We start from the raw sequence: 144,179 nt of genomic DNA on the forward strand, positions 1-144,179 counted from the left end.
TAGCACCAGGAATGGCTTGGTTGCTGATTTGATTCGTGTTAACTGCCCAACTGCTCCTGAGGTGGAAATGATGGTTCTTGTATACCATTATCTGTTGTGAGTTCGCCTTCAAAGGATGGCTCTGGGGGAGTGACAACATTACTGGAAACAGAACTAAAGGCACGTAGATAGAAAAAATATACGAATAAAAATCACGACATTTCGATTGCAACACAAGCAATCGCCATCAGGTGAAAAAATATAGTGGGAGAGCTGCTGAGGCAGGAAAATAATATAGCGGAAGAGCTGAAGCAGGATGTTATATAGGTTTGAGATGGGTGTAGCCCAAGGGTAAAGTAGGTGGGGCTCGAGATGGAATTTGCGTGTGAATGTAAAATCGGAGAGCTGATGTACCTCCATAACTACGAAGCTGTGGAGGTGGCCATTGCATTGTGAGAGATTAGCATGTCAATGCAAGAGAACCACCGCAACGGTGGCTGTGTTAGTGAGACATTTTGCCTGTTAAAAAACGAGAACGAAACCTGACTCCCACCACCATCCAGCCCAGAAGAATTCCCTTATCAAAACTCTACACCAATTTCCGACCATCACCATCCAGCCAGTGAACTAGAGTACGTACAACAAGCCCTCAAGATGAATGGATATTCGGACTACACAATTTGTAAAGCTATCACCCCAACCGTTGGGAAATAACCATCTGAGGACCCAATCAAAACCATCACCTTGCCATACATAGCAGGGGTTACCAAAGATATTAAAAAAAAATCATGAGCAAACACAATGACTTGGTGGAGACTTTGCACATAGGTCACACCCCATCGATAGGGAGGGGGAAAAAAGGCCTCGTAAGAGCAGTCGACAATTTGCATGTCAACGTTAGCATTATCTACTTCCGTGGAACTAAAAACAGATGGTCTATAGAAAACATTTAATGGGGTTTTTCTTAATCTTTAAATATGGATCGGGTCCCTTTTATATGCGTTATTGTACGAAAAAATATAGCTTTTGGCAGATTTTTTAATGTTTCACAAAATCGCGGTGTATTTGTAATTATTGATTTGTCATCGGCTAACTAAGCTCTCATCAAACGATGAGCCCTCGGTCTCACTAGCTGGCTTTTTAGTGCAGCTTTTTTGGTTGTAAGGGCAGCTACCTGGCAAAAATGGCAGCTAGCTAACTAATTTATGTTAACAAGCTGAATCATATGGGCAGCTAGCAAGAGAAAATGGGCAGCTAGCTAAAATAAAGGGATAGTTAGTTACGGCAAGTCAAATAACGAATGGCTTGCCATAATGACGCCCTTCAAACTGTCCTATTATGCAGAATAAACTGACTTGTTGGTGAATATTGTATCATGTCACAGCATATTGTAGCGTGCCAAACACATTGCTCAGTTGTACAGAAGCACTGTACTCTCCGAGAGGCTCTCGTTTTAAGCATGCACTGTATGTACCAAGGGGCTCATGTGTTACGCTCGATGTGTGCATCGAGGGGCCTGGGATCCCTAGTGGTAGCTCACGCTTTAAGCACCGAGGAGCCCTAGTGGTCAGCTTGTGTTTTAAACACCGAGGGGTCTGGGGGGCCCTGACATTGTAAGCACTGAGGGTCTGGGGAGCCCTAGTGGTGAGCTCACATTTTAAACACCAAGGTGCCTGGGGGCCCTTATATTGTTAAAGCTGATTGATCTGTGGGGCCCTAGTTGTTAGCTCACGCTATAAGCACCCAGGGGCCTAGTGGTCAGCTTGCACTGTGCCCATTGAGGGCCCTGGCGTTCAACTACCTTCGGAAGTCTTGGGCCACGCACCGCGCACGGCCTGAGGCTTGGAGGCCCCCTGGCAGTCTGAGGCCCTGGGGCACTGGTCCCACTGGCCCGGTCCATAATCCAACCTTGCCTCCAGTGGAACAACAACTGGCTGGCTTGGCACGGTTCTGGTGCCACTTAGTTGCACGGTAGAAAAAAGGCCTAAGTTGTGGGCTAGCCATCGCCGTTTCTCAAGTGCGTGGGAACGTAGCATTAATGTCTACTTCACAAATAGATAACACATTTTAGTAACTCAACACAGCATTGCAGAGTAGTGATAGGAATTTAATCTTTGAGCGTGAGCAAACAGATGCATTGTCGTATAGGTATTGGACGCTACTCTACCTGGCAACAGGATTCAAGCTGTTGTTGTAGCCACATGCTGCGTTGTGCCATTATGAAAGCGTGTAATGAGGCCACGTGCTTTTTTTGGGCCAAACGTAAATGACCGGCATAAATATTTATAAGTTCCTTTTTGTGGCAATGTGTTAATTTGACATGATTAATGCTCGCATTGACATCATTATTGCAAGTGAAATGTGTTCATATGCAATCTGTTAATATGAATACTGCATCAAGGTGACGGAAGTGGTCAAAACATTGAGCAAGCAGCTTCATCCACTATTGCCACTCATCACAACAGCACTATTCTCACTCATAATAACTGCACTATTGCCACTTTTAATAACATCACTATAGCCATGTATCATAATCGCACTATTGCAACTCATTATAACAGTACTATTGCCACTCATCATAACAGTAAGGTGCCTTCTCTGCATTAGGGCAATTAGTGAGGTTGTTTTGGTGGGTTAAAGTGTGGGTATGCTACCCTCATCACTTGCAAATTAATTTGGTCTTTTTGGATGAACAAGGTCAAATGACCTATGAAGGTTTATTGAGTTATTCTGAGACACTATTTAGGAGGCAACAACATTTATTTCACACTTACGTACCACCGTTACACACCGGTCTAAATACACCTATTCTCACTCTTGCAACGCATATGACTACAACACACCTATTCTCACTCTTGTTACAGGACAATCTATAATCAGGTCAGTGCATCCACGTGCTGCCTGACCACGATGTCGAAGACGTGGACGAAGACGTAGCTCTTGGGTTCCTCTTCACACTAGACAGCCCGGATCTGTGATCGGGGCTTCCCTTTAATCCCTCTCGGCGCGGCCTGGCTCCACCCTCGGCTGCGCCTTAGGTCTAGAATCTTCTCGACGGTTCCAGGCTACACCGCACCTGTTCCCTCTCCGGCTCCACCTTCAACCACGCCTCTATAGAGAACTCTCTAGACGTACTCAGCTACTCCCCCCCGTGCCCCCTCGTTCACCTGTGGACCACATTACACGTCCTCACACGGCCCCCCCACCAGCCGCCCCCCCACCAGCCGCCCCCCCCACCAGCCGCCCCCCCACCAGCCGCCCCCCCACCAGCCGCCCCCCCACCAGCCGCCCCCCCACCAGCCGCCCCCCCACCAGCCGCCCCCCCACCACACTCTTACAGTGGCGCACTCTGTGGTGATTCCCTGCGGCGCTGGTGGAGGCTGCAATCCCCTACTCTGTCGGTAGGACTCGTCAGACTTCCTCCTGCTAGCACCCAGTACCATGCCCCTAGTGGCCTACTGCATGGTACTGCATGGTGCGTTAGCCTCTGCACCTATTTCACGCCACTTGACGCTACACGCCATAGTGATCCTTTTAATATCACTACAAAGCAGAGGTCGCAAACGGGTTTTGATTCCATACCCATACCCGTACCCGGCCGCACCAGGGTCGCAAACGGGTACCCGTACCCTACCCGTACCCGGCCGGATATGGGTAGGGTACGGGTATCTGATACCTGATTGCGACCTCTGGGATGAAGCCATGCTGCAGGCGCGGGTGGGTTGATTCTAGGAACTTGAATTGTGAGAAGAGACAAGACGTTGGGAAATGAGTGGCAAACAGTTACTCACCAGTGACTCACGGTCTACCCGTACCCGGCCGCACCAGGGTCGCAAACGGGTACCCGTACCCGGCCGGGTACGGGTAGCCGGGTATCGGGTAGGGTACGGGTATCGGGTACCTAGTTGCGACCTCTGCTACAAAGGGAACAAATCCTCTGCTTGCAATGTTGTGAAAACTCTGCAGAGAATCGGCCCTAAATGTCGAAAATGCATTTGTGCACTAACAGTCACCGAAAGACCCACGTTTTACTTTGCATGTGGGTCGCTGTTACTTAGGGCGGTTAATTGTATCATGACGTGCACTTTCAGCCTGCGAGCTTAATTCAAATATTAGTTCTCAACCTCAAAACCGTAGCTCGAGCACTCAGCTCGTGCCGTCAGAATGACCACAGGTCAAGGGTTAACTCAGACTATCATTCTTGATTTGGAACTTTCGTGACTGCAGGAATCCATACGCTTATACTGAAGTAGTAAAAACTGTCGACTTCAGCAGTTTTGTCTTGCTGTGGTTGTCCCACCTGATGACGATTGCTTGTGTTGCGATCGAAACGTCGTGATCTATTATTTTTCTACCTACGTGACTTTACCGAAATATCCAAAGAGTATCAGACCATCATGCATATGGAGATGATACATGAGTAGCAATAGTGGTTGGCCTGTGAGAAGTTTGTTTGAATGTGGAATTTACACTGGTCCATGGTCAGTACCATAATCAGGGAAACACTGACCTTTGTTGACATTATATATGTAACAGTTTAATATCTTTTCTACTTGGATTAATATTTATCTTACCAATTTATTTCTCCCATCACAATCAATTTTTTTTGGTGGGGGGGTTATCCATCCCCCAGAATATTGCAAAGTGCAGTGATAAAAAAAGATTAAAAATCTACAATTTTATTGATTTTCTCTTCGTGCTGTAACGATAATATTCCTGGAAATGTTTCAGACAACACACTGACAGACCAGTCACTCTTCAAACACATTATAGTTTGGTTTTACCTTTTCAGAAAGGTTATGGGAAAAAAGTACATTTCAATAAACGTCTCATCAATCATTTATCAAAAATAAACGTCACAAAAAACACGTGCTTACATATTATTTTCGGGACATTTCGTGAAAAGTAAGCCTTTGTAGTCGCTACGACTTTCAGCTTATGAGCCAATGTTTGCATTACAAGCTGGCGGGTTGAAAGTTCAGGTACGAGTAGCGTTGACGTAAACATGTGTGGCCGGCTCCCTCTTGTGGCTGAACGTTGAAGCAACAGCTCTCGCAAGGAAGCGAGCAGCAAAACTGACAGGGAACATTCGCGGAGTGTGAGCGCTCCAGCAACATCAACCAACATGAGCACATGAACAGTTACGCGGCGATAGAACATCGTCGGTGAAATGCCACGTGACCCTCGTTGTCTCTTTCAGGTGTAATATCGGAATTGCCCCTCAATTAACCCCTCACATCCAATGTCCCTTCACACACACACACACTGCGTGAAGTTGAGCTGCTGCCGTTTCTTCTATTAACCGTGGCGATCAACCACCCTGCCAACTTGATGGAGCTTTTGGAGGTCAAATCTCCTCATTTGGTTACGACCACAAGCAGCGCCGACAGAAATTCGAGGTGCGGCCGATTGGGTGGTTTTACTTCTTCGGCACGTTTAATCAAATCGTGCCGTGTGTTTGATGATCTGGACCAGCGGTTCCCAACCACTTCGAGGGTGCGGATCCATTTTCAACCTTCAAACATGTCACAGGCCACCACACGCGACTACTAGTTATTTGAAATTGTACATATCCTTGGTGAGGATGTTATCATTGTTTTCTTCATCTTTTCCATGGACCACCCCCCCCCCCCTGTAGTAGCGTCGTGGACCACCAGGCGTCTGCGGACCACAGGGTAGGAACAGATAATCAAGATGTAAAGCTACATCATGGGACCTCCTTTGCCAGTACCAAAATATGAGAATAGGTTTTCCCATTGTTTCTGATGACGACCGCTTGTGTTGCGATCGAAACGTCGTAGTTTTTTTTGTCATTTTGTTATTTTCTTTGAACCTATCTACGTGACTTTACCGAAAGACCCAAAGAATAACAAAACAGGTGTTCAGATGTTAAAACACCAAACTGAAACCTTTTACAAGGAATCATGTCTGCATTAACCACAATACTTGTGGTCAGATTGCAAACAAAAAACATACTCTGATAGCATATGCATTGTCTTTGAAACTGATTGGTCCACACCAGAGACAGCTTCCTTTCGAGTCTAGTCTCAAACGGTGTTATACCAGAAGAGGCCAAACGGCGTGTGAGATGTAAAGCTCTTTCAAGGGGTGGATAATATCTCGGAGTTTTGGCACCTCAAGCAACACATCCAGTTCTCGGCTGCTCCTCAGTTCAATAATCGCATCAACTAATACGCGTGGTTCAACGTTGGATACATCGATCACGGGCCCGAGTCACGTGTCACACGAGTTCAATATGACTTCGACATGGACGTCTTCAAACAAAATTGCCAGCAAGTTGTGGAGGGCAGCGTGGATGTGACGTGGCCACGTTCATCACATGTACAGCAGCTGCTGCTGCTCATCGTGAGCTGTCTGTGTTTACCTCTTGTCCCTCAATCCCATGGGTCACAAATCCTGTAACTGTGGATGTAAAAATCTGTAAATCGGACCTTCACATTCATGTCAGGGTACGTCTGGTGCCTCCGGGTTGTACGCATATTTTTGGGTGTGATATTTCACGTCTTTGTTTCCACGTGCTTTCGAGATTATTATTTTCAGGCAACCCATCGGAGAGCTGTACGGCACAACTAAGAGCCTCTACGCTGAGGGCATCCACTCGGTTTACGTTGTGGAGTAGTTGACGTTTGCAATGACAGCAATGCAATTCAATAGACGGGAATGTCTTCATTTTCACGAGGTAAGAGTCAATTTATATACGCACCCTTGCATGAAATGCAAACACAAAATGGAAATAATGAACACATATACAATAAAATACCTAATCTTATCACAAACAGCAAACCAATAATAGCCTTCTTCTCATAATTCGTCAAATACAAACATTTACCAATGTTGTTGTATATGAGTTATTAAGTATAACAAAAATTAATATCGAAAATGTAAACTTTAAAAAAATCCCAGATTTTCTATAGAGCCACAGTGTAACGTCCAATTATTATATCCAACTAGAATCATCATCAGCCGTGATCTATCCGCTGCTGGTTTAAGGCCTCCCCAAGTCGTTGGCATCTCTCGATCATTATCTTGCGATGCAAGGATCCACCTATAGCACCTGCACACGAGCTGATAACAATCGCTCCATCGAGTTCACTGAATTTCTCGCTTTCAGATGCGCTTCTGGAGCGATCTTAACCACTCTTCCTTCCAATGTTAGTGATCCACCGGAACTTTGCACTTTTAAATCTAGATTGAAATCGTATTTCTTTTGGACTGATTTTCGTCTTTTCTTTGTTGTCTTTGCCCTGCACCTCCGATTAGTACGGTTGGCTATGCACGATGCGAACAAAGCTAAAACATGCATAATACATATCCTCAGTGGTACGCCCTCTCAAACACGTACCATTCTTTACATGTAACTTTAAGTCTGTCGATCTCTCTCTTCTCATCCTCGTATCTGAATTATATACATCAATAAAGCTGTGTTTCACGTGCCAACATCGCCCAAAATAAAGTAGGCATCAGTGCACATTACAGAAGAACGGGAATATAGAGGGGCACATTATAAGGCACTGTTAATGATAAATATAGAAACTTGTTTGAACGTGCTCAGTTTCATTTATGGAAACTCCTACGTAGAATTGCCATCCTGTAAACTTCAGTGATCCAACTTAACCATGAGATGGCAGTGTTGATTTTGAAATAACAAAAATTGCTTCACATTGAAACCTGATGATTCTTAAAATTCGTCCATGAGTACAGATTAAAAATGTGCTATGCATTACAATAAATTTGCGTCTATGTGCTCAAACAATAGGAGGTCCCTGATCTCTGTTAATAGCCAACCTAAAGTCCTCTATATTTGTGGCTAACAGACCTCAACATTGGCCTTTAGCTCATACCATATTGGCATACGTAAGAATCCAATGCATTGTTTTCGTTCATTGAAGGAACCTTATACAGGTGCTGTTCTCTGCTTTCTGTGAGAGAACGGTCATTCCAGATGGAAGTGTGTTTGTCTTACGACACTGATAAGCACCGCAATATTATATTCTGCACGGAAGGCCCAGGATACAAACTGTTCTCAATGGTGTCGTGATGACGATGATGATGGTGGTAACAATTCAAAATACAATTGGTGAAAAAAGGCATTTAAGAAGTAATTTGTTTTAAAAAAGTCCTTTGCCGTTCCCGAAAAGCAAATTTTCAAAACGATGTTTCGTGATATACTGCAGCAGTGGCCAATACACCAAGCAATGTGATCCGCGGATCACGTAATCAGAATGTTCATTTAGAATCTCATGTGCTTTGAAGCTCGTTTTCACAGATGTCCAGTTGTGGCGGGTTAGCAAGTCACAGCAGAAAAATATACAAAAACCCGATTGGATTGTTAAAAATAGAGAAAATGTAAGCAAGTCGCTCAATTTAAATAAGTAATAAATGTTGCATTATATAAGTCCAAATGTTCAATCTTGGACGAGGCAGCAAAAACAACGGCGACACAGTCCTAGACCACACCAATATAACACCACACAGTCGTAGTACCTCAATAAAATGTCAAGATCCACCGTCAAGCTGACCGACAACTACTCGGATAGAACCATGTGATACATACTTCAGACGTCAAGAACTAGTGACGTCTGTTCGTAGAGGTGATTTTGTTAACATGAATGCTTAGTCAGGGACATTTATTTGCCGTCACTCATGACGACAATTGTCGTCTGCTCATGTTGATTGAACACGTAGGCGTTTGCGACCAATATTAGCCATCATCATATAGGTTTATTTTTAGTTAGTTCGCGTAAATTTAAATGTGCCGTTCACCCACCACCACCCCACACAGTCAATTAGTACGGTTTGTCACGTGAACAACACGTGTCAATGAATGACTACTTCAGCACGCCGGTGCGTTGGTGTGTTAACCCACAACATGTTGGTGTTTATTCTGATTTGTCCTGAGATTCACGACAAAATGTTGTGCGATACGTCCCTGGATTGCCATCCGCGCATTGGCCACCGCTGACGAATTGCAATAACAGTGCAGCAGTTACGTTTGAGAGAGGACGCTAGAAGGGCGACTGTTCCGGCAGTTTTGTTTGCTCAAAACATGCTCCGTACTTGGATACTGTGGCAGATTCAGATGGGGACATGCAGGCAAGGTGAGTGGCGAGATGGCAGGACATTCTGGTAGTAGAGGGGGAGACCGAGGATGAAGTGGAAGGATGTGGTGGAACGAGATACGATGACAACGGATGCGACTCGAGATAGAATCGCACGGTATATAGACAATTCTGATTTGTGGTTGATACGAATCTGAGTCGCGTATACACTCTTCCGGCTCTTTTGCAAAATAGATCGTATTCTTTAGGAGGCTCAGACATGGCTTGAATGCCATTGACTCAGAAATAAAATATTATGGGTTTGTGAATTTTATTTGGATGTATCGTGAATGTCAAAATAGAACGAATTCACTATAATTCAATAGGATAGATTTATCGTTGATAGGTAAAGCAATCTGTCTACTGCTGATGTACAGCTGATCTTCTTTCGAAGATGTCTCGTGGCTCAGCGTGTTTATATATAATCTTCACTATGCTGTTGCGACTTGTTGACCTACGTCACCCTTTCAAAATAAACTAATTGTCTCCATGGGTCCTCACGATAGGTTCATTCTTGAATCATTTAGGAGGAATCTTTTCCAGGACAAATATAATGAATGCCGCTTTTGGGAAGTTGTGGAGCGGAATTACCTGTAAATACGATTAAATGCACCCACAATTGATCAATTGCACACTCAATTTCAATACGTATTATTTTCAGACAGAATTCGAATATCATTAGACCTCCTTTGCCAGTACCAAAATATAAAAATAGGGGTTTTCCCCTTTTTTTTGTCTTTGAGCTGTACGCCTTTTGGTGTCCTCTGGTCTAGCACCAATTGAGACGAGGTTCAAAAGAAAGCCGTCTCTGGTGTGGACCAATCAGTTTCAAGGACAATGAATATATTATCAGGGTGTGTTTTTTGTTTGCATTTTGACCACAAGTATTGTGGTTAATGCACACATAATTCCTTGTAAAAAGGTTTTAGTTGTGTTGCCAGACAAAAGGGGAAAACCCCCATTATTATTGCATTCGAATAGTTCAATACAGCGAACAAATAAGATCATAGTTTCAAGCAAAATATTCTTAGGTTTTTTCGGTAAAGTCACGTAGGTAAAACATCAAAATTAATAAAAATAAAATAAAAATCACGACGTTTTGGAGGCAACACAAGTCTCCGTCATCAGGTGGGACCGTCACAGCCAGATTAGCTGCATTAAGTGAGGCAATGATTCAAGATGTAATCCCTTAAAAGCATTGCCTCACTTGATGCAGCTAATCTGGCTGTGACGGTCCCACCTGATGACGGAGACTTGTGTTGCCTCCGAAACGTCGTGATTTTTATTTTATTTTTATTAATTTTGATGTTTTACCTACGTGACTTTACCGAAAAAACCTAAGAATATGAATCCTTGCAGTCACGAAAGCTTCAAATCTAGTTTCAAGCAAAATTTAGCGATTCAATCTTGTTTATTTGTTAAGTATTGTCTTTAAACATCGTACTTGATCTGCGCTCGTTTTCTCCTTGAGCGATTGTCTCAAATGCCACGTTGTTCTTGCACCTCGAGACTTACCGCATGGGAGGTGCGGCGAAAAACACAAAACGACGATGATGATGATGATGGAAGCCAACAGAAGTTCTCTGATGAGTCTGGTCATCGCCACAGGACTGTGGAACTCCACCAACGACTTAGGACCCCAACCCGATGTGAGCAGCTCCGATTACTCGTTTGAGCGAGGAGTCACCTTTTATTTGAATTTTAAGAAAATCTGACGTGGCTTTGATGCACGAGTTTTTTGGCGCACGGGGAAAATGCAACACAAGGCAAATATTCCGAGAGCGTTATGTATCTAAAAGAAAAGTCCTGTTGATGTAATAAAACCCTCGTTGTTGAGCCCCGCTTTTCTTTTTGAACTGACCACGCGATGCAATATTTCAGCTAAGAGTCTTGAAAGGTTAAGTCGTTTTTTTTTGTCGTTGCGTGACTTGTAAATTTAATAAAATTCGGTTCGCAAAACCTCATGCCGCCCCCCCCCCTTCATACGTCCCTTTGACGGTTTCTCCTGTAACGCATACACACACACATGCAAAAGTGCTTCTTCCACACGTGGAAAAATACACCCGCACGCACGTGTTGCACATTGGCCAGATAGTGTCCACACATCAGCTGCACCACTGTTAAGCCGACACCGTTAGCATGTGCAAAATGCACGCCTGCGCGTCTTGAGCATTCGCCAGATTGTGTCCGCGAAACCACTCGCCTATATGATGCATGCAATTTTTATAGAAATATATAGCGTATAGGTACGCATTTAAACCATGTATTATTTGATGATTCGCTTCCAAGCAGCACTAAGTCGGTAGCTATCCGAAGGGTTAAAATTATTTTTATTTCTTTCAATTTCAATGGATTATCTAATTTGTCTTGGGAAGTAGTAACTAGTTGTGCACAGAACTTCAACATCAAAATCAATTGAGTTTCCTTGTTGGCACGCATGTTCTGCTCCGGCTGACAATTGTATTTGGGAGTATTTAATATTTATTTGGTGTTCTTTTAGTCGTATTCAGATTGTAAATGTTGTGGTTTGACTCTCCAACACATCGGTCTGCTGTACTAGTGATGAATTGGCATGTTCTGTTTACATGACAACCCTTACTAGTTGGCTGTGTCGGGTGGTGGATTTTTCTGCTTGTGCATAGTCACTTTAATATGTTTTCTTGTTCATCTTATTTTTTTCGTTGCGGTTGCACCCGATTCAAGAGCCGAATGGCTCACAGGGCTTTACCAAATAAATGAAACTGAAACTGAAAGACACATTTATATATATTTACACGATCTAACCCAAAAAACACCTTTATTATGGATAATATTGTTCGCGAAAGCCTACGCCTTAAACCAAATTAAATATTACCGTACTAATTTAATCTGACTTGGAAATGTCATGGGCTCAGGTGAACCCCAACCAAGATGTGAACTTACAAACTGGCCATAACAGAGATGGCTCTGCAGTCCTTTAATGATCATTGTGTGGAATCGGAGACAAAACAAAGACAAAAGTAACTTGCATTTTTTTTCTTCCTGTCAGTTCAGATGTCCACACCTTCAATGCGATTCGTAGAACTTACTCACATTTGCACGAGGAAAGGTTAGCATGCGAGATATCGGCTTGCATCTGCCCGTGGAATTACGGGAGTAATTTGTCACGCAAACAACGTTTAACTTCAATAGTGCTTCAATACTGCCGCTGATTTAGTTGGGAAATTTGCAGGTCCCAGCGAGTGGCTACAGATGTACACGGTTTATATACAGAGGTCAAAGTCAAAATTTACTATTTGACCAAATGAGCATGCCGCAGTGCCCATCTCCATTTTGTAGCTACGAGCCTGTTGTTTAAAAGTCCACATTCCCATGGCCTGGGGCTGTTCTTTTCATTAGACAAACTGCTGTTGTGTTCTTACAACTGTTAATTTATTTGCCTCGGATGGATGATGGACAGAGTCACCTCGTGACTGGAATTTGAACTCGCAAACCTTTTAACAATGAGCCGAACAATCTTCCACAATACCACCCAGCACGAACACCCAAAGTTGGCGGGGTTTACCCCCTCTGTTACGTTATTCATAACATCTGTCACACCTTCTCCCTGTATATATTTATGAATCTCTCCTACTCTTTGAAACTAGACCTGTCTTTTTTTATGGCACATAAATCACGAGTATAAATTCCACATCGCTGTTGTCCAAGCTGTTTTCCGGTCATCATCGCAGCGGCTTTTGGCTAGCCATCGAGCGAAGGTGACTGCATCGCACGTTTTCAGACGTGCCTCTGCAGCCGTCTGGAATGCTCTTCCTTCAGATATTAGGAAGCCACTGGAGCTATGCACTTTTAAATCTAGATTGAAAACTCTTTATTTAGAACTGCTTGTTGTTGCGTTTAGTTTGTCGGCTACATACGGTGCAAATGAAGTTCAACATTCATACATATATACATCATATAGAAATGAATGCAGGTTTTGCTTTTTTGGTATCATCGGAATCAGAATATTTCTATTGATGTAGGGCAACGGAACAGCTTGGTTTAGAGGTGAGGTTAGTCACTCAGAGACAATACTAGTAGGAGGCACTCTATTTATTATAGTACAGGGAGTAACTACACTATGGTAAGGACAGATAACAGGCTTCCTGACTAACAACGCCAAGGAGGTGAAGACGGTGACGAAGACTCCAGCAGCACGGCGGGTTCCACTCAAAACAACAGCCCCAAATCTTGCTAGGGCCCCCCCTTTTATCCACCCAGCGTGGCCTCGCTCCGCCTTCGGCCACACCCCCCTGCTAGAACCCACTAGAATGTTCCGGGGCTTTACCTCACGTGCCCCCTCTATCACCTTTGCCCCACATCCCTTTCTCCGGCTTATCACGTGACCTGCTGGCAGACAGGGCTGCTACAACAGCAGATTCCCTTTCTGTCCGCAACCAGCGCTACGCGCCATAGTGACCCATTCCATGTCACTACAGAGGTATTAAAATATCCGTATGAAAATTAACATTTATAAATATACATTTTTTGTAAAAAAGCCAGTTTTCCTCCATTGCCAAGAGTTCTAAATAAAATGAAAGTTAAATTTCAGGGTCATTATCTGTCCGGTTTACTTGCATGTAGCTGCATCACCAGAAGCCGCTTGTGTATTCAAATGATGGATCTCAGCAGTGCTGGTTCAGTGATATAATACCGTACAGTAACAGCGAATATAAGCGAAGCAAAATTCAATTAAAAATAACCTCCCTGCTCGAACATTCACTTTACGACTGAATTATATTCAACTAATCGTATCTGATTCGCTACAATAAGGACCACACGATGCCTTAGAAACTGTTGGTGGGATGTGTTTTTACCAAGCACCTATCATAGCCACCACAGTGATCACATTGGCAAGCAGGGGAAGTGGTAGTGTAGCGTACTCTTTGGTTTTTTCGTAAAATCACGTAGGTAAAAAATACAATAAAAATTAATAAAAGTAATAATAGAAATGAAATTAAATAATAAATCACGACGTTTCGGAGGCACCACAAGTCTCCGTCATCAGGTGGGACCGATACAGTAAATCTAGCTGTGACGGTCCCATCTGATGCCGGATACTTGTGTTGCCTCCGAAACGTCGTGATTTATTATTTTATTTTATTTCTATTATTACTTTTATTAATTTAAATTTTTACTTACGTGACTTTACCGAAAAAACCTAAGAGTATGATTCCTTGCAGTCACGAAAGCTTCAAATCTAGGTAGTGTAGCGGTTAGCGCGTTACCCTACAAACCCGGCTAACCAAGTTCGATTCCCGCTCATGGCCAAAACGTGTGACGATTATCTGAACCGGTCCTGAGCCTCCCCTAGGTCGACTAAGCCTCAAGTTAGTACCTCGTGCGGTGCGTAAACATTGCCGCTCCTGAGACAAAGGCTCGCTTACAGCACTTGCCCTCAGAGACTGCTCAAGGCTACACGGGGGATATTTGTTTTTGTTGTTTTGTGTGACGGGTACCATGCCCGGTCATCTTTGTCTTCCAAGTGCTGACGTTTATTCTGATACCTCCTGCTACTAAGATTGGCAGTAGCCGCGAACTGGGTTCGTAGGGGTAGTGCGTTAACCACTTTGCCACCGCTCCGCTCATGAAACACGTATACACGCGTTCTGTCCGTGAGCACCTATTAAGGCCACCGTGGCACCCAGGAGGTTTGATGTAGCGAGCACTATGCTCAAGATACAGTTGTCTCTACAACTCCAATGTCCACACACACATTGCACTGCCTCCATCGTTGTTTTTACGAACGAAATATATTTTTGGCTCACGATTGGACGTTACTTTCTTTCCCCGCTCACGTCCACTGCACAGTGCGCAGGCCGCTTATTGAAAAAAAATCGCGCCGTTTGTTTTCGCCACAGAGTCGTGCTGAAGTGCTTGCGCGTTCATCCAAAAGTCTCGAAAACATTCTGTCTCGAAGAAGAAGAAAGGAGAGAGAGAGAGTTTTAGTCGGACAATGTAAACAGTTCTTTGCCATGGGAAGGGCTTACAAGTGGAAAGAAGTCCCCTTTCGAATCGACTTGTATTCGCACTCGACCGTTTTTTCCAAAACAAACAATATCGCGCGCTTTTTTTTCTCTCTCTCACAGATTAATTACGAGCGTTCCACAAAAAATGCACGGCAAATAACAATAAATCAAAAACTGCCCCCCCCCCTCTCTCCCCCCGCAAACACCACGAAGACCCCCACACTTTGGCTTGTAATTGTAAAGCGTTTCTGGGTTTTTTGTCCCTTGCCGGAGGGTCACTGGAACAATCTTCCTCCACACACCCCCCCCATCGCCACACACCCACGCAGCCTTCTAGCACACGGCTGTTGTGGAGAGAACCACCAGTTTTGGGGCACACGGTTGTTGATCCCCGAAACGGAGTAAGTGGTCATGCCGTGTCACTTCCTGTCATTTTGATTTAAACGATCCCAGGACAACTGCTAATTGATTGCGCCCCCCTCCCTCACACGCCCCCCCCCCCTCTCCCCTTTATAACGGCTCTACGTTGTTGCATCAGTGGCACACATGACCAATTCCATCGATCAGACATGACCAATTCCATCGATCAGACCCCAACGAGGTCACCACTCCCGATGCCGCTGTATCTCACCGTGACTTGCCTTCCCCGTGCCAGATCTTGCAACTGTCCCACGGTCGACACCGCACACCCAAAGGTCTGTTCTTACAGCGCTGCACGTGACCCCGGTCAACGTGGGCAACGCCTCATCCGCCACGGGAAAAAAAATAATTAGCAGAGCTCGTGTCACGCCCGGTGGTGGTGGTTTGGTGGCTGCTGGATGCTTGAGCGAGTAGCCTCTCCTTTCCCAGTGGTTGCAGCCTTCGCCTCCTGGTGGCCCATCGGCAGAACCGGCCCTAGACCTTTGGGGGCCCTAAGCAAAATTTGGTTGGAGGCCCCTTTGATGTATGATTTTTTTCACCCACTAGCTAGCAGTGACTCTAGGGGGCCCTCTGCTGGCCACGGGGCCCTTTGCAATTGCAAGGGTCGCTTAGTGGCTGGGCCGGCTCTGCCCATCGGCGATTTGTGTTATTGTTATCCGGGGTTTCGCTACCTAGTTGCTGACACCACTGACATCCGGGGTCTTCCTCTGAATGTGTTGTACGACTGTAAGTTCCTATGAATGTGGACAAGAGCCCGATTGAGCATCGCTTTCAGATGGCTCTGACTCGCGATGTTGCCCCTTGCCCACAATGAGGCCGGGGAGTTCGATTTAAAGAGAGAGAGAGACATTTAATTTAAAATCCCGTAATTGTCTCTCCAAAAACGTCGAACTCTATCCCGTTATGTGCATACACAGGATAGCTAATTTGTATGCCGTGGTCATTTATGCGCGGGTAAAAAAAAAATGCCGATGTAAGCGAGATAGGCGTGCATTTGGAAGATATAGCGAGCGAGATACGGGCAACAACTGGTGCCCCATGTTTGTCGGAAGGCGAACCTATAAAGTGCGTGCTTCCTGCATCGGCCAATGGCCAGAAAACTCAGCAAACCCTCCCCCCGCCAAACACACCACCCCAGCAATTACATACTCGAGTGTGTTTGTTGTTTTTGTTCATAGTCTCGGCTGAGAACACGGACCCTTGTCCACCCACAGCTACGCCACACATATCCCGGGCTCACTGTAAACAGCCGCATTTTTACATCCTTGCGTGATTCCGGAGGCTCGGCATGAGAAGTGAAAAATTAGTGTCACGGTTAATAATGCCGCGGACACATTCGTGAGAGCATCTCTACATGGTTAGGCCAACGCGCGTCTACCGTAACCGTAGGTTTGCGCAGTCGGTGTCGGAATTTCCCTTGAATGCGCTGACGCAATTGTCTGAAAGCAAGAAAAATGTTGTAAAAATAATTCCCAGCCTTGCTTATGTACATTGATATCTTGGCTGTACAAATACACTATGTCTAAGGACTCTTAACGTAACAGTCAAGATAAATTGTCTCCCTGATCAAACGAATTTGGAGGGAAATGCCTGTCTTGCTTGGTGACCTTTAGCTAAGGGTGAAATGTCCACATTTCTTTGGTAGCTTCCATATGATGGTTGCCAAAGGAATGCAACAACATTTTCATTATCATGGTATTATTTTCTTTGGCAACTTGAGAAACACAACAATGCACCTTTCTCTTTGCCAAAGTCAAAACCAAAGCCTCCAGTCACATATGCGGTGACCAAATCGGCAGTGTGCATTGAAGAGAAGAGGGCAGACACTAAGCTGCGTGTTGTTCAAAACAGAGTGCATTACTGTAAATGTTCAAAGGACACCTGTGCAAGAACTATTCTCTGACACAATGCAGGTGAATGACAGCATCCGAGCTGTTCGTGATTTTACAACGACGAAAAAAAAACGCCTGTTGTGAATTCCCCCTTTTACTAAAGAGTTTCCCCGCAGTCGTCATGCAGTCACGTTAGATTCCAGGAAGCCAAACGCGCACCTTCAACTCGGGCGTTTGAACTTGTTCCAATAGACGTTTTAGTGCTGGCTAAGGGGGCGGCTTGGACTCAATGGTGGGTGTGCACCCGTGTGGTCGCATCAATGCGCTTAGAAATCCCTCATGCAGGTGTTAGATTTCCCATTGGCCCGGTGTCCCATTCTTTTCGGAAAAGAGCAATGGATCTCACACAGACACACACAAAGAAGGATACAAAGATTACCTACCCATTTAGGCTTACAGACTGTTTGGTGCAAGTGTTAGCAACCGACTGATAATAGCGGCGGGGCGCGTACGGGGACGCACGCCATGCAGCATCAGTGCTGGCCGCATTCACCTCCTGAGAACTGATTGATATTCGCAGACTTTAGAATGTATTCTACAGCTTGACAAAGGGCAGGCGGAGGGGTAAAGTGTGGGTACTACCACTTCTTCCAAGAGGGCCTGTATATATGAATCCCATATCAGCGGTGCCGCGAGCAAGTAATTGCAGGTCTGCACCTTTATTATTCAACTTTTTCGCATTACATGCATGTTGCGGATCGTGCTTGTAATTATACACTTTGGACGTGGAGTTTGTGGGTGATGCAGAGGGCATCGTGTTCTCTGTGAGATTTCGTCTGCCTGCTTCTATACTTGATGTGCACGACACAATCATTGAGCTAACAAACAAGACAAAGATCCACTCTTGAGCCCCATACACTTGTAGGGACTGTTAGAGAGCACCTACTAAGGCTAACACAGCACACAAGGGAGTGATATGGTCAGCACAATGCCCAGCCACCCTCATCTATCTCCATTGCTAATGATTACTGCACCAAGTATCCATTCAAGGCTGAGTTGACCAATGGAATGCCCAAGACTTGTAAAATACCACTTGGCACTGTTGTGGAATGACTGGGGATCGAATCCAGGCCACTGGGATTCTGAGTGCAGCAAATATGCGAATGCACTGGGAGTGTGGTGACACAATCATTGCGTTTGACACAGAGATGGGGTATGTCCTCAGAAGGATGTACAGTTAAGAGGGCCATCGCAGATTTTGCCTGGGGCAGATATGGCAGCCATTTTTCAAGAGGGCCACCATCCGTGTAGTTGTTTCCCTTAATCGGGTAGACTCGGTCCGCTTGTGGGGTTGAAAACTTCATTAAATTGTATTATTTAAATAATACGGTAATTGTACAAGGATCATATGAGATAATATCATTGATACATTTCGTATTCTATGGTTTAAACATATGAAATGTGACAATGTATGGGGCAAAAGCACACGTGTATATCCATCAATTACAAACGTATTATGGGACGTTTTTGCCAGTATCAAAGTAGGAAAAATAAGGATAGAATACATGCATTATCTTTGTACAGTTTGCCTTTTGGCATTCTCTGCTCTGACACCAGTGAGACTAGGCCATAAAGAATGATGTCTCTGGTGTAGGCCAATCAGTTTCAAAGACAATGCAATATATTATCAGAGCATGTTTGTTTGCATGTTCGCCAAAACGTACGTGTGGTCAATGCAGATTTGATTCCTTGCAAAACGTTCGACTTGGTGTTTGAACATCTTAACACCGGTTTTATTGCCAGAAAGTGCAAAACCTATTTTTCTTTTTCAATTACAATAGTATAACAAACTATTAAATGCATTGTTTCTGCAACGGGACGTAAGTCCAACTTTACTCCTGTCGATTCCAAACATGTTGTTTGGCATGTACACTAAACACGGGGAATAACTTTAAACGTTGTACCATCTCCTGTAGATGTAGATGCCACTGGTTCTTCATGCTTTTCAGATACTAATGCCACCACCGCCATCTATTGCGCGGCGATTGAACAGACGACTCTCAGTCCGAACAGCCATCTGGACATACGGACAGATTTGTTCGTATCTCTGAAAGTTCGTAAGTCGAATGTTTGTAAGCAGAGGAGGCCCTGTACAATGACCACTGGGCAGTGGTAATGGAGACCTCACTTACGTCAGATGCACTGTTCCCTGCAACAGTCCTTCTCGCAATTGCAGGGCATTAACTCGCCGGCAAATTTCCGTAGCTCCCGGAGGGAGTTGTCCAGCTTATTTCCCAGGAGACACTCTGTCAATCTCGTTCCATGGCCACTCAACTTGGAAGATGCAAGCTCAGCAGCCGCGATCATCACCTGGGACCAGCAGCAGCGACCGGCCTGACACGCAAAACTCTCTTCGTGTGCTTGATGAGTTTGCTCCATTTGTCGGTAGAAGGCTGTCAAGTGCTCCTACTCTTGTGAGTGAAGAGCTCTCAGCGAGTCTGGTTTACACACTCCTGCCTGCTGGTACGGTCATACAACAAGACGACAACCAGTCTTACGTGGACTCTGGCGAAGCTACCAAAAGCACAGAATGCTCGAGTTCCTTTGCTAAGTGTGCAGAGGTTGATCCACAGTGATAAGTGGCACCTATCCAGTTTCCTATTATCACTGGTTGGCGTGCAAATAGCCAACTCTTCAATTTGTCTAACGGTGTCTTTACCGTGGTCGTGACCATTAATTATCTGACCACAAAAACATCGGCGGACAGTCGGCTGACACCACCTCTGCTGCCTGTTTTTGGCCAGCTTTTCGACTTGTCTAACTGTGCGTTGAAGTCAACATTTCAACGGATGAAGGACATCTTTAAAAAAATGGTTGCCACTTCGGCTCCAAGAAAAATCTGTGATGGCTCAATAGATAAAAAAAAATCGTTGGCCATATCCTAGCTCCATGCCACATTTCATGCTTGTATCCCCCAAACCCACAGTACCCCCTGGTATTTCACATATCTGCTGCACAATGTAGCACAGAGTACAAGTCATTATTTCTAATCTATCCACACACCGGACAGCCTTGGCACACAAAGACAAAGATCCCCCCGTTAGCCAGCACCTACGAATGCCGACACAGCACACGAGGAGGTGGGTGACCAGCACCACACACGTGCACATATACACACATCTGCACACGTATCCCCACGGGGCAGTGTTTACACACACATGGAGATGCACGCGCGCACGTGCACATACATGGCAGCCTGTGTGTGGACGGTGGTTATCCGTCACGAGGCAGATAGCATGCGCCAAAATGCAACATTATCTCGAGACATTTCACACACTCATGATGGGAAACATATGCGAAGAGGCAAAACAATAAGCACTGGGAATTTGGTGTTGGGACAATACTGTAGAGGCTTACACAACACGATCAGCGTTTGGGGATTACATTGGACAGGGCGTTGCGGTTGGCAAAGCAATGGACTCGTTCCCCATCGTAAGGTTGCATTCTCTATTTGAAAGACCAATAAATGGCAATGTGATCACGACAAAAAAAACGATTAAAGTTACGCCACTTTTAAATGTTTACAATTAACTTTTTGGAGGGAATTAAGCAAACTCCAAATGCCTGTATCGCCACAAAAAAAACACATGTTGTATGCTTCGCAAGCAGTGTTTACGCATGCAGTATGTAAGCATGCTGTAAAATCCTGTGAGGCGGGCGGGAGGGGGAAACACAGCGCACACGTGTTGGTAATTAACTTCGGAACCTACCATTTTATTTCGGTATAATTTCGCTTTTGGAATCCAACCCTTACCCACATCCCCCCCTCCTCCGCCTCTCCTTTGCCTCCTCTCAGCTCCGATCATATCCCCACCCCGATGGTTTGTGTTGTTCAAGCACAACGCCAATACATTGCTGCCTTGCTGCCTCGTGTGTTTTTTCGGGTCGTGGAACCATCCCAAGACTATTCGAAGCTAGGAGCTGACACAGTGGGTGCACTTTTTTCCCCCTCTCTCCAAAAGTATTTTAATCGCAAAACGATTCTGGTATACAACACGAGAGGATACGAAAGGGGGGGGGGTTGACATCGGCACAACCCACACATTACGGATGAGCGTGCAATGGAAAAACCTGTCTCAACCGCACGTTTCAATAAAGTGTCAATAAACTCTACGACCCTGTGGTGTTTTCCAAAGCTCTGATAACCCCCTGTAATCGTGCGCGCATTTACGTGCACCCAAAAAGTGCAATCCTTTCTGTTCGCCACACCTGGCAATGGATAATAGGTTTAAAAAGCAGAGACGTGACTCTGCAGGGCTATGCGGAGTCTAATAACCTGCCTAATTTGAAAGCCTGGCATAACAAGGTGGGGTGTTCTTTCATAGCGGGTTTTTTTTTCGGTTAATTTCCGCTGGGAGAGTGGGAGAGTGCGTGTGTGTGTTTTAGCAGGGCACATGAGCTGGGGGTGTATCGAGAACCAAGCTGATTCCTGGAAGGCACGGAGGAAGAGGAGGGGGGTTGGGAAGGTTATTTAAAGAAATAAGAGATAGGAAACAAATTGCAACATAAAAAAAGTAATTGAATAACGTTTTCCCAATTACTGCATGTACAATAATACATCCGTCCGCACGACGCTGTTGGTAACTTCGTTCGATTCGCAATCGGAAGGTTGAGAGTTCAAATCATTGTCAGAGGTTCATGCAGCACACGAAATTCCTCCAGGGGGTGAATACAAAATAGTAGTTGAAAGTTGTCAGAAATCAACAATGGCCCGTCCTGTGGAGCTGATTGGCCCTGGATTTTCTTCAGCTGCCACAAAGATGAGCGCTGCACCAATGTCCATTTGAGCAGGAAGACAATTTGATGACCACTTTGTTGTTGTAAGCACGTATCATTTATCAACAGAACTGTAATGTGTGTCTTCTTTCCTATGGCTGCTGATGTAGATGCAGAGCAACAACTATAATTTCACATTTAGGTGGTGAAGCCCAGACAACCCGCGTCAGGGGCAGCCGAGTGTATCACTGCGATGCCTCCGTCGAATTCGTGGATGGGGGCATTGGGTCGTTGTACGTTGTGTATAGTCTATTTCATTTTCAATTTGTGCATCAGGTATCCGCATCTGCCATGGTTTGTGCATCTGCCGTTTGCAAACAAATGTACGTATTATAATTGTGAATTAGTTCATTATCATCCAGTATTGTCTGTCTTTTAAATACATGTATCACTGCTGCACTACTGCTATTACTCTTCTGTCAGCTATCATCATCAGCAACAGTGGATCTATTCATTGCTGGATGATAAAAAGTATATATATATCCAGGAAATAATTGTTGGGTTTTAATAAACTTTCGGGTGGGTTGTGCATTTCGATATTTGATCAACTCCATATTTAAGGAGTGTGTTGCATGTGGGAGAAAACTTGAGTATATGGAGAAAACCCGTGAGGGATTATCGCTCAGAGGTCTACACAGACAGGTTCACTCGGAATCCATTTGCTGTACTGCCTACTCATTGCCACTTGGCATGTCAGCATGTTTTTTTTGGACTTTCACAAACACATCTGTTGCGGCATCGCCTGGTTTTCCAAGCGCTGGAAAACAGGGCGTGACTTTTTCGAAGTCTCTCACAGTGCTCCACGCACGTGTCCGTCGACCCAATCATGATTATCGTCTTTATTCATCTTGACATGCAGAAACTGTCTTTCACTGCTGACCTGCAACACAGAGAGTTTTCACTCATCTTACACACCCCCCCCTCCCCCCCTGTGCTGTTAAACTCTGAAACTCATCACCCTCCGCTGTCGTCGAAAACTGATCACGACTTGCAATCTTTCACGCCTGCGGTCAATCGCTTCCCATTTTTGGATCAGTGCATCTCGAGGCGGCGATTGTGTTCGCAATGGGTCTAGACGTTTCGTCAGCGACTTTTAATATAAATAAATGAAAGGCGTTGTGGGTCGGGGATTATGGGACTTTGCCGCAACTCCTACCGAAATCTAACTCTATCTTTCGCTGTATTCTTTTAACGGTTGCCATAGCCCTTTGCTTATGGAGAGCGATGTTAATGGTCCTTCAAGCCGAACACTAAATTTGTTGGCAACGAACTAGGCTTTTTTTTGCCTTTGATTCCTCTGGGTTGAACGAAAGAGCGGTGGGTTTACGAGTACAGACCTCGCAATTCCGCTTAAAACAAATTTCCCTGAATTGCCAAACTGATATCCCCTTTGGGTACGCATACACATAGCGCCGTATATAATGTTCACGCGCGCAGACTCCGTCGCCCGCTGAAAGGGGGCTCAAGCTTTTTTTTTTGTTGCAGAGATAAAGTGATGTTGAATATGTACTGACAGCGACATCTATACAGTAGCTCGTGGAATGAGCGTTGAACAGGCAGCGCCTAACCAGCAAGGGAGCACTTTCACAACGAGGTTTCTGCAACGAAGCCCGCTTGAATCGTTTAGCCTGGCAGAGACCAACCTAATAACTCACACGTGGGCTCCCCCGCTCCATCCTCCAAAAAAAAAAACCAGCACCACAAACAAGCGCTAACAATTGCATTGATGAATGGCAAGGGCTTAAAATGTTTTGCAGCCTAAAGTGTGCGGTCTGCAGAGTGTCATCAGAGAGTACTGGGGTACAGGACTCTGTTACAGGCTCTAGAACTGAATCTCTTCGAGGCTTTTCAGACTCCAAAATGTAACCTCTTCAACGCGTTTCACAATTCACTTTTCATAGAATGCCACGCTTTATTCTCTAGAACATAGACAACGCTGCAGTCAAGTCAAAATGTATCGCCGTTCCAATCAGCAATGGGCAGTGTTCATCTCTACAGTTGTCTGGCGTGTGTTCGTGCTGTACGACCAATGAGCAGTCACTCTGGCTGACCATTGGTCGACTTGTAATATGTCAGGGTAGATTTGCAGCACTCGAACACGATTCCAGCAGGAATCGCCCGGGCTTTAAATACACACAAATACACAATATTGCATATGTATGATTGTTCAGTAGAAATTCCAAGGCAAACTTATTGCACAGTTATTAAAAAAATATTAAAAGAATTAACGGACTAAAAGTCACGATTTCATAGCTTCTCCCTTGAGAATAGAGCGTGGTATGGCAGAACATAGGATGATGCAAGTTTGTGAAATACAGCCTACAGCCCCCATCACATTGGGGGCAAATGTGTGTTGAAGCTGGTAGGAGCGGTGTCAATGATCGGCCTCATTGGAGGAGGCTCATCAAGGATGCTGCTGGCCAGTTGTAGGCGTTCTTACTCCAACAAGGAAGTGGTAAAGGACTGACGCTCACAACAATAAGCAGAAGAGCCTGGCATATACATTATAAATAATTGGCACAGTGCTGCGCACAGGTGGTGCATCTGCAATTCATCTGAGTCCGTTAACCCGGACCATCTGCTGTGTCTCTCCCATGACTTTCTGCCACTGAGTCTTCGACACTTCACGTTGGCCTCAAAGTACACTTCGCCTGTCGCAAGCGCCGTGGTGACATCACTGCCCTTAAGCGGCAAGCGGCGGATGTTGTTGGTGTTGTTCGACGTTCAACAATGCTCAAAACCATTCACACATACAATGCACAAAGCCCCCTCATGTGACCGTAGCAGACTGTAAGGGGACGTGCTGCATGCAAGCACCTACTGATGTTAGCGCTGCACCAGACCGGTGATGTGGCCGGGACTGCTCTTGGCCGTCTTTGTCTCCCCAACGCTGACGCTTGCACTGTGCATCGAGGTTGAGTTATTTTCAGGTTGAGTCAACCTAGGGGAGGCTCAGGACAGGTTCGGGTAGAACGGGCCAGCGGCGCGCATGGCGGGGAATCGGAATCAAGGTCACAGATATCACAGTGCAATTTATATATATTGGCGTGCGGCGAATCCCACGAATAAGTGTTATGTGTTTGGCCTGTGTGTGGAGGGAAACTGAAGAACACGGATACAACACATGCGCATGAGAGGGCAACGCTCAAAGCTCCACAGGGATGCGTTCAATGCACAGACACCTCCGATTGGCACGGTTCACTGCGTGCGGCGGCAAAGAAGTTCGGCATAGACATGGTACATACAAAGCAGTCCGTCCCGTCAAGGAACATCAACTCTCGTCGAGGAGCATACAACGATCGCACGAACTCCGCTCATCCGCGCAGCTTTTGGCTGCTGGCCATCGAACAGAGACGGTCACCGCACCGCGCACTTTCAAATGTGCTTCTGTGGCCGTCTGGAACGCTCTTCCTTCCGATATTGGGAAGCCACTGAAGCTGTGCGCTTATAAATGTACATTGAAAACGCATTGCTTTTCGTGTTTAGTTTGTTGTCCTTCCGCCACACCTTTGATGAGCACACTTGGCTACGTACCGTGCGAAAGAAGTTCAACATACATACATGCAGCGGACTAAATGTGTATGTAGACTGCATGCATCACTTTCCCGCTGTCTTCCACCGCAGCCATTGTAGCTCCGCTGTCTACAACACGTGGTGTGGCACCGGTGGTCACTCACCCAACGAATAGTAAGCAAGGTTCGACCCTCATTAGCTTTGAGATGCAACGAGATCGGGCACATTCAGGGTTGCTGTATTTGGCCAAAAAGGCAATTATGCGTGTGGGAAGCAGCTGTACATTGAATTTCACACCGCACTACGATCTCGATGAACCGTGTTTGATTCCTAGCCAAGCACAACACGAGTGGCAAGCAGTATTTGAACCTGTCAAGAACCCCAGCTCCCCTCGGTCAACTCAGCATAAAATGCGGGGGCCTGGTACAGTGTGTGCACTTCCAGGAAGAGGGGGGATACTGCCGTGGCCGGGAATGTAATGGTCACACTGCCTCTTTGTGTGTGCTGTGCTGACCTTAATAGGTGCTCGCTAAACATTCCTACGTATTCTAGATTTGAAGCTTTCGTGACTGCAATGATTCATACTCTTAGGTTTTTTTTCGGTAAAGTCACAATGATAATATGAAATAATAATAATGTGATTAAATTGCGTTATTTTCATTTATTATTATTTTAGTTATTTTTTTACGTGACTTTACCGAAAAAACCTAAGAGTATTCCTACGTATTGCCTCTGTGGACTCCCCCCCCCCCCCCCCCGATTAGCACGGTTAGCCACGTACGGTGCGAATTAAGTTCAACAAAGATACATTTACCTTTCCAAACGTATGTATGTTATCTAAAGCGAATCTCCTCTTATCCTCAGAACCATGACCTGTGACTCCTATTATCCATGGCTCTAAATATTCCACATAATGTCCTATTGGACGTAGATAAAAACATTATTTAACAGTTTGTATTTGCAAATAACACCAATTTGTGATCCAGAAGTCGCAACAAATTTATCCTATTATCCACAGCAAACGGCGCGTTAAATTAATGTATGCATGTTAAACTTCTTTCGCACCGTACGTAGCCAACCATGCAAATCGGAGGTGCGAGGAAACGCCAACAAACTGAACACAAAAAGCAGTTGTCAAGAAATGAGTTGAGGAGCGGACAAGAGGGGCTCACAATAGTGGCCTCATATCCGCGTTTGTAATTCGCACGCAACATTTGAACTCTTAAAACTCTCTCTCTCTCTCTCTGTGCCACGGCCTTCTCAAATACGCTGGCGGTCATGGCTTTCCATTCAGCTCTGCCCATGATATTAGTCAGTTCTATCCGATTATTCAAATTTCTTAGATGTCCTTAATTTACAGTCTTCCCCAGTTTCGTGTACCTCTGCAAGCACGTTGCTGTTTACAATTTGGGCGTTGTCATTTGGCCAATGAGGGTGCTGGATGGCATCACGGCACCTCTGATTAGCGTGGTTGGCCACGTTACGGCGCGAAAGAAGTTGACCCAAACTGTGATACGCTAAGGCTCACGACGCACATGCAACTGTCTCGAAGCCAAGTGCATTGTGGGGACACAGCGTCACCACGTCACCTGCACGAGCCTTGCGGTGGTGGCGCACGCCTGCGATCCAGCATTGTGGAGGGTGAAGGTTGGTGGATCACACAAAAAGAAAACACATGCCTGCGGAGGGAGCTGGTAGGAACGTTGGGTTGCTCGGTCAATGGCCAGGGTCAACGGCGGCGTGGTGTATTCCGCAAATATGCCCGACTGTGAGGGCGGGCACAAGCCGGCGTGAGTAGGTTAAACCTTGAGTTTTATAAGGGCACCCTCCCCACCCAGCCCCTCCCCACCCTCCCCACCCAGACCTTCCCTACCCCCCCTCTCCACCCAGCCCCACCCCTTCCATTTTTGGATGCACGACGGACGGACGGACACAATAATCCCCTGTGGGCTGGTGTAACCAGGAGGTTCCTACCAGTAAAACGTTGCGGAACTCCCTTCTAGTGGACATTGAGGTGCCACACCCTGGCTTCCCGGCAGAAGACAGTGCCACCAAATTTGGACGATGTACAATCATATGAATAACCCAAAACTTGTAATTGATACGCATTCATTAATTCCCCTCACCCCCCTTTCGCACAAGAAGGGCTCACAAGTGACAACATCACATCCAGAACTCTATTTTAGGAACGAAACAGGAGGATTTCTCCACAAATGTGGCTGTCGCTTGATGAAGATCGTAATTACCAGCAAAACGTCGTACTCAGATTGCAAATGTTGTGGATTTGCTCTCCAACACACCGGTGTGCTGTACTAGTGTAGTGGGTTCAAATTGAGGCGCACACTCAACTTGAAGGCAACACTATTTATTAACACATAACAACCAACGTGAACACTATACATAAGGTGGTGACCACCGTTCATAATCTAACTAACACTCGAGGAATACTACACAGCGTGACCAGGGCAAGTGACGGGCTGCTTGGTCACAGACGACGATCGGAGACTCGAGGACCGCTGATGGCATCCTCATCCCGGGGTTGAACAGCCCAGCTCTCTGTTCACACCCCGCTTATAACTCCCGTGGCGTGGCCGGCTCCACCTCAGGCCACGCCCCCCTTCTCGATCCTTCGGGAAGGTCCGGGCCCGCAACCACGTGACCCCCAAGCTCCCCCTTGCGGCCCCTAGCCCCGCTTTGTCCGGTCACGTGTCCTGTTGGGTTCACGCAGTGACATGACCTCCGTGACACCCATACCGAGCCAACACAGTAGTGACGTCATATGTCCCTACGCTCGTATAATCCCAACACAGTAGTGACGTCGTACGTCACTACACTAGTAACACTAGTAACGAATTGCCATGTTCTGTTTACATGACAAACCTTACTAATTGGCTGTGTCGGGTGGTGGCGGGTTCAACGTGATCTAACCCAAAAACCTATCGTATGGATGATATTGGTCGCGAAAACAACTACGTGTTAAACTGGATCTCATCTACACCAAGTGGAACCTCATTTGCCAGTAAAAAATATGATATTTGGTTTTTTACCCTTCTATCTGGCAACAAAACTGACACCTCTTTTTACAAGGAGTCATGTTTTCACAAACCACAATACCTGCAGTCATAATGCAAAAAAAATTGTGTCGGGTGTGGACCAATCAACTTCAAGGACAGTGCATACATTATCAGAGTTATGTTTTTTGTTTGTATTATGACTGCAGGTATTGTGGTGTATGCAAACATGACTCCTTGTAAAAAAGGTGTCAGTTTTGTTGCCAGATAGAAGGGTAAAAAAACAATTATCATGGATCTCATCTCTTTGGGATAGATTGGTGCCCCCTTGCAAGCATGCGTGGGTTTTCTCCGGGTGCTCCAGTTTCCCTTCCACGTGAATACATGTTGACATATCGAGGACCACAGCTTGAGCAATTGTTGGCACTGTTTTCCTCGCACCTCTGAGTCGCCCTCGGTCTACAAGAGTGAGATAATGCGGTGCACGTTGCAAGTTGAATTTAACGCAAACGCGCCCTGACTCGATCATTGCATGCCACGTCCGCGGCACGGGTCGGATTCTGCAGTGGAAAAACAACCTGACGCCTGGTGAGCCGCAACGCGGCTGGCTCGCCACAGCCACGGCATGGCTCGGTTATGCAGTGGAAAAGAGGTGTATGTGTCTCGCACGTGGGGGCGCTGTGGCTCATGGGATGGGACACAATGTGGGTTAAATTAACATAAAAAACACTCACAGGCTCGAACTCTGTTTGAGGGATGCTGTTTGCAATGCAAGTAATCCAAGTGTATTATAAGTGGTACTGTGTGCAAAGCATGTAAACATAATAACATTGCTGTTGTATTTACTACCACTGAACTGGGTTGTAAATAAGTTTTTTTTATATAAATATGAGATAATAGCAATGTTTTGAGATCCATTATAGAATGTTAAAGCAAACATGTTTTTACACAACTTATTTTTATCATCTCAAAATTGTAGAATGACCCATTTGTTTTCGGGTTATGGTGAAGAAAGCTCCTAATTAAGATTATGGTGAAGAGTTATCCAAACGGGCCATTACACATGTACGGCTGTAAGCACCACCCCCATCCCATCTGTGGTACGGCACATGGTTTCAAAAATATACATATGGGTGATCCATTTACAGATACTCCATTAAAAATAAGTGAGAAATTATAAAGAAAACAACAGTTTATTTCAATTTCTAAATGCCTCGCATCAGCAATCTTAGCATGCGGAGTAGATAATTTTTCACTGCCCTCTGCAAGATTCGGAGCTGTCTCCTTTCACAATATTCAATCGGCTGTTGTGAAGAAAGTAAGGGGGCCGTCCATAAATGACGTCACGCTATTTTGGACGATTTTTTACCCCCCCCCCCTTCGTCACACGACGTCACAAAAAGTCAGACCCCCCCTCAAATATGACGTCACAAAGCTCTGCCCTCCCCCCCCCAAAAAAAAAATCATCCTTCAAATCGCTTTAAACTATTGTCATTGTAGTGCGTATATAACGTGGCGCTGCACTCTGATGTTGTAGGGGAAAACATTTATTAAAAAGTATTTTTAATTAAGTAGAACGTGTTGTCGATATTTATTCAAAGTTGCGCATTTTGATGTGACGTCACATTTCTCAACCCCCCCCCCCCCATCGTCACAAATGTCTGACCCCCCCTCCCCCCTAGGTGCGTGACGTCATTTATGGACGGCCCCTAAGAGGGGAATTTAGCCCAGCACTGTGGAGACGACGGTTGGCGAATCGCACAAACGCTGCGAAACTCCCTTCCCATGAGCGTCGAGGCTGGCTGCTATACCCTGGCAAGTCAGGAGACGGCGGTACAGCAGATGTTGACTCCATCTGCGTGGGATGAAGCGTTGCCCCACTCGCTCACGCATGGGGTTTATCTGGGTTATTCGATTTCCTCCCATATGTAAACACTCATTTGTATATATAGAGAGGACAGCAGAGCTTGGACGATTGCTTGGTAGCGTCGGCTTACTTGCCTCGCTGCTGCCTTGCCCCGCTCGTCTGTGGTTCAGAATCAGAAGAATTTGTATTTAGGCTGGAGGAATTCGATGAGCTATGAAACTTTTTTTCGAAGATGTCCATGCCTCTGATTCTTTATCTCTCGCTTTGCAAGCGTGATGGATCACTGAGCGTCATATTACATGGTGAAATTGTTAGAAATCAGTGGCGTAGTTATAAATGGATCACCCTGTATATTACACATACTGGTATCCGTGCGTGTTTGTGCTGGGCCCCACGGTTGGATTTATTCCAACACTCGGAAGTGTTTCTGCTCTGTGAGTTATTCGATGCCAGCTACACTGAATCAAATCTTCTGGATTAAGTAAACAAAAACGTTTATGGAGTGAAAATGTAAAACTAAAACTTCGGGGAAAATGCCTATGCATCTTCAAAACACCTTTTAAAGTGTCAATCGATCACCAAAATCATCCAGCCCTGTTGAAACTCACTTAACAGATTTGTACAAAAATCCTCAAAGTCAAAAAGCCCATCCAAAAATCTCAAGTTCCCCGAATGAAGTTTCTAGATTCACTGGCTAGCCTCTGATCTGGCAACAACTGGCGAGACCACGCGATTAAAAAAAAACCCACACACTCTCTCCCTCCGAAAGCTCAACTCTGCCACCACCCCATCCACGCACGACTGTAGCATAAAACCCAGCCCCTGCGAGCCTTCTCCTCTGAGTGAAGCGCCACCCTCTCGCAGTCTCCACCCAGCCCCGACAGCCCAAACAAACCCAGCCGCCTCCTCTCTCTGCTGCTGCTGCTGCGGCTGCTCAGCACCCCGGTCAAAAGGAGAAATATTCCATTGCCTGGGACCGCCGCTGCTCAGCTGCTCAGCAAGGCGGCCGCACACAATGAGTCGCACTGTGGCTCAAACCCATGCCTCGAAGACTTAAGCTGCCGGTCAGGGCAAAACAGCGACTTGTATTTATTATTTTCATTATTATCATATCTTAAAAGTGTGGAGTTATTTTAGGGTTTTTTTTTTTCCTTTTGGAAGTTTTGGATATCTCTCGAGCTTTAGGCTTAACATTAATAAGTTATCCCAACTGAGACGTTAACTTTTATGGAAGTACAAATCAATAGCCTATACACTAGTCACTCTGGCATCTGTACCCTTCACGGATATCGCCGTACATATACTGTAGCACATTATAGACCTCACAATTTGTGAAACTTTACGGCTAATCCCCTAAGTTATTTCAAACACTTTTTCTGGCATGACATAGCACCGCAGCCAGCCAGTGGCAATTACCTCGACTGTGATAAAGCCTGACGTATAATTGCAGCAATAGATTTATCAGGGTTAGCGAGTTGCCTTCCAGCCCAGTTGTGTAAGGGGCCCACTGCATTTTCTGCTGCCTCTATTTCACACAACAAACGCTCCACGGAATTTAAATAGAACAGCAGCATCAACCGACAAGCGAATATAACAAACCGGAGCACCGTTTTCGAGGAGACCATGCATTGTCGCAGCCTCCTCTGCATTGTCCTCATGGATTACGTGCTGCGTTGCCTGTGCCTCTCCTACTGCTCCTCGATGGACATGGACCTGCTCAAGCGCAAGAGGATCGAGGCCATCCGTGGCCAGATCCTGAGCAAGCTCAAGATGACGAGTCCTCCCGACCTGCCGGGCTCGGAGGACCCGGCCAGCCTCGAGGTGCTGGCACTCTTCAACAGCACCCGAGACCTGCTGGTGGAGCAGGCGAACGCGCGGGCAGCCACGTGCGAGCGAGAACGCAGCGAGGAGGAGTACTACGCCAAGGAGGTCCACATGATAAGTTTGCGTCCCGACAGTGAGTAACATCCCACCGGGGGTTCCCATTCATTCGTCTCGGCGTCGCAGCAGGGTGGCGACGCGTGCGTGAGAGATGATGATGATGATGGCTCTCGCGGGCTCTTCTCGGGTGCGTGATAGACGCCAAAGTCAAAGAGTGGCAGTGTCTCTGTCCCTGCTCGCACGAGCACTGAGCCAACACCGTCGTGGAAATTTTCCCATGGCAGCAGGGGCGAGCCTCTCCATGCCATGGTCGCTCTTGGCTTTCTACAATTTGTGGCGTTTCGGTTTTTTTGTATCAACACCGGAGGAACTTTTTGCTGAGTTGACTCCCGGCTGAGGTTTGAATTTGTAACATTCTGAATGTGAGTCATGACGTTCATTCGGTAGAGTCCGTGCTAACTGTGGCATAAAGCCCTCATCTAGATCAGCCTAGATCAGTAACAACACTGTGGTTATAGCTCTGTGCTTACAGAAGCTCACACGTTAAAATCGTTGGCGGGGGTTGACGCAGTATATCATTCTTATAGAAGCGGATACAATTATTAATATTTTGTACAGCTTGGGTTCTCACGATAAAAAAAAAATCTTGAATTTAGACCATCTACCAAGCCTGCTGTTAATGGAAATGGGGACCAACCCACCCTCATTAGGAGCTGGGAAAGACTTTGATCTTAAACCAACAAGATGATTATTTAACCTTCAATGCCTTTGGCGATTAAGGATACCCTGAGTTTCGCTGTGTTTCTGTGTGTCGGTGTGTGGGGAGCACTTGCCCCAACAGCCAGCTGAAGGCTGTATGGGGGATCTTTGTATTTGTTTTGGGAGCGATGGTGTAGCGGTAAGTGTACTGTAATCCCAGTGATCTGGGTTGAGTTCCTGGCTATGCGCAGCATCAGCAGTATGTAGTCATTGTATACGGACCTATCTTTGGACTCCTGTGGGTTTACTCAGCCTTAAATGACCACTTGTGCTGGGTGTGAAAATCAACACTCGGGAGACAGAGACGGCTATGTTTGTGTGATGACTCCCCCTTTTACCACTCATGCACCATATTCAACTTTAATTGACATACAGAGTGCTCACAGAACTTCCTCCTGATACAAATGACTGCAGTGACGTTAACATGGACTGTAACGTCATAATATGCCCGCTGGAATAAACACAATAACTGAGTAATGTGTACGTAGGCGACGTGGGAAAATAGCCACAGGCGTCATTCGTCTCGTGCATGTCAGATTGTGATAGGTGGTGATGTAGCAGGCAGCAGATGGCAATGTAGCAACATCTGTTGTACAGTACTTCTGTGTGCTCCTCAAATCTATGTTACCCGCTTTCAACCTTCCCACCACCCCCCTCACCTGACCAGTGTGGTGAAGTATGGTTAAGTAATCCACATAGAGTCTGCACTGTTTTGGGGGGCAGTCCATCATCCAGCAGTGGATTTACATATACGCTGTACGTTTGATGCACATGCCCCGGTAGGCAAAGTGAGTTTTGAGACTCTTTAAAATCAACTAGATAAGCCACACAACTTTGTTAATCTCCCGCAGGAATGTCTGCCCACAATGTGGACTCGAGCTGGTGTTAGCCGTAGTTAACGGCAGCCAAATTGTAAGAAGAGAAAAAACACACTGACCACTAATCCACTGCAGCACTTAGCCCTGCCCTAGTGTTACAAGGGGATGAATATCCCCCACTCCGTGCATCACTTCATATTCACCTCTCCTAAAGCCATAATAGTGTTTTTTACGACAGGGTGTGTAATTTCCCACCCACTCTGTAGACCAGGATCAGGGGACAGCATATACTGTACAGTGGTTTAAAGTCAGAATATGGGACAACTACAGCAGCAGCCTTTGCCTGTTGAAACTTGACATTTCATTCGTTTAAACCCGGGGCCGACTTTGACCGGCGATCATTTGACACGTAACAAAAATATCGTTAAAATAGTTCGTTGGTTTGAAAAGTAAAAAAAAACACATCTGGTGCAGGGCTAAAACAATATTTGTTTAAAGCAACTTCAATTATCGCAGCACACATATGACTGCGTAATTTGAATTGTGGTCAATATAGCGCAGTGTTTCTGTGCACGTGTAAAAAAAAACATGCACAGTGATATTTCTATATTTTAATATGTTTAATATACATTTTATATATATACTGTATAAGTGTATATTACAGCCGAGTATTGCATTCCATTGGAATGCTGCCTTGGTGCAATGGGTTAGCACACTGGACTTGCAATCCAAGATAGTTGTACGTTCGATCTTCCGATACGGGACGTTTCTTAAGCTCCCCCGTGCCTGTCCATCCAGCGATATAAATGGCTACACCACAGTTAGTCGATTGACAGATTGCGTGTGGAGGAGTGAAGCGTAAATACCAGAGGTGGGACAAAGTCATTGTTATGCAAGTCCAAGTCGAGTCGCAAGTCATCAAATTCATGACTCGAGTCTGACTCGAGTCCAAGTCACATGACTCGAGTCCACATCTCATAGGTGGGACAAAGTCATTGTTATGCAAGTCCAAGTCGAGTCGCAAGTCATCAAATTCATGACTCGAGTCTGACTCGAGTCCAAGTCACATGACTCGAGTCCACATCTCATAGGTGGGACAAAGTCATTGTTATGCAAGTCCAAGTCGAGTCGCAAGTCATCAAATTCATGACTCGAGTCTGACTCGAGTCCAAGTCACATGACTCGAGTCCACATCTCATAGGTGGGACAAAGTCATTGTTATGCAAGTCCAAGTCGAGTCGCAAGTCATCAAATTCATGACTCGAGTCTGACTCGAGTCCAAGTCACATGACTCGAGTCCACATCTCATAGGTGGGACAAAGTCATTGTTATGCAAGTCCAAGTCGAGTCGCAAGTCATCAAATTCATGACTCGAGTCTGACTCGAGTCCAAGTCACATGACTCGAGTCCACATCTCATAGGTGGGACAAAGTCATTGTTATGCAAGTCCAAGTCGAGTCGCAAGTCATCAAATTCATGACTCGAGTCTGACTCGAGTCCAAGTCACATGACTCGAGTCCACATCTCATAGGTGGGACAAAGTCATTGTTATGCAAGTCCAAGTCGAGTCGCAAGTCATCAAATTCATGACTCGAGTCTGACTCGAGTCCAAGTCACATGACTCGAGTCCACATCTCATAGGTGGGACAAAGTCATTGTTATGCAAGTCCAAGTCGAGTCGCAAGTCATCAAATTCATGACTCGAGTCTGACTCGAGTCCAAGTCACATGACTCGAGTCCACATCTCATAGGTGGGACAAAGTCATTGTTATGCAAGTCCAAGTCGAGTCGCAAGTCATCAAATTCATGACTCGAGTCTGACTCGAGTCCAAGTCACATGACTCGAGTCCACATCTCATAGGTGGGACAAAGTCATTGTTATGCAAGTCCAAGTCGAGTCGCAAGTCATCAAATTCATGACTCGAGTCTGACTCGAGTCCAAGTCACATGACTCGAGTCCACATCTCATAGGTGGGACAAAGTCATTGTTATGCAAGTCCAAGTCGAGTCGCAAGTCATCAAATTCATGACTCGAGTCTGACTCGAGTCCAAGTCACATGACTCGAGTCCACATCTCATAGGTGGGACAAAGTCATTGTTATGCAAGTCCAAGTCGAGTCGCAAGTCATCAAATTCATGACTCGAGTCTGACTCGAGTCCAAGTCACATGACTCGAGTCCACATCTCATAGGTGGGACAAAGTCATTGTTATGCAAGTCCAAGTCGAGTCGCAAGTCATCAAATTCATGACTCGAGTCTGACTCGAGTCCAAGTCACATGACTCGAGTCCACACCTCTGGTAAATACTCCCATCCTTTCCAAGATGTATTGCCAGTATGGAGGGGTAGGTCAATAGTACTCGTTAGAGGGCTCTGTAGATCGCCCTCAATTGGACGCCCTTCGACAAGCAGTGGCGTGAACAAGAAATTGCAGGGCTGCATCATGTCTGTGTGTCTGTGTATTCATTCTTACACGCGCCCTCTTGTGGCGACAAGAGTTACACAGGTGGCTTTTAAATGCCGTGGTATCGATTCCACACCACGGTTTAGAAACCACGGTATACTGGTTACACTACTGCATTAGCATGAGAGTCGCTGTGTTCGCTTGAGTCACGCAATGGATAATTGTAATACTACGCTTTTGTTAAAATGTAATGACCAGAGTAAACGGCGTTTTGAAGTGAAACAAAATATGTCTAATGTGCAAAAAAAAACATTTATCTTACATTCTGAAATGAGCAATTGGAATGGAATTCCACATTTCATGGCAAGGCCAAGTACGTTCATATGACGACCACTGGCGACTTTGCTGCACAACGTGCTTGGTGCTCACTTTATAGACACCGATCAGTGATGGGTGTAGTCAAATCCCACTGGAATGTATTCATTACGAAGCAGAGAAGTATATATCCAGAGGTTGGGCCTTTCATTTTCGGGGGGGGGGGGGGTGTGGATTGTGAGTGAGTGATTAGGTAAGGAAGAGTTCTGCCAAGATAGGCAAAGTAGGGCAAAGAGGCATAGTGAAGAGGTAATGTGTTTGGCCGATACTTTAACTGGTTTACTTCATAGTACATATTGCCTGTAAAACGTTGTAATTAAGTATCGGCCAACATTAATTTGCTCTTGAAAATAATATATGACTTGCTTTTGAAATGTGATACAGGAACTACAGTATTAGAGAGAGGCTTTGGGAATTGGTTCTATCCAGCCCATGCAAGCTTAACCCGACTGGCAGATGTACTAACAATTAGGCTTGCCACGTAGTGATTTTATCGCAGTTAGAGTGTATACATGTGGAAATATGCCATATATTTGCAGGCATCATATATGTGTCCATATATATGTACCCTGTATAAGACTTCAAAGTGGAAAGTTGATTCAATTATCGTCTTCAAATTGTTTTTTTCCAACATGATGTATTACTGAAACATTGCAGACATTCATATCTATGACATCTATTTGGGTCCCTTTGATGTATTCAGGAAGACATTCGTGCGCGGCTTGCAAAGGCGCGGCCTGCAATTTGCTGACAAAACCACCAAAGTTAACATTTCAACCGCTAGTAAAGAGGGTCACCGGAAAGCATTCTCTCGACAGAGAAGGAACATTCCATCATGCACGTACAAAAAGATAAAATTCCCCTTCTATATTCTGTTAAGGCCAGCGCCGTTAACAAGTGTCTATTAACGCTGGCACGGCGCATGCCGGAGGGGGTGGGGAGCGGTGTGGGTAAGGGCACTTCCCCTGCCTGGCCACATTTGTCTCCCTCCATTTGCCGATGATGCCTGCCCCGAAACTAGATGGTGATTTTAAGCAGTCAAGCTATGAAGTGGTACGGGCCAACGATCAGATTAAATTACCCACCAGTGTTGAGCACAGCCAAGAATCAAACGGTGGTTCCTGGGATTGTAATGCGGTGTTCTAACCGCTAAGAAAATTATCTCCGCATGTGATTTATTTTCTTTCGTATTTTTCCCCAAGCATCTCAATTACAACTGGGATACACAGGGCCATCTACATGCAGCCAGTTCTCACTATGCTGTACAAAACAGTGGAGCATGTGGATAACGGAGTAAAAATAGGAGGTTTTAAAATATATATTTCAATTTAAAATAGGCAGTCGTAAGCAATACTAAATTGAAGGACTTGAGCCTCGATTTTAGAATGAAGTAGGAGCTCGTGTAGTTTTTTTGTAATGATAAATTATTTGAAAAGAAGTCTAATGATTGGACACGAATGAATTTTCGCTAATGTTAGCCGTGAGAGCGGCTGACAAGCACTATACCACCAACGTGACCATCTTGATGATGCATTTGCAATCCAGAGGTTGCCGCTTGAACCGATTTCCCGACGGACAAGTTTATTAAATGGGCACGTTTCTAAAATTAACCTCCCCTACCCAGCTCACCACCCCGCCACCTCTGTCCACCCAGCAGGAATAGAAAGGTAGGTCGCGTGTGGTGGGGTAAAGTGTGGGCACCGCCACCTCTTGCAAGACACCTTGTCAGCGTGAAGGATTAGGCCGAAAGACCTTCTCCTGGAGGGGCTCTGGAGACCTCCGCTTAGTGGAGGCCTATATTCTTAGGTTTTTTCGGTAAAGTCACGTAGGTAAAAAAATTTAAATTAATAAAAGTAAAATAAAAATAAAATAATAATCACGACGTTTCGGAGGCAACACAAGCCTCCGTCTTCAGGTGGAACCGTCACAGCACGATAGCTGTATCTACGTGACTTTACCGAAAAAACCTAAGAATATGAATCCTTGCAGTCACAAAAGCTTCACATCTAGTGGAGGCCTCTCCGCCAGCAGTGGAGTGAGTGAGAAATTGCACCACTGCACCTTTACCGTGTATCTATTGCTCTGTGCTCTAAGCCCAGCCTGCTGATTGCGTAACTTTATTTTTATTTGCGTGTTTATTTTTTTTTATATAATAAAGATTTCGATTTAAAGCTTTCGTGACTGCAGGGATTCATCTTCTTGGTTCTTTTGATAAAGTCACGTAGAAGGGAAATAATAAAATAATAAAAATTCAACATAATAAAATAAAATTATCACGACGTTTCGGCCACAACACAAGCAGCCGTCCTCAGGTGAAGAACAGGGCTGTCGGAAAGACAGCGTCCGAATTTTTTATTTGATTGTTTTATTTTTATTATTTTATTATTTCCCTTTTACGTGACTTTACCGAAAGAACCAAGAAAATATAATAAAGAGTCTCTTTGTGTCAAATGTTCAAAAAAAAAAACCCACTGGGGAGTTACAATGGATACTGGCTGAGCCACTCACCGACAGGATTTATAATGTGGAGCAGGTTATGTAATGCGTGTGGGAATACACTGCAGTATACGTTGCGTGCGTGTGTGTGTGTCAATGTCAACACTGGGTTCGCTGCACGTCGAGCCCGGCGACCCAAGTTCGATACCCGCTCACGGTCAACAGCAGTGACGATTATCTGAACCGCTCCTGGGCCTCCCCAAAGTCGACTCAGCCTCAAATGAGTACCTGGTGCGATGTGTAATCATCGCTACTTGGGGAACAAAAGGCCCGCCGGGCGTGGTGCTGGCCCCCCACCCCCTCGTGTGCCGTGCCAGCCTTCATAGGTACTCGCTAACAGCACTTGCCCCAAAAGTATGTAACAGGCTATGTGGGATATCTTTGTCTGGATTATCTGTTTGCATGGGGGCAGTGCTGCGAATGGTTAGATCAGTGCAGTATAATCCCAGTGAGCCAAGTTCAATTTCAGGCCATGCACAATGGCAGTGGAAAATGTTATCTCAGTCTTGGCGGAGGTTTCACACTCGTTGAGCCAGACAAAAAAAATGAAACACCACCAAGAAATGACACATCGCTCACTCACGCGATAATACTGGCCTTAATAGGTGCTCGCTAACGACACAAATTCCCTCCAGTTCATGAAAGCTAAAAGTCGCACACCTATATAGCGTATATTACACTATAAAATGTACGTGCAGTCCAGTATTTGTGTGTGTGCATATAGAATAAAAACGATGTATCTGCAAAGACCAATAGGGGCAGGTTCTGTAAGCGAACACGCATGGTGATGACATGACAGCACGTGCAAGGATGGTGTTAGCTCGAAGCAGGAATTAGTTCACTTGTGCCTCTCCAGCCAAATGTTGGCGTCGCCCGATGACCTCCTCGCCCCCCGGCCCCCCCGTTGGTGTCTGCCCGCGGGTTCCTGGGGACGGCTTTATTTTGGTGATTTCGAAAAGTGTATTGGTTTAGCCATGTTTGTTGTAGTACAGAAGTTAGACCGATGGCCTTAATCTAAGTTGTCTTGTGGTTTTTGTTCGTTATTTGACTTGCATCCCACTGGGATTTTTGCACACAGCGTTGGTGTACGGTGTTTTTTCTGCAATATTTTGCTGTATTTTCTTGGATTTTCTGTTTGCACTCAATCACACATTCACTTTAAGATGTTTTTTGTTCATGTTTTTGTTTTTTGTTTGTTGCGGTAGCACCCGATTCAAGAGCCGAATGGCTCACAGGGCTATACCTAATAAATGAACTTGAACTTGATATTAACATGCACCATAACCGTGTACCGATTTCATGGTTGAGTCAAGCAGGGGGAAGCACAAGGTTAGTTTCGTCACCATTTGCCACTGCCGTTGCAAATGGTCGGGAATCAATGCCAGTTTGCCTGGATTATAAATCAGTCGATGAACCACCAATGAGACACGTGGTATCGGTGAGCACCTATTAAGACCTGGCATTGGTACAACAACACTACCTTTCGAATAATAAAAATAAAACATATTTGTATTATTTTATTATTTCCATTCTACGTGACTTTACCGAAAGAACCAAGAAGATGAACACTACCTTTGTTTACCCATTGCTGGTACAGTTTTTACACATTGCACCAGGTGGTTATTTGAGTGCGAGTGAGCCAAGGGACTTTTTCTCTGATGTTATCAATCGCCAAGAATTAAATCCAGGTCACCGGGTTCACAACAGAGTGCGTGAGCCACACTGCATCACCGCTTGCCATATGCGTCGTCTTTTCCACACACACGCGCGCGCGCACACAACACAAACACACACATTGTTAACATATGTAAGCTGGTGTTGAGATCAGCTGTTATTGCTATAAATCAATCATCAAGCGTTTCTCTTGCCTCCAAATACAACAAAGGCCTTTTCGCACATTTCCATACACAGAAAAGTTCCTCTTATGCGCGAGAAAGTAGAATGTGGACATTACATATCCTAGTATCCGTGGGATGATCCAAAACATTTCCCCCACTTAATTCCGTGAAAAAATTGGATAATACGAGTTTTCATGGAACTTATGCATGCATGTATGTTTAACTTCTTTTGCACCGTACGTAGCCAACCGTGATAATTGGATGTGCGGGGGAAGGACAACAAACTAAACACGACAAGGCAGTTTTAAAGAAATGAGTTTTTAATCTAGATATCAATGTGCATAGCTCCAGCGGCTCCCTAATATCGGAAGGAAGAGCGTCCCAGATGGTGGCAGAAGCGCATCTGAAAGCGTGCGATGCAGTGTGACCGTCATTGTTCTATGACGAGCCAAAAGCCGCTGCTTGCGAGGATGATCGGAGCTCGCGGCGTGTTGGTTCAAGCTCCTTGACAAGATCAGCAACGTATTGTGGTTCATTTGTGGCAAGCACCTTGTGTGCATTGAGCGTGACCTTTACAAAGTGTTCGTTCGGCAAAGAACTCCTGCCCATAGTTACGTGGCGCTGCGGGTAATTGGGTCACGGGTGAGAAGAGTCTTACTGTACGGTCGGTAGTCACTGAACGCCCAGGGCAATGCACCGCACAGCACAGAGGTCCCATTCTGCCAGGCTCTGGACTCTCAATGCCACAGCCTGGCGCTACTTCAGTCAGCTGCACGCAGAGAGACCATTTATAGCATCTGCATGAGCCCCGGCAGATTGTTTTTTAATCGCTGCCCTTTGAGGTGTGCCGGAATTCCTCTATTTTACCGGTAAAGTCACTTGAGTAAAATGGAAAGTATGTTTTCTGTTTAAATATGGATTTTTTAAAATAACAAACATGAAAAACACAGTTATGTGAAACGGTATATTTAGCAGTTAATAGGAAAATATCTACACATTAAGGTATTCATTGTGATGGCTGCCAAGGCTGCTGGTTAATCCAAAAGTAAAACGTGGATAGAGTAAGGCTGGGTCGTAAAGTGACTTTTGTGCCCATTTTATTCACTGCGGGCTTCTGGAAAATGAGTCAGCCTTGACTTGGATTAGAATTCACAGCCTCATTACCGTGGGCCCATTGATTTACCATTATATAATGCACAATACACAGCTGGATGGAGACCTCCCCCACGCCGCGTCGATCGGTTATGGGGGATCTACGACCATACTTCAACAGGCTGGTCAGTGCGAGTTGGTGTTGGTCATGGCCAGGTCGCTGGGTTTGTGCAGCGGCGCGCTAACCACTGGGCCACCGTCACTCCACGTGGTCTACGATAGCAGTGCACATATAGAAAGTGCGTCCATTGAAACTGAAACTAGTTTTAGCTCAACAAAGTGGCTTATCGCGTGGAAATTTATATCAGCCGATTTCTACCGAGCGTGCAATGAAACGTATAAAGCAGGGTGTTGTGCAAGCCGTGGCTTGTCGGGAAACGGAGCAAGGTAAACATGATCAATCGAGGTTATTATGCGAAGATACTTTCGGATTGTGTAGGTATTTAGTCAGGATGTAAACAGTTTGGGGGAGGTGTAGGTATGAAGAGGAAGAGAAAAATTTCTTCCAGAAGTACAATACGTCTGTGCAGTATACGCGCGTATGTGCTTACTTGCACACTTGCATGATTTGCGTCATTCGATGTGAGTCTGCATGCGTTACGTTATTGCATTTCAATGTGTTCATTCTCCCTTTAATGTCCCGTAAATCCACATGTGTATTGCTTCGTGGTGTCGTTCTGCGGGGGTGGATGGAGTGGTGGCCCAGTGAATTCAGTGCATTGCCATAGCTAGCATATGGTGCCAGGGTACCCGCCCATCACTAACCTGCATCAGCCAATGTGGTGAAATATGGTCAATAAACTTTGACGTCTGATATGGGCGCACAACACATTACTTCTGCATTAACGCGTTGTTACGGGTGTATAGACTCGTATGCCAAGTGGGTGATTGTGATGCATTAACGCTGCACATTGTGTTTGGTCGTGTGCACGTATTTTCGAACATGTGCCTAGACATGAAACGGAAAGTAAGCGGATGCGTTTATTGTGTGTGCACGTGATTGGATCTCAAGATGATGAGTTAAGAGGCTCGATGAGATATACCGACAATGTCATGCAATAGCACATTCACATGCATAGAGGCTCTTTCTATCCACCATGTTAACCTAATCTGACCTCATGCCAGGGCTTGGTTGTACCACACTCAGTTATTATTTCATTATTAAACATTCGGTAGTCACTAAGTCCAAAGGCAAATGATCCTACGTGTCAAAACCAAGCATTCTGGCGGTGGTCATCTGTGGTGAACCAACAAAAGTACATTCTTAATCCCTCCACACAACAACTAATGTCGCCTTACTCCAACAATGTGGTACTTTATTTTATTGACCCCCCCCCCCGCCCCAGAGCGATAATGGGCGTAGTCTACTCCCTGGGACGGGATTTGAACTCCATCACATCCGTACGAGTGAGGCACGCGCTCTGCCTTGCAGCTACCACCTGGCCACATTGAGAGTGATACGTGCACGTGAAATGATTAGTGATGGGGAAAAAAATGTGGCAACACCAATACAGTCCTGTGCAGGTTGTCGAGGGGTACAGCGGGTGATGTATGCTGCCGCGGGTCTGCGTTGCCATCAGGGGCCGAGTGCGGAAGAAAAAAATCAATGTTGTACTATACCATGGTCCAACGTCTATGCTACCCGCCGACACCAACACTCATGGACCTGCGCGGTGAAGTGTGGTCAAATAACCCCAACAATCCGTATGGCCCCCATCCAGTGGTGAAATGGCCAAATGAAAATAATAATTTGAAAAAAACTGAATGAATTCAAAGTAATTGATATACTATAAAAAAAATAATGTATATACGCATGTTTAAAGATGCTTGGCAGTGAAACTCGATATAAATGTTTTGAGCTTAACATTTGTTATATAAGCATTATTAGACTGCCGTGTGGCTTGGTGCTGCATACATGAGTCTATTGATACTATGATTTTTCACAGCGCACATTCAAATGCCCTACTGTGATCTGCACGTACAGCACTCAAAGTCTATTCACAGGACTGTGTACATGAGTGCACAAGAAACCTGCCATTGGAAACTCGGTGATCATCAGTAAATGATCTGACACTTTCACGGAATTTACACGGCTATTGCTTTGGCCGTTCCAAGCACGTACCATTATTATTAGTCACACACCACAGTTCTCCTGGTTTTCTTTCCAGATTTTTCTTTTTCCGACGGACAGCAGAACATCAAATCACATTTTGCGAATAAAAAAAACGGTATTTAAAACAATTATTTTACAGCCCTCCATTAACCCGTTTGGCCGTAGACATTTGATTTAAGCTGGAATAACTCAATGAGCCGTGAATCTCTTTTAAATCACAGGTGTCCAGCCCTAGTCGGGACCGGCACTGGTGGAATATCGCACAGGAAGTTACGTGGACGGATCATTCGAACAAAAAAGCTAAAATGTTACAAAGTAGACATGAATTAGACTTGCAAATTGCTGGACAAGGTTCACACCCTCATGTCGCCGTGTTCCTTGGCCATACTTCACCACACTTGTCAGTGCGGGTTGTTGAAGGACGGGCCTGGGACCGATTCAGAACACCACTCGCCACTGATTTTAGCCATGGTCGGGATTAAAACTCAGGTCACTGTGCTCGCAGTGCAAACCGCTGCGCCACCACACTCCACCCCTAACATTTGTTATATAAGCATTATATATGCTACCGAATCGTAAATGTGTCTCTTCACGACGACTCTGATCGAATAATGAGCCTTGTTTACAATACTGCTTCGTGTGTTAAACAGGACCCCACAGTCGCGATGGGGTGCTCTTGCCAATAACGTCTGGTAACCAGCAACAATTTGTTAAACAAGCCTGACGCTGCTGATGAGATCCAGAAAGTCGAAACTACTGCTGTCCAGACTGTGCTTGCTTACAAATATTATGCTGGCTAATAATGGTCTGCATAGCCAACAGGCTGAGTGACTAAAACACATTTTATTCACAGAATGGAGTACTACTGCTTACACGTACTCCGCAGGTAAGTTGCTTCAAATGACTAGGTTTACAATTCACTTCGCTGTGAAAATCGCAACCTCCGATTAGCACGTTTGGCAACGTACGGTGCAAAAGAAGTTAAGCACACTGTACATACATGCAGTTCAACGTACAAATTTGTTTCTGAAACGAGGCGAAGTGATGAGTGAGCGAGCTGGGAGCTGGGCAATGGAAAGTTGTGAGCTGGGAATTCTGGGTATCACCTGAGCGAATGGCCACCCCCAGTACGTGCAGCAGTGGCAGCCTCAATTCTCACGAGGGAGAGGGGGGTGTGAGTGGGGGGATGAGAGCAGGGGATAGCACCCCTCACCCCCTCCACCTACATTGTAAAAAATGAGCCGTGTTACGCAAGTTACATTGTCCTCGATTTTACTTCTGTCTCTGGAGTCGCCGAAATGTACAAAAAAAAAACTGTAACGTACCAGAGCACGCGTCATTAAAATGCTTTAAACAAGGGTGTTAAACGTACAGTCTTTTTTTTTTGCGGTGGGGGGGGGGACAGGGGTTGTGCTCATTTCCAGGAGGCAAGTTTTCCACCGCGAGCCGCCAGGGCAGCGGCAAGCTGTGATTTGAGTAATGCGCTTGCCGGGAAACTTTACCGTCATGAGCACGTACGCACGTATAGCGCCTGCCGATCCAGCACCCTTTCTCAAAGCCCATAACTTTTATGGCGCATTTCTTAAGCCAACGTTTGCGTAAGGGAATGCCTCCTTGCAAACACATATTCATTGTGCGTTTCCAGTCCTGCACGGGAGTGAATTCAGGTATTTTTGTTGAACTGGGAGTGCACACGACGGGTTAGCGATGTATTTAATATTTCAGACACGATCCATTTGCTAATAATGCATGGATCTGAAGTTCTGTGCTGTATTCTTTGGTTCTTTCGGTTAAGTCACGTGACTTAACCGAAAGAACCAAAGAATAATTCCTGCAGTCACGAAAGCTCCAAATTAAGATTCTGTGCTGTAGTTTAGTAGTTAGTGCGTTGCGCTATGAACCCGGCGATCCGGGTTCGATTCCCGCTCATGACCAACACCAGTGACGATTATCTGAACTGGTTCTGGGCCTCCCCTAAGTCGACTCAACCTCAAATGAGTATCTGGTGCGATGTGTAAACATCGCCACTGGGGAGACAAAGGCGGTCGAGCGTGGTGCTGGCCACCTACCCCCTCGTGTACTTTTCCGGCCTTCATAGGTGCTCGCTAACAGCACTTGCCCATAGAGTCTGTTCAGGCTATACGAGGGATCTTTGTTTTTGTATTTGAGTAGACTTGGTGGAGATTAGGAAGGTGTTCTGGGAGGGTTGAGTGCAGTATTGTGGGTGCTGGATTTGAAACGAGCCACTACTCCACAAGCAAAATGGATTTCTATGCCTTTGTTGAACTTCTTTCGCACCAGAGGGAGCCAGCCGTGCTAATCAGGGGTGTGGGGGAAGGACAACAAACTAAAGACAAAAAGCAGTTATAAAGAAATTAGTGTTCAATATAGATTTAACAGCGCTGAACTCCAGTTGCTTTCTAATAACGGAAGAGCTTTCCGTACAGCCGCGGAAGCGTATCTGAAAACGTGCGATGCAGTGACCCTCTTTGTTTGATGGCCAGCCAAAAGCCGCTGCGAGGAAGACCAAAGTTCGGGTGATGGATTTGTGATGGATTTGTTTCCCGCAAGTATCTCCCTGGATAATTAACTATTCCTGCACCGTGCATTGTAGGCGTTGTGGTTTCTCCGTGAATGTCACGTGACATATTGTATTCTAAAATAGATAGAGTGCAACGTTTGCGAATCTGACCGTCACATATCTGACTGTCGCATGTTTTCAGCATTTAACCGACCACATCCAGTGCAGTGTTTGTGGATGGTTTAACGGTCATTTTCTTTCGATGTTAATATATCGAACGCTTTCATATATCCGTGTTCGTGTGGGATTTTTACCACAAGCTCAGAGGCATCAATGGAGAATGACAGCTGCCCTTTTCTCAATTGAAGAAGAAGACACGACATTTTAAACTGTCAACTGGTTTCCGGATAGTCTGCCTTTCTATTCACATGCTACTCAGCCAGATTTCATGAAAACATTTAATTGATTCTCACTGTTCTTAAATTTTTGTAGGCAGACCCCGACTGGCCATAGGGGAGCAGTCCGGGCAAATGGTCAGTGGGCTGGTCCATTCCGAGGGCAGGTGGGCCGGTCTGTGTGGGGAAATTGCAAACGTGATCAGAGGAAAAAAATGTTATTAAAAAAATGTTGTACCTCGAATGCGCACGCTTCATTGATTATTTATTCGGCAGCCCCAAAGATTCTTCATCACCGGCCCATTTGTTTTTTGGACCCAGCCCAAATGGGCCACTGAGATCGCACAGAAATTTGGGCCGCTATGTTTACAAATACCTGGGCCGATCTTTTGTTTTCGTCCCAGTCTGTCACCGTTTGTAGGATGTCACCAAAGTAGTCTTTCTGCGTTAAAGTTAAATAACCCTGGACATTAAATAGAAGTGTTTGCCAATTGCGTGCCAGTGGCTTAGCCAAAATCCCGAATGTGAAACTTTTGTCTGAAATGAATTTCAATATAATGATGTATCTATATGTAACTGTGGTTCCCTTGGTTTCGATTAAAGATGTAGATAATGAATCCCGATGGACTCACATTTGATTAAGTAAAGGTCATTGGACTGAATTGTTTTACATATTAATATTATAGCGCACCACTTATTACGTAAGGCAGGGGTCCTCAAACTACGGCCTGCGGGCCACATGCGGCCCACCGAGGGCATTTATCCGGCCCATGGTCACTAATTGGGCTGCGCTTGTGAGCACTAATTGGACTGCGCTGGTGAGCACTAATTGGGCTGCGCTGGTGAGCACTAATTGGGCTGCGCTGGTGAGCACTAATTGGGCTGCGCTGGTGAGCACTAATTGGGCTGCGCTGGTGAGCACTAATTGGGCTGCGCTGGTGAGCACTCATTGGACTGCGCTTGTGAGCACTCATTGGGCTGCGCTGGTGAGCACTCATTGGGCTGCGATCTGTGAACAAAACTGCAGGTGTAATTAACTTTTTAATGGCACCCTCACCAGTGTGAGCCTGGGGTAAAAGCGGAGTTCCCCCAATCAGACTGCATTGATGGGCAGTGCAGTCTGTATGTCTCTGTGTGGGCAAAGTTATTGCTGGTATATTGTTTTTGTAGCGCTGTATATATATTGGTATTTTACTAATAGCAATTTTGACTCCCTAGGAAACAATGATGTCAAGAAAGAGAAAAATTTACTCGGAGTGTAGGATATTCAAAATACAGTGGACTTATGATTACTTTTTCATGCAGTACAAGGAAAGAGCTGTGTGTCTGATATGCCAGAATATAGTGTCTGTGTTCAAAGAATACAATTTACGTCGACACTATGAAACTCAACATAAAGATAAATATGATTGTTTGGTCGGAGAAGTGAGAAAAGATAAAATATTAAAACTGAAAAATACATTAACAACTCAGCAAAATACTTTTGTGAAGCAGAAGAAGCTACATATTTCATCACTGCGAGCAAGTTTTCAAGTTGCCAAGCTAATAGCGTGCACTGGCAGACCATTCGTTGAGGGAGAATTTGTTAAAGAATGCCTTCTTTCTGTTGCCAAAGAGATGTGTCCAGAGAAGGCCGATTTATTTAGTACAGTGAGTCTTTCAGGACCTACAATTACACGGAGGATTGAAGAAATGGGAGACAATTTCCATCAGCATTTGCAAAACTCCACAAAAAAACGTTCCTATTTTTCCTTGGCACTCGACGAAAGCAATGATGTTCGTGATTCTGCACAACTTCTAATTTTTATTCGTGGGACGAATGACTATTTCAAAGTCACAGAAGAGCTTGCTGCACTGCAAAGCATCAAAGGAACAACTACAGGAGAGGATATCTATGAAAAGGTTTGCCAAACTGTGAATGGTTTGGAGCTGAACTGGGCTAAACTAGCCAGTGTGACAACTGATGGTGCTCCTAGCATGGTGGGGTCTAAGAAAGGAGTAATTGCTCGCATTAACCAAGAGATGGACAAACATAACCATTCTCATCCAATAGCCATACACTGCCTCATCCACCAACAAGGCTGTGTAGTAAATCACTGAAGTGGGACTCTGTTAACTTCATTAGAGCTCATGCACTAAACCACAGACAATTTCAGGAATTTCTGTCTGAGCTAAATGTTGACTATGAAGATGTTCTGTACCACACAGAAGTCCGTTGGCTGAGTCGAGGGAGAGTTTTGAAACGTTTCTATGACTTACTTCCACAGATTACAGCTTTTCTGTTTTCAAAAAACAAAGAAGTACCAGAGCTCAATGATGCAGAATGGAAATGGCACCTTGCCTTTCTGACAAATGTAACAGAGCTACTCAACAGTTTCAATGTGCAACTTCAAGGAAAGGGGAAGCTCATCTGTGATATGCAATCACATGTCAAAGCATTTGAAGTAAAATTAGGCCTCCTCATCAAACAAGTGAAGGAGGAAAACTTCTGCCATCTCCCCACAACTCAAAATCTGTTAGCGGAAAAACCATTGGTTGCATTCCCAAACAAAACATGTGTGGATTCACTGGAAAAATTGCAAAAGGAGTTCCAATTTAGATTTCAAGAGCTTCATCTCCATGAACAGGACATACAGCTTTTCTGTAACCCATTTTCTATTGACATTGAAAATGTGGATACAATTTACCAAATGGAACTGGCTGAACTGCAGAATTGTGACTCTCTGAAAGACGCATTCAAGTCAAGCAGCCTTCATAATTTCTATGCATTTCTCCCCTCTGAGACATATCCTCATCTCAGGAACCATGCACTCAAAATGGCAACCATCTTTGGCAGCGCTTATGTCTGTGAACAAACTTTTCCAGAATGAAACATTTGAAATCTCCAACCAGATCTAGACTAACGGATGCACACTTGCATCACTTGTTACGACTAGCAGTGACAAATATGGAACCGGACATTGACCATCTCATTAGCCAAAAGCAGGCCCATAGTTCCCATTGAAATACTGGAAAGTTTGTTGATTTAACTTTACTTGTTTTTCATTTTAAATATTGTATTTGTTCCCGTTTTGTTTCTTCACTTCAAAATAAGATATATGCAGTGTGCATAGGAATTTGTTCATAGTTTTTTTTAACTATAGTCTAGCCCTCCAACGGTCTGAGGGACAGTGAACTGGCCCCCTGTTTAAAAAGTTTGAGGACCCCTGACGTAAGGCTTGCCAAGCAAGAGTTATGTTCATTATTGAATAACAACCTGATAAATGTTGCCAAATAAGAAGGCGGCTTGCATTGCCATGTGTTTTTACTCATGTGTATAATACTATTTGCAATTAAACTTGAATATAGAAATAGCTCTATAGCTGTTATACATTACTTATCCTGGGGCAAGCTGCAGTGCTGTTAACATGACACATTCAAACTGAAAATAGTAGTGTTTTGGGTTGTGTTATACGACCCTGGTAATTTTCAAGCAGCTGTGGTTGTAAGCCACTCGCCAAATTGTAAAAAATAAAAACAGCACTGGCTCCCATTAATGACAACAGGAGCACGTGGTAAACCGTGCGTAACCTCAACGATGCTCTGTGTTCAAATCGTCTCCCTGCGTATGCACGATGAACGCATTTTGCCCGACGGTCGCCAAAACCGAGTCACTTCGTGTCGTTTCGTAAGACCGGACCCCACCAAAGTGTTGTGGAATTTTTTAGTTTTTATTATTGGCCCAGAGCCGCCTGTGTTTGACCACGGAAGTCCCTTTGACCTGCAGTAATTATCGTAAATTGTGCGTGGGGAGTCAACATTGGCCATCCATGGAGAGGCTGTTTACTTCAATAAAATACGTGGCATGTCTCAGTAAGATATGATTGGCCGTGCCATTGCTTCATTGGAACAAAACAAACTCGTTGCATCTTCTTGGTTCTTTCGGTAAAGTCACGTAGAAGGGAAATAAAAATAAAACATAATAAAATAATTCTCACGACGTTTCGGCCACAACGCAAGCAGCCGTCCTCAGGTGAAGACGCTGTCTGTCTTCCCGACAGACCTGTTCTTCACCTGAGGACGGCTGCTTGCGTTGTGGCCGAAACGTCGTGAGAATTATTTTATTATGTTTTATTTTTATTATTTTATTATTTCCCTTCTACGTGACTTTACCGAAAGAACCAAGAAGATGAATCCCTGCAGTCACGAAAGCTTTAAATCGAAATTTAAACTCTTTGAATGTTTAATTTTAAACTGACCCGGGGAATTTTGAACGAGTCCCCAAGCCCTTTAGGAAGGTCCCGCTTGGGGATAATTTACCAATTTCCTATTAACGCGTTTCCCTCGGTTACCTATGATCTCATCAGACGTCAGATGCTAAGCAGAGTTGAGTTTGGATAGCATTTGGATGAGCGACCACTGCAGCCAAGTTGACCTAGGCAGCGGCTACACTGTGCTACGCGCGGATCAGCAGAGGGCAGTGCTGGAAAAATGCATTGTTGGACTGTACCTCAATGCTCCCGCATCTATGTTCAATCACTTTCACCAACCAGCATGGTAAAGTATGGTCAAAAAATCTCCATAACCGACGCGGTAGGGAGAATGCCGTTATCCAGCATTTGATTGAAAATAAAGTACGTGTACGTTTTATTTTATTATTTGGGACCATTCTGTGTGTGTGTAGGCGTCTCTTGATTTCTTGTGCAATCCTGACATGGTTGTGGGTTTTTAAAACGTAATGTATTACTTCCGTGATGAGTTGTTGTCGTCACAATGCATTCACACCTCGTTTCATTTTGAATATCATTTCTGGGACGTATGATTTGAGCTGTGAAAACGCAGTAAGGGGTGCAAAATGAGAAAATTAATCGACGATTAATGTTTTTGCTCTGCCTTGCAGATAAGGTGCGGCGAAATCCTTACAACGACTACTTCCGAATCTTCAACTTTGATGTGACGTCAATGGAAAAGAATGCCTCCAATCTAGTCAAGGCGGAATTTAGGATTCTACGTATTCCCAACTACCAAGCCAAGCAGAACGAGCAGAGGATAGAGCTTTACCAGGTACGCCTTTGTCTCCACAGATGGACAAACGAACGAATGTGGAGATTCGTTTACAACAATCAAATTTTCTTGGTTCTTTCGGTAAAGTCGCGTAGAAAAGAAACAATGAAATAAAAAAAATATTAAACAATTAAATTCTCACGACGTTTCGACTGCAACACATGCAATCATCATCAGGTGTGAAAAACACAGCAAGAAAATTTGAAAAAAGTGGCGGTTTTTTCTTGCTGTGTTTTTCACACCTGATGATGATTGCTTGTGTTGCAGTCGAAACGTCGTTAGAATTGCATTGTTTTATATTGTATTATTTTATAATTTCCCTTCTACATGACTTTACCGAAAGAACCAATAATACGAATCCCTGCAGTCACGAAAGCTTTAAATCAACAATCAAATAGCGAACGCGACATGGTGGAGGGGGTGTGCAGAATGCTTTCCGCTGCACTCCTTTAGACTCCTCCAAATTGTTGGTTACAGCGCAATATTAAATGAGTAATATAAAAAAAAAATATTTAATTTTAAACACGCTTTAATGAAATGTACTCTACTCGTAATTGCAGAACTCCACGACTCCAGGAAGTGGCCCCGAAGCTTGCCATAGCGTAAGGGGCCATGGTGATTTACAGCCAACGTCAGTTGAGCGTGGACAATTAGAGCCAAGCCGAAACATAACATATAAAAATGAATGTTTAAAAATACTTTTTCATAATTTTTTGATAGAATATAGTATTGTCATCAATATGACATAAGTATAACAAGTTTGCAGTCGATACCATATTGGGAAGTGGGTTAAAATTTAGTTACAAGATTTGAGGATACGACAACAACAGACGGAGTGAGTTCATAGAAAGCGTGTAAAAAGATAGTTTTAAATTGTTTTGTTTATTTTTTATGATAGAATATGGTATTGTCATCAGTATGACATAAGTATACTAAGTTTGCAGTCGATACCACATTGGGAAGTGGGTTAAAATTGAGTTACAAGATTTGAGGATACGACAACAACAACAGACAGAGTGAGTTAAATAAAAGCGTGTAATAAAAAAATGCCGGTTCACAACGACGATGACGAGGATAATTGATGATCGTGATTCATGATGATTGTTTATAATGATGATAACGATGATGGTGATTTATCACGATGTTGATGGGGTTTTATCATGGTTTACAATGATGATGGCGGTGATGATGGTTGGTGTTGATGGTGAATTACAATGCTGGCGATGGTGATTTATGAAGGTGATAATTTATTATTATAATGATAATTATTTTGATGATGGCACTTTATGATGATGATAATAATGACGATGCTGATTCATGATGGCTGTAATTTATGATGATGATTATTATTATTATGACGGCAATGATTATTTATGATGATTTCTAATGAAAATTATGATGGTAATTTATGATGGTGAATTATGATGATGGTATTTTATGATGATGCTTTTCATGATTATCACTTTTTGAAACGACAACAATGATGATTTATAATGATTTACGATGACAATGATGATGGCGATTTACGATCAATGATGATGACAATGAAGCCGACGATCATGATTATTGTGCCGTGCAGCTGCTGGAGTTCAAGGACCCGGGGGCCCCATCCCAGCGGTACATCGACAGCAAGGTGGTGCGGCCCAAGTCGGAGGAAGAGTGGCTCTCCTTTGACATCACAGACACCGTCTCTGAGTGGCTCCAGCACCGAGGTAGCCACCTTGGCTCCCACGAGGTCGATCCCCGCGCGCGTGTTCTTCTCTGCCCAAATTGTGACACGGAGGATGTCCCGAACGTGTTTTTCGGTTTGTGCCTCACGCTGCTTGGGCACGTGTCGGGAGATAGATTGTTCAAATGCGCCAAGTGTTTTAGGGGCTGTCCATAATGACGTCACTCACCTGGGGGGGGGGGGGTCAGACATTTGTGACGATGTCTGACCAGGGGAGGGGGGGTTTGAGAAATGTGACATCACATCAAAATGCGCAATTTTAAAGAAATCTAGACAACACGTTCTACTTAGTTAAATAGACTGTGTAATAAATGTTTTCTCCTACAACATCAGAGTGCAGCGCCACATTAAATACGCACTACAATGACAATAGTTTAAAGCGATTTGAAGCATGTTTTATTTTGGGGGGTAGCAGAGCTTTGTGACGTCATATTTGAGGGGGGGTCCACCACTATGGTGACGCTGAAGCAGCAATACATTGGCGCGATTGTTCACGTGACAACGATATTAATTGGCTGTATGTTTGTTTAACACGTAGGCTTTCGCGACCAATATTATTCATAATAAACATTTTTGGGTTAGATCGCGTTATTTATAAATGTGCCGTAACCCTCAACCACCCGACACGGCCAATCAGTAAAAAAGTGTCACGTTGACAAAATACAAAATAGTTCACTGATTTAGCCCACCGGTGTGTTGAAGAGTGAATCCACAACATGTTTGTATGTATGCATATTGAACTTCTTTCGCACAGTACATAGTGAATCGTGCTAATCGCAGATGAGGGGGCAAGGAGAGAAATTGGCTGTTTCGGGTGGATGAGGGTGCACGATTCACATTCTACTCTCGCGAGCGGACCCGATATTTACAATTTAGAATCACATTGGTCACGTGTAAAAGTAAAACAAATGAAAGTCGAATGCGTTTCTGTGCTTGTTTTGCCATTGACAGTGAAAAATCAGGGACTCAAGATCAGCATCCACTGCCCATGCTGTACCTTCGTCACATCCACGAACAACATCGTTCCCAACAAGAGTGAGGAGCTCGCCGCTCGGTTCGCAGGTAACGGTGGAACGCAAGCAGCCATTGCAAATGAGACTCGTCCCTTGTCTCTTGAGTTTCTGCTCACCCATTTACTTAAAATATAACTTGGGGCGCTGCGGTGGAGAGATGTTCACTACCTCGCCTAGTATGCAGGAGGTCGTGGGTTCGATCCCGACCCTGACGCCCGTATATATGGAGTTTGCGTGTCTCTCTCAGTGGTCGCGTAGATTTTTCTCCGGGTCCTCCGGTTTTCCCCTTCACATTTAGAATCAATATGCGTTTAGGGTATTTGGCTGACGTACATTTCCACGTGATAAGCGACTTTGTTGGGATATAATTTGTGGCCAGGTCGCATTTGAAAAAAAGATATATATCTTAGTGGGCATTACGTGGTTATGTATAAATATAGTTCAATAGTTTAGATTAAACTTTAAAGTTGTTCTCCCAAAATTTTCCGAGTTTGTGGTTTCGGAGATTGTACTGTTTCGTGCTGTGTGATGTCCAACGTTTCGCTTCACCTACGAGGGAGCTTCTGCAGGAATTGAATTAGAAGCTCCCAGCACCAGCACGTGGGACGAAATGTCGGATATCGTGCCGAACAACACCCACTATGAACGCCGAAACACTTCGGAGAGCTGTGCAGCTAAAACCGCAAAAAAAACTACGCGGTCACATTCAATTTGTGTTTTCTTTTCACATTTAATTCATATTTACATGAGGCTAAATCAATGTCCTTCAGGCAGTCCTTCTGTCAACAGCATAACGCTGATATATAACACCGCTGAGGTTTCTTCTTCAGCCAGTTCAGTGGGGCTTTTGTGGCCCAACACTGGACACCAGGATCACTCTTTCGTGCTCCGTCGAGTTGTTTTCCACATCGTTAATTCGATATAGTTATGAATTTCATCTCTCAGAGTAATGCCAGTAGGAATTTCTCTCAAAACATTTTTTTTTACTGCTAATTGGCGGCCAGGTTTCCTTTATATTTTGCACGTATATTCCAGTTTTGCCGTCAGCACCTTCGCAGTTGGTAAAATGTGTGCGTCTTTGTGGGACGTAAATAGTGTCCATCCTATGGAAAGAGACCGCCCCTCATCATAGGAATAAAGAGGGTTAATAGCTGCCAAAGAGGAATGAGTCCTGCTTTCCACAGGAAGAAACGTTGACTTTGAATAACTGTGAAAAGTATCTGAAGCTGATTGTATGGAAGCACATTTTGATATTAAAACACTTACTATCTGCCTATTCCCTCACCCTATGTTGCTTACCTGTTACCATGTCTAGACAATTTTACATTTTTACAAGCATTGACCAGCGGCCAGCACTAATCACACCAAATCAAGGGGCTCTCATTAAGCAAACAAATTGGAGCACGAGCAAACATCTAAAGAATTACAGAGACTGTTATATTAAAGTGCGGTGCTACATCACATATCCGACCCGCTGGGGACAATTGAGGTACGTGTAACATATAAAGCACAAACTGCTTTACATGTGTGGAAATGCTTGACAGTACTTTAGAATGTATGCAGTCACTCATTTCTCAACCCTTTAACGCTCCTTCCACTCGAATCATTCTATTTTCTCGCCGTTTTTGTTTTACTGTTATGCGTCGTGATTGAAGGCACTTCATAAATATGAAATTATATGAGATTCTGGTTACAACGACCGTGCACAAGCATCGCATTGGTGTGGGAAATTCATTGGCCAGGGTGGATACGTGACAGTCGGATATCCAATACTCTACTCTATGCTATTCATGTTGTTCATGATGATTCCGCTGTTGCGTATGTCCAGGAGCTAAATGCCAAGGTCTGCCAGCCATGGACGGCAGGGCTTCAAGGGAGAGAGTTTGTGCAAGTTTTTGATATTCCTCCTCCACTGCAGGAGCGCAGATTACAGTTATGATGATGATTCTGATGAGTGTCGTACTCCTCAGGCATCGACGACGAGGTAGTGAGAGGGCCGGATGGTGGACACCGACAGCAGCAGCAACAGCAGCAGCAGGGTCTGGTGCGGGGAGCGCACCTGCTACTCATGATGCTGCCCTCGTATCGACTCGAGACTCAGCCCCAGGGCAAGCGGCGCAAACGTGCCCTCGACGCGGCCTACTGCTTCCGGTCTGTACCTGCCCGTTGCAGTCACGTCACCCGTTGAGCCTCTTCCGTTGCGGGACGTCTGCAAGTTGCAAGGCGTAGCGCCGTTGTTTTCGAAGACATTGCACTCACCGCAGAGAACCGCTGGTGCCAAACTGTGCCACGCACCCTCCCGCATGGCCTTGTGGAAGCCTCGGGTATCGATGAAGTTATTTTATTTTGGGTTTTCCTCCGGTTCCGTTCCGATGACGTACATGCACGTACACGTACGTCATCATCATGAGAAAGAGTTAATTGACACACTCTCCTACGCCAGCAACAACGACTGCCGTTCGCCACTAAGTGGTGGAGTCAGCATTGTACCTGCACCTGGCTAAGTGCAGCTTGAGCCCATGTGAAGTGGCAGGAAGTCACTGGGCAAACTCAGGTTTTATGGGTTAACTGATGTGTCAGGCTACGTGCAGGAGGTCACGGGCAGACCCAGGTACCTTGGGTTGGCTGAGATTACTGGCAAATACATCACCCGTGCTCCCCACTGTGCCAATTTGCTGCGTTGTAGTAACCTGGAACTCCGCTCGTTGTTGTGAGCGTCGCCCCTCTGCCCTCCACTGTAGCTGGAGGGTGACTGCCTCTAACTGCCCAGGAGCGTTCTTCGTGAGCCTCTTCACCCACCCACCCACACGTTTGTTCACTCACTCACTCACTCCTTGAGACAGCCTACTGCTTACAGTCTGGACCTACAACAACGATTGCTCACTCATTAATTCGTACGCTGTATTACTCACCCAAATACTCAAGTGTTCACTCAATTACTCGCTCACCTATTTATACGCTCACTCGAGCAGAACCATTCAATGACACGGGTGGAGGTGTGAAGGCATGAAGTGCATGGGAACACTCAATCACTGGTTCACTCATTCACACAATCGCTCATTCACGCTACCACTCCATCACTCGCTTGTTCACTCACTCACAGGTTCTGCTCTACTATGCCATTCACTTAGTGTGCTATACACACTCTTGTATACTCTCCCTCCCTCAAGAAAAAGCACTCAATCACTCACCAACCTATTCAATAATTCAGTAATTCTTAACTTAATCAATGGTACCACTCATTGTTAGGCTAACAACGTCCACATTTACTCTGCCAATAACTACCACTCCCTCCCAATAAATGGCTTGCTAACTCAACGATCCCTCTCAAATGATTGTAGTCACACTGATTTTGCGTTGTTGTTGTTGTTGGGCGTCATGTGTGAAGACGTCAGCATAAACTGTGTTCCGTGTCTATCCACTTTCTCAGACCCATATCATTCAGCGGCATTTGAACCTTATGGCGGGACCCCGGGGTCCCATAAGCCCCCGACTCGCATAATCTGCGTTGCGACGTTATTTTATTTCTGTTGAAGGCGAACGATACAGCAATCTATTTATCTCGACGAGCTCTACACGATGCGCTAATCAAAGTTTCAAAGTTGTGTTTCTTCTGCGCATCTGTCCTCGCTTGGACGACATGACAACAGAATGATCCGTGCCAGGTGGGTCACGGCGTTTATGTGCGCGGTGGGACGGAGTCGCCAAAAAATAAATGAGTGTATTACGATTTTAACTTCCGTTTATTCGGGACCCCGGGTTCTCGCCATGAGGTTCATTTGTTAAAGCGAGGAAACTTTTGACTCAACGTCCAGGCTCTCATTAGCAGAGGCGAGGCAGGCTTGTTGAACATTTGCCACTCATTGGCTGACTCTTGACCGTGTTTGCTAAACGAAGTAAAAAAACACAATGTTTCTTTCGCAACAGATATTCAAGTATATCTTGTTTATCCACCATTATACCGGCAGCTCTTCCATTTAAACATTTTACTTTATTTTTTTGCATGCCATCGTGGACAATTTTTCCCTCACATCAAGACACGGAAATATGCAGCATTTACAATACTGTTGATTTTCAAGAAGTGGTTTTTTTGTGTAAATTACCATTCTACCTACCTGACATAAATCCACAGCAGTCATCTCATAGATTGAATCCCTGCCATATGAATCTGTAAATTCCTCCACTTTTGCAGAACCGCCGGTAATTTTGAGTACCACCCCCCCGTAGCTGATTTGACTGTGCCCTCTGACTTTTTTACCCACGCGTGGCCACAATTACAATGCGGATCAGTTGCAGCCATACGTATTTTAATACAAGTAGCAGCGTCTTACGTTCGAGGAAAACACTTTTTGCGTGGCGCAAGCTATTGGTAATTAAACGGCGGCTTCGTTTTCCAACAAGACGAGGCCCTTCTGCGTTTCCAACTTTTATTTTACGATGAAAAGGCCATGAACAACTGTACCCAGCAGCTGGCCCAGCTTGTTTCATTTGTCATAGTTGGGGGGTGGGCAAAAATAACGGTGCATTTTGTGATAATACGCTCGTGCTAGGTGATTGTTACCTCCGATTAGCGTGCTCCGCACCTTCGATTAGCACGGTTGGCTATTTACGATGCAAAATAAGTTAAACGTACGTACGTTACAACCCTCATTGTGCAGGGGGGTGGTGAAGTGTGATGGGGGGGGGAAGGGAGATACCCATTCCGTCAGAGCAACGCGGAACGCAAAGCAAATACAGCTTTGAAACCTCGGGGTGGGGGAGGAGGGGGCATTTTTAAATGCCACAAAACAGCAGCAATCGGAAGACTTCGGCGCATTTTTTTTTAAACAAATAAAGTCGGGGGCATTCATTGTGCAGAAGCGGGGGGGGGGGCTTGAATATTTGCGCGACGGCGGTGCGGGCGTGCCAGAAAGCACTTTAAACACTTCCAATGAAACAAGGCTAACTTGAAGCAGATCAACGGACAGTATTCGGCTGAGTGCTCTTGACATCAAACAAGAACATATTTTTTTTCTCGAGTAAAAAAAAACACTTATTTTCTCACTTTCACTGCATGCACTTTTTTTTTATTGGCCTTCTGGGCATTGTGTTGGTATAGGAGGCCTTTGCTTCTGTGCAAATAAAACAGCCAAAAAATTCAACGGAAACGCTTTTGCTTTATTTAATTGAACGTGTTTTTTTTTCCTCTTTCCCTCCGCTTTGTTGAGTCTCGGCGTTGCTGAAATACTTTGAACTCTCCGTCACCATGCTGGGAAAATTAAACATTGCAGGAATGGAAATTTGGGGTGGTGTCGTTTGCTCCGACGTGGGGCTTCTTGCCAATGCATATGAAAGCCATTCTTAAAATTGTAAAACCCTAAAAATGCGTGGAATCCTGTTGCGATTCCACACCATTACGGTAAACTGTTGAAAATTGCTTTCGCATGCCTTTAGCCGGCAATGCCTGTCCCCCTTATAGATGAGCTGCTGTGAGGCTGCTTACATTGAACACATTGTGCCTTGTTGTTATTAAGTCTTATCAACCATAATAGAGGTTTTTTTTTTGTTAGATCGCGTAAATATATAAATGTGTCGTTAAAACCTGCCACCACCCGACACGGCCAACTAGTAAGGGTTGTCACGTAAACAGAACGTGCCAATTCGTCACTAGTGCAGCACACCGGTGTGTTGGAGAGCCAAGCCACAATATTTACCATCTGAGTACGACGTTTCGCCGGTAGTTACAACTAGCTTAATCAGGCGACAGCCAGATTTGTGGAGAAATCTAACTGGTTCATTGAATTATGCTGATTTGGGCACAACGACACGATTTATGTTTAGCATCCATTGGACATCCCCGTATACTCGGACAAAAACGCAGGCCAACTAAGACTTTCTCAAGGTGTTTTTTTACCAAAGTGCAGGAGGCACAAGAAGATCGACCGCAGTATGGGCACAGAACCTCTTGAAATTCGTTTGTTTACATGATGGCCAGTAAAATCTATTTCATGTATTCGATCATCAAAGTCCACAACTCATGCTTAATAATTTTCCATAAACTATAGTAATCTATGATGAAGTGGTTAACACTTTAAGCTTTAAACACAGTGGCCTTTAATACCCTAGGTCCTAGGACATACATCGCTTTGTACCTTTTATCGATTGTCATAACTAATCGTGAACTTGGTTGTGGTCTGACAGTGGAATAACTGCATCTGCCAGCAAGTCAGATATCTGGGCGGTAAACCTAAGGGATTACAGAACTCTATGGATAGCTCAGGTTAACACGTAGGCTTTCGCGACCAATATTATTCATAATAAACGTTTTTGGGTTAGATCGCGTTATTTATAAATGTGTCGTAACCCTCCACCACCCGACACGGCCAATCAGCAAAAAAAGTGTCACGTTGACAAAAGACAAATAGTTCACTACTTTAGCCCACCGGTGTGTTGAAGAGTGAACCCACAACATTTACAATTTTTTAGTATGACGTTTCGCTGGTAATTACATCCAGCATCATCGGGCAATTTGCCCGATGACTCAAAAATTGTAAATGTTGTGAATTCACTCTGCAACACAACCGGTGGGCTAAAGTAGTGAACTCTTTGTCTTTTGTCAACGTGACACTTTTTTTGCTGATTGGCCGTGTCGGGTGGTGGAGGGTTACGACACATTTTTAAACAAACGTTTATCATGACTATGGATAGCATGTACACATTCGCACACGTACCACGTAACACAAATGAATACAGAACGACCGGACGATGTCCTGAGTGAAAGTGTCTCCTGCGCTGTCAAATCGCAACCGCAGCAACGTCGAGGACAGCTGCTGTCTGCGCCAACTCTACATCGACTTCAGGAGGGACCTTGGCTGGAAGTGGATTCACGAGCCCCGTGGCTACCAGGCCAACTTCTGCGCCGGACCCTGCCCTTATCTTTGGAGCACCGACACCCAGCACAGCAAGGCAAGCAGGCGCCACGTGATCGCAGCACGGTGCCACTTAAGGACCTGTCTATGTTGAACTTGTTTCGTACCGTACATAGCCAACCATGCTAATCGGAGGTGTGGGAGAAATACGAACTAATCACAAAACGCAATTTTAAACAAATGAGTTTTCAATCTCGATTTAACACGTTCCTTCGGAGTGGGCAGGTAGGAACTTGGTTAGACAGCGCATTCGTGCGATTCGTGTCACGCGGCGCAAGCTGCGTGGGGCGGCGCGTCATGTGGTGCTGAGCCCGCCCGAAGCGCTTTATGAAATACAAATCGAGGACGTGGCACGACAGACAGACAAATAATCCCTGGTGGGCAGTGTGGAACGGTTGTTCCTACCTGTAAAAGTCCATCACTCCAGTGGCTTCCGAATATTGGAAGGAAGAGCATTCCAGACGGCCGCAGAGGTGCATCTGAAAGTGCGCGATGCGGCAACTGTCTTTATTCGATGGCTGAGCCAAAAGCCGCTGCGAGGATGACCAGAGTTCGCGTGATGGTTCATGTTCCTTGACGAGATCAGCAAGGTATTGTGGTTCAAAATTGTGGTTCAATACCTTGCTGTGCACGATGGCATCTTTATCCGTGATATATTCTGCTTTGTTTAACGTGTAGCCTTTCGTGACCAAAATTATCCATAATCAAGGTGTTTTGGGGTTAAATCGTATAAATATTTACGCGATCTAACTCCAAAAAAATATTTTGTCATAACTCATCGTGTTTTTTCTTGTTGTACTCGGGAGTGGGGAGGAGGGGGGGGGGTAACCCGAGTTTCCGGCGGTGTGGTTGAGCAGGTGCTGAGCCTGTACAACACGCTGAACCCAGAGGCGTCCGTGTCTCCGTGCTGCGTGCCGCAAGACCTGGAGCCGCTGCCCATCCTCTACTACGTCAACAAGACGCCCAAGGTGGAGCACCTCTCCAACATGGTGGTCAAGTCCTGCAAGTGCAGCTAGGCCACCGACCGAACCGACCGAGAAGCTTGCCCGGGGCGAGGGGTCAAAGGTTGACTCAGGATGCCGACCTCTCTTTGCCCGAGATAAGGCCTTGGTGCGGGCGAACAAAGACTTGCCACGAGTTCTGTATGTGGCGCGTAAAAAAAAAATATGATAAAAAAAAAAATAGATATAAAAAAACTTAACGGTGGCATCACCAAACGAGGTGCGGTCTGCCCCGCCACGCTTGTGGGTGGACTCAGCGTGCGTTGGCGCTATCGTGCGCGCTCCCGTGTGTGCTTGCGCGCGTGCTCTGAGCGTGCCTCGGTGGCGTCTCCACTTCGAGGTTAGCCGCATCTGTTTCGCGCGTGCGTGTGCTTTTAGTTTATGATCCTCTGGTCTTGGAACAATGCTTCTGCAAGCAGACATGAGTGTTTATTAAACGCTTGGAGAGTGCTAGAGTGCGTAATCAAAAAGCCCGTCTTTATTCGGCGTCGCGTGCTAAGCCAATTATTACAGATGTTCACTTCGTTTTTTGCCGTATGATGTTTCGGCCCGATCTTGCATGGAACATCCATCCTGCATTCCATGCCTTTAGCTTTACACCTCATCTGCTTTTTTGTGTTCTGTGTCTACCTATGTCGTGATTGAGCGTACAGCAGCAGTGTCAATTTACGTCCGTTCTTCAAATATGGTACTTGTTTGTAGTTCTCTGAACCCCAAGGCGATTGCTCAATAATCAGACAAAACTAACGCCCGGTAAACATTTCTCAGACATCTTCTTGGTTCTTTCGGTAAAGTCACGTAGAAGGGAAGTAATAAAATAATAAAAATAAAACATAATAAAATGAAATATTTCTGTGAGAAATATTTCATTTTATTATGTTTTGAAATATTTCTGTGAGAAATATTTCATTTTATTATGTTTTATTTTTATTATTTTATTACTTCCCTTCTACGTGACTTTACCGAAAGAACCAAGAAGATGAATCCCTGCAGTCACGAAAGCTTTAAATCGAAATTTAAAATTTCTCAGACAATTTTGAGTCTAAACGTCAGCAGTGCACGTATCCAAGGGAGTTGCTTGAATCTACCATTCACATCACATGTGTGAGTGCACCTCTGATTACCCCGGTTGACTACATATGGTGCATCTGACGAGGCTTCTCTGTGACATATACATTTTTTAAGTAACTTGGGATTTTACAAACCTAGAATAAATGCGCAACCACAACACATTGAAAACTAGACTCATCCATTTCTGCTGTGTCCAATAGCAGCAGATGCATCTAGGATATGCTTACACCTTTGGCCTCTTGAGGTTACTGCCTGCATGATCCGATGTGGATCATAATTTTCCTTTCCATCCATTGAGCGAGTCTTTGAAATCCCCACAATCCGCTTCACTAACTAGCAGCCGTCTTTACACGGAACAAAACGGGTGTGAAATTCCTCACCATCAGCCTCTAAGCAGACACAAACAATCACTGAGAATTGAGTGCAATCGTCTGTGCGTGAATCTAGATGCGTTTACGAAACTAGTGCGGCAGTGACTGTTGAGGGATGTGTTGCCATCTTCGTTTATAAAAAAGACTCATTCCCTAATTGCGAGCCAGCTTTGCGGTGGTTTTAATGTCATCCCCTTCGCATCATCATGACTCCTTTACACATGTGTCTTCCCGACACAGAGATAAAATGTCTCAAACCGCAAGCAAAGTGCCGCAAACGCAAATTTGTACTCCACTCTTTGGTATCACCACATTAGCTGTGCTTTCATGCTCCGGTTAAGTTTGGCGGCATCTGTCTGCCCGCTCGAATCGCGCGGCGCAAAGTCATTGAACTACGGCGCGTTGAAATTTTCCTTGTTTTTTGTTGTTGTTCCTGGCTATCTATCGTCAGCGCGCTCCATCGTGTTCCGATTTTAAGTGCGCCATTTGCTCATGTCGAGCCGTGTGGATGTAGAGCGGTGCGGTCCGTGGCGGGGTTTTTGACATGCCACAGCCGAGGCTGCAGAGAGGCTGGTTTTGTAAGAGTCGCCCGCTGTTGCGAGAGCACGCAAGCCGTCCGTTCATTTGCCCGGATGACCTGCACATTATTAATGCAGGGCAATCACAAACTGTGTTACATCTGCCAGTCTCCAGTGTGAAAACTACACTCGTGATTCAGGAACTCTTGTCAAAGGTGTAGCAGTAATCGAGTGCAGATTGTTGTTTTGTATAGAAACTGGATGGCTTTATTTTATTCTGGATGAATATTGTTTCAGTTTTCCTTCTGTGGGTAACTCTGGGATCGAATTAATACCAGACCCTTTCGTTGTTTTAATAACATTTACATTAGCAACCTTGATATTGCGGCAATTTAGTACACACTTTTAAGATGTTTCTGAGAGATGGGACTGTCTAATCATTTACTTTCTGTGCATTAGCTTTAAACCTAGAGAAATGTTTTTTTTGTAAATATATTTACTTTAAGTGTTTTTAGTTTAGTTTTTTGTGGCTTTTTTACACTGTACCTTTTCGGAAATATATACAGTGTTGTAATATCTTTGGGAAACTCTGACTTAACATTTTTAACGTCTAGGGATATAATGATTTGCCCCCTCTACTAGGAGGTGGATTATCACGATTCAGAATCACAATTTATTCGACAAATATTTTTTTTGCCTTTGCTATGCAAGTGAAATCTATGTATCTATAGACAATATAGTGGTATGGAAACTATACGCAAAAAATCTTATTTGATTATTGCAAAACTATGTGCATACATTATAAGCATAGAATTGACATTGAATTTGATTATAATTTAATTTGATTTCTGATTAAGCGTCGATTGTGATTAATGAATCACTATCGCTGATAATGTCAATTCAAGTGTACAGGTGGTGGGGTTAAGCTAATCGACGTCAATACTTGCCATGCAATTAATCCATCTGTGCTGCCTGGTCTGGAATAAATGCCCGCTTGATGATGATAATTATTACAATGGTCTCACCCCGATTGGCCTGATCAGTTGCAGTGTACGAAGCAGCTGTTATTGAAGGAACTAGCATGAGTCGGAGCGAGGGGGAGGGCTCCCAGTATAGCTGACATGGGTGCAATAAACATTGCAGCCGCGTTCCGAAGAGACAATGCCAACAACTCACGTATTGTTTGTGTGAAATTGTAAAACTCGACAGCTGAAATAACGCAGCGCCACTCACTACTTGCCCGCGGCTGTGGCCGTTAAGAGGGAGCCGTTGTGAGGGTTATTGAGGCCGAAATGATTTGCTGGGAATATTTTTTTTTCCTCTGTGTGCATTGTGCTTAAGCTGTGTTTAACCTTGGCTTCTAATAATAGCTGACAGTTGTTTGAAAAAAAAACTTTTGAAAAAGAAACTAAAAAACGAATTCAAATGCCTGGAAGGAGATGTGGCTTAAATCAAGTGAAATGGTAATAGTTGCTTAACAAATTACGTCCGTGTAATGTTTTCCACGTAAAGTTAAGAGCGTGCGTTTTAGTTGTTGGATAAGGGTTTTTTTTATGCTGAAATATGTTCAAGTACGTACATATTTTGAACTTATTTTGCACCGTACGTAGCCAAACGTGCTAATCGGAGGTGCGGGGGAAGGACAACAAACTAAATACAAAAAGCATTTCTAAATAAATGAGTTTTCAATCTAGTGCATAGCTCCAGTGGCTTCCTAATATCGGATAGAAGAGCGTTCCAGACGGCCGCAGAAGCGCATCAGAAAGCACGCGACGCAGCGACCTTCTTTGCTCGATGGCGGTCACTGCGTCGCGCGCTTTCAGATGCGCTTCTGCGGCCGTCTGGAACGCGCGTAAACGTTGTTCCAACTCGCGCTTGAATGCAGGGAGGTGAGCGTTTCTCCGCGCCCGTCCATAACACCGGCGAATTCCATTCAGCAAGAGACCGAATGTGCGAGGAGGTCAACACTCTTTAGAATGGGGAAGTGAAAGTAGGCATAGATTTGCACTATTATTTTTTGTTCGTTTAAAAAATTAATCTCGAGCATTGTGTTACATTTACGCTGTTTTATAAGTGCTATACTATAACTCATGAATAAATAAAAATGGTCTAAGCATCTCCATGCTGAAATAAGCGTGGGGACAGTTTTTTCTTCTGTTGACAGTCCTGAGCTAAAGTGGTGTAAAATCCACATTCGTATGGCAGGGTCAGTCTCGTACTGTGCACGCAAATTGGGCTTCTCGACAATGACACCGCAAGGTCGACGCGAGAGCGTTGATGTCTTTGTCGGATTGTTACTGAGTGTTGTTCGGCACCATGTCCGACGTTTCGCTGCACGTGTTTTGCTGGGACCTTCTTCAGGCGCATCATGCAGAAAACGACACGTGGTGCAACGAAAACACAGCGGATGGCTATCTTTATCCAGCGCAACCATGTTGGGCAACAACACACACTGTTATGACAATACAAATAGTTGTACACGCACACAAATTCCTCCTGTTGTTGTGACAAAAATTAACAAATTTGCGATGGTTCTCATAATTTCACCTGACCAGGTAAAGACAATTATTGCCCTGGTTAAGTGCTTGCCCCAGTAGAAGGTCAGGTATTAACCAAATGGAACTTTTGGCACGCTGCCCATTACAATTAAGCATCTCTGACACTTCACAATCGAACCATCTGAGTGCTGTAATTGTAATTAGATGATCAAGGCAGATATTAGTAATCCAATTTCACTCGATTTTTAAGACTTGTATTCGGGGTTTAACAATAGCTCTGAATGTAGCCGCTTATTTTTTTTTTGAAAATCATACAATGACATTTAAAATGGGAAAATTATATGACGAGCTTTTGGTTCATGGAATGGAGGGGAAAATAGTCGTCAATGCGTGTCAATGATGCGACAAGTCCTGCAGGTTACGCAACACGTTGTGGTTATTTTACAACAGTCTACAAAGGTTTTTTTAAAAGCAATCATTAACAGTAACCAGATTACTTTCAACTTAAAAAAAATACAGGATTACATTTTAAAATAATTGAGTAACCAGTAACCAATAGATGTATTACATTTTACAAGTAATTATCTTCTTGGTTCTTTCGGTAAAGTCACGTAGAAGGGAAATAATAAAATAATAAAAATAAAACATTATTAAATTTTATTTTATTATTTCCCTTTTACGTGACTTTACCGAAAGAACCAAGAAGATGAATCCCTGCAGTCACGAAAGCTTTAAATCTAAAAGTAATTCTCTCCAGCAATTTGTTTCAGTGAAGGCAAAGCCTGCTCCAACTGTTTGATCAATTAATTTGAACATCATTGTATTCTTGTACCATGTATAATCGAGTGTAATTTTGAATGGAGAGATAAGGAAACTGGGGTCGGGGTGGGGGAAGGATTTTAGCAGTTGTCAGCGCTGATGCATTCGTTGTAAAGTTTAAGACATCCGTCCGATTGCGAATGACCATGTGTTTGGAGCAGGTCCTGGAGGTCAATGATTGTCTACTGCGCAGCAGCTGCACGATCCGGTGGAGGGTAGGGAGCGTTGGGCAGTGACGAGGAGATGATCGTGTTGGTGGCATCATTAGCTTTGGCCTACCAATGACATCTTCATCTCTGAATATGCTATGTTGGCAGTTGTCCGTTATGCTGCGTTGTAAGCTTTACATTTGTCAAACCCATTGTAGTTTTTTTAACATGCATTTTTCTTTTAAGAGTACCATTATGGTGCATTGCACTGCCCATGGTATTAAAAGTTCAATGTTGAGCCTAGGGATGTGCCAGGCAATGTTTAGAGGTGTTTATCTAAATCTTATGTATCCGTACCACTGCAGTAATGTTAATGAGCTATAGATCGTTTGAAGGTTGTAGATCTTATTGTAATATCAGAGCTGTCGTAAACGTTTGACGCAACTTTGGCTTCACATGAACATTTTAATAGCGCTTGACCTGGTGTTTTGTCGAGGTGACGGTTTTAGTTTGACCGCAGCTCAGTTTTACTGGCATTGCTACCACAATTAAAAAGCAATTACAATGCAGGTATAAAGAGTTGCTTCAACATCACAGCACAATCTGGTCGCCACAAGTTTAGGTTTGACCCAGTAGATTTATGCGCTGCATGTGAGAATTAAGCCAGACGACAATATGTCTCTTTGTGTGGAAATATAACTCGGTTTAACTGAAATATAAAACAAGATATTTGATTTCACACAGTGTTTGTACGTGTGTGTGAGCGGTGGTGTAGCGGTTAGCGCGAAACGCTACAAACCCTGCGACCCGAGTTATATTCTTGCTGACGGCTAACACCAGTGACGAATATCTGAACCGGTCCTGGGCCTCCCCTAGGTCGACTGAGCCTCAAATGAGTACCCGGTGAGATGTGTAAACATCGCCACTCGGGAAACAAAGTCAGCCGTGTTGACCACTCACCTCGTGTGCCATGCCGACCTTCATAGATGGTCACTAACAGCACTTGCCCCAACAGTCTGTAAATGCTATATGGGGGATTTTTGTCTTTGCGTGCGATACATACAATTTGCGTGTAGTTGCATTGGTGTTTTATTTGTGATGGCACGGAAAAGTATTTTACAGCTGTTGTGGAACAGATGCATATAGAATATGTGATGACATCAGACAGAAAGACAAGAAGATTTGAAACATCTGTAGCAAGTGGAGAGTGCTGTGATTGTGACCATGTTTTGTATGTGCATGGCAACTTGCAGATGTCCTTTTGGGAGTTTTCTGCATGGGTGGCTTAGTAATCAGTGTATTGATTTCATATCCTTATGATAATGCAATTCCTTATGAATAGTTTAGGATCGCATGGACAAAGAGAAATCCTTCTTCGATATTTTTTTTTTACAAATAAGAGCTCGAGGAAGGAAAGTTTAGTGAGAATGGAGGCTTTTAGTTGGCGCCACGGTGGCGAGATGTTAACTACCTCGCCTGGTATGCAGGAGCTCGTGGGCTCGATCTCGACCCTGATGCCTGTATATTTGGAGTTTGCGTGTTCTCCCCGTGGTCGTGTGGATTTTTCTCCGGGTCATCCGGTTTTTCTCTCCACATCTAGAATCATGCGTTTCGAGTATTTGGCTGCTATACATGTCCACGTGATAAGCCACTTCGTTGAGCTATCATTTGTGGCCAGGTCGCTTTTGAAAAAGAGCTACATAGCTCAGTGGGCCTTACCCGGTAAAATAAAATAGTGTATCACCTCGTACAACAGTTTCAGAAACCATGCTCATGTAGACCAGGCTGTCGGTCACTTGTATAATACATTCTTTGCATAATTTCACACAGACGTGTGAACAAATGCCGACATTTTAATTTAATTAAAATAGTTTGAAAAAAATGACAACTGTTAAAAATAGCACGCCAATTTAATGTTAGTTATTTGCTTCTTATTTTTGTGGTTAATTTACATGTTTTTTTATACGTGAAGTATTGGTTTTATATTTGTTACACTGCATTTGGATTTCAGTGACAAAATGTGCTTATAGACCTATCAGATTTAACAGTCCTATATACGCTTAAGCCATTTATAAAACAACAACAAAATATGCCTGGATGTGTTGTGCCTGTGTAAAGAGAAAACCGAGTCCTCTGCAATAGAAATGTGGAATTTTCACACTCACGTGAGCAGGGAGATTCTTTCGACATTCGCAATATACCTGGTATATCCTTCGAGCAATCATTGTCAAAATTAATGACAGGCCACATCACGAATTATAGATTCAAAATTACGAGTACCTTTTGATCACTGAATTACATCACTCGGTAACAACTGTACTGCTGTAGCATGCAGTCAGACACGGTAAATAAATAGTCCCCGTTCATTTCATGTTGATTTTTTTTCACTTAAAAATATAGTCCCGAAATCTTTGCAGTCTTAAGTCTCGTACACCAAATTCTAAACCTGCCTCAAATATCATGCCACCCGGCAGCAGCTTAAAGAACTCAGCCCTGCTGAACACATCTTAACAATTACGCAGTTATTGTGTACAGTACGACGTCATATATCGCGTATCTGCCTTACCACTTAACCGCGAACACCCAGCGTCGTATCTTTTTTTGCGTGGTTTAACTAATTTTCAGCAGATGTTCACAACTCTGACCTCTTTCACACACAGTAATTCATTCTTAATCTCACATACATTTGCCTTACTCGTAAAGCACAGCGGTCAAGCATCTTAACGGATTTGAAGAGTGTACCGACATTGGTGTAGGGGGGGGGGCAGGAAAAGAATTTGAAATAGAACATTTTTTTTACGTTTACTACCTAATTATTTTAGTGGGGTACCTATAAATGGATCACCCTATAGACATATAGGTCGCCTTACTGATGAGCATGCTTACGGCTGCTTAGATAGGTTGTGGGATCTTCGTCGCAGTTGACGTTTGAGAAGCCAGGCCTCGCCCGCAACGTCAATTCAATCATGGCGGAGTCCATCGAGATACATTTTCTCTTTAGCAAGGGAGAAGGGAAGAGTGTTTGTTGCTTAACTTAAGACGCATTTGTGTTTGTGTTCGGCCTCATGCTTGGTGTACACGTGTACGCTTGCATGAACAGGCTGGCCCAATTGATATTTTTGCATCTTAACACGTAAAAAAATTTCACGCGTTGTCAATCAAATCGCACTTCCCTGCGCCAATAGCAGCTGTGTTTAACACGCCAGAACTGATGTGATCCAACTCGACTCTAACTGTATTTCGTCTTCTTGGTTCGTTCGGTAAAGTCACGTAGAATGGAAATAATAAAATTAAAAAAAATAAAACATAATAAAATAAATCTCACGACGTTTCGGCCACAACGCAAGCAGCCGTCCTCAGGTGAAGACGGCTGCTTGCGTTGTGGCCGAAACGTCGTGAGAATTATTTTATTATGTTTTATTTTTATTATTTTATTATTTCCATTCTACGTGACTTTACCGAAAGAACCAAGAAGATGAATCCCTGCAGTCACGAAAGCTTTACATCGAAATGTATCTCGTCTGTTCTCACGACACAACGGAATGTCCCACAACGCAGACTCCTGCGTCGTAGACCTCATCGCTGATCGTGCCTCTTTCTGCTCACCTCTCCTCCTTACGAGTGTTTTTTTTTTTACAAGTGGGCATCTGTTCAGAATGTGCTCCTCAGCGTAGGCACAGCGAATGGGTTCGCTTACAATGGTTGTACTGTAATACGGGACCTTGGGCCCTTTTGCTTTCACGTACAGAGCATGCAAACATAGTGTTTGTTTCCTCCACTCGTCCTTCCCAGAACTCACTCCGAGCTCGGAAGATAAATGATCTCGTCCATGCACTAGTAAACATTTTAAACATTCCTCACATTCGTAAGTACACACTGATGATTTGCCTCTGGTCATTGCTGTGATGCTAAGCGCTGTTAATTTGGAAATGTTCACTTGGGTGTCGTCTACATCTTTTCTTTTTAATCTCGACATCCGTTCCTCTTTGTTCTTACCGAATGCTCCATTGTCTGGCTTCACGGGGAAGTTTGTCATTCATAATGCCAAGCGTTTACAACGCACAGAGTGGAGAACGACCTTTGTTTGGTGACGCTGATTTGTCAACTATGCGCCCTTCAGAGCTGAGCAGTCACTGAAGCTCCCCCATCAGCCTTCTCTTGAGTTCGTAATATCCTCAAATGATGAAAGGAGAGAGTGCTTGAGGTTAAGGTGGTCAAAAAGGGATGAAACCAAGCTTTTATAGTATCATCGGAGTTTGTTTTTCTTCATAGTCCTGTGCGCGAGAATTTCAGGAGGCGCGAGAGTAAATAAAATCAAGATTTTTTTTTTTTGCTTGAAAAGACTTCAGTGCAGGTCGTTGTGAGATTTAGAATGCTTTAGCTTGGCCTACTTTTGTGGCTGATGTGAATTGAGGTCTTATGAGCTCAAGATTTCCTTGTTATGACAAGAGGTTGCCACACACACACACACACTGTTACTTTTTTTGTTATTAAGGAAATGGCAGTTTTGTAGATGTCAGATCCAAAAACAATTTGGTAAGTCTGCACAAGTATTGATGTAAGAGAGGGCAGGGATAATGAAGTTAAAGTGTTGTACCTTGCATTTTATTTTGCCTCCTTCTTTTCAAAGCACTAAAAATTATTGCCTCTTTTTTTCCGTGCGAGCAGGATTGTGTGTGTGTGTGTGTGGATGAAGAAGAGTGGTACGTGTAAATATTGCCGGGTCTACGTTTTGTAGGCAACAAAAAAAAATACAGTATAGCCAAAAAATGTGTCCGTAGTTTGTGATTCGAAAATGTTAAGTCTTGAAACATTAACTTATTTGTTTCAAGATATTTTTTCTTTTTTTACATTGTCGTGTTATGTTTTAGTTTGTGTAGTCCGGTTATGGCGATTACGTTTGCTTAAGCAAAAAGAAGGCAACTTTTTGTTTGTCATTATTTCCATTAAAGAATTTTATGTTTTGAAGACAAATGTCATATGAGCACCAATCAATTCTCATTTAAAGCTCCAGTTTTTAGCTTGTTTACGGTACATCCTCAATCACCCTTTGTGTTATTTAAGAAATATGATACCGTGGTTGAATTGCAGGTTACTTTGAAAAGTATACAAATGAAAAACTGAAATGTGGCTTTTGAAAGTCCATCTCATGTCGAAAAGTTAAAACCTAAATTGCTCACTCCATCAATGTTCATTGCACTGGGGCTTTAAATGGGCATGTATTTCGCAGGACTATAGATGTTGCGTTGCTTTAAATATGCACTTGTACTGTAAAGAGCTTACCTGCTCTCTCCTATCCCCTGGCTCTTAAATCCTCTGTAAATATGTAGTGTATGTTAAGGCAAACAACATTCCTTTTAGCCGTTTTGCATGTCAGTGGTACGGAATAAATCTTCTTCTTTGGAGCATCCAGTCCCAAGCGGGATTATGTCCGTGTTTTAACTGAAATGAGACATTTCCTACCACGGGCTTCCTGCCAGAGTTTAAAAACGAACGTGGCGGGCTGCGCTCCAGGTTAAAGATGAGTTCAAAAAACTGTCACTGGAGTGAACAACTGCACGGTTTACGTAAAAGGCAATCTTCGTAACAAAATAAAAATCAACCGAAATTTTTGTCCAATTCTACTCATCGGCGTCACATCAGAATCAGAAAGTTTATTTTCCCGAATGAAGCCCATTGAGTTTCGATGCTTTTTGTTAACGGCAACTCGGCGACGTCAAAATACCCTCTGAGAAGTCTCGCCCCAGACGAATGCCACCCTCCTTGTTGGAGAATGGCCCACGGACGTGGATATCCCAGAACCACCCTCTCCGAGGTGCCTTCCAACATTCTCTGTCCCACACAGTAGACGGGCAGCATTTATCGTTTGCGCCAAATACTGCATGAGAAAGAGACACACTTCACGACAGTCAAACTGACATTTTACTTTAACTTAAAGTTTTCGTGACTGCAGGAATTCATATTCTTTGGGTCTTTCGGTAAAGCCACGTAGATTGAAAAAAAAAATATCACGACGTTTCGATGGCAACGCAAGCAATCGTCATCAGGTGAAAAATAGCTAGAGAGCTGCTGAGGCAGGATGTCATAACGGTAGCCCAAGGGTCATAAGCGAAGTGGGCGGGGCTAGTAAATAAATTTGCATATCAATATAAGATTGGAGAGAGCTGGGCAACCGATATGACGACAAGGCTGCGTAGGTGGTCCTTGTATTGTGAGAGATATTAGAGCCACATCAAGGAAAACAAGCAACGGTGGCTGTGTTAGTGAGACATTTAACCTGTCCAAGACGAAGGTACTCTCCAAACCCACTGGCTATCAACAAAGATTCGTTCATGAAGCCATCCAGATATATAAACAGATACACAATTTCAACCGAGAAGATGGGTACAAACTGAGCAATCATTGGAAGGACGTTATTAACCAGGTTGAGTCATAACTGCCTGTGATGTTTAGTAGTTATTTTTGACTCTCTGGTGTTACATTAACAGGTTAAATGCCCCATTGGTACCTCATTTGCCAGTAAAAAAATATGAAAATTGGTTTTTTACCCTTTTATCTGCAACAAAACTGACACCTTTTTTACGAGGAGTCATGTTTGCATAGACCACAATACCTGCAGTCATAATGCAAACAAAAAACATTATCAGAGTTGTGTTTTTTGTTTGCAAAAAACATTATCAGAGTTATGTTTTTTGTTTGCATTATGACTACAAGTATTGTGGTCTATGCAAACATGACTCCTCGTAAAAAAGGTGTCAGTTTTGTTGCCAGATAAAAGGGTAAAAAAACAATTATCAGGTTAAATGCCTTTACATTGACAGGTTAAATGTCTCACAAACACAGCCACCGTTACTCGTTTTCCTTGATGTGGCTCTACGATCTTACATTGGCATGCTCTCTCTCACAATACACGGGCCACCTATGCAGCTTCGTCATCATGTAGGTTGCCCAGCTCTCTCCGATCTTACATTGACATGCTCTCTCTCACAATACAAGGGCCACCTATGCAGCTTCGTCATCATGTAGATTGCCCAGCTCTCTCCGATCTTACATTGACATGCACATTTCATCACTAGCCCCGCCCACTTCGCTTATGCTTTTGGGCGACACCCATCTCAAACCTTTATACCATCCTGCCTCAGCAGCTCTCTCGCTATTTTTTCACCTGATGACGATTGCTTGCGTTGCGATATTTTTTTCCCATCTACGTGGCTTTACCGGAAGACCCAAATAATATGAAATTTTATTTCCCAGAATTGAAAATGTTTCGCCAGGCTGAGAACATTACCCTCGCCGCACTTTAGAACCCGGTTTATTCACAGGTGGCTGAGGCTGAGACCTGCATTCGAACCCAGACTCTCCGTGTTTGTTAGCTCAGCGCTCTGACCTCTGAGCTACCCGGCCATCTCACTATACAGTGTATATTATACAGTGGAGGGCAGCATTTCGCACATGCCCTGTATATGAGAATGATGCACTTTGCTGTTGCCGACTCGGTCAACAGGTTTGAATCTCAGCACCAGCAGGAGCAACGCCACAACAGAAATCCCATTCAGCGGAAGAACAGCAGCATTTGGCCCACAATGTGGCCAATGCTTCCGCTCACATCCCACCGGCGCGCAGAGAAATGCTGCTGCTAGCTGTTCTCCGCAGTCATCATCGTTTGCGATGAACAGCCAAAGAAGAGTGTAAAAAAGCCACACGAAGACAGACACACGTGTGCATACCTATTTAGTGATACAACTATTTTGACTCCCTTTGCAAAAACGAGCTCATCTGCATTGGCGGAACCGAGATGGTGGTTGGAATGCCAGTCTTATAAACCAGTCATTATATTGGAAACCCACTCTTTGTTTATAAACTCAAGTAGTGGTTACCTGGCGGCACTCATTTTAACCGACCCCAGAGAGATGATGGGCTTAAAAAAAAAGATTTGGTATGACATCAGGCATGTAAAAGTATTTCAAAGGAAGTTTAGGAAATTCCAAAATAAATACTTGAATAAGTGACCACTGGCGTTATGAAAACATGGAAAAGCGCTGCCTGCATAGAATAACCTTGGGCATCATCAAAGAAGCAGGAACAGATGTAACAAATCATTCAATTTTAAAGAGGGCGAAAACAACTGAAGGATTACATGCCGAATAACCACCAATCGCAGGTATATAAATTGTTCTCAAACATAACGAATGTGAACAAGTTGGATTTGAAAAAGGTTTTTCTACCATTGACACAAACACTCGAATAAAAATGACTGAATCCCATTTACCCTGACGCCTAGCTTTTGGAAATGTATAGTGACTTAAAGTACTCCAAAAAGCAAGGCATGGACATTTTTATTATCGGAATCATTTTTTTTTCATTTTGAACCGTTACACTGAAATGGCACGATGACGGTGCCAAATACCAATCAGAATGAGGGTTCATGCAAAGAAATAGGCTCTCACAAAGGGTATCCACAGCCATATTAGAATTTTTTCTTTTTATTATATTATAGAAATACTGTGATGTCAAACGAGAAATAACCGCTTATGATTCGCAGATAACGATCTTTATCGCAAAAAAAACTGGACTCAATATAAATGTGAGCAAAACAAAAGAGAAGTACCACAAGTGGACAATTCATGAGGACATTTTTTTTGTCGGGACGTTCCTGATTTTGATAAGCAGACGTTTTCCATGAAAATTATTTAAGATAGTTTTCAATCAGTGCACATTACTTTCTCTTACGTATGGAGCAGAAACTTGGACACTAACAGGAAACGTGGAAAAAGCCTGAGAAGTATGTCACGTGAGAGATGTATGATCGGAATGACAATAAGACACAGCGGAGGAAATACATGGATCAGAGGACGTACATTCGAGACACCATATCGATTGTTAATGAGCGCTAGCGGTGGATATCTGCAGGACGCACTGCTGGAAAAGATGATGATGGTCAATGGAGGAGACTGGTAATGGCATGGCAGCTGAAAGGAAAGATCACAGTCCAAGAGAATAAACACCAAGGACATGGAGCAATGAATATAATCAGCTCGAGAGCAGGAGCAAGTTGGATATTTGTTGCCATTGCAGGACCACGAAGGATGGCGTCACTGTGGGAGGTCTTAAAGCAGCAGTGGATAAATCATCGTTGATTACGATCATTTAAAAAAAAATACAATTCAACTGAATTAGTGTTCACAACCGTTTTTCGTAGTATATATTTTCAAATGTTATTATTTTAACCAAAATAACTGTCAAACTTAACTTAATTTATAACATATCGCTGCATTAAACATGGTTTATAAAAAAAAATGCAGAAAAAAATACACTTATTAAAAATAAAGTTTTGGCCCTGTTTAATGTTAGCTTCGTATTGATAGATACCACCCTACTCTATGATATAGAGGCATGATTTACTATATTATCATTACTAAATATTTAACCATGAAAAATCCGGAGGGACAACGCATACTGCTTTACAAAGATGTCCTGGCCGGGAGGTAAATAAAAAAAAATGCTCTCTTGCTGCCAGTGTGGGCTGTTGTTGCATTTCAGATGTCAAGCGAATAGATGCTTTTTCAGCAGGATTATTTTCTTAGGGGTACTTTTAAACTGAGGAATAAATGTGTTTAACAGTGCTGAATTTGATGGTAGTAGCCAAACATTGCCTGAAAACAGCTTTTTAAGCCAGTAATGTTCACAGAAGGCAATAAATATGATTATATTCCAATAGTTCTTTCAGCATCGTACGACAAATACGTTTCATTTCAGCATTCGAAACTCTCACTGTGAGCAGCTCATCAACCGGTTTATTTCAGAGAATGGCCCGTGCAAGCGGATGTCACAGAACTACATCTGAAGTCACATCAGTAGGTTTATCATCCCCACGAGGTGCTGTTGCACCTTTGAATGCATCAGGAAACTCTGAAGTGTTTTAGGGTTGTGCCTACAGCATGTTGCTCTACATGATGTCTAAAGTTTCACTCCACGTGCTTGGATCTTCCTCAGGAACTCAACAACCTGAGAAGTCTTCAGAGAGCTATGCAGCACAACCACGAAAAACCTACAAGTTCCGGTTCATGATGTCCTAAGCTGAGATCGCCAATTTGTTACACACACGCTTAATGTGTTGAGACATTTTAATAGTGGGTGGCTGATTCCGGAATCCAATTCCAGGGTCTTAGTGATGCTTACTCAGTGCTCTGACATTACATTCGCCAGGCAGTGGTGGCTGTAATCGATCACTGTAGATGTGAGGGTTGGTGGATCAAGCAAATGTTGTGAAACACACTTCCTATGGGCATCGAGGAGGTGCCAGACCCTGGCTCGCCAGCAGGAGGCAGTACAGCAAGCGGACTAAGCCGCCATCTGTTTCAAACTGTACGGGGGATAGAGTGTTGCATCCTCGCATGCGTCGGTTTTTACAGTACATGTGTAATGATGACTTGAGACACTTCTCTTGAGATATAACTTTATTGAGGACACGTTCACTTGACATCAGGCGGAGGCCCCACCGCAACAGCCCTGAGTCTCCCGCGCATCTCCCTTATAGACCAACCGTGGCCACGCCCCCCTTCCGATCATTCTCGCTGACTCTGGACGCTCGCTCCACCGGCAGAATCCACCATCCTCTTCCGTCACCTGACCACGCTCCCTTCTAGATCATTCCCGTAGCCACCAGTCCCTTCGCACTCACAACTGATACCCCTGTCATTACCTCCCGTAGCCACTAGTCTCCTTACATCACATGCAGGCTCTATTGTCATTACACATATATAAACACTCATTAATCTTTTCCTATTCCGATGACGTACATGTACGTTTTCCGGTTCTGTTTCGATGACGTACATGATGACTTGAGACACTTCTGTTTCGATGACGTACATGTACGTCATCGAAACGGAACCTGAAAATAGAATAACTGTATCAGTACCGAGGCTCCCATAAGGCCATGCGGGAGGGCGTGACATAGTTTGGCGCCAGCTATCGTGGAGTGCAGTCGTGTCGCTATGGTATCTCTGTGGTGAGTACAATGAATTTAAAAATTACGGCGCTACTAAGCCTCTCTAAATAATATTAATGCTGAACCTCTTGCGAGATTCAGTGGTGAACGGGACACTCACCCTGCAACCTGTGGTCATCTCGGAATGGGAAAGGGTGAATTGGCTGAATTTTTTTTAATTGAATGCAGGACCCCCCTGAAAAAAGAGCCTTGTGACTCAGTGCGAATCTCCTGATTAAATAAGTACAGTGTACAGTGTAGTCCAGACGTCTTGTGACGCCCAATGAATTGACCCAGACACTTTTTTTTGTTTCCTTTGCATATTTATTTCTGTGTTAAATAAATTTTACTTCACAAGGCATCTGAACCACGTGTACAGTAAATGTCAAATCGCAGAAACACCAGGGGTATCATGGGCAATGAAACCCCTGCTAGGGAATTGTTCTCCTGTTATTATTCCATACACAATGGAGCATTTTACTCACTCACTCTTCATTGCACACAGATCATAGAATAAACCACACTCTACCCCGCCAAATGCGATTAACCACTTGACCATGGGCCATCTGGCAAGTGGGTCGCACTGTGGTCAGAGTGCTCAGCTCGATGAGAATTTAGTGAGTTCACATCTCAGCGGGGGGCTCAACTTGGCCTATCATCCCTTAGATTTCACGGACTTTATTAAAATGCACTGCTTCCACGATCGCCGTGTTCCCCCTGTGACAAAATCATCGCCACAGTTTGGATCGCTTCATTGCACAATGTTTGGTTGCGGCAGTTAGAGACATTGACCGCTGGCTGAAGTGAGTGAAGTGAGCAATTGTCCTGCACATGTCAGCTGAAGCCTTATGCAATTGTACCTACGGTGTATAATTTAAGTGTATGTATATTCTAGCAGGAGGAAAGCATATATGTTAAGCCAAAGTTAACATGAAACAGAATAAGGCCTCGTGATGGCCAAAGCAACCATCTGCAGCATTCCCACCCCAATAGAACTGGCACCGTTACCATGAATTCTGGCGAGCAGGCAAAGCCAGTATCTGTGCACAGTGCACATTGCCAGGCTGTTCAAGTTTGCGTGGAGCAACTCCGGCAGGGTAAATTTGCCTTCGTTCAGGATCGCCTGTGGTTTTATTTGTCCGTTGCGGACATAGTTGTAGCATCTGCACTTGCGGAATGCACAACATGTTTCAAAAATGAAGTGATCAGAATATCTAAAACGTTGATTGGCCTCGGCAGGATATTAAACAGGCGAATGATGTTCTCCTGCCCTTGGGGAGTAAACGTTGAGCCACTTGTTTTTTGTTCATTTTGAGTGCTCGACTCTGAGTCGGAAGGTTGCCAGTTTAAATCCCACTCGTCGTCGATTGCTTTCCCTCCAGGGTTGGTAAAATGAGAACCACTTTTTGGAAGTCACGAGTGGTTGTTCCGTGGACAGCCAGGCTCCCTCCATAGGAATGTGGAATTTCCACCACCGTTTCGGGACCACAGGTGAAAGAGGAGCACAATTTGAGCGCAGAGACACTTTCTACGAATGGTGGTAAATGGGCAGTATCGGTCTTTGGGTTTTTTCCCTTTAACTGTGCCATCACTCCTTTTAATTACAAATCTTTGGTTTGAAAAAACAAGGAAGCAGACGTTTAAAAAAGTGAGCATATAGATGCGCCCACAAGTAGTCAAAGCCTTCAATCATTGCGTATATATATGTGTTACTCATGTATCGTCCAAAATGGTTTGTGCTGTATAAAAACAGATACAAAGTACTACGTTCCTGGACTTTTGGTTTCTTTGGACAAATACATGTAGACTTTGCAAAAATCCAGTGCACTTCCCTACTCCCACCCACCCACACACGCACGCCCGCCCGCCCGCCCGCCCGCTCGCTCTCACTCATTCACTCACTCCCCTGCCCGGCTGATGCCCCTTTTGGTTCCTGTTTTTGTTCTGCATTATGGGAGCCATGTGGGCAGGAAAGGACATCAAAGAACTTGGGCCGCAACACTAAGCGGCCCCACGATCAGTCAGTTAGCTGGCTCCGGAGTACAGGACGCCGGGGTTGGCAACACTCGTTCCTTCTGAGCGTGCATCACTCACTGCAGTGGCGACACGAACTCTCGCCGAAACCTCATCCCGGCCACACGAACCCTGGCCGGAACCTCATCTCGGCCACACGAACTCTCGCGAGACCGCATCCCGGGCCACACGAATTCTCGCCGAGATGAGAATTTACGTTTCCACACCTCGGCGGAATGTCTCGGCGAGAGGCACCCAACAAACATGAATTGTTTTAAGAAGGAGGTCCTAAATACGAGGAAATTTGGCGATCAGTTGAATTCAGTCAATTGCGAGTTGATATTCGTAATATTTGTGCATCTTTGAAAGTGTCTTAAAAAATAGATAGTTTTTTGTTGTTGCAAGAAATACAATCCAGTCTTCCAGAGTGAGGATTAAAATGTGTCATCTTTATATGAAGCAATGCAACGAAATAGATCTTTTCTTAGCAAACTTTGTTTTGTTTATATTACAACAGAGTGTTTTAACATTATGTAAGAGTACACGATACATTTTTCGAAAAACATGTCTTCATGTGACCTGAATCAGCCTGTGTTTTATTCCGATATTTTATTCCAATATTCCTCCAGCTTCTCAGGTCTTGAACTGCAAAATTTAAATGAATTTCAATACTTTATACCCAAGTTTGATTCTCAGCCATAGCTAACATCTGTGGCAAGCCCTCTACACTTCCACCAATCCGCGTAGTAAGGTATGGTCAAAAACCAACATGGTGTCTGGAGGCATTCATCCATAAGTTTTGCAAATGTATCTGCAGCCTTTTCTTTACTTGAAACGCTAAAGGACATAAAAAGCAGTGTTTGCTGAAACGGCTGTTCTGGTGGAAAAATATTCACACTTGTGCATCAAAAGCACATATTTGCACCATTTGTATTGCTTATTGAATGTCTTTACAAAGCTCAATTGGCCAGAATGCAAGAGACATTTTCAAGCATTGTTTGTGTTTCCATGTGCCCATGTTGATAATAAAGGGAAGTTATTGCTCAGTTTTGTGACTTTCACACACGTTGTACAGGAGACTGTGCCAATACACTATGGGGATTATGACTCTAAACACTCAACTCTGTGCCGCGTCGAGTTTTAAAAGACCCCCCCCACCCCCCCGTTATCACCTGAAAAAACACGAGCTTTGATGAGAAGCAAAAACACTCAAACGGAACGGGCGTGTAGAAAATTACGTGCCGCGTAACATACACAAAGTGGCGCGCCTTTTAACACGTGAGAAAAAAAAAATGATGATGAAGAATGGAGGAGGAAGAAGAAGCCAACATCATTTGCGGGTGTAAATTCTGAGGCTTACTGTAGCTGTCAGCATGCCCTCCCCCCCCACCCCTCCACTTGTGCCATGCCTAGCCTCAATAGTCGGTAGCCGTGTTGACTCCAGCAGTCTGTGACAGTCACGTGGGGCGGGGGGGAATTTTTTTTTCAATTCGTCGCAACCCAATTTTAATGATGGAATTATCGTTGTTCGTGAAACCTGAAGTGCTTTGTTACTCGAGTTAAAATAAAAAGTAGTTAAAAATCTCTCCCTTCTCAAATCGTTGTTCCTGAGCCATTTATTTGAATTTCACATTCATATGTACTGGGGTAGGCTATAGCGGTTTCTGCACAAGACGCTCCACCGTTGATTTCCTAGAAGTTGTCACGATCTTTGCAATCAATCCGAAATAGTCGGTGGGGCGAGCTGATGATTGATCGTCATCTAATGTGTTATTGCGCAACAAAGATAAATATGGAAGTGCCCCTTCAGATGGCATTTGTCCTGCTCTTCCACCCTGGCCAGACACACACAGTCGGATGACGTGGGAGCAGCGGGGGAGATGCGAGGAGATGTGAGTGGTGGTGGTGGTGGGGGGGGGAGAGGACTTTGAGTGACGCTGATGGAACACGACGAGAGACGGAGGAAGGAGTGGGCTCGGAGCGCCGTTCCTATGTCTCCCTCTCTCTCTCTCGGGTTCACGTGGAGGGTGGTGGAGCCCCGCAACGCTGTAGCGGGAACGGATGGAGAACGGTGGTTCATTAAAGCGCCGGGAAATCTCACGCGCTCCTGTCCTCGAGTCTGTCAACCCCCGTGCGAAGAGAGGTCAACGTGGCACGGCGGGTGGTGGAGGAAATTACTTTCTGAGTCACTGAAATAACAATTATGTCATGTACACATCCTGCCAGTCTAAACATCCAGGTCGTTAATTTGATGTTCCTGAATTGGTGATCTAATGCAGAACGTATAAATGGGGGGGGTGGGGTGGGAGGGGCATTGGGCATTCAATAGCAAGTGTGGTGTACACATATATAGATTGAACAATACGAATAATTCACTAAGAGTGTGTTGTCTATGTGTTCTGTGTTGTGTCTATTTTAGCATGCATTGATTGGTTTTCATCAAAACTTCATTGCTTGGTTTATAAAAAAAATATTCAGATATTCAAGAGCTTAATATTCGTTGTCATATTCGATAAAGACACATTAATGGTGAAAATAACCGTACAGCAAATGCAGTAGTTACGTATTATACACGCAGTGTTCATTGCACACTCTTTGATGATGGTAAAATGCAGGGCAAATTACTTGCTTCAATATTTACGAAGGGGGATTTGCACATAAAGCAAGCAGACAAAATAATTAGGGTAACAAAAAACAACTTTATTTTAAAACTATGGATTTCTGGGTGAATCGATGAATCTGATCAGGTGGCGTTGTCGTGAGAGCATTCAATCCACACACTGATTGGGTTTGACTTAGCCCATCATCCATCCGCGGTGGGTAAATTAGGTACAATGCTGTGTGCAGTCAACTGAGATTGCTGTATGGGAGTGGTTCTTAACTTGGGGTGCACGCTCCCCCTGGGGGAGTGAGATGCCCTTTCTGGGGGTGCGAGAAACGCCCAGATTGTTTTAGAAGGTAAATAATCGAAAACACAAATTAAGCTCGGGCACTTAAGGGGCCGTCCATAAATGACGTCACGCACCTAGGGGGGGGGGGGGAGGGGGTGGTCAGACATTTGTGACGATGTATGACGAGGGGCGGGGGAGGTTGAGAAATGTGACGTCACGTAAAAATGCGCAACTTTAAATAAATACAACACGTTCTACTTAATTAAATAGACTTTTAATAAATGTGTTCTCCTACAACATCAGAGTGCAGCGCCACATTAAATACGCACTACAATGGCAATAGTTTCAAGCGGAGGGAGAGCTTTGTGACGTCATATTTGAGGGGGGGTCTGACTTTTTGTGACGCCGTGTGACGAGGGGGGGGGGGAGTCAAAAATCGTTCAAAATGGCGTGACGTCATTTATGGACGCCCCCTGAGTAAAACTACTTTGTTTCATTAATCCTATGTATTTGTTAACATTATACACGTTTTAACGATTCAGAACCAAAGGGGTGGAGGTGGGAGACTCCCTTATAAAGGCAAGTCCAAGTCACAAAGACGAATCTGCACGAATGATATTTCATTGCACATGTCCAAGGTCCATGACGAGCCAATCGACATTGGGAAGTTACTGGAGCGATGCACTTTTAAATCTCGATTGAAAACTCATTTCTCGGGAACTGCTTTTGGTGTTTAGTTTGTTGTCCTTCCCCCGCAACCTCCGATAAACAAGGTTAGCTACGTACGGTGCGAAAGAAGCTCAACATAAATACAGTGCCTTATATAATGTATGCCGCTTCACAATCTAAAACTGTGGCATCTAGTTAAAGATGTAAGTGGAGATTTGCCAGCATACTTGAGTTATGTGTGCATCGGTGCCTTGTGTTACGTGACATCCACCAGATGGAAAAAGGAAATAGCACCAGATCCCTGGAAGATAAATCCCGTTGGCTTGAAAATGTTCAGCGGCGTCCAAAAGTAATTTCTAACGCTTCCTCAGCAACTTCCTCGGTGGGTTCCTTAAGGAGTTGGTTCTGCTTTCCTGAACGAGGTGGCTTTGAGAGGATTCTGTTTGGATGCGCATCACTGACAGCGGGAGTATTCTGTCTTTAGAAATCACGTCACATTTGGTAACCTTTCTCGCGGACACATGCACCCACTTGTTGACCTGCATGGAAAATTAGAGAGCTTGTGAGCACGCATTCGAGTTTCCAGCACTTTCACAAATTATGCCTCCAATGCTATCCAGCCAAGTGGCCACTGTTTACAGAGCAAGTAACCTATCATTAATTAAAGGTCATGCATTCATATATTTTGGTCAAAGGTTGGGCTCAGCCCATCCATCCATCTGGGCCTGATATCATCATCACCATCGCTTGCATTTTGTTGGGATGCCATCGGTTGTTGTACTGTGGAGAAAGTAGCCGCTGACAGGGAAGTGTTTAATTTACATCACGAACTCATGCCTGTGCATTGATGATGACTGCCATCCCATTACTTAGTTAACCAAAGAGAGAGACTGACCCTCTGCTACCCTTGGAATAGTGATGAAAATCTCAACGATATTGTAAAATCTCACAATCGTTTCAGTTAAAAAAGTTGTGTTATTTATGTGTTTATTTATTATGCGTGTAATTAATTTCGTTGCATAACCATGTCTTACGTGGGTGCTGTTTAAGTCAAGGTGTCGACTTGCACATAGATCAATTAAGGTGACGTTTCAGCTTTGTTAGTGTTCCTGGCAATGAGGGAAATGCCAAATTAGTGTGACAGGGCGTAGCCTCAAACAGCCAACCACTGTGGACTTTCCTCAATGTGATGCTCATTTTATCCACACATACATGTCAAGTCTCAACAATTACCCTTGAAACTAATTGTTTTCACCATTTTCAGTGTCTCGTGGCCATCCAGTGCAATCTCAAGTTGTTTTTTTGTTGCTGCCGATGGCCCACGTCTTATTATGTAAGGGTCACCTCCAAAAGTGTCATCTTTATAATGTTGATTCGAACAAAGAGGAAAACCAATTGCAACAAATCCAAGGTTATTATGTTTTTTACATTTAGTATGGGGGGTGTTCACGTAGTGGTGGGACATTAACTGACTGCTATTAAGCAATGCTTGGGTTTTTCCTCAAGGTTTACAGGAGGAGTCTCACTGGTTTTAACCCCTTGGGCTTAATATGTATGTCCATCCTGGAAGGGTAAGCTGTGTTTAACTCCGAACCAGCATTTATCTCACGACGAAAGCTGGGAACGACGAATCGCGCTGATAATTGTAATTGACTACTTTTTTGTGGTTGACAACTCGTGCCCCAGTAAGACTTGCGGCTTGCCCAGCCACCCGTGCAAGCCACGCCCAGTGTGACGCGGGCTAACGATGCCCACATTACATCACTGAACCACGGATGCCACTTCCCGTCCAGCGACACCAGCGGAAATAGTTCGAATTGCAACGTTCATGCTGATTGGTTTATCAATTAGAACAGGTGATGAATCGATTACTTCAAAAATAACCGGGTGGCCCAGCTCTACTTACAACCTTCTGATGGGAAGTTAAGCACTCTGCCATAACGCCACCCAGCCAGGTTTCCAATATGAATAAAACAATATGTAAAGTTACGTCTCCCATGAGCACTGTTTTGTTAATGACCAGCAAAAAGCAGTGGTTCGATTTTTATGAGCTTAAAAATTAACACATCCGCTTATTTGCGGCCAAAATGTCCACAGCTGATGGCAACAGCTGTAAAACTGCCACTGTCAGAGGCTTTGCAGTTTCCAGCTTTGCTGATGACTGAAATAACTCCTGATTGGGGCTAATACATTCACACATTTTTGGACAGGAAAGCAAATTCAATTCACCGAGTGCTGTTACTGATTGACAGCCTGCCGAATACAGGCCTCATAATATAGCCCTGGCCAAAGCATGAGGCCTGGAAGTTTCATTAGTATAATTTAGAAAATGTTGGCCAGTAATCAGCAGAATAATACAACACATTATACTACTGTGGGTTACATATGTAGTTGAAGGTAATGGCAACCAACGTATTCTGTTGCCAGAATTTCTTTTTTTCAAACACCTACTTGTTGCCAAAAAGAGGTTAACACCACAAACACATTTGCTTTGCTTAACCTTTCGTTGCTCCCAGTGGCACGCTGTGGTGGTGTACAGAGGGGGGGGCTTTTTCTGGGAACCTTGCCAGAACGTTTCTCCTTCAGTGGGCAGAACGAGTCCCCAGTAGTAAACTCGACCAGAGGATTTGGCTTTTGCTTTTTTTTAAGTTGCCTTACTCTCCAGCAAATAAACGTAGATAAAATGTCACAGGCAAATTTTATATTCCACATGTAACACAGTTGAAGGTGTAAAAAGCACATCTTAAATAAGCAGAGTTCTGATGAAAAAACAATACAGCCTTACTTGACTTGAGAGGTTGAGTAATGATTGCAACAGTTGTAGGATTAGGCGAAAGGAAGGAAACAATGGCAAGGTGTGGTAACACTGGCTGGTTGTGTTGACCTCTTGATCTTGATAAATGTACAAATGTGGGTATTTGCAATAAGTGGTATTGCAGTGCTTACTGGATTGTGTTCTGAACCTGGCGGATCTAGTGCCATTCTTGGCCATGGCTAAAATCAGTTGTTTCTTCCAGATTTGAAGCTTTCGTGACTGCAAGGATTCATACTCTTAGTTCTTTCGGTAATGTCACGTAGGTAAAATTAATAAAAATAAAACAATAATAATCACGACTTTTCCGAGGCAACACAAGCTTCCGTCTTCAGGTAAAACCGTCACAGCAAAATATCTGTACCTTATATAGTGGTTAAGGGGGGAGGAGCCAGGAAGGGCAGCGGGGGAGGAGGGGTTGTGAAGTAGTCAATTACTGCTTTTGTTATACTGCTGGGTGGGTAAATGAATTAGATACGATTAAGCCGCTCTTTCTTATGCTGTTTATGCGCAAGTCACTGTGGGATGAATGGACTCGTGGTCAGGGACGTGTTGCGCAAGTAACTGTGGATGTACATAATAGAAAAGGGGCGGAAATGCCCATGTTTATACCAGTGTTGGCTGACAATAAAGAGTACTGTTAAACGTTAGGGATGTTAACACTCGGTGAAGTAAAATAGTGCCCGTCAGATAAGATGGTCCAAAAATGTGTAATTAAATCTTTTTTGCATGGTTGATAACATCTTTCCAATGATTACTAAGTTTGTACCCATCATCACGGTTGAAATTATGTCTGTGTTTGTATATCTGAATGGCTTCGTGTACAAACCTTTGATGGTAGCCAGAAGGTTTGCAGAGCTGGTGCAGTGTGTGAATGTCAGCACTGGGGAAATGAAGGTGCCTGGGTGTGCAGTAGGGTCCAGTGGTGGCTCGATATTAACTACCTCGCCTTGTATGTAGGCGGTTGTGGGTTCGATCTCGACCCTGATGCCTGAATATTTGGATTTTGGATGTTCTCCCCGTGGTCGTGTGGATTTTTCTCCGGGTCCTCCAGTTTTTCCCTCTACATTCAGAATCAACGTCTGTGATAATAAGTCACTTCATTGAGCTATCATTACGTGTGGCCAGATCGCATCTGAAAAAGAGCTATATAGCTCAGTAAGCCTTACTTGGTAAAAAATCTGTCAAATTCACCCCCTTTTGTGTCATGCTGACCTTCATATGTGCTGTCTCATGGCATTTGCCCCAACAGCCTTTGTCAGCTATACCATTGGATCTTCGTGCTTTGTGTAAGTGCAGCTGCGCCCCACTACTTTTGCTTTCCCTAACTCCTCTGCAAGTTGTAGTTTCTATCATCATGGGACCTCCTTTGCCAGTACCAAAATATACTAATAGGGTTTTCCCCCTTTTTTCTGGCAACAAAATTGACACCTTTTGCAAGGAATCATGCTTACACGCCTTTTGGCGTCATCTGGTCGAACACCATATGAGACTAGGCTCTAAAGAAAGCTGTCTCTGGTGTGGACCAATCATTTTCAAAGACAATGCATACATTATCAGAGTATTGTTTTTTGTTTGCATTTGACTGCAAGTATTGTGGTTAATGTAAGCATGATTCCTTGCAAAAGGTGTCAGTTTTGTTGCCAGATAAAAGGGGAAAAACCCTATTAGTAGTTGTAGTTTCTAGTAGTGCACAATACCATTGTTGTCAGATGGAGAGCCGAATTGGTCAGAACCATCCCTGCGTCAATACACCTGCATTAGAATGTCCTTTCCCCTCCCCGAGTATGTGATTTGCTGCCAGGGTCAGTGCTGATTGATGCCCCAACTATTCCACTTGGAAATATGGTCCAAGATTTTTGTACGTGAATGAGATTTACATAAATATACTGCCAGCACAATTCCGAGAAAAGTAGGCAATTTAAACTTTCATGTGGCTCGTAAACATTATTGCTGAAAAGTATTTGTTTGTTCGTTTATCAATCCACTTGCCCTGGTGATGGTCGCAGCGGAAGCATATTAAGTCGGTCGGTCCAGACCTCCCTTTCCCTGGCGACAGACTCTAGCTTTTCCTGGGGAATTCCCAGGCGTTCCCAGGCCAACTGAGTGACACAGTACCGCCAGCATATCCTGGGCCGGCCCCGGGGTCTTTGCCCAGTGGGACGTTGCTGCTGCTGCCCGGTAGAGTTCGAGGGGGAGTCTACCGGGGGCCATCCTTGCCAGGTGCCCGATCCACCTCAACTGGCTCCTCTCGATCCGGAGGAGCAGCGGCTCGACTCTGAGACTCTCCCGGGTTACCGAGCTCCTCACACGATCTCGGAGAGTGATGCGCCCGGCAACCCTGCGGAGAAACTTCATTTCGGCTCCTTGTACCCACGATCTCATCCTTTCGGTCATTGCCCAAGGCTCGTGACCATCGGCGGGGGTGGGAATGGAGATCGACCTGTAAACTGAGAGCTTTGTTCGAGAATTTAGCTCCCGCTTCACTATTATTGACAAGTTCGCATGTTCGAAAAAACTACACAGAGGGCAGATTAATCATGAATGAACAAATATGACCAAAACAGATTGTTGAGAAGATAGGGCCACGTTCTGGACTTTATTGAGATAAAGGAGTAGGAAGGTTGATTGAATGAAAAATACGAATGGTCTGTTGGTTACATAATGATGATATACAACCCTCGCATAGGATGTCAGGAAAATACGACTTAAAAACAATTGTAGATGTATTTTTTGGCAGCAGGGCCGCGTTATACAATAACCACAGTAGCCACTGTGCCTAGGGCCTAGGAAAACTAAAGGGCTTATGAAAAAAACGACACGTTTTTGTGTTTGTATGATATGAAATCTAAGCAAGATATCTTCTTGAATAAGTGTATGTACACAGCAAGGAAACGCACAGTGTATATACAAAGAGGCAGAGTCATGTCAATGTTTTTTTCATGAGGTGAGAGAAATTAACACCGGGGATACACTTTGCGAGCTTTTTTTTTCATTGCTAAATTATCAAATAACATCTTCAAATTGTGTTTGTTGCACGACCAAGCGAGTGACAGCGGCGGTAGTAGTAACATGGAGCTGAAGTACTAACTGTTGGAAAGTCATCATTGAAGGCATACAGTATGAAAGAGAAGAATTTAAGAATTGTTTTTACCCTTTCTGGCAATAAAACGGGTGTTAAGATCTTGACTTAAAGCTTTCGTGACTGCAGGAATTCATATTCTTTGGGTCTTTCGGTTAAGTCACATAGATAAAAAAAAAATAACAATAAAATAATAAAAATGAAAATAAAGTCGGTAAAGTCACTTTATTTTCATTTTTATTGTTTTATTGTTATTATTTTTTATGCTATCTACGTGACTTTACCGAAAGACCCAAAGCATAGGTGTTAAGATGTTAAAATACCAAACTGAAACCTTTGCAAGGAATCATGTCTGCATTAACCACATATACTTGTGGTGAACATGCAAACCAAAAAACATGCTCTGATAGTATTTGCATTGTCTTTTAAACTAATTTGTCCACACCAATCAGTTTGGCGTCCTCTGGTCTAACTGTTAGAGACGAGGCTCTAAAGAAAGTTGTTTCTGGTGTGGACCAATCAGTTTCAAAGACAATGCATATACCACCAGAGCATGTTTTGTTTGTTCGCATGTTCACCACAGGCATATGTGGTTAATGCAGACATGATTCCTCGCAAAAGGTTTCAGTTTGGTGTTTTAACATCTTAACACAATTGTTTTATTGCCAGAAAGGGTAAGACCTATTCTTATATTTTGATACTGGCAAGGGAGGTCCCATGATGAAATAGAAAAATCTAGAACCTTCAAAAAACCCAATCTGGCCCTGGTTGGCAGTATTATAAAGAGCTCACGACTCAGAAGGTTGACATTGCTTCCTTAAACACAATGCAGGCCCAACGCATAGCCATCCCAATGCACCATTCACCCTCCCCCTATCCACCTCCCTTCTCCCAAAACGTGTGTCGAAGGGAAATACTTACGACCAATGAATTTCCGCTTGAGAAAGGCAACATTTACTTACGGAAAATTTGCTGGAATTCACGTTTTTGTCATTCAATGAATAACTACGTTTATGCAATAATAATTTCTGCACGAGGGCTCTCCGTATGGAAAGCAGTGGAAAGGCACAGCAGAATACTGACTACTCTTTGGTTCTTTCGGTAAAGTCACATAAGTACACGAACCAAAGAGTATGGACTCTTGCATTCACGAAAGGTTCAAATTAAGAGAGAATACTCGTTCTCACATACACGGACATAAAGTATTCACCATTCTGCCTTAGGGGCCGTCCATAAATGACGTCACGCGATTTTGCACGATTTTTGACTCCCCCCCCCCCCCTTCGTCACACGACGTCACAAAAAGTCAGACCCCCCCTCAAATATGACGTCAGAAAACTCTGCCTCCCCCCCCCCAAAAAAAAACTAGCTTCAAATCGCTTTAAACTATTTTCATTGTAGTGCGTATTTAATGCGGCGCTGCACTTTGATATTGTAGGAGAAAACATTTATTAAAAAGTCAAGATAATTGAGTAGAACGTGTTGTCTATATTTATTTAAAGTTGCGCATTTTGATGTGACGTCACATTTCTCAAACCCACCCAACCCTCGTCACACATCGTCACAACTGTCTGACCCACCCCACCCTAGGTGCGTGACGTCATTTATGGACGGCCCCTCATAGACTGAAGACAGTGAGAGAACTACTTCACCATCGCTCCTTACAAAGACATTTGTAGTACAGACACCATTTGCCATTCACAAATATATACAGCACAAGGACAAAGACCCCCCTAACGTCTTTACAGACTGTTGGGGCAAGTGCTGTTAGCGAGCACCTATGAAGGCCGGCAAAGCACACGAGAGGGTTGATAGCCAGCACCACGCTCGGCAGGGCCGGCCCGAGGCATAAGCGAACTAAGCGGCTGCTTGGGGCCCCCTGGCCACCAGGGGGCCCCCGAATCGGTTTTTTTTTTACAATTAAATAACTTAAACAAGTGAAAACCTCACTGTATTCGTTTATAATATTCGCTATAACATTATAGTGTGACATTTGTGTCAATAATCTTCTAGCACAGATGAGTCTGCGTGGTGGGAGGGGGGCCCCCAAATCAAATTCTGCTTAGGGCCCCCAAGAGGCTCGGGCCAGCACTGACGCTCGGCCGCCTTTGTCTCCCGAGTGGCGAAGTTCTTACACATCATTTGAGGCTGAGTCGACTTAGGGGAGGCCCATGACAGGTTCAAATAATCGTCAGTGGTGTTAGCCGTGAGCGAGACTCGAACTCGGGTAACCGGGTTCATAGTGCAGCGCGCTAGCGGCTACACTGCCGCTCCCTACACACACACTACATTGATAATAAAAAAACTTTAATTAATTAAGCTCTTCAAAACAATAGCAGTGATTGATCTAAGCAACTGCAAATAATGTATTCACTTTAGATTTACTGAAAGCAGACGCTTGCAGGTCATATGTTAATCCTTTATTTAATCAACGGACCTTGTTTTGGTGGAAATGCTACGTCTGTAAATGCAATGTTGTCACAAGAGAGCACGGGTTTGATCATTGCATCAGTCTACCATGCGCTCTGCTCTAGTTATTGAACATACATATTTCTAAATGAATACAATGTTCCACGACCAGTGGTGACATTGCACTCTCTCGCAGGATCTGGCCTTTGAAAGGCTGTTACAATAGAGGCTGGTTTTACATGCTCGACACTGATACACCGATTAAAGAGGACAAAGCACTGTTAGCCCGAGCCACCCATCACCAATGAATAAAAAATGAAACATTCACCTGAGGACGGCTGCTTGTGTTGTGGCCGAAACGTCGTGAGAATTTTATATTATTATGTTTTATTTTTATTATTTTATTACTTCCCTTCGACGTGACTTTACCGAACGAACCAAGAAGACGAATCCCTGCAAGTCACGAAAGCTTTAAATCGAAATGTAAACATACGCATAACAACAGTCATCTACAAAGTTTACACACCGCGTGCAATAAGATCTCAAGATGTTTTGATGAGCGTAATGAAGCAGCGTTCAATTGTACACAGAGTGATCAGGAACTCGCATTTGTTGGAGACTTTGACATCCTGGTTGAATACCCCCCCCACCACCTGTTGAAAAGGCCCACTCTCTTTCTCCAAGTCGAATTCTCTCTCTTGTCTCTTTCTCTACTTGCTCTCTCCAGTTACTTCTCACCATGTCCCTCCGTTACATGCACAGCGCTCCGAGCTCCATTGTTTAAGGGTGCCTTATACATCTAAATTCTCATTATTATTGTCGAAGTTCCCTCCCCAAAAACCTTTAGGGTCAGCGTAGACACAATTAGTTACGGTTGGATTGCAGCATGGGCAAGATAAAGATTTTGCCTTCATGGGATCAAAATTCAATAGCCCTCTCTGGTTCCTTACCCCCACACACACAGATGCTGGGTCCCGTTGACAGGTGAGGCATGTAAGTGCCTGTGAGGTGAAGAGGACATCTCCGCCGTGCTGGTTCATTTTGAGAGGAATTCTTTCAGCGCAGGTGTGTCTGTGTGTGTGCGCAACGGCATCGCGGGGAGCTGTAGTTTAACGGATAGCGCACCACGCTCTGAGCCTGGCAACCCGAGTTCCATTCTTTCTCGCGGCCATTACCAGTGACAATTATCTTGAACCGGATTTGGACCTCCCCGAGGTCAACTCGGCCTCAAATGAGTACCTAGTGCGATGCGTAAGTATCGCAACGAGGGAAACACTCGTGTGCTGTGCCATCCTTGATAGGTGGCTCGCTAACAGCACTTGCCCCCAGCAAGTCTGTTAAGGCTCATTCGTAATTGATTTTTGGGTCAGATCGCGCGAGTAAGATGTGTGTTATAAACCCTCCTCCACCCAACACAGCCCATCGATGAAGTTGTCATTGAAGAAACGTGCCAATTTATTACTGCTTCAGCACACCGCTGTGTTGGAGGGCAATGTCACAACATTTAACATTGTGAACAATGTTGTGACAATAGTCTGTTAAGGCTATACGGGGGATATTTGTCAATGTCTGCATGCATGTCTTTGTAGTGTGCTCATGGACAGGTACAGTTTGCACAGAGACTTCTGCGAATCAGTTGAGCAGCTTTATTCTCCCATTGCTGTCTGGATGTCGTGTGGCCCGTCGCACTACATCAAGCTTCGGGTTTTTCTTGGCCAAAGAAATATCCTCTCGGTACGGTTGATCCATCCTGGGTTCAACCAGGTTGGACTGTTTGAGGAGCTCACAGTTGAAACGTCAGCACATAGCCCCATAAAATAGGCTACTCGCAAGGCAAGAGTGCATTGGCCGTGTCGTGTAGTCCACATTGTCCAGTCACCACATGTCCAAGCAGCTTCGGTTTGGCTGGATAGAGGCGGGTAAATGGGTGCGACAAAAAAATATGGATGAAGATTGTATTGCAGTTCAAAAACGTACACCCTGGCATTTGGGACTATGAAGTTAAAACATTCAAGGAATTTGAAGCGCCAAAAATAGTAAATGTAAGTGCCCAGGAGACCCATCTGAAAATATGTACTGTCCATATGAATTATGTATGGTTGTCAAACATAAGCAGCACGCGAGAGAGAGAGAGAAGATGAGCTGATGCGTTACAAGAAGAGCCGAGTGGATTCACTGAAAACTGGTGTCAGCAGTTTCAAGGTGGGCCTCTGTGGAGAGAGCTCACGAAAGACGCAAATGGCAGCCACCCTCCAGCAAAAGCAAGCAGTGCAGGAGCAAATCAACAATGAGCAGTGCGCCGGGGCAGCTGAAACGCAGCAAGCTGACACTATCGGGAGGGCATGGGATAGTATTTGACAGCCATCTAAGTCTGTAAACCCATAAATATCCGAGCCTATCTAATAACCTCTTACCAGTGAGCCTTCGACACTTAACGTGTCCTCAAAGCGCATCTAGCCTGGCACTCGTGATGTCAAAACCATTTCGTGGAAAGTAGCATGTGCTGTGTGTTGTGTGTTTGCGTAGTTTGTATTTGATATTTTGCATTATTATTACACTTGTTTAGCCAGATTTAGCCAGAAACGCCTCACTGAAGCTCAAGACAATTTTTAGGAGGGTCCTGGCAGGCTATTTTGCAGTCGGGGGCAACGTCACTATGTGTGATCTCAATGTTTAGCCTTGGGATGGTTAGCCAATACCATCTTCTTGGTTCTTTCGGTAAAGTCACGTAGAAGGGAAATAATAAAATGATAAAAATAAAACATAATAAAATAATTCTCACGACGTTTCGGCCACAACGCAAGCAGCCGTCCTCAGGTGAAGAACAGGTCTGTCGGAAAGACAGCGTCTACGACAGACCTGTTCTTCACCTGAGGACGGCTGGTTGCATTGTGGCCGAAACGTCGTGAGAATTGTATTATTTTTTATCTTTTATTTTTATTATTATTTTTATCTCCCTTCTACGTGACTTTAGCGAAAGAACCAAGAAGATGAATCTCTGCAGTCACGAAAGCTTTAAATCGAAATTTAGCCAATACCAGTTATATGTATATTGGCTATGGGAGGAAACCGAAGAAGCCGGAGGAAACTCATTCAGAACAGGGGGAGAACATACAAACTCCACACTGAAGGGCAACCGAATTGGAAATTAAACCCAGGCCCTTCTTGCAGTGAGGTGGCACAGGTATTATGACTGCGTCACCACCCTGCTGCCCCAATGTGGAAGCGCAATGGTTGTTTCCCATTCCTGCTGTCGACTCATGTGGATTTGTATTCTATTTTGCGGAGGCACGAGGATATTTCTATGGGAAAATGTTTTTTTAATGTCTATTGTTTTCATGTTGAACAGGTGATTGCAATGCAATAAATCAGGTTACGCATCTCTTGCATCAATATTGGAGCATTTGCCCGGGGCCTTGCCCTTTGACATAGAACCCAGATTTATGCTTGTTTATTTATACATGCATTTTATGTTTGGGTAAATAACTAAATTTCAATTTCAGCTGGACAAACACAAGAAGCTTGGCAGGAAAGTCGTCCTGGCTCCCTGCGTGCTGAAAGTCGTAAATACCGCACTGACAACTTATGTCTTATATTTAAACAATATTTCACTGAAAATGATTTAAGTCATCCGTGAGAAGAGTATTTATCAGCTGGCATGGAACATTCTTGAGCACAGGGCTTCACGTTTGTTCTTTGATCATGCTTGACAAATGTCAAGTTGTGTCAGTCGACACACACTGGAATCATTTAATGCGAATGGTCTTCTCCATGAAAAAAAGAATAAGGCTCTGGAAAAAATTCTACATTTCCATTTCATGGTCCATTATCAATTTTATCAACCCCTGAGGAATGATGGGTTACGTTGAACCCCTGACTCAGCCCATAATTCCTGATCGTTGAAATAATTACACACATCTAACCAGGTGGCGCTGTGGTTAGAGTACTTGGCAAGGTCAAGGTTGTGAGTTTGACCCCAAACCTGAATCCTTGGTTAGAGTCAAGGCAACCTTCCAAAACTTAAGGAAAAATTATTCCACACTCTAGGACGCATTGGATGTGTGCTCATCTCTCTGGTAACCCTCAGCCAGTAGTGCAAATTCCACATTCCCATTATAGGGGCAAGCTAATTCATAAAATCACTCCTGGTACCAAGTTCATTCAGTCGGTTGGTATAATTGTGAGTGGAGCAGCAGACAGTCATGGTAACTTCAATCTCCCGATTAGCACGGTTGGCTACGTACAATACGAAATAAGTTCTACATCCTTACATATATACAAGAGGTAAATGATTTAGGCCATCATCCATATAGGGTTGACCTAAATATGAGTATCACTCTGGGTAGTCAAAAGAGGTTGTACTATGGAAAGTCTGGCAACCACAGTGGGAATGTGGTGTTTATAACACTGCCTGAGGGCCAATTGATCAAGCATATACCTTGACTCAGAAAGAGTGAATTGGAAATCGTCTTAGGAAAGGGATGCTGTCGTGGTGTGATGATTAGCACACTGTACTAGCAATCCAAAGGTCACAGTTTGACCTCCCAGTGTGGCAATTGAAACAATGAGTACATTTCTTGAGTCCCCTCCACCTGTGTTCCCCCTGAAATATGAATAGCTATACCACAATGAGTCGATCGGCAGGTCACGTGTGGTGGGGTCAAATACGGGACTCCCAACTCTTCGAAAACATCTGACGAGCATGGAAGAATAGGCCAAAATGCTCTCAAGAGTCGCTCTCTAAAACTTCTTTAAAGTAGAGGTCCTTCCACAGGACAGCGGCTTGAGCAAAGAGGACAAACTAGTCAATCGGCGGAGGCTCTCTCTCAAGAAAAATTGACTTGCTACTTGGACTCAGAAGCAAGGTTACTTTACCAACACATTTGTGATTAATTTGGTTGAGCTGAGTTGAATTAGGAGCGCAAGAATGAATGGGCCACTTATTTTATCGTTAGGCGCATACAGAGTGTAAGCCCCCTCCCCCGCCACCTCTCCTGCAGCCCTTTTGCCCGTGAATTCACCCTGACTGTAAGTTTAATTTTCTTTCCGCGGTGTGGCATGCTGTTCTGCATGTGTGTGTGTTTTTTGCACTGTACACGAAGCTTGGCTGTCAGAGTGGTACATTGCCCCCACGTAAAACTGCACCCGGTTTTTGTATCCGGAGGGAGTGAAAAAGGGATGGCGGTGGTTGTGAGGGCCTGGAATGGGCGGTGGGTGGGGGGGGCTTAAAGCAGTAGGAGGTGGGGAGCCGGTGGGGATGGTGGACATCTGGGGAGGAAGCTGCTCACGTGTTCGCAGTTGCCTTTCACTCGGCGGTAAAAACTCAAGAGTGGTTTCCGTGCCACAAGGGGCATTGCACACCATGCGCACTCCCCTACTTGCACTCCCAGCTCCGGCCTCTTCCCCCCCCCACCCTCTATGCTTCAATCACCACTCGGCTATGGCCACCGTGTTAATTAAGGCCATCGCTGAAATCGGTTCGAAGCTTGTACTTTAAAACAAAACAACACGCGTATGGCTGTTAAGGGGAAATTCATGTTGGGAGTTATGTAATTGGGCCTCAGATGAAAATGCAAAGGGAGGAAATGCTTGCGTAAATGTTTATAACCATGTGGGCTATACAGTATATAACCGTGCACATCCAACTCGCAGATTTGTTTAAGCCCATTCGTTGTTGGCCTTTCGCAGTGTAATTGTCATCATGCACTTCCCTATGCTGCTTTTTTCACTCCGTTCAACCTTTGTTCAATTTTACTTGTCAGTGTCCATGTTTCTGATCCGTGTATCATGTATGTATGTATGTTGAACTTCATTCGCCTTCCTGTGTAAACAAGCAGAGTAATACATGTAACTAATGTGGCTGATTGCAAGTAAATATAATCACCTTTTATTCAGGCACCTGTTATCAGCCACTCTCATTATCCGCAGACCAAGAACCGTGAACAAAATATCATATTCACGGATAAGAGGAGTCACGTGGACAATTGAGCGGATGTTGCACGTTTTGTGCAATCAGACGCAGATGCCAGAGTTTAAATGTAACTAATTATTTGTATCCTAGCATGGGTTATCATGCAGACAAGGGGAATTATGTTCACAGATCAATGCTGGTAATGCTGCCAATCTGTAACTTCTCACCACTGAATAATGGCCTCCCCTGGCCTTCTTCCAGTCCTTCCTGTCCTGAGTTGCTTCTGCCCATTCGTGGCCTCCAAACGGTCTCTACTCGTGATTTTAATTTTGTCTGTCAACTCTCGTACGTTGTCCTGAATGCGAACGTTGATAGCAGTTTCACTGCATATACCACAGTGGTAACAATGCCACTTGTGCCTCAGAATGTATGGGAAGGAGGCTCTAAGGACACGCACTATATATTTACTTTTCGGTCTACATATACTCATACGTAGAGTGAGTCTAGAAATATGCGTGTGTGTGGGGAGCGGTAGTGTAGTGGTTAGTCACTGTGCTACAAACCTGGCGACCCGAGTTCGTTTCCTGCTAATAACAAAATATCACTGACGAATATCTGAACCAGGTCCTGGGCCTCCCTTATGTCGACTCTAAAATTAGTACCTGGTGCAGTGTGCAAATATCTCCGCTGGAGACACAAAGGTCATGGTGCTGGGTAACCCACCCCCTCGGGTGCTGTGTAGTCGACCGTCATCGTTAATCACGAACAGCACTTGCCCCAACAGTCTGTTAAAGGCTATAGAGAGGGTCTCGGTCTTTTTTTAAAATCAGATATTTAATTGCATCCTTTTAAGCAACCACGAAGTAAACTTTGCCTTGGACTAAGACGTGCCATTTTTTTGCTCGTGAGGGTATTTGTGCCACGAACACCATGTGTTTCCCCCCCCCCCCCTAAAACCATGCGCCCTTATCCTATTGTTTCCGATAAGTCTCCATACCTGCCCCATAGGCTGGTAGTTTATGTCACGGTTTGGCCAGGTGTTGCAATCAGAATATCGTAAGTTCAGATCGCATTCGGCGTGGGGGGGGGGGGGGCGTCAGATCAGCCAATCATCTCCGCACTTTGTGGGAAGTAAAGAGTAATTATCCTGAGCGGAGTGGGGCTCCTACCCTGGGAATGTGGAATTTCCACCACTAGCTCAGGTCTGGACAAGGGGATGAGTGCAGCACTATTGTTTGTTTGAAGCAGCGATGAACTTAAATTCGATTTTCGGCATCAAACTATACAGGGCGCTCAGATTCCAGTCAGAAACGTTTTCTTGCCCTCGTGTCCTTACGTTATATAAGAGAAAGAGCCCAATCAGATTTACCAGTCATGCTCTACTTTCAAAAATATACATTTTCACATTTTCCCATAGTTTTTGTTCATAATAGCAGCTGCATGCATTTTCATTAAAAATACAAAGCCTCCAATTTGGACCTTATTTAATATTTTTGGCATAAAGACACCGAGTCTTACTGCTTACACGAGAGTTTTTGCTTTTCAGTTTTAATTACGTTCATGTTTGGTGGTTAACGAGAATGGTTATGTGATCCTATAAAACTAACATATTTATATTGGACTATTGCTAGTGACTGCACATCTCAATTCAAGAGTCAACATATGCAAGTTATGTTTTGTTCCATTTATATTACAATTCTTATATACAGCAGAGTTGTTAGTCATATATACCCCCAGATTATGTCCGTATGGAATCGCGTGGTTTAACCAGCAGCGTAAATATTGGGTTCAGGGATCACGCAAAAATTTGAATCTTAACAGAAAGGCTTTAAGGTTCGTGAATTTGGCAATCCTATGAGCAAGTCTCTGACATATCTGTGCAGAATTAGCCACAGAGCCCAATTCACGTAACTATTTCGGGCCACTTTTTTGTGGAATTACGAGGGGAAATATTGATGGAATTATGATCGTTTCTGTGAAATGTGCCACTCATGCGGAGTGGGGGGGGGGCATTTTTCACTCCAAAGAGCCCATTGTTCCACAGCAATTGCAGAATGGCCCAGAATGGACAGGGTTAAGGCAAGGTCACGGTGCAGCGAACAATTACTGTGAGTTCCGCACATTTGTGAAAGGTTTCTGTGATTATGTGGAATCACATCACTGATGCTTGGTGGGCGAATGCTGAAAAATCTGCAAATATGCCATCAGAAATGAGGTCATTCATTTAAAAAGGAAAAGAAATGTGTAATGCAACATTTCAATTAAACTCTGACCCCTTGTACCACTGCCAACAATAGCTAATCCTGAGAATACAGTTTGAGACTTTGTACACTTCAATTGGTGTTATCCAAAAATATTATTATCATTATTGCATTCCCATTAACCCACACCAGATATGTGTGCACTCTGCTTATAGTACTATACCGGAAACTCGAAAGTTGCCAGTTCAAATCATTGCTGGGTTTCGATTCAGTCCATCTTCCTCCTTGTTCATTGTATTTGGAGTTTGCATGTTCTCTCCATCGTCGTGCGGATTTGTCAATGGGCCCTCCAGTTTCTCCCTCCACATTTAGAAACAACATGCGTTTAGAGTATTCGGCTGCGAAACATTTCCACGTGATAAGCCACTTCATTGAGCTATCACTTGCTGCCAAGTCGCTTTTGAAAAAGAGCAAAACAGATCAGTGGGCCTTACCTGGTAACAATATATATTTGTTTTTAGTAATATTGAGTATCCACTTGCTAGGAAGTCAAGACTGGTTGTCTTCTGGAAAGACTGCCATGGGGCCCCCATCTTTAGGAATGTGGACTTTTCTCACTGGCTCAGAGCCACCAACACCCCATGTGTAATGGAACAGGGGAGACACTTTGACTTGACTTAGTCCCGACCCATGCTTCTCAAAGACTGTGTGATTGCCTCAATGTCACATGGCCACACAAGACTTGGAAATCACGTGGCTTACGCTGCAAAACTCTAGTGCAATTCAACCCCAGCCCATCGCCTTGTCTGCATTTTTGTATATCCTCCAGAAGGACATTATCTCTCTTGGCTATCAATGATTTACACAAACCAGGACCAGCCTTGGAGCCTCAGTGGGCCACCCTGGTACAGAGTAAAACCCCCACAGCAATATTTCCTTTGCACCACTTATAGCCACGATTACTCCGTTGCATGCCTGAGCGTGTGCCAGCACACCAGTAATAGACGCGTGTTTAAAATGTGGTCATTTAGAGTTCATTAGGATGTCTAGATATGGCCACGAGATAACATTCCACGGCGTATTAAACACTAATGCAAACAAACGAGTAAATATCTATGAATGCTGGGTATTAGTGCACCGAGCCTTACGGAGTCCTATACATCACCAGTGGAGGCACGGCTTCATAAACATGCTGTTGCACAGCGGCTCCATGATATAAATTCAGAGGAACAAATGAGGCTCTGTAAGTACAGTGGTTAACGGCTAAACAGTTCAATGCTGCGGTTAAATTTAGAAACCTCAATTTTCAGAAACCCATTCGTACATAGAGGTCTAACTTTGCTGAGAAATAATGTTAGTAGTCTCCTCTATTTATGTGGTATAACAATGGAAACCCTTAATTAACTCAATCAAAAAAGGAGCATGTTCAAGCATCAACCAAGCAAGATTATAATCACCAATGGTTAAGAACTATAGACTATAAGTAGGCCCTTCCCATGCCTTTGGAAGCACTATTCCCCACGCTATTACGAATGTAGTATATATTTTGTGGGCCCATAGGTAACAAGCCTGTGCCGGCGGCTATTTAATTGAACAGTCTCTGAACAGGGGGCTATTCGGGACTTGATCTGATTCGTTCACCACTAGCAGCAACATCTCCAGAATTACCCAGCACCATCAGCGTCAGCACCACGAACCATCACAAGGAGTACCATCAATAATACCTTACAGTGCCAACACCAGCTTTACCAGAACAACCAATAGCACTAACACCAGCGTCACCACTACCATCAGCATCACAACCACCATCTGCATCATCATCACCACCACCACCGTTAGCACCACGACCAGTGCCGGAAGCCTTGATGCTGTGCTGCTGCTGCTACGTTCTTTCCTAGAGGGTTGGGAACTCGCGAGTGGCAATACGGTGGATTAATGAACAATCAAAACCGAAGCATGCAACATAGCTGCTGCGTGGCCCACCCAGCATGCAATGTGGCCCACCCAGCATGCAATGTGCAACTCAAAACCTCCGTGCTCCTCGATACGCCCCCCCTTCATTTATCAGCTTTTTACACCCCTCGGTAACTGCATTATGAATAATAATGCTCCTTTATTTATTTAGAAAATTCTCACCAAGTCCCAATAATATTTTCTAGGAGAGCCCTGGATTAGATATTTGGACATTTGATATGATTGTATTGTTTGGCATGGGGATGTTAACCTAGATAAACGAGGAGGGAAATTAAACGTACAAGGGAATAACGCTCAAAGCTCTGCACAGATAGGTTCAAGAATCCATTGGCGGACTGCCATCTCCTGGTCACCTCAAGCCCCAATAAAACAAATCGTCTCCCACTAAAGTATTCAATCCGGCTTAGCCTCTGATATCTGATGAGATTGGGTACATTATCATAGTATACAATGAATAAAGTCTGGCCAGGCTGTTATCACTTCACGCAATCAGAGGTCAGAAATGTAAATCCTTGTCGTGGTGAACTTAGCTCCTCATCCATAAATGAAATGAGCACCAAGCGTTGTTAAATTTTGACTTTAAGTTTTCGTGACGGCAGGAATTAATATTCTTTGATTCTTTCGGTAAAGTCACGTAGATAACATTTTTTTTTAAATAATAATAGAGTGACTAAAAATAATACAAATAAAAACCACGACGTTGCGATCGCAACACAAGCGGTCGTCATCAGAAAAAGGGGGTTAGCCTCAAAAGGCAAACTGTTTATAAAGGTTTAAAATGAGCGTAGCCCAAGTGCCAGCAGCATGGACGGGGCAGCTAACGTAATGCGAGTGATGGGCAACGGCGGCGCTGGTGGTGGGTTTCCACCAATTAAAGGGCTGCCAGGTAAACATTGCACCTCGCTTTACACACTCTGTAGAAAACATGACTGCTTCATCAGCCGCTACAATGTCAGCTAAATGTAAAGATAACTTGATTTCCAAGTTCAACCTCCTTTCCAGGAAGAATCCAGATCCACACGTTAAAAAGTTAGACGTTGACAAGTTTGTTTTTAGTATGACTAATAGGCCAATTTGCGATGGTCTAAAATTGGTTATGGCTAAAGGACTGGCACTTCGCAGTCACCCCCAAACACATACCAGTGAATGACATTATTGCCCAGGTTGATGTAGCCCATAAGGGTTTGGGACACATTGCAGCAGACATGACAATATCTGAAATCGCTGCAACTCTCACAAGCGCTAAGATACCAGTCAGCAACATCAGTAAGGATGAGCGTTTTTAGTTGTCTCAATTGAAAAAGAGGGACGATATCGTCATCCTTTCAGCCGACAAGGACAATGCCATGGTCATCACGGACAAAACTGTCTACAACAAAAACATTCAGGACCTACTTAATGATGGTAGCTACACGAAAATTAAAACAGATTCCACCAACAGCCTCGTTACAAAAACGAACAGTATCACCACTGATTCAGCTTCATTACTCTTGGGTTTTTCGGTAAAGTCACGTAGATAAAAACATAATAAAAATGAAAACAACTCAATGATATCACAAATTAAATAAATTAATAGAACGACTACATTCAATCACGACGTTTTGGAAGCAACACAAGCCTCCGTCTTCAGGTGGATTAAAGAGAGCTGTTTAGAGAACCGTGGTTATATAGGGTAAGAGGGGGGGGGGCCAAGGAGTACGGGGGGAGGGATTAGCTGATTAATAGTTCAGATAAGGGTAAGTGTAAGAGAAGTGAAGTAGCCAGGGCATAATGCTAAACAAAGTACGTCATATTTCTAAGTCTACAGGAAAGCAACCCATACTGATGCCTACCTAAAACCTGACTCCCACCACCATCCATCCCAGAAGAATTCCCTCATAAAAACTCTACACCATAGAGCTCAATGTATCTCCGACCATGAACACCGAACCAGTGAACTCAAACGCGTACACCAAGCTCTCAAGGCGAATGGATACTCTGACTACACAATCCGCAATGCCATCACCCCAACTGTGAGGAAGGAGCCATCTGAGGATCCAATCAAGACCATCACCTTGCCATTCATAGCAGGGATAAACAAACACAAGATCCAGGTTCGATTTAACACAGAACATAAAATTCGTGATCTGATCCCATCTATGTAGGACAAGATCCCTGACATGCAATATCCGGTGTCTACAAACTAAGCTGTATCTGTGGCAGCAGTTACATTGGAGAAACTAAGCGACATGTCTCGGACCGTGTCCATGAGCATAAGGCGGATTTGAAACACGGTAGGACCAATACTTCTGCCGTGGCTGATCATTATTTTAATGTGGCTGGCTCACACGAAATGTATTTCTTTAAGACGAAGGTACTTTGCAAACCCACTGGCTATCAACAAAGATTCGTTCATAAAGCCATCCATATATACAGACAATTTCAACCGAGAAGATGGGTACAAACTCAGCAATCGCTGGAAGGACATTATCAACCAGTTTAAGTCATAACTGGCAGTAATGTTTCCATCTTAGACCTGGCAGCCCTTCAATTGGTGGAAGCCCACTAACCAGGACCATCACTGCCCACTACTACCATCACCACTAGCAGTAGCCCTTTATTGGTGGAAGCTCACCACCAGTACCATCATTACCCACTACTACCATCACCACTAGCAGCAACCTCCACCGTCAACAGTGTGAGTGTGTAAAGCGAGGTGCAATGATTCCCTGGCAGCCCTTTAATTGGTGGAAACCCACCACCAGCGCCGTCGTTGCCCACTACTACCATCACTTGCATTACATTAGCTGCCCCGCCCATGCTGCTGACACTTGAGCTACGCCCATTTTAAACCTTTATAAACAGTTTTGCCTTTAGAGGCTAACCCCCTTTTCCTGATGACGACCACTTGTGTTGCGATCGAAACGTCGTGGTTTTTATTTTTCATTATTACATTTTTTATTCACTTTATTATTATTTTTCTGTCTACGTGACTTTACTGAAATAACCAAAGAATAAGCGTTGGTAAGTTAACAGTGGTTGTGCTGAATATATATTTTGTTTACCGCATTAACAGTGGTGCATAAGCGTAAATAATACAAAACGACGATTTGGGCAATGGTCATTCTCTGGTGTGAAGGGCTGTTGCCCTAAATGTCAACTATTATATGTATTTTTTTTCTTTTCAGGACATAGAATGGTTCCCACCATAGGTATGTGGAATTTCCACCATTGATTCAATGCTGCCAATGTATAAGAAAAACACTGCCCCCCCTCTCACCCCCCTCCATGTTTGTTGGAGCATTGATGCACTTCGACCTTGAATTCGATTTGCTCGCTCTTATTCATTTTGCAGTAGAATACAATAGGCTCGGGTAATTAAAACCAGCTGTGTGGCACTCCGTGCGCCACGTTCATTCACAGTGGAATAGCCCAGAAGGGGGCCGTCTTTGTGCCGAAGAGTCAAGGCGGCCAACTTCTCACCAAAAAATGTGCTGAGTTGTCTTGTGGGTTTAGTTCCCAGAAGGCTGTAAGCGAGCATGCTGACCACAATGTATCCCCCCCCCCCCTCTGTTTTCCAAGCTTTATTTTTCTGACCCACTGACATTCTCTTAAAATATTTGCCTATCTTCCAAAAAAAAGTGTTCTACATAAATATAGCCCACTGGTTAACGCATATGTGAATTTAGATTGTATTTATTGTTTTACGTATTATGACTCAGTGAGCTGCAAGGCTGTATTTAGTGGGTGTCCTGCGATGGTACAGATGTTACACAGCCCAGATTTTAGTTGCCACTGTGGAATTCCTTTTCCTCAGTCCGTAGGGGATTCTGAGTGTGTTTCACGTCTTAAAGCTCACCTATTTGTACAGGATTTCACTCTAACTTAAGATATTAGAAAACGATGTTGTTGTCCATTTGGATTACTCTGTAAATTATTATTCTTCGCTTTTGTCATAGTTCTACATTTTATTGGAATGTCGAGAGTGGCCATTGATATTGTTATTATCAGCTTTTTATTTAGCTTAGATTGTATCTATTCTTGTAAGTGTAGTTTTATTTTTATGTACAGCGCTTTTAGATACTTCAATATGAAAGGCCCTTCATAAAATATTAATTTAAATGTATGAAGCGCCTTTAAACAATCGTTCTTAGGGCGCTATGCATTGAACGGAAGAAAATAGTTAACAACAAACCGTGGGGAAAGTGAGCAATGCACAATCTGAAGATCTTAAGGATCTTGATGGAATGTATGGCTGAAGGAGGTCATGAATGTATGGAGGAACAAATAGAGATGATTATTCGTAGGACGCGATACAAACGGCAAGTATCGGTACATGCTTTACATGTTACATGCTCAACCACATATACCTGTCATGCAAAGGAACGCATGCCCATCATCCAGTTCTTTGGAGGAAGGGTTCGTGGATGACAGAAGATGTATTGATGTGCTGTGAAACTTCCAACCTGCGATCGGGATAAGTAAATTGGTTCAAAACCCATATACGCAGGTTTGTGTTTATCCCTTGTTTGTTTGTATTTACCCGGGTATATAACTTTTTATCCCACATTTAAATATCGCATGAAATAATATATTTCCCAGACATTCTAATGAAGGTCAGTTTAGCACGAAGGTGCCTTTTGATAAAACGTCTCGAAACTCACCGAGGCATTGCTGGATAAATAAATTGCAAACGTTTAACCGTATTAAAAATAGATTAATCAAGAATTCTGCATTCGTGTGTTTGGCTCAGAGCTGTAAGTTCGATGGGAGGAGTGGTGGAATGGAGACGCTTCATTGGCCAGGTTGTGCTACGTTTCCACCACCACCACCACCACCGCCGCCACCGCCACCACCACCACCGCCACCGCCACCGCCACCGCCACCACCACCGCCACCACCGCCACCGCCACCGCCACCACCACCGCCGCCACCGCCACCACCGCCACCGCCACCACCACCACCACCGTCACCACCACCGCCACCACCACCGCCACCACCACCGCCACCACCACCGCCACCACCACCGCCACCACCACCACCGGGGAGCGAGCTGGCGTGGTTTGTGAACCGGTCCTGTGGGCGCGGCCATGCTTCCCAAGGCAGCTCAGGTAACACCGAGACGGACGCGTAAGCAGGGCCCATGTGGACCCCTTTTGAGATGCAAGCCTAAACTAAAGCTTTTTTTTTATTTTACCAGGTAAAGCCCACTGAGCTATATAGTTATTTTTCAGAAGCAACCTGGCCACAAATGTTAAGTCAACGAAAAGGCTTATAACGTGGAAATGTATAACTGCCAAATACTCCAAACGCGTAAATATAAATGTGGAAGGAAAAAACCGGAGGAGCCAGAGAAAAATCCATGCCGCCACCATGGGAACATGCAAGCTACAAATATACAGGTGTCAGGGTTGGGATTGAACCCACGAGCTCCTGCATACGAGGTGAGGTAGTTCACATCTCGCCACCGTAGCCCCACATGCATTCTCACGGGCTGTACCTCAGAATTGCTCGCAAAAGCCCAAGGGTCAATGCAAGTGAGAGATAAATGGGGTCATTGGCGTCACTCAACTTCAATTATCATTTCAGGGCTGTATTTCGGGTTTTTTTAATTTGTCAAGAATTATGATGTTTGCTTGGGGTAGCCCAATCTAACCGAATCCTCGATTACATGTTATTATAAACATGTTTTCCGATTGCTTTTACTTTGGCCGCAGAGGGTATGGAGGGGATGGGGCTGGGGAAGAACTAAGTGGGATGAGCTGAAACATGGAGCCACGTGGCTCGGAGTGTGGGCACAAGATCCGAGGGGAGAGATGGTGTGGCAGTTAGCATGCTGTGCTACGAACCCGGCGACCCGAGTTGGAATCCGCTCATGACCAACACCGGTGATGATTATTTGAACTGGTCCTGGTCAACTCAGCCTCAAATGAGTACCTGGTGCAGTGTTTAAACATCGTCGCTGGGGAGACAAAGACAGTCGGGCGTGGGGCTGGCCACCCACCCCTTCGTGTACCGTTCCGGCCTTCATAGGCGCTCGCTAGCAGCACTTGGGTTAGCAGCCTGTTAAAGGCTATACGGGGGATCTTTGTCTCTTTGCACAAGATTTGTGCTGGGATGGCCCAGAGCTATTCCCTGATCGTGTGAGTTATAATTAGAGAATCATAATTCTCCTGTTGTAATATGTGAAGTGAGTTTATAGTGTCACCCCAGTTACCAATGGCTGTATAAAAAAAATGCCGGCACTTCATTTGTCTGAATTCCAGCTCTGAAAATTAAAACATCGATTTGACTGTCACGTGACAAGCATTGCTCTCAAATGTCGGAGTGGAGCGGGTGGGGGAGTAATGTACTCTACTGTGTGAATCAAGGGGTCACCTGAAGGGATCTCAGAGTTAGCTCTGTGATATCAACATCCATGGGCCGTTCTATGCACGGCAAAGATTGCAGTGCTCTTCAAGAAATCAGAATGGATACTGTGTCTCCTGACGTGACACTGACAGCACAATCAGGTTCAAAGTGGGGAATTTATTTGAACAAAATTAAACAATCCCAAAAAAAATTGCACAAAACGGATGTTTGTAAAAACGTGTATAAGGCTCGTTATTGAGCATTGCAGAAAAACAATACAAAATGATTCATGCTGTGATGATATCTTAAGCAATTAGTGCACATTTGTTAAATAAAAAGGCACACTGTTTGGATTTTTTCTGCCAATTGTTTAATGTGATTTAATGTATCATTTTAACATGCACCAAATGTCATACAATATCTGCATTGTGCGAGTACTTTGGTGCAGGAATTTTAAAAGCTGTGATAATATTTTTTTTAAATGTTCTATTTAGGCAACGGTTGGATATTTGTGCTAATTTCACGTGGTTAATAGGTCATTGTATTAAGAAACAATGGTATGCACGTTTAAATAAATGTCTCGTGATCTTCAACGTTTGCAAACGCACAAAACAATGAGCTCTTTATTCTCGACCGAAGGGACAGAATTGTCTCACAGGAAATGCATTGAACACCCCTTAAACGAAATGGTATGCTCCACATCTCAATGGGACCAGGGATCGAATCAAATGTGGACGAGTTCAAGAATGGCAGTTTTCAATATGCATTGCCATTCTTTGCACAAAATATAGCACCGGTGAATTCACCTGGGAAAACATGCTTCCTTCGGGCCAAAGTAATGGTGGTGTTTGATGAAATAAAATATGTTGTCATAAAGGCTTCTGTGCTGTGGAGAAGTTGACACCAAGCAAAACGTTAAACTATATACCATATAAAAGCCAGCAGAATTGGATAGCACGCCACATTATAACATTGAGATTCTAAAATATTGTCTTTGAAACTTAACTTGTGAAGGTAGTGAGAATATATGCCTGTATATATAGGCACAGCTTATTTAACGTAAACTCACACTTCTGAGCTGGTCCATTCATAACTCATGGTTTTATTTTATTTACAGTATTATATACACTTTTTCCAGGAAGTTGCTTTTGCTCCAGTGCCTGTGTAGAAAGTGTTGCTTTTTAAAATAAACCGCCGTGATTTATTACGGAAAATGTGCACAGCTTCCTCACATTTGCGGGCACCTAAAGGGACAGGCATTTCTGAACAGGCCTCCTATAGAAAATGGATATCATGGTTGAGTGGTTGTTTGACTACTTTGAGATTTTCACAAGAGTTTTGGTCAGAGTTCCATGAACTGTAATCTTTATTTCGCTCCGTTGACGCTGCTGTAGCTTACTTTTGTCATAAAAAAGCATGAAGGTGGTATAAACAAGTTGGGTTTTTTTTCTGAGAGAGAGAAACGATCGATTTCCCCGACTACGGAAAAGCAAAGGGGCTCAGCTTTTGAACGGGGCTAGCTGGCTCATGCCAGGCATCACATTTGCGGGCACCTAACAGGACAGGCGTTTATGAACAGGCCTCCTATAGAAAATGGATATCATGCTTGAGTGCTTGTTTGACTTATTTGATATTTTCACAAGAGTTCTGGTCAGAGTTCCACGTCGGTCTGTTGATGCTGCTGCAACTTACGTTCTCGTTTTTTAAAAAACGCATAAAGGTGGCATGAACAAAACATAGAGAGAGAAATGATCGATTTCCATGGTTACAGGAAAGCAAACGGGTTCAGTTATTGAACAGGGCTAGTGGTCTCAGACATTACGGGCTGGGCCTGGCTTCGCACAGCAGTGGCCTTATACGGACAGACCCTGGCACCGAGGGAACTCATGAAGTGAGGGGGCATTCTGTTAAATCTGTGATCAAGCCCTTTTTTTTAGACTGGAGGAATCTGATGAGCTATGAAGCTCTTCTTCTCAGATGTTCAATCGGGGGCAGGTCAGAAAGTCACAACAACAATAACAACAACAATGCAAAAACACAATAGGACATCAAAGTATAGGGAAGGTAAGCAAGTCACAAAAAATAACAAAGTACAGTAAAACCTTGGATTGCGAGTAACTTGGTCTGCGAGTGTTTTGCAAGACGAGCAAATTTGTTCAATAAATATTAATTTGATAAACGAGCGAGGTCTTGCAATACGAGTAGTACGTGTACACGCTTTGTCTGCCGAGCGTCACGTGATCACAACTGATACACGAGTGCTTTGATATACGAGTGCTTTGGATTACAAACACGTTTCCAGAACGAATTATGCTCGCAACCAAAGGTTTTACTGTATAAATAAATTAAGTGTAAAAGTACAAATTGCTAAAGTATATAAATTCCTGCCGATTTTTCAAAAATAAATGCAAGCTTTGGCAAGGCAGAAAAACAACAACAGTCCGTGACCACACCAAGACAACAGACAGTCCCTCAATAAAGTAACACATTAAAATTTAACTCTCGATACACGGGTAAGGATCAAGTTACAATTCGTATTTGCAATTGTAGTTGTATCCAGCACTAATCTTCTGCTTCAGGATATTATTTTGAAGGAAGATGTACGATGTTAAGGGAGGAAACAATGTTGGGCGACCACGGAGCAGCTGGCCAGAATGGTCATTCAGGTCAATCCCAGGCAGCCATAAACACATTCCTGCGGAGGGAGCTGGTAGGAACGTTGGGTTGCTCGGTCAATGGCCTGCAGGGTCAACGGCGGCGTGGTGTATTCCGCAAATATGGCCGACTGTGACACAGTTCCACCTCGCTTCTGAACACCTCGCTTCTGGCGAGGTGTTCAGGCAAAGTGAGTGGGCTCGTGAAAATCATGGGTGGGGTTGACACTGGTCCTGGTTTCCCATGATCTCTTAAGAGAGAGTATTCTCTGCCAAGAGAATGTAGAACTTCCATCACTGGTTCAGAGCTACTGATGTAGATAATCAGGACTTGAGGTGCTGATGTTGAAGTATATTTTGTTGAAGAGTAATACGTGTTACTATTAATTGGGATTCATACATAGCAAATCATCACCGCTACTGCAAACGTGTGGCAGGACCCTCCTGAAAAGGAGTCGTGAGTTTCAGTGAGGCTTTCATACGTAAGTTTTGTTGAACGTCTTTCACACCGTACGTAACCAACAATGCTAATCGTAAAACAAGTGTAATGATAACAAAAAATGTCCCACTCATAAAACAATATGGACCAGGCAAAGTGGTGATGCAGAGGTTCGCATACTGTGCCATGATACCGTCTCGTCGCTGTTAGGATTGTTGGTGATTAATATCTGCCCCCACCCCTTGACCAAACCGCACCGACCAGCATTGTGAAGTATGAGCAAACAACTCCAATGGCCGACACGGTGTGAGGAATCCTTAATCCACACCTTGTTCACATATGCAGAGAAGACTGGTAGCTCTGTGGTTAGTGTTCAGCCAACTATCAGGAGGCCTAATAGTTAGAATTCCAGATGGAGATGTAATTAGCATATTATCTATAATGCATCAGCTAATTATGAAATATGTTTTTTTTAAAGATGGGATGCTGTTGTGCTGTGGTATCACATGCTTAGCACATTGGACTTGCAATCCAGAGAGGTCACCAGTTGAACGTGAAACAATTGGAAATCATCTAAAAATCCCTCCACCTCTGCCTACTCAGGAGTGTAAATAAATGGTACACTTTCGATTTAAAGCTTTCGTGACTGCATGGATTCATCTTCTTGGTTCTTTCGGTAAAGTCACGTAGAAGGGAAATAATAAAATAATAAAAATAAAACATAATAAAATAATTATCACGACGTTTCGGCCACAACGCAAGCAGCCGTCCTCAGGTGAAGAAGACAGCGTCTGAATTCATTCAGACGCTGTCTTCCCGACAGACCTGTTCTTCACCTGATGACGGCTGCTTGCGTTGTGGCCGAAACGTCGTGAGAATTGTATTTTATTATGTTTTATTTTTATTATTTTATTATTTCCCTTCTACGTGACTTCACCGAAAGAACCAAGAAGATAAATGGTACACCACCGCAGCTCGTTAATCGGCAGCAGGTAGCGGTGTGGTGGAATAAAAGTGTGGAAATTCCCAACTCTCCCGCGATGTCTGGGTCCAGCGTCAAAGATCATGCCAAATGCTCACCCGAGGGCCTCCTGGAAGAACTCCCTCTGAGTAGAGATGCCTCGGCCAGCAGTGGCTGAGTCAGCGATTAGCAGGGCTGCGTCTTGGCCACATTTTTGTACCTTTTGCAAAGTGAACAGCAGTCATCTCTCGTGGAAATGTGGAATTTCACCGCTTGGCTGAGGGCCACAGCACAGATGAGCGTTGCTCCATTGCTTGTTCAAGCAGGGAGACACTGTTGAATCGGCGCGTATGCAAGGCGCCCTGACAGACACTTCTTTGTTCTCATGCAGAATTCTCCAAGCAATGCATCATGATGCATCTAGTTCTTAGGCTTCAAATTTGAAAGCCTTTTAGTCTCCCAAGAAGCCAATCTAATAGCACCCGAATGGAAGAGAAAAAAAAATGGCATGACTTTAAAGAAACCCATGACACTTGTGTGCAATGCACCTGGCTTAATGTTGAACGATATTCTTATATATATATTTTTTTATATTTAGGCGTAGGGTAACATATCTGAGTGTTTAAGGTAGGCAGGTGCTTTCATACTCTTTCACGGAATTGCTGTCGGTTCCTTTCATGGAATGCTTGAGTTGATGAAAAACATCTGACATTTCTGAGAAAATAATATTTGGCACGTTAATTCATTCCGTTGTGATATGTGTAGTTTCAAATAGTTGTGCGAACTGGACATTCATACTAAATGTGTTATGGAGTTCATATCAACAGTTAGATCAATTTAAATATCATGAGTGCAACTGCAATTAAACCAGGTTATAATAACTCGAAGCATAACCATTAGTTTGTTAGAATAGTTATCAAACCAGGAATGCATTTTCCTGCCTATAGCAATGATTTTAGCCTTCATGGCTTGACAGTTATTTCAGGAATCCATATTTAATGTATTCAATGTTTGGGTCAGAGCAGCCTGCATGTATCACGAGCCAGAATTGCAATCTTGACATTTGATTAACGATTAAAATAAGTGGCACTTTTCAACGAAATCGACAGTGGTCATTTTATAGAGAAGCTGGCTCATGCAGTGGCAATATGGAATTACCAGCTCAGGCTCAAGGCCCACAAAAGAAGTAATTGTTGGTTGGTTGCTCACGGAGCATGGAGACTATAATTTCAACCAAGGGTTAAGGATATTTTTTCTAAAGCATATTTTTCCACGTGGTATTACTGTAGTCATCCTTCACTAATAATTTCCAACACACGCTTACACCTTCGTCAACCCTGCTGTGATGATGGATGAAGAGATTTAAATTGCAAGTTACTGAGGGACTTGGTTAACAGGCTTTACGACAAGTGGAGGAAGATATACAACCATACTTCACCACGACGGTCAGGGCGGGTTGGCAAATCTACTCACCTGACACGGGGAATTCACGACTCGCATTTAGGTGACCCCAATTACTTGAGAGTTTGCCAGGCACACAGCACACATAATGCACTAGATGAAATGTTATAGTGCAAGGACCATGAAAGATAGTGACGAATTAGGGAGGCTTTCATCCAGCAGTTGATTGATCATGGCTGATTATAATAATGATCACTACAGTAATTGTATTCAGACTGCTATATGACATGAAAAGTAAAGAAACATCCGTATCTGGCGGTGCCTACCGACAGCAGAGCCACATGTGTTTGTTAAAAGAAAATGTTAAGAAAAATACAGCTTGATCCATTTATAGATATCTCACTGAAACGGCTCGTCTCTACTTTATTCTCAACAGGTGATTGGATATTGTGCAAGCGATGGCTGCATCACTCACAAGACATATACGTCTTCAAAGATGTGTAAGTGTTAACACATTTATACGTCTATTGATATTGGTGGGAGACATGACGAGGCTTTGAAATAAAATAGTTTTTTTCCGTAAATCATCCATATTTTTCGTGGGATATCTATAATTGGATCACGTGTTAAATTGCAAATAAAATTGGTTTTGGTTGCCACTTTTCGCCACCACTTCAATATTGAACACATGACAGCAGCACACTGCGGCTGATATGAACACCCACTTAATTATGTCGACGTCGTGCCTTGGAAATTCCATGCAGAAAATACCACCAAGATAGCTGTGAGAAGCACACTTCAAACTCCTGGCACCTTGGCCGCGATAAATGTACTTGCATTCGTTTCAGTTGAGATGTAGCAGAGAAATGCTTTATGTTTTTTTTTATAACACGGAATCTGGCCAACATCACGGTGTTGTCAATTACTCACTGTGATACACAAGTGCCAAATGAAGCTTTGATCTTTTCTCGGAACTTCCCTTTGTTAAATGCCGTATGGCACTAGGCAATTTTATTTTATTATTTAAGTGAATCTTCTTCACGCCAACAATTATTTCTTCAATTTATACACATGGGACATATTTTATGTTGTACTTTTCCACATGATCTTTGTAGATTTTTTTAATCGTGTCAATGCGCAGGCCCCGTTACACCGCGTTGTGATGCATGTACACACCATCAACCTAAACTAAACCAGTTATACTATGGGAACCTCGTTTGCCAGTAAAAATATGATAATTGGTGTTTTACCCTTCTATCTGGCAACAAAACTGACACCTTTTTACAAGGAGTCATGTTTGCATAGACCGCAATACCTGCAGTCATAATACAAACAAAAGACATAACTCTGGCAAGGGCAGTGCACATTATCAGAGTTATGTCTTTTTTTTGTATCATGACTGCAGGTATTGCGGTCTATGCAAACATGACTCCTTGTAAAAAGGTGTCAGTTTTGTTGCCAGATGTAAGGGTAAAAAACCAATTATCATAAACCAGTTATATATATAAAAAAAAAACCAGGGGATAAAAATGTGGCAAACGAACCTCTGCCCCAATGTTTGTAGATTTTAATTTATTTTAAAAATGTTGCTACTGTTATGACTACAACTACTAAGACTGATGATGGAAATGATGATGACAATGATCTTGAATCTCCACTTAAACAAATTAAATAAACCTCGAACTTTAAAAAAAACTGAAAAAAATCTAATTGCCAAGCACTTTTTCCCAAAGCAATTAGAGCTTTAAACATTTACTATCTACAACAATATTGTAATGTCTAACTTTGATAAGTGTTCATAAAAAAGTGCATTTGTATATGTAATTTCCAACAATAATGCGGTGAGGGATACAGTGACAAAATAAGACCTTTAAAGAAATATCATGGATATTTTACATCAATTACATTTATTTAAAAAAAACAATCAACAAGTCTTGGCAACCAATGCCACTCATGCCACTGCACCTCACCGATCCATCACTTCCTTCTTAAGGATGTTTCAAATGTTGCACAGTTTACACCTGGTCTCAAGGGCCTACTCTTGCGGTTTTCAACCATCTGCCTTCAGGTCTTCCGCTCATTTGCTAACATGTGGTTGCCACACTTAATGCCAGTCTCAGTAATCTGCCCACCTCCATCCTTTGCACATTCACCAACCAATGCAACCTTGTATTCCGGATCAAGTCTACGGTGATTTTCTGCTTAGTACAGTAGGCATGTGAAATACTTGGCTGTTTTGTGGGTTCGGTGATACAAACATGACATATGACACACAGCTAGGGTATTTCCTAAGAAATATATTTAGCGATGGGATTTTCGCAATTTTTACTTGGGACGGAGATGGCAGCCATTTTCCAAGATGGCCACCATCTGTTGTTGCCCTTAATCCGGTAGACTGGATCCACTTTTGTGGGTTTTGCTGTCCTCACATTACGAGCCTCTTTCTCGTGCATCTTGAATTCAGAGACCAAAACCAAGGGCGCAGCTGCTGTGGAAATCATGGGTGTCCAGACACCCACAACAGTTTCATACAGAAATCATGGTTACGAGTCCGCTTCTTTTTCCCCTGCAACAGGGTGACAAATGTGGATTAATGAATGTTTGTTTAACTTATTTTGCACCGTACGTAGCCAACCGTGCTAATCGGAGGTGTGGGGGAAGGACAACAAACTAAGCATAAAAATCCCGCTTTCAATGTATATTTAAAAGTGCGTATCCCTAGTGGGCTTCCTAATTATGCCGTCAGTGGAACCTTTAAATGCACAGTAACGTACGAAGAGTAGGCTTAGTATCGAGGCAGTAACCTGTAGTTGAGTAGACTTTATATCATTTTGGTGCAGTAAAACTTACCCTATCCGTGAAGTGAGGGGAGGGGAGGAGGTGAAAATTGCCGATCCCGTCTGTAATTTAACCAATAACCACCGTCAACTGTTCACTAATAGGGCGTCCCCAAATTCCAAAGTGTGGCTGTAGAGGACCACGATTGGCCAGACGCTTGTTTTGTTGTAACTGATGGGTTAAGTAAAATAGCGAGCTCTGAACCCAAGAGAAAAATTTCACCTTTAGGCCACCAACCTCTTTAAATATTGTGTTAAAAAAAAACGTAACATTCTTAGCAGTATTTTATTATGAGCTTGCTTTCTTAGAAGCAAGTGGCTTATACGATCAGGGATTCTTTGAGAAAGAGTTGTGTTGATCTTCCCTGGAAATCAGAGATAATGCACGCCAGGTTACATGAAGGCATCTCTCGCCATTGTCTATCCAAGGTCACAGACGTTCCACTTCTTTCGACCATTCACAGCAAATGTAGAGGCTTGTCTGGCAGGTGTATTGTAGTGGATATATCATGAGCCATTTGAAGTACCACACCAGCTGCAGTGCTTTGAGAGACCTTCCATACAAGTTTTCTTGAGTGTGAAAATACCCTTTATACATTCACTAGGGTTGTGTACACACTATGGGTTTTTTTGCGATGAGACTCAATTGACGTTGGAGCCATCTGACTCAGAATTGTTGGAAGGATGCCGAGTTCATGTTCTGGTCAACGATTTATTCACCCCATAATCCCTCAATCCAGGGTTGTCCTGCCCGCTGCCAAAGGAATGTGACACATCCAATACTGGCTCAGGGTCATCCCTGTGGCACACTTCCTTGACGAGGAAGACACTCGGAATTTAATTTCTATGCACACAAAAAATGGGAGCTGTTGATGTGCAATGGCTAGCTCACTGTGGACTTCCAGCAGTTGCGAGTTCAATCTCCAGGCGTGGCAAGTGAAACAATTGGCATGTTTATTAAACCCATCACACGATTTCCCTCTCCACCCAGCAGTGTAAATGGGGAGAACAGTCAGTCAAACGGCAAATCACGTGTGGTGGGGTAAAGTGTGGTTAGTTTCGCCTCTTCCAATACATCTGGCCAGCGTGGAAAAGTAGGCCAAATACCATGGATCTCCAGACAGGGGCTCTCTATAACTTCCACTTGTTACACCTATGACCATGGACAATGAACAGTACACAAACATGCAACAGGATTCTTGTCACAAATGTGTACCTTTAATGTGCACAGGCAAACTTTGCAGAACCAGTAGCCTCTACGACCTGTTATCTCTCTGATTGTCATGTCCTTTCTCAGAAATCATGGCCTGGGCTTTAATCATTACACAATAATATATTCATGAGCATCGCTGGGGAGAATAAAAGTAATAAAACAGACGAAAAAAATCCTTCCGATATTTGTCTCTCCACGTGACGCCAAACTCTGCTGATGAGACGCTGAAAGTCAAAACCAGTCAGGAGTTTGCTTGTCACAGACAGATGCTGCTGAATAAGACCACAATTGCGGATACAAATATGGGAAGGAGATGTATTGCCTGTAGTTTTTGTCACATTCTCCAGCGTCCATTAGACACGTTCAATTCCGGAATCAGAATTTCTATTTATCCTGGAGAAATCCGATGAGCTATGCATCTCTGTTTCACAGACGTCCAGCAGTGTATAACTCACCGACTCGCAATAGCATCCTCATCATCATACCTAACATCAATATAATTATCACATTCAGCAGTGGCAGCAACAGCATCAGTAGAAGAAATATACAACATTTTTCTTACCCTCCTCACTTCAATGGCTTCCACAACTCCGTTGTACAGCAGCGCCTGAGCCATTTACCATCCTGAGCAATGCATGGCCTCTCTCACTAATCAGGTGAGCATTGTCTTCTTTACCATTCATCCATCTTCCCAGCTCGATTGGCACAAGGCTGCCTGCTTCACAAGAGCAGATTCCGTTCGCTTCTTTGACAGTGAAAACAAAAACGAAACGTGTGCCGCCTTAAAGGAGCATGCGTAATCGGAAATGTTTAGAGAAATAGACGTTCTTCATAGTACAGAAACGGAGAAACCATATAGATGGAGTTCATAAGGCTTGGGGATACACTTGTTTACATATGTGGGGAGCTGTAGTGTAACGGTAAGCGCTCTGCGCTGCGAACTCGGTAACTGGAGTTCGATTCCCGCTCACCGGCCAACAGCAGTCATCTGGGCCACGCCTAGGTCGACTCAGACTCAAATGAGTACCTGGTATAGTGTGCAAACATCACCACTAGGGAGACAAATGCGGCCGGGCATGGTGCTGTCCTCTCACCCCGTCGTGTGTCGTGCCAGACTTCATAGGTGCTCACGAACAGCACTTGCCCCCATAGTCTGTTAAGCTAAACGGGGGATCTTTGTCCTTGTTTGCGGGTCAATGTCTTATTTTCAGGCAGTGCTTTCAACAATAAAGCTAGTGGCGTTGGCCGGCCAACACCATTCGGCAGTGACTCCCATCTGTTACATCTCCCCAACGACTCTAATGATTATTTTGTCTTGTTTATTGTGTAGTTTGACATCGATCTAGGGCCCATATCTTACAGAGGGGGTTTTGGGGGTAAGTCCTTGCCTCCAAACATGCCTATATTGAGCACATTCTCAAAAATGACAGGATATACCCTACACCTCGCAATAGCAATCAATTGAATTGTTGAAAATCCTCAAAGCAAATTAAGGCTACGTCTGAAAAAAGTGTACCATCGTGGCAATAATACAATATGCAGTTATGCCCCGTAAAAATATTTTAAATCCACTGATGAATTGTTGGTTGATTCATATTTTCATCCATTCTAAGCCAATAAAACCGTGATTTTTCTCGGCAAAAATCAGATCATGTTCCAAACCAAACGAAGTCTGAACTGAAACGAACCAATAGTTCGCCACCGCAAAGTGTAAATTCGCAATGACAACTCCAGTTGCTTTTAGTCCAGTATTTCACAAGGTCTATTGAATTGCAATCACCTACTTTGTACCTACTCCATAATTTAAGTCAACATGACAGCACAACCTCGTTTTTGAATACTGATCCATTATTAGCAAAGCCAAACAAATGTCGCGACATTGTTTTATAAGCCAAAACTCATTTTCGTTGAGGAAAGAATCGCGACAATGAGCAGTGACGTGATGGAATAGAATGCCAATGTCAGTAATAAGTGGTGTCTCTGTAGCTATGGTGGTGCAGCGGTGAACGCACCGTGCTGTGAGCTTGGTTCCCACATTATTGACAAGCAAGGTCAAGCAATCTTTGCTTACTCGAGCCCAGGCAAGTACACAGATATTTTTTAGGGGTCCTTTTCTACCCTGAATACCATGGCTTCTTCAAGATAATTCACGGACAATGCGTCACCCGTAAAAAAATCCCAGCCCAAGGAAGTTTCAGATATGTTTATTTCATATATAATTTAAATTATACAATGTTTCAAGATGTTAACTACCTCGCTTGGTATTCAGGTGGTCGTGGGTTCGATCCCGACCTTGACGCCTGTATATTTGGAGTTTGCATGTTCTCCCCGTGATCCTCTGGTTTCTCCCTCCACATTTAGAAACACGCGTTTAGAGTATTTGGCTGCTATAATACATTTCCACGTGATGAGCCACTTCGTGGGGCTATCATTTGTGGCCAGGTCGCTTCTGAAAAAAAGATGTATTGCTCAGCGGGCCTTACCTGGTAATATATATGTATCCTTTTAAATGTATTTTAGTTTACTAGTTAACACGCTGTACTTGCAATTCAAAGTTTGCTCGTCTGATTTGATGTCCTGGCGTGGTAATTAAAGCAATGGGCAAGTTTCTTAAATCCCTCCACCTCTGTCCACCCAGCAGTGAATGTAATTGCTACGCGACCACAGTTAGTCAATCGGCAGGTGTGTGTTGGGGTGTAAATTGTAGATACGTCCACCACTTCCAAGACGTCTGGCCAGCGTCAAGGACTTGGCCAGGGGTTAGCAACCCGCGACTCCGGTGCCGCTTGCGGCCTTTTAAGGGCTGAAGCGCGGCTCTTGAAATTCGAAAAGAATGGCTCTTCTTGTTATTTTTCGTTGTTGACCACTGACCATGGAAGTCCATACTCTTTGGTTCTTTCGGTAAAGTTACGTAGGTAGAAAAATAATAGATCACGACGTTTCTATCGCAACACAAGCAATCGTCATCAGGTGGGACAACCACAGCAAGAAAAAACTGCTTGTGTTGCGATCGAAACGTCGTGATCTATTATTTTTGTACCTACGTGACTTTACCGAAAGAACCAAAGAGTATGGATTCCTGCAGTCACGAAAGCTTCAAATCAACATGGAAGTCCAGTTCACCATGGCAGTCCAGTTTAGCATGGGCAGGGGTCGTCGACCTGAGGCTTTGGATCGACATGCGGCTCACTCAGGACTACTTCCTGACGTTATTTCCGAATGACCACCATCTCGTATTCCCATGCATTGTGGGTATTGAAATATCTATTTTTTTTTTACCGGATTCGAAACAAAAATTGCCGTTAATGTTGCTTTGGTTGCCGACCCCTGGACGAGGCTCATCTCCTCGAGAAGGGACTCTCTTAAGCTTCCTCTAGTGGAGGTCCTTTCACCAACAGTGAAGTGAGCAAGCAATTGCAGGGCTGCCCATTGTATTAAGCAGCAGCCACAGCCACTTCCTGCTGACTTGCGTGATTTTCGACACGCGAAGTCTGCACCCTGGTACCCATTCCCCTGGTCCCTCGTTCTCACGCTGCCACTAAGCAATCCCACGTTCTGTGCTGGTGCTGCAAACACGTGGCAATTGACTGCATAGTGGCAGACTTGGAACAATTTACTCACTCGGAATCTGGCCTGTGCTGTGTGTGTGTGTAAATATCAGCACTGGGAGACAAAAGTGACCTGGGAAGTGTTTCGGCCACAGTTACCTCCTCGTCCATTGCGTCGGCCTCACCAGTTGCTCGCCAAGAGAGAGAGAGCATGTTCTTCCGAGGTCTATAGCTGGTGAGGCTTCGCGATGAAGAATGTTTGTCCCCTTCCCCATTATCCGAAGAGTCAGCATGCTCGTTCGCCTCTTTCGCAGCACGATATTGGCACGGCGCACACAAAAGGGCAGATCCTTGACGCATTCTCAATACATAGTAACGCTGCACTCAGCAAGGCGAGTGCAAACACGCTCAAGCGAAGCGTGCCGTTTGACGATCCCCCATTTGAAATCTCTATCAAAGTGGCGCGCTCTGCTCTCATCCCACTGCTCACGACAGCGGGGAGAGTCGGTGTGGGGAGGGGGGGGGTCACTCTTGTTCCCAGGTCTGAATCAAAAGCATTGCTCGCATATTTCAGCAGCAGCAGCAGGGTTTTCTTTCAGAGACCTTTGAGAGGGCGGCCTCTCCGATGCTTTTTCTCTCTCTCTCTCTCTCAAACAGATGGTTATCTCTGCCGCAGTGCGCCACGTACAGCAGCAGCAGCAGCTGTGTGGGCCCCCAGACACAAGCAGCAAGCCCACAAAGAACCCTTGCACGCCATTCGTTTATCAACAGGAGCAAACATTACCATTGAGCCACGTATTCGCTGCGTGTATTGAATTACCTCCCTTTTTGTATTTATACAGAGGGCGAACTTTTCCACAGTAGGCACCTACTAAGAGGGCTTAGCAGCGGCAACAATAATACTACTACTACCGTGAAATATTTCAGCCGTCTGTCAATCCACTGCTGGATGACTGATTCCCCACGCCGTGTTAATCTTGTCGGTTGTTCGTACACTCCATATTTCACCAGTTTGGTCAGTGCGCGGTTGGTGAAAGGAGCAGGGCGCAGGACTCAGGGTTGATCCAGATATCACTCGCCACTGATATTAGCCATGTATGGGAACTGAATTCTGGACATCTGTGAAGAAGGAGCTTCATAGTTCATCGGATTTCCCCAGGATAAATAAAGATTCTGATTCTGAATTCAGCTTTCCAGTCAAAGTGGGTTTGTGAAAGTGGATGGGGGTGGGGGGCACCACGGGCAGAACCAGTTTGAGGTATCACGAATAGTGGAGTGCACTGACCACTGCACCACCGCTCCACTGGTATTATTAGAAGGCGTGTTGAGACTAAAATTATTCATCCTTCGTGGTGCATGTCTGTGGGTGGTTTGTGAACATAGGGTGGGGAGCGGTAGTGTAGCGGCTAGTGCACTGCGCTATGAACCCGGTAAGCCGGGCTCGATTCACGCTCACGGCCAACACCAGTGACGATTATCTGAACCGGTCCTGGGCCTCTCCTAGGTCGACTCAGCCTGAAATTAGTACCTGGTGCGGTGTGTAAACATAGGCCACTGGGGAGACAAAGGCGGTCGGGCGTGGTGATGGCCATCCACCCCCTCGTGTGCCGTTCCGGCCTTCATAGTTGCTCGCTAACAGCACTTGCCCCTACAGTCTGTTAAGGCTATACGGGGATCTTTGTCTTTTTGAACATAGGGGAACTTTTAACTCTTGAAATGTACCTTCCAGGGGATAACGTTTTCGGCCACTGCTTGGATAAACTTGTCGCTCCACTTGCTTGCAGTGATCGTGCATGCGGATATTTCTAATAGCTATCATACAGTAAATAGTAATAACAGGATATGGCCAGATGGTGATCGGTAAAGGTGCAGCCCTGCAATGTCTTGCCGCTGGTCAAAGGGCCTCTGCTCGAGGGAGTTATAGAGAGGCCATCTAGTCCAGAGGCTATGTTGGCCGATTTTCTTAAGTAAGCAGTGGTTGTCCAATTCAAAGAATGGCCCTGTGTATGTATGCGTGTTGAACTTCTTTCGCTCTGTACGTAGCCAACCGTGCTCATCGGAGGTACAAATGTGGAAATCCCACTTCGGGATCAGGGTCCACCAAAAGAGTCGAGTGGGTCGGTCGTGAACCCACTTTATTTTATTTATACAGGCCTTGACCTTTGCCACAACAGGTATTAGTGGCAAGTGGGTCACGAACCCGCTTGCTGTACTGTTATTCTCTGGCCACCTGGTAAGCCAAGCCGGTTGGCAGTCTCATTCACGCATGTGAAATGCTCCGCGTGATCCATGATCACGCAGCTACAAAGCACTGGATTGGAGGTGCACACCATTACGCTGAGCTGTTACCAATGCAGTGAGGGTGTTGTGCGTGCCTGCTGTGATGGAAAAATAAGTCTCATTTTGAGTTGTAACGCATTTACTTATTGGCTTATTGAGACCGTTAAGTGATCCATGGGATATTTTTTTTTCATCGCATTCCATTTACCAGGTGTGGTCTGCGGAGGTAGATGTAACAATGCGTGCACAGTGACTCTATTGGACCGTGTCTCGTGTAGGAATTTCTTTTTTTTCTATAACAAAGAAACAACAGAACAGGGTGATGGATCACTTTGTGGGCAGCAATTCTGCGGTGCGGTGCAGGTCCCCGGTGTTAAGTTAGGGTGAGCGTGAATGTTGTCGTGTCACCATAGGTCAGATGTGTGCATACAGCACGCCGTAGAATGATGGCTAAATGTTACTTTGAGGGTGTGCGTGTGTCTCTCTCCCGGTGGCTCACAACTCTGTCTCTACAACTATTCATCTTAGGAATGCTCAATGATGATGATCATCAATGGCAATGATCGATCCACTGCTGAATAAAAGCCTCTGCCTCTCAACAGCTCTCGCGATCCTTTCGTTGTTACAATCCGCCCCGCACCTGCGCACAAGCTGACTTCATCGTTCTGTCTACTCCGTGGGTGTCCTGTCGGATGCATCCCATTGGCTGCCACTTCATCGTTATCCTCGACCGTCGGTCCACTCCACGTGTCCTCGCAGTTTTGGTGACGTCCTTTAACCTTTGCACGTTCTCTCATCCCCACGTTCCTCGCTTTTGTATCTCAGTGCAGTTCTCAAGCGTGCACCCTCTCGTCGTGCTTATTTGTGCACTTTTCGGCCTTTCTTCCTCTCGCCATTAAATAGACAATAGGCGAACGTGCATTTTCAGGTCAACGTATAACACGACTCAAAACGAGAAATGGGGTAGTGCTTCATTCTGTTGGAAGCCCTGACGCAGCGATATATATTCCACATTCCCATGGCAGCAGCGAAGCAAGTGTAATCTGTAGAACAATCTCTCTTGGCTTCCCGCAAAGTGATAATCATTCTGTCAGCGCGGGATAAATTATGGGTTGTACCTACCCATGGGGAGCCCAGTGTTCTAACTTCAGCCACCCTCTGCCAGATATACGCATTAGTATCTTAAGACAAATTGCGTAAGTAAAACTATTTTTAAAAAAAATAATTTTAACAAGTAAGGCCCACTGAGCTATATAGCTATTTTTTTTAAAGCGACCTGGTCACAAATGATAGCTCAACGAAGTGGCTTATCATGTGGAAATGTATAGCAGCCACATACTTTAAACGCATGTTTATACATGTGGAGGGAAAAACCGGCGTACCCAGAGAAAAATCCACTCGACCAAACGGAGAGAGACACGAAAACTCAAAATATACAGCCATCAGATCGGGATCGAATCTAGGATCTCCTGTATACCAGGCGAGGTAGTTAACATCTCGCCACGGTCGCGCCCTGAGGTTCTTTGAGTGATGGACCATCCTCGATAAACTGCTCAAATGACTTTACACGTGACTATACCCAGAAGGGACTGTCAATCGAAACATTGTGCTCACATCAATATGATGTCCGTGATGTATGAGGATTTTTTTTCATTGGTCGTTGCTTGCTGGACTCCGTGTCATTTATGCCGGGAAGAAACGTGACACTGGGCGGTGACGTGCCTTGCTCGGTGCTTTGATACAGCCAGCGTGGAGCCCAAAATCCACTTAGGCTGGTCCTCCCACGGCGCAGTTAAGCGCATTAAATGTTGTGCAAGGTCACCAATCTCGATTAATGGAGTATGTTTTCAGGATTCCAATGAGAAGCGGTGCGTAGCATGTGCTTATGAATGCATGCTTGTGCGGGCGACTAACAGATTATAAACTAGCGCTAATTGGTGAGCTGGTTGCTGGGATGGTTTACATGAGTCTGCTTGCTCCATCGTCGTCATGATCATCAACTGTGGTCAATCCACTGCTGGATGATGGCCTCCTCGTGCCGCCGCCTCCACCACTCTCGTGCATTGTCACTGCTGATGGAATTATTTGGCCACGCATCATCATGCTGTCCAGTGTGGGTTGGTGAAGGGGGAATTCAGGACTGCTATAGATATAACACAGCGCTTACGTTAGCTTTGGCCATGAATTAAGTGTAACAAGGTTGTCAGGTTCATAGCACAGTGCGCTATCCAGTGTACCACCACTCTCCACTTGTACTGTAATTCATTCCAGAAATTGCCCGCTAAGTGACTGCATGAAATCAAACTGGTCACTTTATGCAACTAATCCCAACGTCAAACGTTCTAAGTGCATTGAACAAGTAATACGTACACGTGCAGCCCTTTTGACGTTCCACTGCTGCACGAGAACACCTCCCTTACACCGTGCCGGTCGTTGGGGATATTTGACCATCCTTCACCACGCTGGTCAACGTGGATGGGTGAAAGCGGCGCGCATAAACGTGGAAGCGCAAAAGTCCAACACAATAATGGATTTTTTTATGCACTGCCCTCTGCTGACCAGCATGCAGTTCAGACCCGCAGCTGCCTATGATCACCTTGTGTACAAGGTGGCCCATCCATACGAGGACTATCCTGGCTCAAACCCTGCTTATGGAGTGACTAGTGCCGCCAGCTATGGCTGCAAAGTTTGGTTGTACATGCTACGTATATTGTTTATTGTTAAATTTGAATCACAGTTTCTACAATCGCTGTTACATTGTTTTTATAGCTTTATTTTGGTGATTTCGAAAACGTATGGTTAAGCCATGTTTGTTTGTTGAAGTACGGAGTTAGCCTGATAACTTAATCTAAATTGTCTTATGGTTGTTATTGTTCGACTTGCATCCCACTGGGATTTTTGCACACAGCGTTGATATACGGTGCTTTTTTCTGGAAGATTTTACTGTTTTTTTATGGATGTTTCTGTTGCGCGTCGTCACTTTAAAGATGTTCTTTGTTAATGTTTTTGTTTGTTGCGGTTGCACCCGAGTCAAGAACCTCACAGGGCTATACCGAAAAAATTAAACTGAAAACTGCTTAGCTTCTGACATGTATTGGCAATTGGCTGAATATGTAAATACGTCCTGAAATACACACGACTGCAATTCAGAGTTGTGAGTACAAGCAGTAATGCTTATCGTGTGTGTTTCATATGTATTATTTTCTTGACTCACATTTTGAAGGTTGCGTGTTAATTCCTGTTTTCAGGATAACTCAGTCCACTGTCTCTCCCAGTTCAATCAAATAAGTACCGCTCGGTGGCAAGTAAGCAAGAGTTGTCCTATGGATGTACTGACACAAGTCATTGGAATGTGGAATGTTCCACTCCTGGCTAAGGGGCTGCTCACAGAGAATAGCTCCATCAAAGATAAAGATCCCCCGTATAGCCTTAACAGTCTGTTGGGGCAAGTGCTGTTAGCGAGCGCCTATGAAGGCCGGCACGGCACACGAGGGGGTGGGTGGCCAACATCACGCCCGGCCGCCTTTGTCTCCCCAGTGGCGATGTTTACACATCGCACTGGGTACTCATTTGTGGCTGAGTCGACCTAGGGGATTCCCAAGACCGGTTCAGATAATCGTCAATGGGTGTTGGCCGTGAGCGGGAATCAAGCCTGGGTCGTCAGGTTCGTAGCGTAGCGCGCTAACCGCTGCACCACCGCTCCCCATTCACAGATAATAGCTCAAACACACACGCACACACGCGTTTCTCCTGCGACGAAATAATCCAGAGCGAGCCTGATTTGACCACATCTCGGAAGCTAAGCAGACATGAGCCTGGTCAGTGCTCAGACGAGTGCATGCGGAGCTCCACGGTAGACGGCAGCGCAGAAATAAACAGTGCATTGTTGTCCTGTGCTTCTATGCTTCCAAACATCTGTGCTCCCCACCTTTACCAACCGGCACTGATCAGTGTGAAGAAGCACATTTAATCACAACAAAAAACAACACACTCGTCGACAACACTACGTTAAATGAAAAACAGACGGTGTACGTATATACAGCGACGTTTTAGGCTATGGCCCTTCTCCATAGCACATGTGCCACTAAAAAAGGGCCATTGTTGCAGTGTTATGAACGTTTTTGTTTTGTTTGTTAATTGTCCTTTTGCACCACCGCCAACGCAGGGTAGTGTATCACTGCAATGCCCCCCCTCCCCATCCTTCTTTGTATTTGCGAATTTGGCATCTGTTCTGGGTGATAACAGTCACACACTGGAGATTTATGAACATTATTAATGTTACATGTTACGCATAATGCACCCAAATCTGCTGCTGCTGCTGCTATGGTTTGTGCAGTGGATGTGGTTCAGGGGATGCGGCCCAGAAGATTTTGCAGAAGATCAAAGACGGGTATCTTCTGCGTCGTCTGGTTCTGTCACGCTCAGATGATCCTCACGGCCCACGCGGGCGCGGGTGGGGTGAGAGAGGCCCTCATCCAGCAGCGGCATGACAACAGTGGTGCGCACACAATTGAGCGGGAGACACGTTGGCACCCGAGGGATGTTATCCTAAATTGATCGTACACAGAGCTCGACATGGCGCGCGGCTATTGAGCATCTAACTCACGCTCGTCGTAATGACCGAGACGTTCGCGTGAACGTCTCAGCATGCGGGGAGAGACAACTGTGGCCGCGCACGCGAAGCCCATGTCGCTAGTGCCGTAGCGCTCGCGGGACGAGCTGAGCTGCTGCCCGTCCCACAAACGTGGCAGGCGCGTGCACGGTGACCAACAACACAAAAAAACGCACGCCGACAACTCCGCCAACTAAATTATTACGCCGCGAGCGATTATAGTACGCGGGAGACACTGTTACTTTTTGGGCAAATATTCCTTGCAAAGGAATCTTCCGCGTTAATGAGGTCTTTGGAAGCAAATCTGCCTGTCTGCGAAGGTAAGGATACTCTTCTTGGAAGCAGAAATACGAACGGCAAAACGAAAACAATGGCGTGGCAGCGTGTGCGCGCGCGTGTTTTTTTTGGGAACCAAGTCATCTCGATGCACATGTTCTACGCAGCAGCCTCATCAATTGCTTGAGGTCACACAATTGGTTCATGATTTTTCCCAATGTTTTTTTAGCCAATGTAATCCTAATCTCGATCCCATTGCTATGCCACGAGACCAAGTATCCCTTCGGAGCTCTCGCAGAGACAAGTGCGATGTTTCACGTTGTTGAACAGCCCCACAGAAGCGTGCATCACAGAGCTACCTCCGAATCCCCCCCCCCCCCCCCGTTGAAAACTGCTCCGTATAGTACAGGGTAGAAATTTTTCCACCCGCTCTGCCAACTGAGGGTAATGTCCGTCGCAAGACAGTGAAACCGATTATATTCGTTGTAAATTAGCCAAATTAACTGGGGTGCAAGTCTATTCTGTGCTTGGTGCTGAGACCGTAAACTCACTACACTTGAGAACTCAGTTTAATCACAAGCGGCTGCCTGGAATCACACCCAGGTTCTCAACGGTGCTAGCTAGGTTCTCTGACCTCTGAGCCACCTCCAGTTAGATTATTTAAGGGGGGCTATCTTGAACGTGGTGGCCCAATGTACAACGTGCAGTCACGAAAACTTCAAATATAGAACTAACGTGCAATGCTTCAGGCAGTGCTGTTTAGTGAAATTGATCTCGTAAAAAAAATTGTATTTGCAGTCAACAAAAATACTGGGAAAATGGTATACCAAAGCACGTATATATATTTTAATTCAGTCTTAAATATTAACTTTCAATTGTGTGCGCGGATTATGTTTTGTTTTCACGAAGCACTGATTTGCCTTTCCAACAAGAGCAGCAGAAGGAAAAAAAAACGAAACTTGTGATGTGTTTGTTTCTTGCCTCCAGAAGATATTATGTTACTGAATGTATTTAACATCTGCGCTCTTAACAAGGCCACGCTAATTATTTCTCGCCGTACTTAATCCAGCAAAAGCACCTCATTCATTTTTCATTGTTAATGTGTTCCCTTTTTTTATACTCGTTGTCCATTTATCCAATCAGGTTAACGGTACAGAGACGAATGCCTTTAGGCTCTGAAATATTGACGTGGTGCCAGCACTACAGATTTAGACGTGGGGGGGAAAGCGAGGAGGATGGGGGTGGGGGGCATCAGGGTGGGAGGCACTGGGGGTCGAGGGTGGGAGAGTGGGCCTGTTTTAAGGGGGTTGTTTGGGGTGCGAACACAAAGTTTAATGTTGTCTCAGGATGTTGGCACCATTTCCACCTTGGCAGCGGCAACATCCTGATTTTGATCCCAGGATTAGATGTCCACGTGCTCCAGCTGTGTGTGATCGAGCTGTGGCTCTGTTGGGCTTTGGGAGGAAAAGGGGAGTGGGAGGGTGCGGTGGGGAGGGATCGAGGGTTAAGGGCTATAGGGGAGGAATGCTGGCGGGTAGTTTACATGGGTTTGGGGAAAATTGTAGAAAGATGGGCAGTGGGATTATTGGGTTTTTTTGTCGCGTAGGATCTAACGGGAACACAAGCTCAGTGCTAATGCTGAAGGTGGAACTGATGTTAACTGTTTTATTCAATGAATTCTTAATTTTGAGAAAATAATCGGGTTTTTCCCCGAGCGCCATTTATTTTTAATTGCTGAACTGCTGCATAATTGTCACTTCTGAAAGCTTTGAAATGGGTACTACTGTGATATATATATAACATCGTCCGGCACAAGTGGCATTATCTAAAGCTGTTGACTATCAATTGGATATTCGTGAGCTCAAATCCCAGGTGATAGTTGATCTCGCTTCATTATCCGTTTGGAGTCAATAGAGAGACGACCCCTTTGTGAGAAGTCAACGTTGGTCCTCAAGCAGAGAGAGGTTGTGGCTTTTATTGACGTGGTTAAAAGTGCATGCCTGCAATTTGCTTGCTAACGACACTACTGGCAGAAGGGACCTCTCGTTTTATTTTGGGCCTACTGTTCCATGCTGGCCAGCCTGCTTGGAAGGAGTGGAAGTACCCACACTTTGCCCTTCCACACGCAGCGAGCTGCCAAATCGACTAACGGTGGTGCAACCCATTTGTACCGCTCGGTCAACAGAGGCAGCGCGGTGTGGGGGTGAGTGTGAATTGATCAACTTGTCACCGTTATTTCCGCTGCCGCGCCAGCTGATCCAACTTCCGGATTGCAATTCCGCTGCGTTAAACATTTTGACCGCGAACGGCAGGCAGCAGCATAATTTGTTTGCGAAACGTCCTACGCGAATTGTAAATGTTTTGGGTTTACTCTCCAACACACAGGTGTGCTCAGCGAGTAACTAATTGGCACGTTTTGTTTACGTGACAAACCTTACTAATTGGCTGTGTCGGGTGGTGGCGAGTTTAACGACACATTTATATTTAACCCAAAAAGACATGTATTATGGATAATATTGGATTTTCCTCCGGGTCCTTCAGGTTTTGCCTCTACATTTAAAAACATACGTTTAGAGTGAGAATAGGGTTTCCCCTTTTTTCTGGCAACAAAACAAGTGTTAAGATGTTAAAACACCAAACTGAAACCTTTTACAAGGAATCATGTCTGCATTAACCACAAATACTTGTGGTCAGAATTCAAACAAATAAACATACTCTGATAGTATATGCATTGGCTTTGAAACTGATTGGTCCACACCAAAGACAGCTTTCTTTAGTCTCAAACAGTGTCCTCTGAGCCACAGACGATCGCTCAACGTTTCTAAACGCGATCACGGGGAGAACATGCAAACTCCCAATATACAGCAGGCGTCAGTGGTCGGAATCGAACCCACGACCTCCTGTACACCAGGACGAGAGAGGAAACATGGCGCCACCACGACCAACCACACAATTCCCTTTCGCACCTATTCCTCTCTTGTTCCTGCAGTCTGTAACGGTAGTTTTTTATCTTACGGCCTGCAAAATGAATCATTCGCCTCTGTTTATATGCCACGCGACCACACAGAGAGAGAGAGAGAAACACGCTAACTCCCAATATCCAGCAGGCGTCAGTGGTCGGGATCGAACCCACGGCCTCCTGTACACCAGGCGAGGTAGTTAACATCTTCTAGTCATCGTGATGATGATGAGAGAGAGAGAGAGACACGCAAACTCCAAATATGCAGCAGCAGGCATCACAGGGTCGGGATCGAACCCACGACCTCCTGTACACCAGGCGAGGTAGTTAACATCTCCTAGCCACCGTGATGATGATGATGAGAGAGCGAGACACGCAAACTCCAAATATGCAGCAGCAGGCATCGCAGGGTCGGGATCGAACCCACGACCTCCTGTACACCAGGCGAGGTAGTTAACATCTCCTAGCCACCGTGATGATGATGAAGAGAGAGCGAGACACGCAAACTCCAAATATGCAGCAGCAGGCATCGCAGGGTCGGGATCGAACCCACGACCTCCTGTACACCAGGCGAGGTAGTTAACATCTCCTAGCCACCGTGATGATGATGATGAGAGAGCGAGACACGCAAACTCCAAATATGCAGCAGCAGGCATCGCAGGGTTGGGATCGAACCCACGACCTCCTGTACATCAGGCGAGGTAGTTAACATTTCCTAGCCACCGTGATGATGATGATGAGAGAGAGAGACATGCAAACTCCAAATATGCAGCAGCAGGCATCACAGACTCGGGATCGAACCCACGACCTCCTGTACACCAGGCGAGGTAGTTAACATCTCCTAGCCACCGTGATGATGATGAGAGAGAGAGAGAGACACGCAAACTCCAAATATGCAGCAGCAGGCATCACAGGGTCGGGATCGAACCCACGACCTCCTGTACACCAGGCGAGGTAGTTACCTTCTCCTAGCCACCGTGATGATGATGATGAGAGAGCGAGACACGCAAACTCCAAATATGCAGCAGCAGGCATCACAGGATCGGGGTCGAACCCACGACCTCCTGTACACCAGGCGAGGTAGTCACCATCTCCTAGCCACCGTGATGATGATGAGAGAGAGAGAGAGAGACACGCAAACTCCAAATATGCAGCAGCAGGCATCACAGGGTCGGGATCGAAACCACGACCTCCTGTACACCAGGCGAGGTAGTTAACATCTAGCCACCGTGATGATGATGAGAGAACGAGACACGCAAACTCCAAATATGCAGCAGCAGGCATCGCAGTGTCGGGATCGAACCCACGACCTCCTGTACACCAGGCGAGGTAGTCAAAATCTCCTAGCCACCGTGATGATGATGAGAGAGCGAGACACGCAAACTCCAAATATACAGCAGCATGCATCACAGACTCGGGATCGAACCCACGACCTCCTGTACACCAGGCGAGGTAGTTAACATCTCCTAGCCACCGTGATGATGATGAGAGAGAGAGACACGCAAACTCTAAATATGCAGCAGCAGGCATCGCAGGGTCGGGATCGAACCCACGACCTCCTGTACACCAGGCGAGGTAGTTAACATCTCCTAGCCACCGTGATGATGATGATGATAGAGAGAGAGACACGCAAACTCTAAATATGCAGCAGCAGGCATCGCAGGGTCGGGATCGAACCCACGACCTCCTGTACACCAGGCGAGGTAGTTAACATCTCCTAGCCACCGTGATGATGATGATGAGAGAGAGAGAGACACGCAAACTCCAAATATGCAGCAGCAGGCATCGCAGGGTCGGGATTGAACCCACGACCTCCTGTACACCATGCGAGGTAGTCAACATCTCCTAGCCACCGTGGCGCTGCTTGCTGCCGCCCGCTCACCGCACCGCCTGTCATCGCGGCCTTTCGTTCCATCCGGGATGGGGAAGGGGCGCACTCGGGGGCTTTTCGGATCGCTGGAGCACGGCCGGAATGCACCGCAGCTGTTAAACCACTACGGCACTTGCAGGTGACCGTCTCTTTTTTTGTTGTTGTTGTTGCACATGTTAAAGAACACGTCCAGTGCCTTAACGTGATCAAATTGTGCACACGCGTGCCGGGGTGCGTGTTTTTTGGGAAATGTCGATGTGGTCCCGCGGCTGTACCTTCACGAACGGGATGGCTGAGCTTGCCTGCACAGCGGTTGATTTACACTCCTTTCCATCAATGTGTCTGCCGGTGTCACCTGTTCTCACAGATTAATCTGGCTGCCCTTCAGTTCAGCGAACGCTGTAAGAAAAAGCGCTGCACGGGGTAGTTGCACGTGTCAGGGAACAAAACATGTTGCTACATTGCTCAATGCTTCCCGGACCCATTAATATTTTTTCCCCACTCGATGGAATTGAAAGTGCCACCGGTTGCATAACCTTCCCGTTTCAAGCAAAGCATTCAAGTGCAAAGTGCTCCGTGAGATTCCAGCGCGCGGCTCTGAAACGTTTCTAAATTGTAAACAGCGTTTGCTTTGTTTATTTTATTCCATTGCTTTGCATGCTGTTCCAACCCCGCGGCAGGCATAGTTAGTAGACGTGGTGAGATGAAGGTACGTACAATAATGGTATGCCCCGACATAATAGCCTAAATGTGTGCATCCCTGCTGCAGTGTTTGATTTACAGGGAGGAGGTAGTGGTGTTCCTCGTGGAGCATACCACTCTGCCGTCGTTAATGTACACCACAATGTGACAGCAATACGTTATACGTTAGCTATCATATTGCTATCATGTGACACGCGATTATGGCGGTACATCAAATAGGCAATGGGACATTGATCATATCCTTTGGTGGCTATGAGAAGGGGAAATACCAACACGTACATGGTAGGGGCCAGTATATTCTCAGGAAAATAATAATAAATGTGGCTTCCTTATATAAAAAAAAAACTAATGTTGGGTACCACTCATCTCTCGTTCACAATCCTGAGCCGTTGGTGGAAATGTCACATTCCTATGGTGGGGAATATATATACATGACTTCACTTGAAGTGGTACTGAATGTATCAACCGCCTGAGGGTGGAATGGCCGAACTGAACCCCAACCAGGATTTCACCTCACAACCTTCCTCTTGTAATCAACATGATATCACCACTGCACCACCCAGCCAGATATCAACAACGATCACACAAATTCCCACCACTCTCAATGTAACAATGGATGAGGGTCTTCCCATGCAGTGTTGATCATGCGGGTCTTTTGAACACATTCGTTTGTTTGTTCGTTTCTCAATCCACTTGTCCTGGTGATGGTCACAGCGGCAGCGTGTTGAGTAGGGTGGTCCAGACCTCCCTTTCCCTGACGACAGACTCTAGCACTACATTACTATACACTACTATACATTACGTTATACACTACTGTACTATACACTACACTATACATTAATTTTCATTATACTAGACACTACACTATATACTACTATACACGACACTTTACACTACGTCTATCAACTCCTATTCACTACACTATACAGTACTAGACACTACACTATACACTACTATGCACAGACTGTAGCTCTTCCTGGGGAATTCCCAGGCGTTCCCAGGCCTGCCGAGCGACATCGTCCAGCGTGTCCTGGGCTAGCCCCGAGGTCTATGGCCACATTTTTTTATTTGACCAGGTAAAGCCCACTGAGCTCTCTAGCTCTTTTCCAGAAGCGACATGGCCATACATAATAGCTCAACGAAGTGGCTTATCAAGTGGAAATGAGTGGTGGTACCACGATTAACTGCACTGCGCTATGAACCTGGTAACCCGAGTACTCTTCCCAGCCACAGTTAACATCAGTGGCGAGCAAACCAGTCCTGTCCTCAACCCCTTCACCAAACTACACTGACCAGTATAGGGTGCCATGGTGGCGAGATGTTAATTACCTCGCCTGGTATACAGGTTGTCGGTTAGATCTCCACCGTGACGCCTGTATATTTGGAGTTTGCATGTTCTCCCCGTGGTCGCGTGGATCTGTTTTCCGAGTCCTCCGTTATTTTCCCCTCCACATTTTTAGAAGTATGCGTTTATAGTATTTAGCTGATTCTACCTACATGACTTTACCGAAAGAACCAAAGAGTACGGATTTCTGCAGTCGCGAAAACTTCAAATCAAGATTAGGATATAATTAAGTTTTAGAAGATACTGTGGTATTAATGCTTAAATATGTATACTTGAAATGAAATAGGAATGCACCTAATATCACCGTATTTCAGCTGTAATTTTGTGGATTGTTTATTTTTGATACTCTTTGAATATGTCTCACTTTGTAGTTTCAGTCACAATTATGTGTATATTTGAGTTACAGACTAATACAGAAAAAAAAAGAATTACTAATGTGATATGCAAGCCCAAAGCATGAGCCACTGGATTGAGGATGTATAAGCTACAATGTATGCAATATCCATCACAAGCACAATAGAGCCTTCAATAGCCAAACATCAACGTGATCACTGACCAAAGGGGCCGTACATTCTGTCATTTCAAAGCTACAAAATGAACAAGCACACACGTGTTCCTCCATCTAATCAATGTAGCGCCGCTTGTATAGCAACATGTGCTTCCTCGCTCCCATGAGATTAGGCGTCTGCCAATGCAAAACATGCGCAACCCCAAATAAAAGTTTCCATTGAACGTTGTGCAAGAGACACGTGAATGGATTTAGAAATAATGCTTTTACTCCTTGAAGTTGGCCGTTTTTGCTCGCAGATGCAGTGGAAGAATCCTGTTTTCGGGGACATTTTCGCGGACAAAGAGCGTGCCGATATGCGGAAATGTCAACACGAAGGGCTCCATTGAAACAGGTGCCTCTCCAGCGCACAAGGGGTCATGGCACTGGGAGCGTCTGCTGGTAGGACCAAAGCAAGAAACGGAAAGGAATAAAAATTAACCCGTAAAAACAAAGTTTTTCACTATAATTCCTTTATATGTGTGGCATCGGGGCGGCTAGAGTCATCTCGTATTCTGGCTTGAGATGGCTGCCACCTATGGGTCAGATGATTGTCTGGCAGCATTAAACAATTGGTAATTAATTTTTTTTTTTTCCCTAAACAGTGTACATTTTTTGAAAAATTCTTTCAGGAAAATGTATTGTCACGCACAACGAGTCTGTGTGCAAAATGTCAGCTCGATTGGATCACGGGAAGTGGGTTAAAAAACGACCGAAAGATTTGCACGGTCGCAAGCAAGCAAGTGAACTTAATATAAATGATTTAAAAATAGGGCCGAGCGTGGCAGCCGTGAGATTCTCTAGCTGGGTTAGGGAGCAACTCAAACTCTCAATTGCAAGGGTTGTTAATTCGAATGCCGGCCGTGGGTCGACTTGGCACATCGGTCCTCCAGGGTTTATTGGAGGGGTTTCCACTTTCTGCAGGAGATCATAAGTAGTTATGATGACAGGTTGACTTTTTGTCATTGATGGACTGAACCATGAACTTTCACCCTTGGGTTTACGGGACCGCAAGAGGAGAAGACTCGTGTACATAGATTTCTCATGTGAGCGAAGAACACTTTAATATTTATTGAGGGTTTTTTTTGTATTTAGATTTAAATAAATTAACGTGAACATAAAACAATTGTACACGTGTAGCCGTGAAATATCTTGAACTTATTTCGCACTGTACATAGCCAACCGTGCTACTCGGAGGTATTGTGAGCATTGTATGAGGATTGTGTGAGTGATCTGCCAGTCATCTTAGTCAATCCATGGCACCCGGGTCTGTCCCTTGACCTGTCAGCGAGTCTTCGACACTTCACACGCTCATGGCACTGCTGGTAGAAGGACCTCCACTAAGAGGGAGCTCAAGAGAGAGAGAGAGAGAGCCCCTCCAGAGAAATAAACAATGATTACATTTTAAATTGAAAGCTGAACGCATTTGTCAACTAATTTTTAACTGAGTGTGATGCCAGACACATACACGATGCTCGCATTTAAAATGTCCTGCCTGGTACAATTGACACAGTAGACCTTTTTCCATAACCCTCTCACGTGGAGTGGCATCCGCAGCATTGGCATGGGGGAGGTCATTGTGGCCTGACCCACCAGTGCAACGGTTTCCATCCACGATGAGCAATAACGTTACACTCTGCGTCTGATTGGAGCGTCACTCGCTTATAGATTATCGTGCAAAGATTTCCTGCACGAATCTAACCGTGACCTGAGCGTGCTGGATACATTTTACTTTTTAAATGTCACACACATGCATTTCTTCAAATGCCTCGTCAACGGTATTGCCAGGCCTTTTCCAATCCACTGCAGGATGAAGTCCTTCCCATGCCTCCGATTTACATGGTCGGCTATGTATGGTGCGAAATCAATTCAACATACATATATGCCGTGTTGGTCGTGGTGGATTTTGGGTATTTTTTTTACCATATTTCACCATGCTGGTCAGTATGGGACGGTGAAACAGGTAGGGGGGTGTGTGGGAGGGGGACAGGGGGTGCAGACTCAGAAATAACCCACCATGGAAATTGAACACAGGTCACTGTGCAACTGTTCCACCCCACAGTATTGTTTATTCATCATGCTTTACCTTAAAAATCAGTCAATAACACTGCCTTTAAATAATACGTATATAATAGGCAATATTTTGAGCAATTGTTCTTCACGGTATGTAGAAATGTGCTATGAAGAAAAACCATTGCCTGAAATATCGCTTATTATAGATGTATATTTTAATGCAGTGCTATTGATGAGTGTGTGTGTTTTTGTGAACTGCACTCATGCGCACCACTGCCAATGCAGCATCACCAATACGTTGTTCAACTTCAAAAGGAGGGAGGGGGTGTTTAATAATGTTCCAGTGCTTTGCTGTGGATGTGTATTTTCGATGTGTTTTCAGCTGTTTTAGGGCAGCCATAAAGAGCTAATTCATCCCACGCGGCACACTTTAACCGAACAGATACCGAGATATAGAAGATTAATATTGTTTGGAATAAAGATCCATCATTCGTCTCTTGCGTGTGATTAGATCATTGTAAAACCTCCCTCTGCTGTGGTTTATTTTATTGATGCAAAATATTAAAAAGGCAGTGGGCAAATGAGCACTGAGTATTACTAACATGCATTTGTAATCTTGAATTAGTGAAGGACATTCGACATTCCCACCATTGAATTTCCACTCAGTAGTGCAATCTCACCAGGTGATACTCATTTTATTTTCTTGGGGGGGGGGGGATGATGATGAGCCCATGTTGATCCTGGCCAGGATTTGAATTCATAATCTCACAATAGGAATGCTGCTGTTTCAGCAACTGGCAGATACATGTTCGCATGCACGTATGTATGTGTGGCACATTAGGAATGGACCACTATTTTAATTATGTCCTCGTGCAGCAAGGGAGTCAAGTGTGGTTTTGTGAAAGTCCTTATGTGCTGTGCAGTACATTAAAGCACGTGTGTACACCAGCATGCGATAACTGACTTTGACCTGTGGGTGGCTGGCAGGGTTATTGATTAACCAGACTTGTGCTCCAGTCACGTGGTTAATGGCGACTCGGTTGAGGATTGATGTGTGTGACACACGTGCTGTTGCATCTTACAGGTTAAGGACCCAAAGGTTGTTTTTGATTGTTATATAAATGTTCTACACTTGTTGTAGACTTCAAGCTTGGCTTTGCATTGTTAGTTTGTGATATATTCAATAAGCGGGGTTTTATCACTGTAAAGATGACGTACTGTAGTTAATACTGTACTTGTAATTCTCTAACCCTAATACTGTTTATTCTATAATCATGCCCATGCACCCAGAGCATGACTAGTTGCAATGCTATTGAGAATAGAACACATGTACAGTAGTAAGTTGTACATTGGTGACAAGTACAGTACACATACAGTGCAATTAATGGGTGTAAGATACCGATATAAGTGGATGTATAGATAGACATACAGCTTAGGATTAAAGTAATATTTGAATACATATTCTATGGGTCTTTCGGTAAAGCCACGTAGTAAAAAATATCACGACGTTTCGATCGCAACACATGCAATCGTCTTCAGGTGAGAGAATATTTAATATTCGAATAGGGACGTGCAAATGTTACAGTCAAAGACATAGATGGTTTGTCAGTAGAAGAATTAGGTTTAAGAGAAACTGTAATTGATTAACCGCACGTGTACACCAGTCACATGGTTAATGGCCGACTCGGTTGAGGATTGCTGTGTGTGACACATGTGCTGTTGCATTTTACAGATGGACCACAATAAATGTGTTTGCCCTCGATTTGGAGCACCTGCCCACGTCGTTCATTTCGAGTGTGCAACATATGTATGTGTTTCTAGGAAAAGTGTTAGCTGTATAGTCAGTGTGAAATCTAGTTTATTAGCATTAAATACAATTTGGATTGTCTTCCGACTCAGTAGAACATTGGGTGATGTTCATCTCCATTGGTGGTCCCGATTGAGTGATGGAAATTCTGCAACCTCATGACAGGGACCAGTCTTTAAATAGAATAACCACATTCACACGATGATAATTATTACATTGACATCCATAGGGATTGTTGATCGGTATTCGAACTCTGCGTACCTCTCATATTTTTGAATACGTTGCATTACTTAATTTACTTCTCTTTTTTCCCATCATCGTTGTACTAAACATCTTTGAAAAAGAGCTTTATAGCTCATCGGATTCCTACAGTATGAATAGATATTATGATTCTCATTTTGATTAATTCTAACCATAACTGTGGAGATTAATGAGCAAATTGTGCGTGGCTTATTAAAAGCCGACACCCCAAACGTTTGTTTTTGTTTCACGTGATTTTTGCAGTGAAAGGGATCATTTCCCCAGATATGTTAAAATCTTTTGAGTAATGTCAAAGCAGTCACATTTACATACATATACACACACACGCACACACATAGAGCGCAGTCAACCGCAGTAGAGGCGATGCGTGAGAAGGATAATAAAGAGCACACACACACACGTGTATGCCATTGCCAGCCCTGCATATGTAACGTTTGGCAATACGGGACAGCTGTTTTACATCCGCTATGCTTTGTTATCAAATCCCACAAGGTATGATTTGGTGAACTCGCTTTTAATCGCCAGCACATTGCAAACCAAACAAAGTTGTATCCAGTGGAATTACGTGCGAAAATATAGCGGTAAAGTGTGATGGATAAAATATTGGACTCCAAAATAAATGTTAAGGCGATCAATAAGACACAATCAGAATGGTTAGTTTGATACTGCGTGTATGCACAATGATGGATATCTATTCGATAAGAAATCCTACAGTTCTGTTTTCCCATACGCAGGAAAATTCAATTTCACAGTGCCATTTCCCTATATCCTTCCTTAGCCATCCAGTTTTTTTCTTCTTGGTTCTTTCGGTAAAGTCACGTAGAAGGGAAGTAATAAAATAATAAAAATAAAACATAATAATGTTATTAAATAAAACATAATAATGTTTTATTTTTATTATTTTATTACTTCCCTTCTACGTGACTTTACCGAAAGAACCAAGAAGATGAATCCCTGCAGTCACGAAAGCTTTACATCGAAAAATAAAACCATCCAGTTTTGTTCAGTGTTTCTTTTTCGCGAGCACGCGCACAAAATGTGCCGTTGGATAACTTGGAAGCAGCGCCCGTGTCACTTCACTTGCCCAGAGATGCTGGCCACGCTGTACGTTTTTTTTGTCTCCCACATTGTCATAACTGCCATCTCATTGCCACGTCAACTGCAAAAGGCGACGATTCCAAGGAAAACGTTTCAAATTGAGCTCAACGCAGAGTCCCTGTGCAGTATTTTACGTTGGATTTTGGTAGTATTAACGATTTATGCGAATGGCAAGCACAACGTCAAACGTCAACAGGGTCAATGTCCTTTTCTTCCTCTCCTTCTTATAGATCCCGTGGGTTTACGCAAATTCCCCACCTAACCTTCATTGCCCCCCTTCATAGCATATGATCATTTGCAGAGGTGTGGACTCGAGTCATGTGACTTGGACTCGAGTCAGACTCGAGTCATGAATTTGATGACTTGCGACTCGACTTGGACTTGCATAACAATGACTTTGTCCCACCTATGAGATGTGGACTCGAGTCATGTGACTTGGACTCGAGTCAGACTCGAGTCATGAATTTGATGACTTGCGACTCGACTTGGACTTGCATAACAATGACTTTGTCCCACCTCTGATCATTTGGCTTTAGGTCTTCTCCCCTTGCTCAATGGTGAACTCTGGTTCCACTGTAGGCCTTGTTGCAGTAACCTGCCCTCCTCCATACTCTGCATGTCCCAGACTCACCATGTTAAATTCACTTTCGAGTTGAATGTACTGTGTCCTCTTGCTATGTTGTATTCCTGAAAAAATATTAAGTTGCTTACCTTATCCTGACATGGAATAACTCACGTCTTTTGATTGCACCTATTTGTAAAGGGCCAACAGCCCAGCTCTGATCCACGGTGTAATGGGGTCATTATTACGCAGTACAAAAACCAACTGCCCTTCTGATACAATATAAGCACAATGCACAAATCGATTTGGCTATCATTTGGCCACGTTTTGCTGGGCAGTCATCACATTCCACATTTGGCAATTACTATGCATGGCTGTTTCCACCAATAGTGGGCCACATTCCATGACAACACAATAGTCGAATGGGTTAAAGTGAACGGGACTTAGGCCGAGTTACAGCACTGTTATAAAAGTGTGGATTTTGCGCAAGATTTAATGAGGGATGTGATTTAAGAATTCCGTATTTGCAGACGGCCCAAACCTGGGAAATGCCGAGTGGCCGTGGCACCTCCGATTAACACGGTTGGCGACATATGGTGCAAAATAGTTCTACATACATGCATGAATGAGACTGCCAACTTGCTTGGCTTAGAAGGTGGCCAGAACATGACGGTACAACAAGTGGCTTCCCGATCCACTTGCTGCAAATATCTGTTTGTGCCAAAGGTCAACGCCTGTATAGAGACAATAAAGTGGGTTCGTGACCAACTTGCCACGAATACCTGTTTGTGGAAAAGGTCAAGGCCTGTATAAATACAATGAAGTGGGTTCATGGCCCAGCCACTTGAGTGAGCATGCGGCAGCATTCAACTTTGTTGATGGCCCCTGATCCAGCGGTGGGATTTCTGCATTTGCATGGCTAGTCCCGCACCTCTGCTTAGTTCAACATCCGTACGTACGTACGTACATGGCAATTCAATCCATGCTATTTGTACTAATGTTTTACTCGCACCCAGTTATTCGGATACAAATTGTCAAAATTCAAGCTGTTAAGAAAAGGCTTGGGCAGGACACGTCGCA

At 44.4% G+C, this 144,179-nt stretch overlaps 1 protein-coding gene across 1 annotated transcript; it reads left to right on the forward strand.

The window, feature by feature from the left end:
• Positions 1-31,404: 31,404 nt before the first annotated feature.
• On the forward strand, positions 31,405-63,615 carry LOC144727256 (transforming growth factor beta-2 proprotein-like). The gene is made up of 7 exons (XM_078605953.1): positions 31,405-32,521; positions 52,195-52,358; positions 53,938-54,070; positions 55,039-55,149; positions 57,071-57,251; positions 61,892-62,045; positions 62,866-63,615. The coding sequence occupies exons 1-7, from the start codon at positions 32,188-32,190 to the stop codon at positions 63,022-63,024; spliced, it is 1,236 nt and encodes a 411-aa protein (XP_078462079.1). The 5' UTR covers positions 31,405-32,187; the 3' UTR covers positions 63,025-63,615.
• The last annotated feature ends 80,564 nt before the right edge of the window (positions 63,616-144,179 follow it).

The sequence above is a fragment of the Lampetra planeri genome, chromosome 25, assembly GCF_965212315.1.
Source record: "Lampetra planeri chromosome 25, kcLamPlan1.2.h2, whole genome shotgun sequence".
Classification (NCBI taxonomy): Eukaryota; Metazoa; Chordata; class Hyperoartia; order Petromyzontiformes; family Petromyzontidae; genus Lampetra; species Lampetra planeri.

Coding starts and splice junctions, on each gene's coding strand:
- LOC144727256 (XM_078605953.1), top strand. CDS start 32,188: ATGCATTGTCGCAGCCTCCTCTGCATTGTCCTCATGGATTACGTGCTG. Junction 52,359..53,937: donor AGAGGATAGAGCTTTACCAG/GTACGCCTTTGT, acceptor TGTGCCGTGCAG/CTGCTGGAGTTCAAGGACCC. Junction 54,071..55,038: donor TGAGTGGCTCCAGCACCGAG/GTAGCCACCTTG, acceptor TGCCATTGACAG/TGAAAAATCAGGGACTCAAG.